Source organism: Balearica regulorum, chromosome 14 (genome assembly GCF_011004875.1).
Source record: "Balearica regulorum gibbericeps isolate bBalReg1 chromosome 14, bBalReg1.pri, whole genome shotgun sequence".
Lineage (NCBI taxonomy): Eukaryota > Metazoa > Chordata > Aves > Gruiformes > Gruidae > Balearica > Balearica regulorum.
The window spans coordinates 20,548,793-20,692,606 of record NC_046197.1 but is presented as its reverse complement, the minus strand read 5'-3'; the positions used below and the strand labels follow the sequence as shown (position 1 = coordinate 20,692,606).

Here is a 143,814-nt window from a genome sequence, read left to right as displayed (position 1 = left end):
TTGTTTCTAACCCCTGCAAAGGGGCGACGAGCTTTGATGTTTTTGCCGACTGTCTTGTCCCCTCTCTAGGAGCATTGCTGTTGTTGAAACTGTAACTGAATTGGGGCAAACACAGGCATTTCTGGGGTGCACTGAGAGTCCCACTGAACAACTCACAGCAAGGAGCCGCTCCACCTTCTCCTTCCCGGGAAGAGCCGGCCGGCGGTGAGGGCAGGGCTCCTCCTGGTTCCCCATCCCACCTGGGAAGAGGCAAAAAATTCAGCAATCCCTGGTAGCGTTTGGGGGGCTGTTAGAGAAGGGAGAAGAGCTGCGTGGACGTTGCGTTGTGAAACCCGTCCAGCTGGAAGGTGGCTGGGTAGAGCTTGTGGCATCCCAAAGAGGATCAGTACTTAATGCCTTAATCTGCCGTTTCCTGGGGTTTTAGCTGGACTGCACGCTTGCTCTGCTTTTCTTTTGGATTCACCAAATCTTGGTTCCTGGCTTTGAAAGGCGACGTGTAGCTTTTCCAAGTAGAGGGCAGGAGGATCCCCAGCACTCAGAGATGTGGCTTTGTAGGCAACTGCAACTGGCTGCTCGCAGTCCAATATTGCTACGTGATTTCTTGACAAAATGATTATACTCCAGAGTAGTGATAGGTGGTTTTTGCATGTCAAATTCCCTTAAATATATTGCTGCTATTAAAGCATCTTTAAAAATAAGGGCTAGAGCACTAGAGATTGCAGCCTGTCTTTTTTAAGCTGTCTACAGAGAAGATTTTTCCTTCTGTTTCCTCCTAGTCTCATCCATGCGGAGGAAGGCAGTACCTGAGGAACAGCCCACCCCAGACCAACACCTCGGGCCAGCACTCCCCATCCCGCGGCGGGGGAGCCGGGGGGGGGGTGCGTGGGGACCAGGCGCTGGGCCAGCTTGTGGCTTTTGGCCACTTGCTCTTTCCTGCGTTTAAACCTTTCGGAAAGCTGTGCTGCTGTGATGCCGTCTCATCATCCTGCGGTCGGGGAGAGGTGGGGTGTGTGTGTATAAATATAAACTGGTATCGGAGACGGTGCCAGTAGATGGCACTCAAGAATACACAGCTTAATATCTGGGGTTTGGAGGACCTGGTGCTCTACAGGGAAAGTGGTTTTCCCTGGCAGCGCCCCGCTTGCACCTGTGAGGAGCTCCGGAGGGATACGGGCTGTGCTGCGCGTTCATCCCACCACACCTGAAAACCCTGTGGAGACGTGAGGTCTGAGGCACCCTGGGCTGTTTCGAAGCAGGAGGTGATGTGCAGTGGTGCTCGGTGGTGCAGCCACTGCGCCAAGAGACGCTGGCCCTGCACCCTCCTCCACCCTGGAACCCCCGAAGTACCCACAGGCAGTGATGCTGAAGTGGCTTTTTCAGCAATGGGGAAAAGAATTATATAATTTATTTGTCAAAGGGTTTGCAGTGATCAAAGGGCAACTTTAAGTGGGAACCTGGGCAAATGCTACTGCATCCGTGCTTGGCAGCCCCTTAGACCTCAGTGTGGGCACAGCTTTCCGCCTCTCTCGGGTGGCGAGCGTGTCACCATGAGTGTGCCTGTGGCACTGCAGTGTTCACTCGCCCATCTCCAGAACAGGTTGTCTTCAGCTCATGAGCGGCGTCTCCACTGCATCTCACCATTGGCAAAGCAGTTACGTTGGCATGCCCAAGGCCAAGGAATCCTTCTCACCCTGGCTAGCGTGTCACCTGCTGCTTTAGATGCTCCTTATCCTTTAGGCCAGTTTCTGCGTGATTCCTTCTGCACCAGCTCCGCAGCAAGTCATCTGCCATAACCAACAGCACAGAGACACGGGCGATGTCCATTAGAAGTAAGGGGAGATTCCCCAAGCTGTCTCCAAATCCCTCGTAATTTGCCCCAAGTGTTTTTCTTTGGGACTGGTAACATAATAATTGTTGCATGATTTGATGAAATCCATGTTCTTTTTTTAAAATGTAATTTATTTGACAAACATTTCTTTTGTTGCTTATCTTGCACTCTGTCACAATAACAAGAAGAAGAGACTTGCAGGATGAGACTGTGCTCTGAGTTCCATTGATTTAGCGATTAGTGTCATGTTCATCTTGATTTTTGTAATTCATACTCATTAACCTGAAAATGTTCTTGCAATTTTCTTCTCCTAGACTAACTTTAAAGTACAAAAGCAGCTTCTATTCATTTCAAGGAATCTGAGAGCAATTGTCTCTTGTAAGGCACTAAACAAGAAGGGGGCAGGCTGAGAATCACTAACTGGTATTTAAATCATTAAATTTATCATTTCATAGAACCATGGAGTGGCCTGGGTGGGCAGGGACCTCCCAGCCCATCCAGTGCCACCCCTGCCATGGGCAGGGACACCCTCCACTAGCCCAGGTTGCCCAAAGCCCCATCCAACCTGGCCTTGAACACTGCCAGGGAGCCAGGGGCAGCCACAGCTTCTCTGGGCACCCTGTGCCAGGGCCTCAGCACCCTCACAGGGAAGGATTTCTGCCTCCCATCCCATCTCCATCTCTCCTCCTGCAGCTTCAGGCCATTCCCCTTGGCCTGTCCCTCCCTGCCCTTGGCACCAGCCCCTCTCCAGCTTTCCTGGAGCCCCTTTGGCCCTTATGGTGGCCCTCAGTACCTACACTGTCCCCTTTCGGGCTCAGATGCTGTGTGTCCCACACACGCGGTGGGGATGGCTAGCGTGCCTCGGCAGCCAGCTGAAGGGGGGCACCTCCCAACCAGGCAGGGAACTGTGCCCAGAGGTTTGGGGCATTGCTCCTCCAGGAAAGATGCCCATCACTAGCTCAGGCAGGAGCAGAGATTTCCTCCTTGTTCTTAGTCATAAACTGTTCTTCTGGAGCAAGGTGGGAAAGCTCAGGTGCAAAAGTGTGCCAGGGTTTTTTTTTCTCCCAGGTAAAGGGCTGTCCTTGCTTAATTCACACACCCTAGGTTTGGAGAAATAATTTCGACTTATTTTGCTCTCCTGTCCCAGACCCCTTTTTTGGGGCCAGGTTATAAGCTCATTTGTCCAAATAGTAACCTAATAAGCTATAGGATGTTCCAGAATCTGAAATTTATTTCTTTCATGTGTTAATTGTAAGCAAAACAGCAATTTGACTCACTGGACTCTCTCATTTCTTAGATGAGCACTGGCATTGGTCGTGCAGTTCCTTTGAGAATCTGAGCATCTGTGAACATTTTTCCTAATGGAATGGTTTCTTACAAATGAAATACTTAATTTGTGTATGCAGATCCCTTTTAATATAATCAAGCTCTCTCCTCAAGAAAGCAGATCTGATGAAACATCCCATTTCAGTGAGGGCAATTTAGGCTAGACATCAGGAAAACCTAGCTAATGATTAAAATAGTGAGGCACTGCTATAGGTTGCCAGGAGAGCTTAAGGAAACTCCATCATGGGAAGTCTTTAAGAATAAGTTTGGCAGCTATTGTCAGAAATGATTTAGCTATAATTGATCTTGACTTGGAGCAAGAGAATGGACTGGATGATTTCTTTTTTCTTGTTTTGCATGATTTCCAAGAAATTCTAAAAAAAATGTTGAGTTTTATATGCTTCAGTATTACCAAATGTTCCTTCCCCTCTTTCTAAGGGAATTTTTTACTAAATTTCAACTGAACGTGCAAATAGTTGAGCACACTTTGTAATTTATGTCACATGTCAAGGTCTGAACCTCTTGAGGATGTAGCTCCACCTCCCTAAATATTTAAATATTTTTCCTTCTCCTCCTGTTGCTTAATAAGTTTGTTGTATTGCAAAGTGCTACCTTGAGTTGCTGTTTCTCCACTGATGCCAAAACCTAGGGTATTGTGCTGAAAAGAGCAGGGCTGGAGCCACCTTGCAGAGCAAGGCTGAGCCAAGCCTTTTATTTCCACAAATAAGAATTAGAACAGAAAGCATTTTAAGCAAATATTATTCAACTGAACTTAAAGGAAGAGCTGAGCATTCAGAAAATGACTCATTGTGCAGGCGAAGAGCATGCACTACCCTGAAATGTTGTCTTGAGGGCTGTTTTATTAAATACATGAGTGAACTGACTAACAGCAAAACTGATGTAGAATGCTGATGGTAACTTTGACCTTTAAAACCTTGATGGAATTTATAATTTGCTCATTTTCTAATTTAAAAAAGCAATAATATTAGTCATTCTTTACATTTGCTTCTCCAAACTCAATGAACATACATAGAGATATCTCTATACACGCAACTTTGTATGTTCAGAATCAGTATTGTAGCCTTGTGTATTAAAATGCATTAAGATGCTTCCAAAAGAAGATGTAAAATGTACAGATTGCTTCCCCTTTCTCTTACTGCAGTGATGGACAGAAGAGAGACAGCAATCTTAAAATAACTGCCTTTCACACATAAAATTCATATGCACAGGCATTCTGACTATTCAGAATAACCAAATAACTCCAAATCAGAACAAATATTGTGTGCCTTCTCTTAAATATATTTATCATTCCTTTCAGGTGTTTGATTTTGGCTCATTCAAGTTTAAATATTGCTGTTCAGAAGCAAAATAGGTTTACCCTGACAGCAGGGACGAACGCTTATAGCCTCCCTCACAAGTTTTGTCACTGGCCCGTCGCTCCCCAAACACCGTCTGTTGCAGAAGCAGGGCACCGAGTTGTCCAACACACCGGGCAGCTCTTCTGGAGAGTTGCCCGTCTGGCACAGAACTGCTCATTAGCAGCGTCTCTTCTGCGATGGTAAAGCTGGTGGTGATGGATGGATTCCAGGTTTGAGGAATAGAAGTCGTAGCTGGTGACAAGCCAAAGTTGGGGTCGGTGCCTGTGTGGAAGTGGGAAACTTTGGGAGTGATTTGTTCAAAGATCGTGTGGCTGTGGAGAAGGGGTTTGTTGTTGGTGAGGGTTTGGCTGGCCAGGCGGTGGCCTTTTGGTGGCACAGGGTAGCCCTTGCAAGCCTGAGATAATAACCAGTGAAATCTGCAATACTAATAACAGATATACACCAGTTAATATTTCCTGATAGAGGTGGGCCAAAGCTTGAGTTACTTTCCAAATCCCCGTGACTTTGCAGGTTGGAATTAAAATAGAATATTTATGCAAACCACAGAACTGATTTTGGCTTTAGGATGTGAAAATCTTGCCTGATGAGCTTTTGCCAAATAAAACCACCCTGGGTTTTATTTCGCAGCAGCTTTTCCAGGCGAGGATACTTTTCAGAAAATGAAATCCATTGACCTCGGCCAGGCAAAGAAATGAGGGAAGAGTGCGTAAAGGTTATAACCATGTAACTTTAAAAGCATTTAAATCCACCCCTGTACGAGTTCACTGAATCCAGTGTAGCTCTTTGACACCCGTGAACTTGTGGCCAAGATCACATGAGAGCAGCAAAGCTCGTTTCCCACCTCAGAGCTATCTCACACTCCTGAAAGTCTGCAAAACACCTGAAAGGTTAGTAACATATTACGTGCAAAACGATTTTCTCAATCTTTTTTTAGTGAGTGCCTCTGTCCAGTAAGTAATTGCCATCCCTAGTTTGCCACAGGGAGAAGGAGGACCCAGTCCCAACTATGCTTGGTGTACTTACCAGGTCAGACTTTCAAAAATGCTCAGTCTCCATGAAGTCCTGTGGTCATCCAGCTATGTTCAGAGCCTGATTTTCTCCATTCACAACATAGGCTAAGCAGGGGGAATCTATTTAGAGAAGAACCTGAGTTGATGATGAGGAAGCACCTCTCTCCATTTCTAATTCAGATCTTTTATACAGTATTTCTGGCCAAATCAACCAGGGCTAGGCACTTCACCCAACCCCCCCAGCTTCAGAGCCTTTGAGGGTCCAGCCTTTGTGAACGCTAAAAAATCAGCATCTCCCATTATTTCTAACTCATTATTTGTGCACAAGTAACTCTCACTTCACCACCTGCTCTGCAAACATCTGCATCCTTGCACAGGCGGCGGAGGTGCATGAGGAGCTGAGGTTTGAAGGCATCAGGCACGTTGCCCAGTCCCTCCTCCCTATCGTTTTCTCGCTATAAACATCTTTTAAAGACACCGGAAAGATACGGCTGTTTCTTCTGAAGGTCTGTTTGCCTTCAAACTGGAAATACAAGTAGAAGAGGTCTGCGGTTGGGTCACTAATGTAGCATTCTTCTGGCTGTGGGAAAGCGTAGTGGGGATTGCTCTCTAAAACTCTGCAGCCATGCATTAAAGGTTTTTCAGAATTTAGCTTCAGCTACTCCTTATCTTTCCAGCTGCAAATAACTTAATCATGTTAAAAAAAGCCCTTTACCTGCCATTACTTTTTCTCAGACTCCAGAAATTTAAGTCTCCCTTTCCCCATTGCTCAAGGTAAAATGCTGTCAAGGAAAAGAGCAAGGAACGTCCTAGAAGCTGACGACGTGTCAGTGCCTTGCCTCTCGTGAGATGGATGTGCTAGGACTTTGGCATCACGGAATAGCTAAAGGCAGTCAGATATGGTGAAAGAAATGATGAAACCAGATGGAAGGTTGATTGAAACCACTTCTACTGATTCATACTTTTAATGTATTTCTCGGTCCTGGTATTTCATTGCTGTATATTTCCCCCCTGGAATTCATTATGCTCTGTGTGTGTGACATCTCAGCTAGCAGCTGTGGAAATGATTGTGTGATCACTAAAAACCATAACTCTAGGTGAGAAATGGGCAACATGAACAAAGAAAATATTAATGTGCAGTTTTCTGTTCTCATATACATCTTATTAGTGCAGAGGGAAGGAATGAAACCCGACAGAATCATAGAATAATTTCGGTTGGGAGGGACCTCCCCAGGTCTCCAGTCCATCCTCCTGCTCCAGTGAGATCACCTTGCTCAGGGTCTTGCCCAAAGTAAGTCCTTACCTGCAGTGTCTGTGAGCCACTGCCAGCTCCTTGAGACAGCCACGGCTGCTCTCTGCACACTGAAGACACACCAGCAAAATGGGAAATTTTCATCATCAACCTGCCTGCGAGTAGTTACTGTCTCCTCCAATTGTGACTATATCTTATGAACAACGAAATTTTCTGTATGCCGGAGCTATCTGCCACTCTCTGCCCACAAGCCCCAGGCTAAGGCTTAGCAAAACGACTGCTCGCCTGTCCTGCTCCGCACAGAGACGTGCCCACTGCTCTGCCGGGTGGGTGCTCGCAGGGGACCGAAGGGAAGCCCCAGAGAAGTGCTGAGCCATTTCTTCCCTTTCTGCTAGGGACTGAACTCCACAGCTAGGCAGCATCCCGCCGAAATTCACTCTTATATGGCTTAGTTTGGCCGAAAGCTTCATAAGCCTGAGCGAGGCTTGGGTTTGTGATCATATCCAAAATTGGATGTGTTTTGCCAGGGTTTTGCTATGAAAATTGCGCACAGCTCCATTGACTGGCTGTGCTGCCTCTGCAGCATCAATTCTATCCCTGGCTGACACCTTTGATTTTGGAAGTTGTCTCCATTTTCCAGAGAAAAGTATGTACATTAGCTATTTTTGGATAGCGTATATTTAATCTCCTGCAAGAAATGGAGCAATTCACTTGTTCCTTATTTCCAGAGCCATTACATTTCTCTTGGTGACAGCTCCAAGGAACAGAAATCCTTAACTTGTTTAATGTCTTCATTTGGGTGATCGAAAGACACCTAACCAAAGATCCACTTCTGTACTACCGTGAGGAAAATAGCATGCAGCACCTTCTAGGTAAAGCAGCTTCTCTTTCATCTTGGGTAAAAGGGAATGTTAAAAAGGAATCAGTTTTTGGATGGTTCTTGTATCTGCTTGGAAGCCAAATTAAAACGCTACTGGCTGTTCATTATTTTGTCTGGTCATGCTTTTATTTTATGCTTAGTTGAGGATAAACTGTGGTCTTTGCACCATGTAAAGTGTATTCAGACTCTTTGCTCAAGTGAAAAATGAGTTGTTATCTGTGCCAGTACTGAAGTGTGCAGGGAGAAATCTGGGACAGTCACAGGGGCTGCCAACGGAAATAACCGATGGAAGATTTGACTGTGCTTAATTGAAAACACATAAAGCAGAGGCATATATTGTGAGTTCCTTGTGATGGAAAAGTGACGGAAAGTAAGCAGTGACTTCAGAGGGGATGAAGAACACAGCCTGGGGGATTCTCAAGCCTGTCCACAGACTTGCTCTGTGCAGGTGTACTCAGGAGAGCTGGGCTGCTTGCAAATTATAGAAGTGATCAATATTGCTAATAGTCGGAGATGTCTCTTTCTCAAATCAGAAAATGCAGACCTTGCTGGAGTGCTCCAAGTTCAGCAACCTGCAGCTCAACAGCAATTGTCCTGAAGTCCTGACATGTTTGCAAATTTGCTTAAAAAATAATAAAAAAAAAGAAAAAAGTACAACAGTGGGTGTCCTTGAAATGCAGGCTGGGCTTTGAGCATGGTGCTGGTTGCTGCAGCGTGTGCAGAGGCCGTTGCTCGCTGCGGGGAACACCCCTTTCCTGCGGCGCTGCAGGAAGGGTATCCTCACCAGAGGTGAGGCAGCGCTCGCTTAAATACCGGGTTGTGCTTGTGGGTTGAGGCTAAGTGCAGGGAACTCCAGATGAGATTAACACTGCTTAGGTGAAAGCAGCAGCAGTCAAGATCTGGATTTGGGTCCAAGGTAAATAACAAGTTGAAACAAGGTAAAGAACATAGGGTCATGCCACCGGAGCAGTGTAAAAATACCGGCTCTGTTATGCGCTGGGTACTGATGAAGTAGCTCTAACGAGGAGACTGATGGCTGAGGCACAGGCTGATGCTGTTTGGTCTGGTGCAAATTAAACCATTTGTTCATATATAGTACAGGTTCACACATGTAGAAAAAAAGGCTGCAGTGTTTAGTCAGCAGTTTTTGGTTGGTTAGTTGAGTTTTTTTGGTTAATGCCAGCTATTTCAAAAACTGATTGAAAAGCCACAAGATGTTTGCAGACGCTCTTGCATTAGTTGTTACGGACGCAGACTCACCCGTGACTCAGTATCTTTGGTCCTGCAAAGCAATGCTCGTGGTTGCAGCACACCTCAAGTCTCTCTAAGCTGGTGGTCCCGTGAGGGTGCAGAGAGTCAGCACAGCAGGGGTGGCCCACTGCTACCCTGCTATCAAAACACCTTTGGCGAGTCTTCCTCTGCTCCAGGTCCCTTGCTAAATACTAAAAACAGCAGCCTTGTCTTTAACTTCTGCTACCTGACAGCCAGTTAAAGGACCCTTTCAGACCATTTCTGTCTCCTGCCTTCCAAAGCACATGCCTCGGATCACGCACGCAGCCCGCTAGCTCCCCGTGGGCTTGTTTGCTTCGGCTTTGCTCCCTCTTCTACTGTCCGTCACACCAGGGCGCGGTGTGTCCTCAAACACGGATGCACAGAAAGGTCACCCAACAACGGGACGGTTATTGTGAGAGTTTTGATGGCAAATATTTTTTTCGTGCTGGCATTATCAGCTATAGGATGGAAAAACACACCAAGGAATGTTTTATTGTCCCTGAGAAAGTGACATTGTCTGTTTGAAACCGTAGTCTGATGAGGAGTCACAGGAGAAAACCTTGCCGTCATTTGGGGAGTGAAATGAGTTGTTGAATAACCTTTGAATTTCTAAGTCTAGCTACAGAGTTGGCAGAGTAGAAAGCATTGATAAAACAGATTTCTCTTTCTGATAGCTTTCTTTCCAAACTAAAAGGCTGGTAGAAAGGTCAGCACTGTTCTAGGTCTTCAAATGCTGGATGTGTTGTGACAAACATGAAATTTGGGGGTGTACAGGAGCAACATCACTGAGCGCGGTTTGTAGCCTGGGTGGCAAATCCACTGGATGGACCTGGAGAAAAATAAATAGAATAACCATGTTTTTAAATTCTCACAGAAGAAGGGGAGTGGGTTTCTTTTTTTTCTCTGACTCCTTTTCTTTCTCTCTCCATGTCTCACACACACACACTCACATGCATGTTTTTCCAGACTTCTAATTTACACTACATCCATCTGATTGAATAGAAGCACCAAAAATAAAGAAACCTGCCATTTCCCTGTCTGGTATTTAACAGCCTTCGGCGTGACAGGCACCTGATGCCTGTGCCGTAACACTAGCACATCTGTTATTAGAAACAGCTACCAGTGGGAAATCGCGAGCTGTGTATTCTCTATGGTTACCCACAACACAGGAGCTGGAAGATGAAACTCTTCAGGCCAGAGGAACAATTCATTACCTCAGAGTCACAGGAAACACACGTCAGGTTCTTTCAAACCAACAAATATTCACACTGAGCTGTTCACCTGCCTTTGCCCTTTCAGTCGTGTCGCTCCCCGCTCCTCTTGCTGCCATCCATGCAGCAGTTTGTCGCTCTCCTGTTTCAGCCTTCCCCCCGTGCCGCTTTCCCGAAGCCTCTTCCCTTCCCGCCGGGGCAGTCGGCTCCCTAAGGCAGCGCCTTCCTCTCCCGCTGACCGCTTTGGATCCCATTTTCCAACTGGCAATGGACTGCCAAATGGTGGGGGCATCTGAAGCTTGCACCCGACGAAATTGCTTTCCCCTTATGGATTTGTGCTTTGTAATGTAAGAACACAGCTTTTGTTTTGCTCACGTTAGCAGAGCAAATTACAGTATTACGGGACATCAATGTGATTGTTCAGTTGGTGATGAAATCACATGAGCATTTAAAAAAACCCCATCATAGCAGGCTGCTACTCTACCACTGCAATAAGCATGTCGCGCTGCTGTGATGGGAGGTGACTAATCTATTTTAAAAGGTGCTGCAGAGAGCGGCTCCAAATAACCCTCCTTAGCAACTCAGTATCTTATCTTGCTAACCTCTGAATTACAGATGGTCCTTGTTACCATTCTTCAATCCTGGATACTACCTGAACCCTAGTAATTAGCATTTTTCAGCATGCTGCGAGGTGAGAAGTTGAATACTTTGATCGTAGCCGTTTCGTAAGCTGTTCTTCTGAAGTTGTTCACCTCTCATGTTCCAAATATTTTTAATGTTGGGTCAGGAGGATTACCAGGCCCTAAGATAGTACCTAAGATTTATATCCGTGTATCAACCCTTGTTTACAGTGGTTGGATACCATTCTCTGGGATTTCTGTCACTGAAAAGTAATGCAAGGCAGAAAAATCCTTTCTTGCCAAGGAATGATTTTGAAATTTCAGAGGAACAAGAGTTTAATGGTCTGAGTTTTGTAATGTCCTCTCCCCCTGAAAAGCTACAACTTATATGCACAATTTACATCAAAACTAGACAAGCGCCATACGTTGCTTTACCAACACCTATAAAAGGCCCAGAACACCTAGAACTGGGGGCCCGACCTTCCCCTGCGGTGGAGAAGGTGGGTGAATTCTGACGAATTTTAGTTGCATGACTTTTACTGTTGTGTCAGTACAGTTGTACCAACCAAAGTGGTGGTGGTGAGGTTGGAACAGATCCCTGTTTGACAAATAAATTAGATCATATACACTTGTAATTGTTGCTTTGTTGAAAAGCCATGGAAGGGTCTAAGTGGTCGGCCTGATCTTTAAGGGAAGAATTTTGGCCTAGCAATAAATGTTGAGTAAGTAGGAGAAAAGGCTGTCTCTTAAATGGGGATAATCTACACAGAAAGCAAGAAACCTGGCTTCTGTTTTGCTCCTGTCTTGGAGACAATTATTTCTAGAAATGCAAATTAATGTACTGGACTAGACCTCACCACAGTACAGAAGTGAAATCACTTCATATAAAAATGCCAAAAGACAGGCTTTTAGCAAGAATTGCCTGGATTATTCTGGTCTGGCCTCTATAGAGGACTTTAGGGTGACAATAATGTGGCTGTTCATCCCCATTCACCGCCGTGCACAAAAGGTGTTTGTCCAAGGAAACAAAACGGAGCAGTTGCTGCAGCCACCCATCACTGCTCTGTCCTTGGGGAACTGCTGGAATTTACACAGAAAGGTCAAATAAATAACATAAACATCTTCCAGTCTCTAATTTTCCTTGATTAAAAAGGATCAGATACTAATTAGTGATATTAATTGGGCATATCAATCTCAAATGAGTCCGATGGAAGCCATTAAAGTCTAAGTTAAGTGCTTTATTACCAGAGTCAGAAACTGTTTATTTTCTTACACAATAAAGTAGCTCCTCAGAATTTGCATCTGCACTTGCTGGGCATGAGAACTGTTTGCAAATCCCCGGTGACGCTGCTGGCCACCTTTAGGTGTTGCTTCCTCGAGAGTTTGATCTGGCACTTTTGGGCAGAGCTCTGAACGTGAGGAGTTCTTGCAGTTATTTCCCACCGCAGCCCAGCTTTGCTTTTGACAGCGAGATTAGAAATGGCAATCTCAAGGTAATTATCCCAAAGTTCTCAGCCTGTTACTGGCAAAGGATGTTTCAGAACATCCATCTTTCCCTGAAGCTACCCCAGTGCCCAAGGGAAGAACACTTGGTCTCCAGTTTCCCCATCTCTCACCAGATCCTGCTTCAATGCTTTCCCATACCTATTTTATGTTTATATTAGCAAATACATTTTTCATATCTCTGCTGAAAACTGTATTAACAAGTTACTACTTTGTCATTTTTGACATTATACAATTATTGTTTTATGGGAAAAGTTGTTCTGCTCATCCAGACTATGTTCAGTGTTCTCAAATATATGTTTTATTCTCAAATAAATGCTTAGCTCTGTTCTTGTGTAGCATAGCATGAGCCGTGCAATTACAGTGCTTCCATGACCAAGTGTCCCTTAAAGTGCTTCCCCGAGGTGATGCTTGTATAACTACTAATCTCTAGTCATTACAAAAGTATTTTTTTATAGTAAAAACCACAAGACAGCTGTCTGCGTGTTGTGTGCTTAAACGTAAATGGGCACTCCTGTGCTGAGGTGTGCTCTGAAGCAGCTGGAAAAAACCCCTCATTTATCCCTTTAGGAGGCAAAGGTTTGATTAAGCCGCTTGTTATCATTTTTTTGCACTTATACAATGCAAGAAACTGCAATAGTAAATGCATTTGGAATGATACGCAGCTGCATGACTTTTTGTTCAAAAAGCGTCATAAAAATTGCCAAGTAAGGCGTGCTCCATGCAAGGGAAAATTGTACTCTGTGAGTACTGTGCTGTCACTTCTCTCCCAGCATTGCGGATCAGGCAGTTTACGGATCACGTTCACCTCCATGTCAGCAGGTCACTGCCTGAGATGTGGGTCTGTAACGCTTCCCAAGCCCAGAGGCCAGCAGCTCCTGGGCGGCAGGAGAGCAGCGATCCCAACAGCCTCGCAGGCTTTGCCTGCTAACTCTACGTGGTGGATCAGGGACGGCGTTGAATTACACAGATGTTCAGAGGAGGAAAATAACTTTCTTCTGAGAACCCTATCAATGAACACCAAATGCTGAAGAGTTTTTGTACAGCTCTTGAGCATGCTCGGTGATGGCCAAATGGTTTGAAATCGTGGTCACCACAGTTCTCCATGGAGAACGTGCGAGCTGCAGGAAGGCTAGCTCTGCAGAATCAACGGTGTCTTATGGACAGACCACCCAGGCAAACATGCAGAAAACATTTGGGCCAGGTCTACATTACTGACTTTTTCCAGCATAGCCGTGCTGGGCATAGGGCTGGTGGCCTGTGATCTCTCACCAGCAGAGCTGTGCTAGCAGAAACGTGCTTTTATGAAAATATGTAAGAAGAAATTTACTTTTATTTTCATTGGAATCCTATAAGTGTCTTTGACAATCATTGCCATAATATTGTTTATATAAGCAGAGGTACCCATATATGAATTATGGAAATATTGCCACATTATAAACACAAGAGCTGGGTTGAGCCTGAGATCCTCTGGAGTATCTATGGGATGTTGCCGTTCTACTGACATATGGTAATGTTTTCTCCCAATAATCTCCTGCAGAAGTAGTTCTGGTCCAACTCCTCATACACTCAAATTCCATAAAATATATAGCAGAGTTTATAAAGTTATTAGAACAAAAATGTTTTTGGAGATCTCATTTCATTGTACAATATGCGACTTCAGCAAAAGAAATCTGTAAACAGATATTTTAGCTGAATACAAAACTCTTTTTAATATTTACTCTGACAATCCTAATGGTGGATTTCAGCCAAAATGTTTGTGCAGCTTCATGCCTTAAGGTTTCTACTTCAGATTTACAGCTGAATGTTTTCCTATGTGATGGATGATTATTTAAAACTGCTGCTCTCTCCAGTCCTCAAAATGCCAAAAGACAGTTTTTGTTGCAAGCTGTAATTTAAACGTAGAGCCAGATTCTGCATGCACTTCATGTCAATGTTTGTACACGAGGATCAAATCTTGGAGGCTGCCCTATGCAGAAGTAACAGAAGAATAGATTCAGGTCCTTCAGGGTTCACTTAAAGAGTAATAAATAATATTAATGTACATCTACTAAACAATGATGTTTGCTAAAATAATCAAACTGAGGCATTACCAGAATCTTTACGGCAATTAAAAATCTTCTACAGTAAAATTGCTTTCTGCAATGGAAAGCACTGGGAGCGAGCCTGGGTAAAAGTCAAATGAAAGAAGCTTCGTACGGCTCTGAGTATGTATTAGCATCTCCAAAATCCAAAAGATGCTTCAGGAGAGAGATACAAACAATTGACTAATAGCTGGCTGGTCAATGCAGAGCTAATCAATGCAATTAGCTGAACTTTGTCAAATGATTAGTCTCAGGTTTGAGCAGACCGCTACCACATACAATATTTGCAAACCTTTGCCATAAGCAAAGCCCATAATACTCTCCCGTGGCATCAGCAATGACAGCTATTGTCCATCCTTTGATGGCAAAGTTAAATTACTTCGTATTCCATCTGCACAAGACAGGTTAATATAAAATGATGTGAGAAGTGTGAAAAGAAATAGGTTTTTAAAGTTAATTTAAATGGAGTACCCTTTGAAAAGGCTAAGGAAATGCTATTGAGCAATGGGGAGCAGTTAGTGTGGTAATGGAACAGAGGCACAGTTATGGAAATTACTATGTTCATTAAACAGTTATTCTGAATATAACCCTTTACTCTCCTCATCTATAGAAAGTGTAAAACACAGTTCAAAGTGGCCGGTGCACCTGAACTGCTCAAATTAGTTTATACTAAGGTTAGAATTTCACAATGATTCTTTTCCATTTGTTTGTTTATATTTAATGTAAGTCTAAATAGAGAAGGCAATCAAATAATGAGATTAACACAAATTTTGGTATACTTTCACTGAGCAACTGATTACCAGTATATGTCGTTATAATTATTATGTGGCTACAGGCTTAGGCATCCATGAAAAATACTACGATTGCTTTAATGGAGTTTCTTTTCAAGATCTTTCAGAATGTTGTTTCCACAACTCATTCTTCTCAATTTCCTCTCAGTTCTTCAGCAAGGCTTTGTTGCTTAGTGAGCCTTTAACTACTCGTGTCTAGGTGCTGAGGAAGGTCACAGGAGTGATAGGAAATACGTTGCAGGAGAAATGATGACCTATGCAGGATGACTCTCACTGAGGATGCACATCCCTCCAGCCTGCGCATGGCTTGTAGTAATCAGAAGGAAATTTGAAAAAAAAAAAAAAAAAATTATATCACGTACACTCAGTTCTGCAACTAAAGTTTCAGAGACTTCAGTTTCACTGTAAACACCGACCTGCTCCGTACTGAGTCTGTGTCTCCATCTCACTGCAGAACAGCTCTCACTTACAGCGTTAGGACCTGAAAGGCCAAATCGATCGCGCACGTGAGTCGAGGCGTGCAGGCACAGGTCGCCCTCGTACTTGGTCTGGCTGAGGTTTGTGGCACAGTGCTGAGGACTTGGGAGAGGCGTTAGGAAAACGTGGCTGCAGGGGTTTCTTCCTTGACATTACTGAACACAATTTTATGTTAAGTAAATATCTGCATGCGTTTTATTCCAACCTCTGTAACCAAACCTAAACTAAGTCAATAAGACTTTGCCCAAGAACATGTCTTTTGGTTTGGTTCCTAATTTTAACATTTAGATAAAACTGAAGAGATTTGGTTTTTATCATCATTCTTCATTACCAGTCGGCATCTAACTTACATGAAGGAAAGCAGACTGGCTGCTGTCCCACAGCTAATTTATCTAGGCCAAGTTGAAACATCTGATTATTATTACGTGACCTTAGTGACATACTGGTTAGAGATTCCCTGAACAGAATTGGAAGAGATGGTTTTAATATCCTCTTCAACAAAATTTTCCAGGAGTGGAGGTGTGTGTTTCAGTACAGAGTAAGCTCCGTACCTAATTTTACATCAAAATCTTGGAGCCGTCCTGCCACAGCGAAGCTGAGCCCTATCTGAGCAGAGGACGTAACCCTGGCGTAGACGTGGGCTCCTCCAGGAGCGGGGGGGCTGGAAGGGGACCCTACAGCTGATGCGGGATGACACGTCAGATGATGCACGTGGCGATGCACAGCACCCAGCCATTAGCCAGGCTGCTAGATCCGGCTTTGCACGTACCTGCCATCGTTACCTCCCTAGCTGGCACAGTAAAACCCGGCAGGCATCGTGACCGGGACTCAACGTGCTCATGTTGCATGCAGAGCATGCCTGTATCTGCAAGTTATGGAAAGAATGGTGGGTCCAGGCCTTATCCTGGGAATGCCACGCTATCCTCTCTGCTTTTTAAGATGTCGGTGTTGGCCCTTGGAGCAGTTAATCTTCAGGTGTAGATTCCCTGGCTTTTCTGTGAGGTTTGATACGGGCATAGCAAGTTCCCTGACCATCACGCCGCGCCTTCTCCCTGCTCGTCTGCCCGTGTCCCACCTCTGCCCTTTGGGACCAGGGCTGAAGGCAGCCAGCAGTCTCTGGGAGACGGGCTGCTGTTGCTCGCCTATATGCAATATGAAACACATTTCATGGTTTCCAGAGATTTGAGCTAGAAATATCTTAACTTATGATATTCTGGTTTTCATAAGTTTGAGGTTTTCTGATGTTTTGGGACTGTTGTAATCTTGATTTATTTCCTGGGTTTGAAAGGTTTGAACTTGTATATCCATCTTTAGGTTTGTGCCTGTCTGCTCAGCACTTTGCTGAGCTGCTTCAATATTTTTTCTTCATAGAAGATAAAAGATTTCTATGCTGGAGTAAATGAAAAGATGGCAAAACCCTCTTGAGGCAGCTTGGTCTGGTTTATTCAGAAAGAGAAATGCAGTAGGAAATTTTTAAAAATGCTGCTGTGGAAAAGAAGGGAACAGTCTCTCTTTTGGAAATCTCTTGCACAAATGATCTAAATGATGTGATCAATAACTTATTCCCATGATGTCCTTCTCCCGTGGGAATCTGCAATAGCACTGCCAATGGTCTGGTATGTGGGAAATCAGACACTCAAACAGAAATGGCTTTTAAGAGAAGTGTGAAGAAATCCATCCACCCCAATAAGGTGATTTCATCTGAAAGACAAGATGAATATTCCTTGAAACAGCAACGCCGCGAGGTATGAATAGGACCATTCATCTCGGTGGTGGTTCTCATCTCCCTCCTCGCCAGCACTGGCAGAGGGTCTGTAGCAGGACATGTCCTTCTCCAAGCCTTATCTCAGCATCATCTCTGCTCCTGATGCTGCTTGTGTCATGCCTGTTTCTGACTCCCTGCCCACAAGGACAGACTTATAGTGGAGAGGGAAAGTCTGGGCAATGAAGAGGCTTATTATTCCTTTTTTCCATCACACACATGCTAAACATGGTGACTCTGGAGGATTATGAAAGAGGTAACCGTTTCTGGTCCCCAACTCCTTCTGCTCCTGAGTGCTAGAAATCAGGAGCATGTCCAGGGAAAATGTTTAGTGCTGCTGTCTGAGCATCCACTATCTGCTGCTGCTCGCAGTAGAGGGAAGATCCTGGAAGAGATGACCGTGTGGGCTGATCCAGCACGGATGGTCTGCTTTTCCCTCACTGCAGTCACTTGCAGGGCAGCTTGCAGTGGCTGAGGGAACGGGGGGTGTTGAGCCTGGAGAAGAGGAGGCTGAGGGGTGACCTGATGGCTCTCTACGTCAACCTGAAAGGAGGTTGTAGCCAGGTGGGGGTCGGTCTCTTCTGCCAAGTAACAAGCGATAGGGCAAGAGGAAATGGCCTCAAATTGTGCCAGGGGAGGTTTAGATTGGATCTTAGAAAAAAAATCTTCACCAAAAGTGTTGTCAAGCCCTGGAACAGGCTGCCCAGGGAAGTGGTGGAGTCACCATCCCTGGGGGTATTTAAAAGATGTGTAGATGTGGTGCTTGGGGACATGGTTTAGTGGTGGGCTTGGCAGTGCTGGGTTAACGGTTGGACTGTGTGATCTTAAAGGTCTTTTCCAACCTAAATGATTCTATGACTCTATGAATGTCTTTTCTTTTTCCTTCCCTTCCCTTCCCTTCCCTTCCCTTCCCTTCCCTTCCCTTCCCTTCCCTTCCCTTCCCTTCCCTTCCCTTCCCTTCCCTTCCCTTCCCTTCCCTTCCCTCTCCCTCTCCCTCTCCCTCTCCCTCTCCCTCTCCCTCTCCCTCTCCCTTTCCTTCTCCCTTTCCCTTCTTTCCCTTTCCCTTTCCCTTCTTTCCCTTTCCCTTTCCTTTTTCCCCCCACTGTTTGATATTGCTGCAGTACCAAGTAATTCTGACAACTCAGTCTGAGAAAGGGAAAATGCAAGATCGCCCCTTTTGGCTTTACAAAAGCATTATTGGGTCAGTTCTTCAGCTTTGCAAAAATGCAGCTCAGGAACATTAACAGATTTCTTCTGCCAGAAGAGCTCTGTGGCAGTAACTTCATATAGCCGGGAAACATTCAGCTGAGATAAATCACCACCACCACTTTGACAGCAAATATCCATCTTCAGCCCAGACCACTTAATGGCCATGAGCTAATCTTCATCATAAATACCATTTCCAATTTTGCTTCAAACAGGTGGAATGTCAAATGGTGAGTGTTGGCCAGCTGAAATTATTTTGATCTTGATCAGAACCACGGTTTGAGTTCTAGGTCTGAGGGCAAAAACAAAGATTAAGTGTCATCTTGCAGAAAAATGATGTATTTGGTTTGGGGGAAGAAAAACCTGAACTCCTTATTTCCAAGACCCTTAGCTGAAATTATTCCAAGTCCAGGACTTCCAGTCTGCTTCGTACCCAGCTGAAACGCACAGATTTTCAGAGCATTTGAAGTAGATATGCGAATTTTAGACAACTGATAAGAGTTATCCTCCAAACAGAGAGGGACTTCCAGCTCCAGGGCAGAAGAGCTGATGCCCCAGCTCCTCATCTTCACCCCGTCAGCGTCGCTGTTAGCTTTGCCAGCACAAGACGCGCAGGGACTGTCTGGTATTACTCGGGGTGCCCAGTCCCCACAAACGCCCATCTCCACTCAGCACACCAACAGAATGATGCTCCCTGCGGGGCGACAGTAATCCCACATGCCTGGCCTCGAGCCAGCCCCTGGGCCGCCTGCCTCAGTTTCCCAGCTGTGCCGGCAGCAGGAGGAGGGTGGGAGGGTTTGAATCTGATTCGAGTGCTGGGAGAAGGAGCAGAGGATTCATGCTGCCCACTATCATCGTGTTCAATAATTGAAGTACCAAAGGTGCTCGCAGTCTGAGGTCTGCAGACAGGCAGTTCTGACATCCAGCTGCGGGGAGCGAGGACGTGGGTACATTTGCTGCTAGTACTCTGTGGAGAAAACTTATCAGTACACAACTCTCCAATTACCTTGCCTGCCTGGCTGAATCACCGAACGTATCATGCAGTTGTTTAGGTGCTGTACTCCTCCAACTTATCATTTTCTTTTATGCCATTACATTTTTTATATCCTTTCCCCTACTTCCCTATGATCTCATCCAAAATTAACCAGCATTGTGTTTCCTAACCTTTTAACAACTATTAGAGTGGCTTTACCAAATGATTGCTAAAAAAGACTTTCAAGCTTCCCAAACATAATCATGTATTAAAAGAATAAAGGAAATAGCATGCTGTGCTAGAGTGACTTCACAGGCTTATTTCTTTCTACCAATTAATGGCTTTGAATGAAGCTGTAATTGAGCAGTGACTAATGCTGCAGGCAGAGATTGTCTTCTCTCTTTTATTTAGATCTTATGCATCACTTTTATAACAATGCTGAATAATACAAATAATAACAATAACACTATATCGTGGTTTCTCCCAGGATTTAAATTTCTTTATTAAAATTACTCTGCCAATCCATAAGGGATCCTAGGAAGCCAGCATGATTTAGGAGACACAGGATTCAAATCAAGATTAAGAAACATAGGGGAGAGCCAGATAAGACGGCCGAGCTGGTGGGACAGCCGCCCTGCCCTTCCCTGCCTGCTGCGCTGGGTGCCCCCCCGTGCCCCCGCTGTGCAGCGGGGAGCAGGGAGGGGGAGCGGAGCGAGCGAAGCCGGGGCGAGGCGGGAGGTTCACCCTCCTCAGCCCACCCTTGGCTGCAGCATCTGCCCCAGCCGCAGGCTCTGTCCTGGGACGGGCTGTGGGTCTTTCCTTCCGGCGAGCCGTAGCGCACACAATGCCCTCATCCACAAGCAAAGCCCTGGCCAAAAGGGTGGTACTGCCCTGGTGCCCAGTTTGGCAGATCCTTGCATTATTGGTCCCATTTTAGGGATGTGGAGATCAAAACCCAGAGATTCAGCAACTGGCGTGAAGCCTTGGCCCCCAGCATCCCTCCTGCTGCACCAGTCACTGCGCTAACCCCGTCCCCTGCCCCCCCGTCCCCTCCCTTCTGCACACCCGGGAGGTGACCCGGGCAGGATGGTCTCTGGCTGGACAGGCACCCCGGGCAGGAGAGGTGATCCTCAGCCAGATCACCTCCCTGGCTCCTCAGGGCTTACACGGGTGGCAGTGCCAGTCCGAACGAGCTGCCGGTGCTGTGCACCCTGTCACAGCTCGCAGGGAGCGTGCAGTCCCCAGGAACGGGCCACTGACCTGCCCGCTGCGCGCATCCTTCATCACACAGACAGGTAGAGAGGCAGAGGGGAGTGGGCACTGCTTCTCAGAGTAAGACCTTCAGAGACCTCCTTTAGCAAGGCAAGGGGGTTCTTGGTTTCTGCAGATGTATGTGTTGTTTATAAATACGTGATGTACTTAGCGCTGTTCAATTTACCAATAATGCTGTATTTATTTTTCCCAATTGTATCTAGTCACTAAGTCATAATTCTGCAGCCGATTGGCTGGCTGCAATGGTTTCTCAGGAAACTGGCAATTAAGGAGCAGGAAAAACGTCTGTGAGTCACAGATACTTATAAACAAGCAGAGGAGATTGATTGGGCTGCAGCAGTAACCACCCGAACACCGTGCGGTCCCAGACCGCGGCACCGTGCTCCGTGCGGGCAGCGCTGGCTGCGTGTCGGCACTTGGGGAGCGGGCAGCGCTGCTGGCATGCACCACGGGCACCACCGCCCCGGCTCGAAGGAACCGCTGCCCCACCAGTGCTGTTTTTGGGTTAAGTGCCTGCATTTTGTTCCATTCCCAGCCCTGATGTGGTGATCCTCATCTATACCATCACACTTTGCTCCCCCCGTGCAGCCGCTGCAAGGCCCGCGTGTTTCTGCCTTTCCAGCTGCAGGCAGGGATTCCGGTGGCACCTGCTCTTCCGCAGACTTGAGGAAGGCAGGCAAAGGACATGCCGGTCCCTTGGCCGTCACGCTGTGTCTCTGCTAGGAGAGAGGGTTCCCTTTGCCCCATCTCTTGCTGTTACTCGCTCAGCCGTGCGGGGAGCGGCGAGGCTGGAAGAAGCTCAGCCCGGCTGTCGCTGCGGGGGCTGCCCCCGCTCTGCAGGACCCGCTGCCTCCCGCGGGGCTTCCCCCATTGCACTGGCAGACCTGGCGCAGGAGCATTTTGGAAGGGAGGTGTCCTGAGGAAACCTCAACTCCCTGCTCTCTCCCAAGCCCCCGGCCCCCCGCACAGCTTAGCAGTCATGGACACGGGCTCTTTATCTTCTGAGGCTCGCTTGAGACCACGCTGCGCTACCTGCAGCCTTCCCATCCCCACCTCTGAAAAGGAAAGCCCCCGGGTGGGAGTCAGACACTCCCCTGCCCACGGGTGCCACCCGTGGGTGCCACCCCCAACACCCCCAGCATCCCCCACCCGTGGGAGATCCATCCCCTGCACCTCTGTGCGGCACACGCTGCTCCAGCCGCGCTGTCCCTCCTTCCCCCCTCGCTCCAGCTCTGCCGAGGGGCAGTGAGGGACTGAGCAAAGCCAGGGGCTGCGCAAAAAAACCCCAAACTAACAAAAAACCCAAAAAGACGCAATAACAAACTAAACACAAGACCTGTGCAGAGCCTGTGAGGAGCGCGCCGGGGGCAGCAGACCATCGTGGGCAAAGTGCACCCATCGGAGATGGCCGTGGCACCAGCACCGGGATGCTCTGCTGCGATGGTGGGGCCCCGTGAGGCATCGGCCGGGGCGAGATGGGAAGCGGTTATTGCATTTTAACAGCTCTTTTGCTATTTAATACGTATCTATTGGAAAAGCAATTCTGTCCTGAAATAATTCATCTGATGTCATATGGGGAGTTGACAGAACCAGAAATAGATTCCCAATACTGGTCATGCCTCGTGGTGCACAGCTTTGTACGGTGTCACGGACACAGGCCTGCTCTCTTTTCTTGTCTTTTATCCCCTAGTTCGACAGAAATTTTCAGAAATTTCAGAAATTTTCTTCTTTTTCTTCTTAATCTGTCTTTCAGCGCTGCATGCAGCTTAATTACTGTTAGCTGTCCCATTATCTGTTTCGTGCATTCTGACATACATTACTCTGAAATATAAAAATCTTAGTTCATATTAAAGCTAATCTAGAACTTTGATTTAATAAATTGGACCATGCTCGAAGAAATCAGAGTGAAATATCAGCTTGTTAAGTTTCATATCACCAGCCCTCTGGTAGGTATAATATGGCAACTTCTGGTGAATAAATTATCAGAAAATTTTATATGCTGTGTCTAATCACAATTTCTATCAGATAGAAATTACCACCTACCTCCCAAAGGATGAATTTTTTCTTATTATTCTTCTATACAACTGTGAAATTAATTATGCTATTTGGGGTGGGAGTTTATGAAAAAGACACCGAGGGTGGTTCTTAGGGAATTATCTTACTAATGGTACTTCAGCCATCCAAATAAACACGAGGGATTCATTTTAGAGGGAGGTATAGTCATCAAATGCTTTGATTCTGCATATCAACTCTTTCCCACTTCAAAGTCTCATCTTCATTATTTAGCACCAGCTCTCATCTTTATCATTTTTTTTAAATGCCCTCTTCTGCTCAGCACTTTTGAGACATTTTCCTAAGTGGGTTGTTTTTTCCACTGGCCCTTGTTGAGCTGCATCATTATTCTGCATCTTAACAGCACTCTAATCTTCTTCCTAATTACATGTAATGAGTATTTTGGAGTTGACAGAAGTACATCAAGACCTAATAATAAAGAAAATGACTAAATCTAGTCTTCCAATTATATTCTATTAGCTCAGATGGTTGGCATCTAGTAGATATAAAAATAGGCATTATTAAAATCCTCCAATCTTCCCTTGGTATTTCATCCCCTACTCCACATTGTGTTTCCACAGTCATATCAACAACAGAATTCTCTGCCCAAGCCAAAGATTTGCAGAGTTGGAACACAGTATTTAGCACGAAGCCCTGTCTGCGTTGGAGATGAGGCCAAAAGACCACTGGCTTCACTGGGACCAGGCTTTATCCCTCAGCTGTGAAGTTCTGGATTAATTAAATATGCTCATAATATATGAAGGTGATGAAAATGGTGATCCTCAGCATGCAGGAGTGAGGGCAGTTAACATTTCTTAGAATAAAGATTTTTTTCCCTATTGCTTATTGAAAAGAAACAGATTTTGTTCATTCTCTGACTGAAGAGTGCAGTTTTTCCTCTTATTTTGTTATCACATTAGCAAATACTGTATTACTTATGGCCTCTTTCCAGAATTATATAGTTATAAGGTTATAGTGCCAGTATAGGAAAGGTCTTTTAGCATGACAGCTTTTTCTCCCATCCACTGCCGTCCTTCAAAGTTTCTTACCTGATGACGCAGCCGTGGGCCGGTACGGAGTGTGTGCTGCAGTATCTACCACTCAGAACTGGCAAAACTCTGGAGGTTATTAATTTCATATAAAAAGGACTTTTGAACTGATCCTGAGCCCAAGCCACAGCATTTGCGCCCAAGCTCTCTGAAGGCCAGGAGTCTGGGGTTGGGCTGGAGCTCATCTGACTTTGGAATCCGAATGCAAAAATGGTTCATTGGGTTAATGTCACCTACAGGGTTACCTTGTCCTCACCTTTTCCCCAGTCTTTTGCTTCTTTTCTTCATATGCAGCCCTCTACAACGCGGTTGAAATGTTGAAAGAGTACCTCCTAGCAGAAAGAGGACAGCTACAGAAGAAGATTTAAATATTTGATCATGTCCATAAGTCACTATCTTTTCTCTTCAGGAAAGGCTCAGGGGCTCATCTCTTCCCAGCCAGGAGAAATGCAACATCATGCTGTGTTACCTTCAGCAGTGCCCTCCGTAGACTGGCCTCAGTACCTGCTTGGAATGGAGTCATTAAACTCAGAATTAACCCTTAAACACCAGCCACCATGTAGCTTTACCAGGTAACAGCAATTTATTGAAAACCATTAAGACCTTCAAAGGTCTGACCCAGACCCATTCAGCTGCCTTTACTGTTCCCAGAAAGAGTTTGCAGATTAGCCGCCGAGTCCACATTGATTTCCAGCTGTTGGCTTTTCCCTTCCCCGTGAAGAGCCGTGCCCGCTGCTTGCCATCACTCAGGAGTACCGTCTCGTAACATGAAGAGTCATCCCAGCAACCTTCAGCTAGTCTGGAAAGTCATTTCCCATACAAAATGTTGAAAGAACATGTCCGATTAGAGGTGCTCCCTCGTGAAGTGCCATTTTGAAGCAGAAGTGTGATCAGACTAAGAGATTGCACATTAGCCGCTTGAGTGGTGGAAATGAAACTTGTTAACAATTCTGCTGTTCCTCACGGAAAAATGGCCCCAGTGCGATTTAACCCAGCTGATCTTTCCTAAAGACAATTATAGGATGCAAATATTTATAAATCACTCATTTACTTTATGCCCGCTGATATGTTAAATACAATCTCTGTGTTTCCAGTAGAGCTGGAACAAATGCTGCCCATTATCTCCCTTTCCCGGCCGTGCTGAGCAGGGACCCAGAGAAAGGCTCTTTGTCCGGGGTGCGAGCCGGCTCACATACGCCTCCTGGGAGCTGCTCCGACGGTGAGGCCGTCCTTACCCATTTCTCACGTCGGGTTGTCTGGGATAAGCGATGCTTTCCCACAGCCCATCTCGCTCAGGCTCTGCGGTTCCTGGCTGTAGACGTAGGCTGGCATCCCCCGCCTTGGAGGAGGAGGAGGAGGATGTCCTCTCCCTAAAACTTCTAGTGATGCACTCAGAAAATTGAACCAAAAAAAAAAAACCCAACCAAAAAAAAATCCCTTTAAAGCTCCAGGTGTTGAAATGCAATGAAAACAAAACCATTTGCCAACCTCCAGTTTCAGTGCTACCATGCTCCCCCTCGCTCTGCCCACCATGCACTAACGCTCCAGCCCCTTTTCTCGATGACTTCTCGTCCTGGGCTGTTGTGTGGCCTTCCTGGACGAGGCAGCTTCTCCTCTCCTTCCTTTGCAAGCCAGAAGTAAGGAAATGTTAACATTTCTGGTACGTTACCATTTGTGCAGTTATTTGAGGACCTGTGTGAACATAAATTGTATTTATATGAAGAAAAATTTAATAAAGATAAATTACACAACTAGCACATCATGTCATTATACTGGCATTTTAAGATCTGCCCTGGGCTACTGAGCGGTCTCCTGCCACTGCTGCAGAGAAGATGGGGAGTTACAGAGACAAGACATTTGATCATGAGTGGGCTGTAAATCCCAAGTGTTATGAATAATAAGGCTTCTCACCTTGATTCAAATCTTATGTATTTCACACAGGGTTTTTTTTTCTTCATTCCTGTCCATTTCTGCATTTTTTAGCTGCCAGCGTCCCACTGGGAACGGGAAGTGGCCGCTGCCTCCGAGCCAGCCTGTGCCATTCACCCACGGGGCCACCCGCATCCAGGGTGAGCTCAGCGCTGCTTCGGCAGCAGAGCAGAGGCACTGAGGCTGCTCCCACCTTTTATCTTTGCTTCAGAGGGTGATGTTGCCTATAGCAAAGGATCGTGAAGTGGCTGGAGAGTCCCCTTTGCCCCAGGCTTTTGAGTGCTGCGTTCTGACACCTACCATGGAAAATACCAGCTATGAGATCAAAGATGGGAGATCAGTGGCCTTAATTAAACAGAGCAAGCACTGAATAAACAAGGCTCCCTGAAGGATGCCCTGGCTGGTGGCCTGGCCCGGGAGGCTGTTGGCACATCCAGAGCATGCAGTGAGACTTCTGGGGCAGGAAAACCTGTTTGGGATTTGGGTACTGAACCTGTATCCACACCGGAGGTCTTTATGAACAGCTGCTTCTGCAGAAAGAGACGGCCCTAGCTGACAGACACAAAAATCATCTTATGGTCTTTTGTAATGACGACCGCCCTCCCTTTTCCTCCCCCAAACCAGAGAATTGCAGCTCCAAACGCCTCGGGGAAAGCAGCCAGGCTGTCAGCGAGGCAAAGGGCTGGGGCATATCCATGTAGCTGAGGATTGCCATAGACTTGGAACTGGACACTTCAGAGACAGTGTGATTTATATATCCTGTCTGAAATAATGGTTTCAGCAGAAGAAAAGCACCTATTGAGATGGCTGCTGTCACTTCTGCTTCCTGTTTATAAGGCTGGATTCGGTTACACAGATGTCAGCAGTGGCATCGCAAACGTAGCATCTGCACTGGCTTCAGGTAGGGGAGAAAATAAGAGAACATGAGCTCTCAAATCACATTTTGGTGCCAATATCTTCCTTAGCAATAAGGGAAAGAAGAAAAACAGTTTCAGAAAAACTGCGGTATATAAACCACAGTTGCTTCTGAAGCAGAACAATTATTGTTGCTATAAAGGAACCTGTGATGCATCATCTGCTCCTTAACAACTCCTGTGAGAGAAGGAGGGTTATCAAGGGACTCAAGGGGAGCGAATCTCTAACCCCAATCTTTAATAAAGTAGCTGGAAAGATATCAGGAAATTATACACTTGTAGGGTTGATCTCAATGGTAAATATGAGTCTACAGAAATTAATAAAGGATGAGGTCACACAACAGCTGGAGGAGTTCGAGTTGGTTTTTAAAAAAAATAGTCCAGATGGCTTTTCTAATTTATTTTTAAAGGAATAAAGCCTTACCTGACAAATCTGTAAGAATGTTCTCAGCAGCAGAGAGCGGAAACAAGGCGAGATGAGCAGTGATAGTACCCGGATCAAAATGTAACTTAATGTTCCTAAAGCCAGCGAGCAGAGGGCTGAAGGGCGTAATCACAGACGGGGTGACTGCTCAGAGCCGCATCGTGATGCTCACTTGAGCACTGCCATGGAAATGTAACCAGCCCAGACACAATTTATGCAGTCCTGTTGATGGTGATCATGAGAAATGAAATTTATGTTGTACTTTTGGGGGAAAAAGACCCTCTCATGCCTCTTCCCACCACTGCCCCGCTCCCTGCAGTGGTCAGCCCGAGCCGAATGCTGTGGTCGTGGGGCGGACGAAGGTCACCCCCATGCCCGGGCACAGCAGCGGGGAGCCCACACCCCATCTGCAGGGCTCGCTGATGTGCTGGGAGGCTCATTCCCCTGCGGACGCTGCGGAGGTTCACGCAAGGCCAGGGAACATGAGAATAATTGCATATACATTTGTGAAGAATGTCTGGCTGGTTTTCAGTGAGCGCTACAGCAAAACTGCCTATTGTACTCGGAGCGTTTTACAGACTGTCCTGCATAGCTGAATCCTTACCCAACACGAGCTCGCGTTTGAGGTTGCAGCCAACTGGTATATACTCACTTACATAAGGGTTAGATTTGGGACTGAGCAGTCATCCCAAATTACAGGCAGTATGGATTGGCTCCAGGACGCATAAAGTGCAGAAAAATGCAGTTTGAGCTGAGCTCTGATCTATGCTATGGTCAGGTTTTAGTAGCAGCTGGTCCCAGGTTGGGGTTGGCTGCTTTGGAGGTTTGTGGTCAGCCCCAAGTTAGTGCTTGGGGCATATCAGAGGTGGCAGAGGGCTGGACTGGTGTTTGGGATCAGTAACGGAGGTCTTGGAGTGATGGGAGGCTGCCTGGGATCTGCTGGATGGCAGGCACTGGTGGGACGGGCAGGAGGGGGTGGGAGTGAGAAAGTACGGGGCTGGGCTGGGAGGGTTGGGCAGGGATGGGATGGGCAGGGATGGGATGGGATGGGATGGGGTGGGATGGGAGGGTTGGGATGGGGTGGGATGGGATGGGGTGGGATGAGATGGGATGGGATGGTTGGGCAGGAATGAGATGGGGATGGGATGGAATGGGATGGCAAGGTTGGGCAGGGATGAGATGAGATGGCTGGGCTGGGCTGGGCTGGGCTGGAATGGGATGGCAAGGTTGGGCAGGGATGAGATGGGATGGGATGGGCAGGCTCACATGCTCCGCTCATGTCAAGCACTGGTGCAGGAGGAGGAGGAGGAGGAGAGGGGCTGGGACAGGAGCAGGGTGGTGGGTGGGAGCCCTAGCTAAGCTGATGCTTGTGAGACCCAGAATAAATTAGGGTCAAAGCTCCTGCATCTCACAGAGTCATCTGTGAGACCCAACACTAAGTACTCCAGCACAGAAACGCTTAAAATCACTGGTTATTTCTGAAAATTGAGAGGATAGAAATTGCATAAGTAGAAGAAGGTGACTTGACAACACAGTTTCATTTCCTATGGTATCCTGTAATACATTCAACAAGGAAAGAGAAATCTCCGTATTTGCAGAAACCAGATCTGCACCACGGTAGAAGGCCACACTGAGAGGAGTACTTTGTGCTGGGAACGTGGGGGAAAACAGGGACAACGCATCCAGCTTGAAAATGCTCTGTCAGCAAGGGGCATCTCTGTTTTCTAACGTGATACTTATCCACATTTAGTCTCAGGATGGCCAACTTGTGAGATTTTATCATGAATTTCATGGTTGTGTTTTCCTTAGCTGTATTTCCAAAATTCATATGATACATAAATTTCTTTTGGTTTTAATACAATATGTTGTTTTAGCATATTACTTCAGCCCTTAAATTGCAGTAAAATACTTGTGACTGGGAAATGCATCAGAAACGAAATTGCAGAAAGTTTTCACAGCTGGGTGGTCTGTCCGTGAGACACCATCTAATCCCGCCGAGTTAGCCGTCCTGCAGCTTGCACATTTTCCATAGAGAACTTTTGGTGAACTTTTAGGACTGAGCTGGTGTGAGCAAGCTCTGCCGATGGGAATGAGGTTTTACGAGCCATGGGTTCTCTTATAGCAGAGTTTCTTGACCTTTCTCTGTTGAAGGATGATCTGACTGCTCAGGGGAAAAAACCTGTGTCACCCTCAGTCTCCTTATTGTTTCACTATTGAAAGCAATGTGATAAGCAAATTAAGTTTTCAGCGTTCAGTCAACAAAATGTTATTGTTTTTAAGAATCATAACAGTACTGTGGTGATTGCAAGGGCTGTAATTAGTCACTGAGAACCGCTGGAAACCGGCACCTGACACTACATGTGTGCAGGCACTGACATGCATCTGCCAACCCACGTATGTGTGCTTTTAAAAAAAAAAAAAAAAAGTGTTGTTGTTCAGCTGGTTACCGATGCCTTATAAACTTTTGCATAACACTGATATTTAGGGAACAGCCTTTATCTTTCTGGTTTTGCTCAGCTGTTTTCTGCTGGGTAGTTCTGACCAGCCTGTCACGTGCTGACTGGTTTTCAGGGTCCCTGTATCCCCAACGATTAGTAAATATTCAAATCGATTAGCTGGAAACTCGTTCGGTTGGGCTTTTTGTCCTCAGCTCGGCGTGCTCTCTCTGCACGCACTCCACTTCTCGAGCCGGGAAGCGACAGCCGGGGAACCCTCCCGGGCCGGCAGCGCTGCGATCCGCTGTGCGGATGTGCGTGTATACGTTCACACAACCGCCTGAGATGATAGCATTTCTCATCAGAAACAGACCGGTTCCAGATACTTCTTTTAACATTACCTTTTGTAATAACACCTGGAATTTTAGCCTTTCTTTTCATTCTTTGCTCCTCATTCCTATTAATTTTCATGCAGGGAGAACAAAAAAAGAGGAAAAAAACCCCAACATTTGGTCAGTGACCTAGAGATTTCAAACCAGTACAACTTTTGAAGCTTATACAAGGAAACTTATTTAAGATTTTTATCATTTTTCTTTCCATTAAAACGCTGACATAGAGATGTGTGTCTAAGTCCACCTGCTGTAATCTTTCATGTCTTGTCCCTCTTTTGGTCTTCCTTTTATTTTTATCCCTGATTTTATTCTTTCTCTTCTTTATTAAATAATGACAATTTACAACATCTTGTTTTTTTTAAACTTGTTGCCAGTTCATTAAATCATAATGCAATTTTTTTAAAGTTAGGCTACAATGTCCACAGCCATAAATAGCTAACAAATAAATTTGTTTATTAGCATCTAAAGATGTCCTCTCCAAACAGATTTTCTTAGAGTCATTTACTAATTTTATTGCTAACTGACTCAAAGTCATTCTTTCTTTCTTTCTTTCTTTTTGAGGAGAAAAACAGTGAAAGAAGAAATATTACAGAGTCATTTCTTTCCAGTGACATCATCTATTTTTGCTAAATCGGTAGCAGGTCACATTGGCTCAAGAACAGCTCTCCTTATACTTCCAGTCAAAATGAATCTTAGCTGTGAAAAGTAGTATCATTAAAGTGTGATTTGGAAATGTTGTTAAAAATAAATAGGGAGGAAGGGAGAGGTTCAGCCTGGAGATGCAGTTCCTGCCTCTTCGTGTGGCTCTAAGTGCATTTTTTTCTCCACCATTCTTGAGAATATTGAACAAGTCAGGAATTATTACAGTAATGTCCCTGTCATTCTGAATAATACATGAACAAAATTAGTTACTCTTCATTCAGATTGAAGCAATTATTTCATGTCTCCTTGCATGAGGCCATGTGTAACCCATTTCTGAGTGCTGCAGACAGGGCCTTAAAGGATGGTGAAATAGCAGCTGGGACTAATTGGAATTATGGTTGACTTGATTCACTACGTTTATTTATTTATTTGTGTGTGTGCAGGGAGGGGAGTAAGTTTAATTTAGTATGCAAAATATTTAAAGGGAAAAGAGCCGTGGCAATTCTGTCGTGCGCAGTGCCTGTAAGCTTTGCTGGTTTAATTAACCTTTCAACACGAAGACCATCCAGCTTTCTATTCTGCAGCTTATCACCTTATTAATACAAGTCACTTGTGTGCAGTATCTGTCCTCTCACACACCTTTAATGCCCAACCGCGCAGCCCCAGCTCTGCAAGGCGCTAACGCCGAGCTGCAGCAAAATCTATCCACGTCCACACTCAGGCAGGAGGAGGATTTTCCCACTTCACCTGCTCTCCCGTGGCACGGCGAGCTCGGCCGAGCAAGAGCTGTATCTTCTAGCCCTTGCCCAGCACGAAGTGTGCTGTTTTCAGAGAAAACCTGTTTCTTAGGAAATTGAAACTGCTGCACTGTTTATTCGTCTGCATCTAATTATTCAAAGGCATTACGGGTCAGCTCAGAAAATATTCGGGTATCTCAGGGTGAAAATTAAAAGGGGTTCAGGGTGCCTTGGTGCACCTCGGCGCTTTGGGAGGGCTGGGTCAGACCCCGCTCCCGCGGAGCTCAGGTGAACAGGCAAATTGCCGACAAGCGTGAGGAAGATGTCTCAAAGCCAGAAAATTTCTCCAGACTGATTTGGGTTTGATCAAGTGGCATTTTCTGACAAAACCCCTCTCTTTTCTCTGAAGACCCCCAGCCTGTGGCACTTGGGATCCCGGCGCTCTGCTCTGAGCTCTGTCAATGGCGAAGGCGGCGTTGACTTGGAGCCCATCACTGTGGTATCTGAGCGCTGATATTTGTGTCTGGGAATCAGTCCCCGTATTTTGAAAGCAGGAAAATGATACTTGGCAACACTGTGGGAGTATGCAGAGAATTAATGTTTACAGGATGTTTCAGAAATGCTGTAGCCTCCTCGTTATAAATAGGTACGAAACCTATTAATGATGAAGTCTGTTCTGAACGGAACACACACTCATTTTGGGACACAGTGGGTTAATGTGATGGTTTTTCTGCCCTACTTTTTTTTTTTTTTAAAGATGTGGCAGGATGCTGCTGAAAATGTATAACTCAGTTCACTGGAAAGAATCCTGTAAGTTGCAGTGAATAAATGCAGAGCAGGGAGTATAAAATATATGTGCTTTTTAATATTTATTCATATATTAAAAAGTCAATACGGTGGCTGAGATGAATGCTAAAAACTTTAATTAAAAACAAAACAACAATGCTCCCTTTCAGTTGCCTTAGCAGCAGAGAAAATGTAGGTAAACATCCTTCTTTCTGAAAAATGATCTTGTTCCTAGCAAATCCTATAACCTCCCTTTCTCAATATAAATGTATCATTCTGCTGAAGTGAACCTTAAAATGACACTGGCGCAAAATCCCCCAAAGTCAATACACGGTTTTTTGCTGATCTTGCTGGACTCCGGATCAGTAGGTGGAAAATTATCTCATTTCATTAATTAGTTCAAAGAAAATTAATCATCTCCTTCTGATGCACGAAATTTTTAATACTAATTTCTCCTCTCCTGGGGAGTATATGCCGGAGTTCTGGAGAGCCGTGGCTGCGTGCTCCCATGCAGGCGATACACTGGAGGAGCTTCCACCGGCTCAGCCTGCCCCTCGTCCCAGCCTTTGCCGTCTGCTCCCGCAGGGACGGAGGCACGAGAACCGTCCTTTGCCTGCAAAGGCAAGAATTTTAAACCTCGCTGTGTTGCAATGAGCCAATGGAATCAGGGTACACTTAATCCTTCTCACAAAAAACACATTTCATCAAATTATAACTCTATTAATATTAATGACATATTTCAACATGAAGAGTACCACTGAGCATCATCTGCTCCTTTGATTTCCATTTCTGGGTGGCCTCTCCCACCCCGACGCTGCCGGTCTCGATGTCCCGCCACCACACAGGGCTCAGGTGCCGGAGCGAGGGGGACGCGGGGCAGCGGCTGCGCTGGGGACGGGGACAGCCGGACGGTGCTCGGCGCACACGCTGACGCCAGGACAGCCAGACCCTCTGGCTGCACATCTCCCACCCGTCCCCCTTCCCATGCTCCGGTACCCGGCGTGGAGCCACCGCAGCGCACGCGCGTTGGATGCCACTGAAACGAAGCTAAAGCTTCATCTGGTGGGCTCCAGGAGGGCGACTGGTGTTGAGGGCGTGCGGAGTCCCGGGGGACATGCCGAGAGGATCCGCTTTCTGCAGGATGGCCGCGGTGTGCTGGGAGCTGGGCGGCAGCGCTACGTACCCACAGCTATCCAAAACACCAAATCCACTAAAGCTTTTACCAATCTGTCCAGCGTCTTCGGGCCTGGGCATGGGTAAAGTGACCCACCCCCGAGGGTGCAGAGCGTAACTCACACCTGAATTTTAAAGATGCTTTATTAGCCGTTGAGAAGACCTGAGCTCCTGGGCCCTTAAGCTGGGCGTCAGAATTAGAAACCGTTACTGAAGAGTTTTATGAAAATCAACTCAACCTTGACTGTTCGTAAATATGGCCTGACATCTCCCTCTCTGCCCTTACATAGTGGGCATGCTTTTAAATAGTCCAACCTTATATAAAGGCTCACTGTTACGAAAAATAATTTACATTGGTTCCTTTCCCAAATACATTAATTACAACCTCAATAAGAGCGTACGGTATTTGCATTTCCACTTAGAACGATGTGTTTCTAAGAGAGAGCGGTAGAATAGCTGGAGTACTTTATTCCATCCATAGACCTTGGCATTTCCCAGCTCCACTGGGCCTTCCTTATGGAAAAATCAGAGAGTTCCAAAATCAGTTTTCCTTTCCAAGACGAGACAATACAAATAAAATAGCTAATATAATACTAATTTCACTCAGGATGTTGGCAACCAGAATAATTAGGCTTTAAGGCTGCATTAAATATTAGCAGGTAAAATACCTATTTGCTTATTTTACCTTCAAATCATGAAGAAATGAGCACTTACTTTACTTTCTTCATTTACTTGTCAGCTCTATTCATTATAGATGCACATTTTCTAAGATAAGTATCCAGATTACATGTCTGTGTTATAATTAAGACTGGAAAAATGTAAAGGGTACATTTGCCATTTACCATCTCTATTCAAATTACTCGTATTTTCAGACAGTTATTCAGAAGGGGCATTTCCAGGAGTATCCAAGCCACTGCATTTTCCTGCCTGCCTTGTAATGACATTTATAAGACAGTTAGCCTCTGCCTTCCACAGGCAAGAGAAACCTAGTTAGCTAAAGCAAAAACCACCTTACAGCTCGGTTTTGTGTCCTGTTCTTCACGAAACAAGAGAAAATGGGGGTGGTGAAGTTGTGCTCACCAGACACAATTCCCAAAGACGGATCTGCAAGGGTGTGTTCTCCTTGTTATGCCATTAGCATTTCTTCTCCGTTCTCTGCACATGGGCCCCGACTCGGGCAGCAGCCGTGGGGCGGTGGAGGTGGCAGCCCCCAGGGACGCGCTCAGGCTCTCCTGGCAGCAGCGAGTGCTGCTTATACACGGGGCTACAATCCAGATTTTGTTTTGGGATGGGAATAAAAAGAATGCAATTGTTATCGCAAACCATGATCTCATCTAGTCAGAGACTAAATATTTTCTTGCTAAATAGAAGGTCTGTTTGGGTGTTTTACTCGCTGAGTAAACCTGACAACTCTTAGGAGAGCCAAAGAAAGGGACCACTGACAGAGGCGTCTCTAAATAACACCTTTACTCCTACTCCTGGGTCAACGTGCATTTACAGGACACAACGGTGGAGTGAGCTGCCGAGCAAAGAAATGCATTTTTAATGTAGATTGGACTGGATGTGGCATGAAAACTAACTTTAAGTACTCAAAGTGCCTATTTTACAAGGGTAGATGATCTAAGTTCACATGGTCACTGTGTACGCACAGCACGAAGCCCATCTGCGTACGACCTGCGGGCACACGTGTCTTTGGCCATTAACCGCAGGGGACCGGAGTCGCAGTCCCCTCTGTTGGGCACCGCAGCTTGTTGGGGTGCACGCGCTCCGTTAAATGTATTTAAAACTTGCATACAGGATACGACAACTCGGCTGGAACCTTCTCTGGGGCATAAACCCTCCCAGTAACTGGCACGAGCCACGGCAGAGCGGCTTGGCCCTTGTTCCTGGGAGGCTGATAAGCACACGGGCAGCTGCCTGCGCTCAAAACCAACGGGGGATAACAAGCAGCTCGTTTCCCTGCTTGGTTCTTTTCTTTAGAAATTATGAGCTGGTGAAATGGCATTAAAATGAGTTTTTGGGCAAAGTAGCTTTGTTAATGTTGCTTAGTGGACTGTCTGAGGAATTGATTGTGCAGGCAAAACTTAATGGTTCTTTTTTAAGAGAAATGAAAACATTCACAATTCAGCTCTTTGCTAAAAGATAATTATAATGAAGCAGTTTGTGGTAGCGAACGACTGCTGTTTACTGTCCCTCACAGCCAAGTCAACGACATTTTTTAGCTTATATTAAGGTCTTTCATGTGGTTCAATTACCACAAATGTGTGATGATAAGAAATAAGGAATATCAAAGGAAAAATAGACAGAATAACAGGCCCCTAAAATTATGAAAATAACTGATAGAGGAGTGTGATAATTTTTTTTTCATTTGAATATATTGAATAGTTATATTTGGGGAATTATAGCATCTCTTGGGGCTTTTCTAACATTGTGGTTTGTATGTGCTACACTCATGCATAACTAGTTGTCTGCATGCCAGGAACATTTTTTTTTCCTTTATAAATGACAAGATTTTGATTTCACACCATAGTTATATCAATATTCCAGTCTCCTGAGATCCTTTTAATGTGATGACAATTGTGATATTAGTTCAGGCTGTTAATCCCCAGGCTCCTATATTTTAGCATCTCCCCAATCTCATCAGAATTATATTCTTTCAAGAATATATTGCTGTATTTATCTTCATATGTATCCCATAAATAATGCTGATGAGCATCCGAGCAATAGCTACAATAAGTTTTCAGGGAGGCGTGAAGAACTGTATATGATACGTGTAGGCATCCTACAGTCAAACCAGGGCAGGCTATTTTGAAGGAAACCGGTGCTCTGTTTCTTCATGTAGACTTCCTTTCTTTTACTTTTTATTGTTTCAACGGACATTAAAAGTAAATTCTGATTATAAATACCTTTTGCCTATAAGAAAAAGATTTCCCCAGTGCAAGTACACATGGATGTTCCACTTCAGGAGCGGATGCTAATTCCCCTCTATGAGCAACGCAAGTTAACTGTCCTGAGGAAGGGAAACACAGCTGTTGAGGCAGCAGTGAAGGTAATCAAGGAGTAATCATAGGCCTGGGAAGGTCAGCAGATATAAATTAAGCATTAGGTGTGTGGGTGGGATGTGGCTCAGAGGATGGTGGTGTTCCTCCTCTGCAGAGGAAGGAAGCTGAAGATAAAGGGCTCTGGGAAGAAGGCAAATATAGGAATGGCTTATGGGCAGGGACTTGAAGAACTGGAGGAAACAATTAGTTGGGAAAACAAGGTAAAATATTTATGTACTTAACAGTAGAAAGCTCTGATCCTAGCATTACCCCTTGTGCTGGCTTGTTTAAATTTTTATAAGATAATTTAAGAAGGGCAGCCCTAGTTCTGAGGGATCCAAACTGATGTTTTACAGGGTGAACAAAGTCACTACATTTGTTCTAGGCTAGTAGGGGAGCTCGCTTTCTAAAGCCTTGTGGCTCTGCAAGCTGAACCAGCGCTTGATTAAATGAGAAGCTGTGGGGGAGCACTGGTGGCCGCGTGGGCAGGACCCCTCTGCCCCTCTCCTCTTGCTGCCACAGCTGTATAAAATGCTGGCTGGATGACTGCTGAAGCAGGGGTGGCAATGTCATGTGAGGCTGTGTGAAGTCTCTCCTCTTGTTGAGTCTTGCTTAAATGTCTTTTTTTTTTTTCTTTGACAAACCTGAGACTGCTTCATCACAACCTCTCTGTTGTACACCTCTGAGAGTGTTGAGAACAAACTTGGGTTTTCATTGTCAAGTGCAGGAAAGCTATTTCCTAGGAGCTAATGCCTTTCTAGTATGTTTTCCAAATGTCTGGGTTGGGGATTTTTTTTTTCAGATTTGCAAGATATGAAGGAAGTAAAGCTATTATGAGTGCCAGCCAAAATGCTGTGCTGATAGTTGCACCTCTCCAGATGGAAAGCCAAAGGCCTGGAATAGCACCAAATAAGCAGGTAAGAGGCACTAAAAAGAAAAAAAGTGTATTTGTGCATGAAATAATTGCTTTCAGACAATTTCTGTGTAAGTGCCATTGCTTAGGGCAAGTCTAACACAAAGCAGAGCTGTTTGTGTTCTTGGGGGCTGGCGGTCCAGGTGCCTTGGAAGGGGCTGCAGGTATCCGACGTCCTGCATGAGCCCCTGGGTCAAGGCAGGCAAACAAAAGATTTCAGAGATGACTTTGCTTTTCCGAAGGGCCTCATGGAGAGGAATTGCATGATGCTATTGCAGTCTCCAAGTAGGTAGCTCAAGTGGAAAATCCTCACTGAGCTGTAGCTCCTCAGGTGGAAATGTTTTTGATGCCTCACTATGAATACTTGAGCAAAACAGAGCAGTTCTAGTGTGTATAAAACACGGGAGTTATTCTGGTGGTGTGTTTGTTGCAAGGTGTTCTTGTGGTGGTTTTGTTGTTTTGTTTTGGGTTGTTGTGATTTTGTGTGTTTCTTTTTCTTAAAGGGGTTTCCATGAATACTTTTATATAAATATTTGAGTCTGCTCAAGGTGAGTTTGTGTTTGGTGAAGCTGAGCCATGAACACGGGTGGAGTCCAAAGCTTTCAAGTTTGAAGAAGCGTTTGTGTGTTTGTTATGCCAATGACTGTGACTTGCGATTAACCAGATAATTCAGAGAACTTAAGGCAACACCACTTTATCTCACTCTTACTGTGCAGTCATCTTCTGTTCTGGTATGTAATTAGCCTAATTTTTTCTTTTCCTTCAGGCAGGGTATAGGGACTTAGATCTGGACATATCTCTAGAGATATTATACGTAACTCCAGCGATAACACTGCTGAATCTGTTAAAAGATGTGCTTTTCCACAATTTCTCTGTACTTCTGGGAATTTCACATCAACATCATGAATTTGGCAATAACTGAGGAAGAGGAGATATGACAGCATGTTGGAAAACTACAACCAACACATACTACATCCAGTTCACGCCATCTTCACTTTCTGGCTTAAAATAACTGGCTACTTATGATTTAGCCCAACCAAGGAATGTCCCTGTAGGATGCTGCCAGTGGTGGGTGCCTGGGAAGAGCAGGGACAGGAGCCGGCACTTCCCTCCTGTGCTGCTGGCTGATGCGCAGCTTTGGGTCCTCCTAAGCCAGGGTGGTGGCTTCAGGATTAGTAACTCTAGACGGACTTTTCTCTTTCCTCTAAAAATGTTTGAGACAGCCTTTGAGCAAATGTGAGGTTGTGGTGTCATCTGTGGGAGCCATCCGCAGCCGGAGTTGTGTGCGGAGGCGTCTGTCCCCCGGTTAGTGTGGGAGCTGCCGCGTGGTGACTTCACTTGGTGCCTCTGGCTTTCAGACTGAGAGACACGGTGATGAACTTGTTCCCTATTAGTCTCCCCTTTCTCACTCATAATTTTACAGGCTTCTGTCATATTTACTGTCCCCCACCCAGCAACCTCTCTTGCAGCCCGAAGTCATGGTCTGTCCAGTCATTTCTCACGCAGAAGCTATTTCGTACCTTTCCTCATCTTTTTTTCTTATAGTGATCAAGTAAAATATTAAGCTACCCTCATGGACTGAAAACGCCATGGAAGGGTTGATAACATCCCGTTCCAGGGCAGGAGTGTTTCCTTCTTAGTGCTGGGTAATAGTCTTGTAGAGTTGAAAACTACTTTATAACGAATATATATATAACTAAAGAGGATAGAATTTTATCCCCCATACTACTGCCTAGGTTCTGGCAGTAATTCAAAATCTAAACACTTGGAAGAGCTTGTTAGTCCCTGAGTATCAGCCATGCCCAGGGCGAGGGAAGCTTCCCAGGGCTCCCGTGCTTGCTGTGCTGGCCCCGGCAGGTCGGGGTGCCCTCTCCTCTGAAGGAACTCTCCTGAATTTACATCTCTGCGCTGTGAAGAGGATCTGGTTGCAAATATTGTTCTGAGACTGAGTGTACGAAGCGACTCCCTCTTTTTGCCTTTGCACTGAAAAGAAATTGCAGCTTCCTGCTCAGCTGAGAACTGGAGTTGTCAACACAGGACTTGATCTCTGTATTTTAGGGAACAGATCTGTTGCTGCCACCAGAATGGTGATGCAGTAAAAACCTTTTGTGTGTAGAAAACCTGAAGAAATACTTGCAAAGCTCTCTAGAAACTTTGCATGTGGCCCAGAGCTTGCTTTGTCAAAGAATTTAAACATGTAATCTTGACATGTAAATATTTCCTGAATAAATAAAATTCCATCCAAAATGACCTCACTCTTTGGCAGACACGAGCACGTATACTGTACATCTTCCAGAAAGATTCATCTGTGCTGTGCTCGGGGCTGTGGAGCCCCTGGAGATCCCGCAGGATCGGGCACGGGGGGGCTGGAGTGTGTCACGAATGCCAAGTTCCCTGTGCTCAGCTGCAAAGTCTCTTTTCCAAGCTTAATCCTGCTCTCCTTCCAGGTCTGTGCCGCCTCTAATCCCAACCATGTATAGTCAAATGTGAGGAAGTGGGAGCTGAGCATTGCTGATTTTTTCTTTTTTTTTTTTTTTTTCTGTGGACTGTAAAGCAATTAGGTTTCACAGCTTTTTATATCTTGCCTTGTATTCCAGATAAGTAAGGCTGGAAGCGGCTCTGGCTCCGGTTTCTGGAGCAGGTTGTTATCAGGGTGCTATTCCCACCAACCTGGCTTTCCAAACCTCACGTGGCATTTCCTCTATGTTCATTTTTTTTTTTTTTTGGAGTTTGCCTTCCGGGCAAGCGCCCGGCTCTGCTGCGTGCGCCAGCTCCCGGAGAGCGCGGCGTACGTTAGCCCCATACGCGTAAGGGGGCAGGGATGGTATTTCCTCTCCAAACTCGAGGCAGATAATCGCTTGCAGGAGACCTCTCCCCAGACAGCAGACAATAAATAAACGCTACCCGGTAACCCCCTCTTACTGCTTAAAGATGTATTTTTTTGCAGTTCTGTGTCTGGGAACTTTTAGCCTGAATCCTCCTCCTGGCCAGCGTGCTTCCTCCCCACTGTTTCACTTTTCCTCCTTGCCAAGGCCGCTCCGGGGTGTTAAGGCTGCGGCTCCCCGGGTCACCTCACTTCCCAGCCATCGCAGCTGCTGAGACCTGTGCTGAGCAACGCATGAGCTACTTCTGTCAATTAAACTTTTTTCCAGTTATCTTTGGTTAAAGTTTTCTTGCCCAGAGGAAGACGGGGGAGCCTTTTGGCACGCACATCTGTTGAGGTGATCACCTCTGCCTTTGCAAAGGACTAGTTTTCTCTCTGCTTGTCTAAAGTCATAAAAGTGATAAGAAATACGAGTAATTTCTTCAAGTCTGAGGAAAACATAAAGAGTTTCTTCAAAGGGTATCTCTCGGAAAAGGATGATTTTAAAATCAGTTTCATTTTTTAGCCAATTCATTACTCATCCAACCATGCTAAGCTCTAACCATGTTATCAAAATACTGTATTTGCTAGAATCAAGTAGGGCTGGCCAGAACACAAGAATGTCATTTTCTGGAAAACTTTTAGACTTTGAAATTTGTTTTCAATGTGCATTGAATACAATAGAGTGCTTTAAAGAAAAGAAAAATATGACTCCGGGCTGTGCGCATACCTCCCAAATATCAGAGCATCACAGGTCTGTGCCGCATCTCTGCAGCCCAGGAATCCCGAGTTCTGCTGGACGTGAGCAGCAATGTCTGTTCCCTGGGGCCGAGTTGATTCCCCTGCCCTCCGTCCTTTGGAAACAAGAAGAAATATCTGTGGAGCTAGACAGGCTGACCTCATCGCTTGGCGTGAAGTCAGGCAGCTGATGCTGAAGAGGGTCCTGTGCCCTGAGCTGCCCGATGTCAGGCAAGGGCTGTAAACTGGGAAATAAGGGGGGGCTGTGTCGGAAACCCCACTCTGCACCCACCGCCCTTTGCAGGACTCGCAGGTGCCCACGCGTGCCTCGACGTCTGTGTAGGGCGAGCTCTGCTTTGGGGTGGGGTTTTACTTTTTTTTTTCCTGAAAGCTCAGTTTATTCCAACAGCAAATCACTGTAAAACCCCCAGGCAGGATGGCACACCTGCGCTTTCTGCAGTACCGAGGGGGCAGCGCTGGCAGGAAACCCCGTTTGCCTGCAAGTCAGCATAGCTCTTTACCTGCAGGAACACTTGCGCATTTGAAATGCTGTACTGTACTCTCTTTTAATTATTTGCCAGAGCAGCTTGAGCTCTGTGAAGCAGAGTAGTTTCCTAATTGCCAGGAGGAATCGGCTCGCTCCCCGGAGCAACGGGTGGAGGATGTTCCCAAGAAACAGGGAAGAGCGCGTTGGGTTCCTGTCCCTCCAGCAGCCCATTGCCCCGTCCTCAGCACCTCTTGTACAAGGGCTATATAGAATACATAAAAATCCTATAAGAGAGAGAGAAGCTGACTCGTTTCACTGTCGGAAGGTAGAAGTAAGAGAACTTTAATGGAGATGAATCTCCTCAGCTGTATAAAGTTCACTCCTGCTACTCAGATAACTGCTTTGATATTTATTTTTTTCTACTCTGATGAGCAGCTACAACAGGCAGAAGAAATGCCGGCAGCAGATTTGGTAACAGGACGGGCTGGGTGCTCTTTACAGAGCTGGTGTCAAGGGAGAGGGCATCATCCAGGAAACTCCCAGGTCCTACGAATCAGCAAAGGAGCCCCGAGAGGACAGCTGGCTAGGCAGGGATTCGCGAACCGCTTGAGTTGGGCTGTATTTTCACAATTTGGTAGAGCACCAAACGAGGGATGCTTCAGCTGTACGGCAGAAAATCCTGGAGCGAGTATCAGGTACCGAGTCGCTGGGCCAGCCCCGGGAGGGCTGAGGAGGCAGGACCCCGACCCCTCCTGCGGGCACCGTGGCCAGGACGGCTCCCGAAACACAAACCTCGTCCCACCGAGTCCTGGCGTCGCTCGCCTCTCCCCCGGATGCAGATTTGTGTTCTCTTCCTGAGCTGCCCCAGGTGGAGGAGGCTCTTGCAGTCGAAGGACCAGCCGAGGTGCCGTCGCCCCAGGCATCTCGCTTCGCTCCGTTTGGAGACGCCGGCACGGTGGCACTGCCTGCGCGGCTCAGCTCAGTCGCTCGCTCGTCTGTTCCAACTGTGAAGTGTTCGCTTCTGCTATGTGATTCAAGGCTCATTTCAGAAAAATAGGGAATGGCATGCCATGTGTGAAAGATTTAGGACAATAAAATGTTTATTCCCCCTTGGCCAGTTATAAGCATAAGAAATGAGGCCAGTCAATAACTTTTTATCAATTTTTTCAATGTTTAAAAGACATTGTGCTTTCTTCTGAGAAAAACCTTTTTGTTATGAGTAGATACTTTCAACTTATTCATCAAAAACTGAATTTCCAGTTTTGTTTTTACAAAACCAGTGACACATTCACTAACTGAGTAGATGAGTTCTCCTGAATTAAGAAAAAACTCTACTTTAGTTAAAACTCTGAACTGAGAATGTGCATTTAGACACTGCAAAGCCTTTTGTGCTCAGAGACCGTGTTCTCGTCCTCCGAAACTCCGTATTAAAAAGCAAGCAGCTCCTTCAGGGAACTGACACTTTTTCACTGTAAGGCAACAGAAACTATCCACCTTAGGAACAAGCAAAATCCATGTTAAAGGATTCCTGGGACCCTTGGCCAGAACATGGCGACACCCAAGGGTGCGAATGGAGACAGCGCTGAGCTCCGCTCGGCTGTTACTGGTGCTCAGGAAAAGAAATGGCAAACGTGCGCCGGTGCCTGGAGGGGACGTGGTAGCACAGAGCAGCCTGTGACGGCCGGGACGCCCGAGCTCCCCGCTGCTCCAAATGCAGAGCTTTGCTACTGGGAATGGCTTGTGTGGTTAGAGCACCCCTACCTGCCTCGTCAACATGAGTTTAGGGAAAGGCCTCAATTACTTAAAAAAACCAAAGCAAAAAAACCCCCAAAGAACCAACCACACACCAAACAACCAACCTCTCCCTCATTCCTAATTGTCATTTTTGCACTGTAGAGTAATTTCACATTTTTTTATATGATGAATGCTTCATTGTGTGATTCATACGGTATACCAATATTTTCTTAAGAAGTACTTGGAGTAGCAAAGATAACAGCTGCTGAGAAGAGCATCTTGGCTTCTCCGACCTTACCCTTGCGTTAATAAGTTCGCTGCGAGCAGCTTGGATGCTGCACCTCTCTCTTACTGAGCAGGATGGGGGAGCGCCTGCTGGGTGCCCATCCCGGCGCTGGGTGCCCGTCCCGGTGCAGGAGCTGGTGCTCTGTGGCAGCATCTCGCAGATCGGGTGCTGCCCTATGAGTCAGGCCCCGTTTCGGTGGCTGCGATGACTTGTTTTTTCCTGCAGCGAGGCTCTGAGAAGGAAAGTGCCTGCCAGCATTTCCCCTGATGACCAATCGTCCCTTGAGCTGCGAAGCAGACGCTAAGGATAGAGGTGAAGTTTCAGGCAGCTACTGATAACGTCTTTTGGTGTTTTCCCTTTTTGTAACTTTATTTGCAGTAGGCTTGATTTTGGATAGAATAAACAGATTGCATTTTTGGGGGGGGGGGGGTTTGGTGCTTATCTGTTTTATCATTGAAACCGATGTCGAGATGGTTTTTAAGATGTGCTCATTACTTGCAGTGAAAAAGGCCTACGGGCTGACAGGCCAGGCTGGTACCGACGTCTGTCGCGCAGAACCAAGGTGCCATTAATTTCCATCGCGGGGAGAAACCCCCCGGGCAGCCGCGGGCTGGGGGAGACGGCGCCTTCGGGCGAGCTCGGACACTGAGCAGCAGCTTGGCCTTGGGAGGGAACGTCTGTAAAGCTGTTTAAGTGCGGTCTATTAATCTTCTGCGACTACAGGGATATACTTAATCATATTTAAGTCTGTTCATATGTGAACGTTTGCTTAAATACTTCTCGATGTTCCTTAAAACACAAACTCATACTCCTGCAGAACACAAGCATTGATTTCTTTAGGCCCTTCCAACAATACGGGCTATGGCATTCGCTTTCCAGCTATTGTTCTGCAGCCTTTCCCCTCTCAGCTAATTATTGCAGTTCTTTTTTAAATGATGCATTTACTATTGAATTATACGTTTTTAAAAGTTCCGATGCTTGTCTTAGCTGGAAATATGTTCTGGCCTGACTTGTAATTCCCCCTGCAGCCTCACTGGAGTCGGGTAATATATACGAAAATATTAAGTCAATAAAATTGTACTGTAAGTCACTGCAGATTTAAAGATTATTTATTCATCATTTAATGAATAACTATCCCAGGCAGCCAGAAATAATTTCAAAAAATTCCAAGCTCTAATTAAGGAAATAATTTTAGAATATCCTGGGATTTAAACGTACGCCAAGGGCTTTGCCTGCGCGGAGCCGAAATAAGCAGGTAGCAGAGTGCACCCCTGCGAGGGGGCCGGGAGCCTGACCCCCCCCCACAGCCCCTGCTTCTTGCTGGGGGAGCAGGAGCGAGGTCGGTGGTAAAGAACTCTGGTCAGTGATAACTGAGTGAAATGGATTTTCCTGCCAGCGTGAAAGCAGGCGGGGAGTACGGATCTGCAGGGATGAGACACGACTGGGGAAACAGCATCCCCCCCCTCGAGCCGTCTGGGGGATGGCACGGGGCTCCCCGCAGGACCCGTGTCACTGTGTGGGTTTTTCAAACTTTGTAGCCAAAATAGAAAAATGGTCAATACGGAAACAAAAAAATCCCCAAGCGAGTCTAAATTAGAGCAATTCCTGGGTCACTTTGCAGTTGCGTTTCCTGTTATGACGAAAGTTTCCCATTTAAACACTTTAATGCACTTGATCTTTTCACAACCTACCAGTAAACTATTGCAACAAATCTGTGACCATTTAGTAACCTCGGAGTTTCATCTCAGCTGTGCAGTAAGGTACAGGGCAGCAGCCAAACCCAACTGTTTTCTGCTGAAAGCAGAGGATGCTGCGGCAGGAGCGACCGCTGGCCGGGCAGAGCTCGCTGACCACGACCGGCAGGACTAGGACTGGTGATGATCAGCAAACACCCGCATCCAGATTTGGTCCTTAGGGCTCGGATCGCTTCCTGCTTGACAGGAGGATGTTGTGACAGAGAAATGCAACCGCTGCAGGAGGAGGTTTCTCCAGCCCAGGGGCGGGAGGGGGGTGGCTGCCAGCCCGGGGTCAAAGCCAGAGCTGAAATCCAAGGGAATTTCTTCCCAGCTTTCCCCAAAACTACACCGCGATCCACAGAGGCTTGAGGGCGAGCAAGCAAGCCGTGTGGGCGCAGGACCCAGGGGCTGCTCCCGGCCGGAGCTGGGTCAGGGTCCCGCGGGGGTGCAGGCTGAGCCCGGGTGCGGATGTCGGGATAACCACCTCCTGCAGCGCGGGCAGGGATCGGCATCCGCGTGTGTGGCAGGATCCCGGCTCGTTCAGTGAAGGGCGGGTTTCGCTCGGGTGGATTCGGTTGGGGTGACCCTAGTTACGTTACATTTATAGAACGTGCCTTCTGTCGGATTTTGTTTTCGTGTATAGTCTGCTCAGATTTCTTCTGCTGGTCCTGTCAACGTGATCCTCTTGGCTGCAGGTACAGAAAGCAAATTCCTTGATCCAACGGGGACCGGCTCCTATGGAAATGTTTTGGGCGTTAGCCTCTCGCAGTGCTAGGGAACTGGAGGCAAACACGCCGATCGCTGAGCTGGAGTCCTCCCCCACGCGCAGCTCATGTCCTTGTGCTGAAGGAGTAAATAAAAGGTATTTCAGACTTCCGACCCTCCTGTGGGTTTCTACCTCTGAGAATTTATGGAAGGTAATTCTAAGGGAGGGTTGTCTGCGCTCAGATCTTCGTGTGGTTATTTATAAAGCCAGAAAACAAATACATCTCTAGGCCAGTGTGTACAGCTTTTATTTTCTTTGGTTTTTTGCTTTTTTTTTTCGGGGGGGGGGGGGGGCCTGCTGCTTGCAGCTCGAGGCAGCACGAGCTGCGCTGCTGCAGGGCTGGCGTAGCGCTGGGCTCCTCGCACTTTCTGTAGCATTACTCTAGAGATGGGCTTAGCTGACAAACAGTGGCGGGACACTTTAGAAAGAATATTTTTGTTTAAATGACCAATTCCACCTAATTCAGAGTCCTGCTGACTTCAAACACGGGTAAAGCCTTCCTAAGGAATGTAAGACATTGCTCAGAACGTCAGTCTCTGGAAGCATCTGTTACATTATGGTTAACCTAAAAGTATTTATTTTTTGACATAATTTGAAATAATGCATTTTGGTTTATGTCTGACTTGAAAAGAGTAATTCTGGTAAATGAATCTGTGGTAAATAGTTTCTCCCAGTGTCAGTCTCATTTCTTCAGTGCTGATAACACTGATAGAGCCAAAGCTTATTCAATCTCATAAACCAAATGAATGATTCACAGGCTCCGTCTCTACACAGCAACTCTATTTATATGATACGAGAATATTATATAAATACCATGTCTTCTTAATCATACATCTGTATTCATTTTGATGGGAAGGCAATTATTTCTCTCTAGCTGAGTTCCATTTAGTGACTTCCTAATGTGCCAGAGATGAATTATTCCAGAAACAAACGTTAAAATACAGTTTCAGTGGTCAACCACGTCCTGCACCGCGTTGTGCCCGTCACCCCCCGCAGAAGCTGGACGTGTCCCTACAGCTCAGCGCCGGGGAGGTGGGCTACCCGTCTGACACCGCGGCGGTGCCGTACAACGGGGATATCGCGGCAAATAATCTTTTTTAGGCCAGGAAGGACTCCTGGGTGGGTTTATATAATAGACCTGGGGGGAGGGACCAACAAGTTCAGCCTCATCCTTTGCAAAGCGGCATCGTACCAAGCGGTACCCGGCGCGGGCGACCCGAGGGTGGCAGGTGCTGCGTCCTGAGCTGGCACGGGGGCCTGGCCCTCGGCCGGTCCTGCCATCACCGTATAAACTGCTCCTCGCCACAACAGATGCAAGGAAAACAGCATCTGGTAAATGCTTAAGCCCGTAACACGTGCCTCATAGTAAACAAGTGCTCCTATAACTGGGCTTTTGGCCATTCGAGCTAAAGCATCTCTGTGTCTTCTGGAGCCATTACACTTGTATAAACAAATATTCGGAGGCAGAGGGAGATGATCCTGACTGATGAGGAGCCCAGGCTTGGCTCGTGGCCTGAACTATGCCTAGGACTAAATGGACAGGCTGAAGAGGTGCTGGTGACACGCACAAACTAGCGTCCGAGTTTTCTCCCACGTTCTTCTTCTATAATTATGCCAACCGCTGAAGTGCCCGGAGCTGATCCCTGGGGAATTTTGCCATCTCGCAGTTTCATGCCGGAGAAGAGAGTCTCACGCCTGTGCTCACGTGCCCCGAACGCTGGACCCTGAACGGGACCAGCAGTAACTGCAGCCCGGGTCGTGGGTGGCTGTACCCGTCCTGGATGCCCCAAGTGCCACGCGCCGACGTCTCAGCAGGGGACGGCGCCGGTGCCGCCGGTTGCTCTGTGCAGAATGCACGGGATGTCTTAGAAGGACCAGGGCAAGAACAAGCCGGCCCGTTTGCAGTTAATTGCCTCTATTCTCAGCGACTTCAGAGGGAGGCAAAAAAAGATCAAACCCGTGTAGTTTGTATTTGTCTGTTCTGGGGCTGATGCACAAAATGTTCTCAAAGTTATTTCTACCCTGAGTAGTGGTGAGGAGAGTTATTTCCCTGACCATCGCATGTCTGAGAGTCACCAGTACATGCCAAGAGCGTCGTTCTTGTGGTGCACCCGCCCCGGTGGAATCAGGAGCTCGTCCCCTTGCAGCGATGCTCCTGGTGTGCGGCTCCTGGCTGGAGGCTGAGCGGGAGCCCGGGGGGTTCCTGCCCCCCTGGAGCCACGGCCCCACGCGCTCCCTGTCTCAGCCCTTCGGTTGCTGCGATGTGCTTGCCTGCTCTTTTTTTTCAACGTAGGATTGGAAAAGGGAAAATGAAATTTCATAATTGTGTGGGCTCAGGGAACAAAGTCAGGATCAGTGAGCACGCTCTATCAGTGATTTTTTTTTTTTTTTTTAACATCAAAGTGGTTCTGAACAGAGGAGTGAGTTTGCAACATGGAGTCAAGCTTCATTTTAAAACATTTTTTTTCAATATTCTAGAATTAATGTTAGTATAAGGCCAGTGACAGATGTTATTTAAAAACACTTGGGTATGTTTTCTGAAGACCAAATTGTAGATACTCTAGATTTAAAAGATTTTTATCCCAGAGTCCATGTAAAAAAATACTAAAGACACATTCTGGGCCAGTTTCCTGCTTCCCATAAGTGCAATTCCATAATTACAAGCTAATCTGTAAGCGCAAAAGAAACAGAAAAACAAAATAGATTCAGCTTTAACAGCTGAAGGAGACCGGGGGATGAAAGGAAACACGCAGTGCTTTAAATATTAAAAAACAGACCAAGGTCTCTAAGAGCTCGCGAGCAGCTCTGCCCCGCCGCGTTGCCCGTCTGCAGCCCCGCAGAAGGCTCCTCTTCCCTTGTGTGTCGCAGGAGACGGGCACGCGTTTTCTCTTTACGTCTCCTGCCATCCTGGCGTGCGGCAGATGCCTGCCTGGCAGACCCGCGGAGACGCCGGGATGGCAGCTCGCCTGCACGGACACGACTGCCCACCTGTCTGAGCGGCGTCGGCGTCAATGGGAACCGAGGGGTGCCAAGGGCCCCTTCCTGGGTGCTCTGGGTCACCCTTGGGTGACACCTCAAAGTCGTCTGGCAGCTGTGAAAAATTGTCTCAGCCTAACCCTTACGGATGCATTTCTGATTTTTTTCCCAATGGTATATACACTTGCCAAAGCAAATGTTTATGGAGTGAGCTTCACAGCCCTCCATCACCAGACCAGCAATCCTTCGCTGTGCGAGCGTCCCCCGAGAGCTGGGGCACATCCCCAGCTCCAACATCCCCAAAGCCCGTGCACCCAAGCCCAGTCTCTTCTGAAGGCAAATGACTCCTGGTGACTGATCTTGCTCGTGGGTAAGGAGTTAATTTTCCTCCGTTTCAGGTTACCTGTAATCCGAAATCTCAAACACAGATTTAACGCCCAGTTTGATGTCCAGACAGGGTTCTTGCTGAAGTTCATCGGACAAGAGTTTGGGCTGGGAAAGCCCTGTACCTCGAGCACCTGAATACTGTGGAACGTCTCGCAGTGAAAAATTGCTGTTTTGATGCTCTCGGGTGCTGACGTTTCCATCCCTGAAACCTCTTCTTAAGCACTGAGACCTGTCATAATTATGTTTACTCTTTTCATTACCCAGTAATATTGTTTTCAGATCTAAAGCATCCCGCAGCGTGCACCTGCCTCACCTCCTCCTGCGAGCGATGCTGGCAGGCACCGTGCGCCCAGCGCTCTGCCGTTCTGCGCAGAGCTGTCTGCCTCTCTTCAGCAGCAGGGTATGATCACACCGACACACGTATTCTTTTTCTAAAGATGAAAAGAGCACTTTCTTTAGAAGTTTCTTATTAAATGCGTAATCTTGTTGAGCAAAACCATCTTTCTTTTAACCTGTTTAGCCTTTCATCGCACATTTGTTCATGCTTGATCTACAAAGTGTTTTAACTTTTGCAAAATTTCATGAGTGTCGGAGGTTGTTTTCTCTTGGTGCTTGGCTCGGGGAAGTCAGAATGTGATTTATCGCAAAGACAAAGCAAACGACACAAAGCCAGGCTTGTTCTTCAGACATTTGTTGCCTCAGCCATCGTTGTGTTTCCTTCTCAGTAAACGGGCCGTGACCAAAAACCAGGGTAAGGCCTGGAAAGCTCCTGTGCTGGGTACGGGGCAGTCAGGAAGGAGGAGCTAGTTTCCACCTTGCATGTTATTGTAAACCGTAAAATCTGGGACCTAGAAAATTCAAGCTGTTAGGATTGCTCCTACGGTCGCTCAGGCTGATAATTAGCTCGTTCATTCATGACATTAACAGTCGTCAGAAAATTTGCATGAGTCAGTAACTGCAGGTTGAACGTCTCCGCGGCTAAAGGCAGGGGCTGGCTGGCGGCTCCGCGTGTCCCGGCCGGAGCTGGGCGCAGACGGGGCGCAGTGAGGGTCGTCCTTTGCTCTCTGCCCCTTCTGCAGCGGCCGGGGTGTCACAATGATGCGCTTACCATTTCGGTGCTTCTGTGTCCCTCTAGTGAAATTAGTTAACAGCCCAAAGGATGCTGCATTTTAGTGTGTGTGGACTTAATTCATGCTCTGCTGGTGGCCAGACCTTCTGAGGAACAGAGCGACAGACGCTCTCAGTGCAAGGAGAGCTCTCGCTGCGTAAGCCGGTGGGGAGCGAGGCGGCATCGAGGAAACACGCTCGTAAATGTCGTTTTGTTTCTGACACGGACCTTTTCCACTTGAAAGCACCGTGCCTATCTAAGCCCTGGTCTGGAGACTGCAACACAACTTATTCCTCCGTTTCAGCCAGCGCCACCATCGGATACCGTCGTTATGGGCTTGTTAGCAGGCAAACTCCCCGGTGTTAATTGCGGTGGAGCTGTACCCACGGTGCCTGGAGCATGCCTCCACCCAGCACTGCCTCTGCACCCCGCAGAAAGGCCGGTTCACCAAAAAAAAAACGCTCTTCTCGGGCAGCAGAGCTCAGCAGTGCCCAGAAATGTGGTGGCTGCCTGAGAGGAGTCATGTTCTTCGTACCGTGGTCACGCAGGAGTCGCGCAGAGCAATGCACTGCCAGCGTGAGCTCAACCCTTGTACCAGCCGGCGCAGCTTTGGCCGGGGCTGTCGGTGGGTTTGTACAGTCCTAAAGCTGCTCTGCACGACCCGGCACCTCCTAACACGTTCAGCCCTTCGTTGGGTCTGTCCGTGACCGCCCTATCTCGAGAGCTCCGCTTCTTCGGGTTAGGTGACAATCCATTTTGTTGTTGTCCCTCCAGCTGTGTTCTAAAACTATCGAATTGTCTAGCAATTACATGTGCCCTGCAGAAGAGCTATTTCAGTCGCAGAGTTAAGTCTCCTCTTGCTTATCGTGTTGGGCTGTTGCCCACTGACAGACTGGTACCGTGATTCATCATAACTTCATTTCTCGGAACAGATCTTTGCAGAAGTAGGAGTTGTGCATCCAGCCAGGTTCAGGTTCCCCAGTCACAGATGATTTGCTGACAACATCCTGATTTGGCAAATATGAATTTCAATTATTGTAGCTCCTTAAAAACCCCAAACCTGACACCTAGATCGAATATCTAGATTCTGTCAAATATTCCCACCATAAATTAAGGTTGTTAAGGAACTAGTTTAAATGACTTGTTCTTTTTTTTCTTTTTTCTTTTTCCCAGCACTAATTAATATCTCTCTAAACCCTTGGAATACATACAATTTCATCAACATTTTAGCCAGGCAAGAGCCTTTACAAATATTCTCCTACTGTCTTGGGGGGGGGGGAGAAGAAAAATATTTTATCAAAGTAAGAATTTCAGTATATTACTTCTGCAGCAAGAGACTATATTACTTCTAAATTACATCAAAAAGTCCCTCTCAGTGAATTGTGTACATTCTGTCCCTGAAAGATTTTAGTGCAGCAGCGACCTTAGAGGGGCTTTGGAAGAGAAGCCCTTTATATTTGAATTGGTATCCTGACACGTAATGAAGAGGTTGCCATGGCAAATATGCATTTTTTATGTAATCAGAGAAAATAAGTGAATAAACCGTGTAAGTCTGATTCACAAGTTACTGCTGCTCAAGGCAGTAGTAATCCCTCTCTACCAACTCATGGTCAAAGCTTTTTTGGTTTAAAAAAAAAAAAAAGAAAAAAGATGTATTAGACTGTTAAAATTACCTAAGGCCATTTGACTCCAGTCTGGGTTCCTTTGCCTTGCAGGTTTAGAAGTGTTTGATTACGGTACAAAGCAACCAAACCCCCAAAAGCTCCCCACGTCGCTTCGGGGAGTACGTACAAGCATTAGCACCAACAGGTCTTTTGTGTTATTCTACCTCTCTTCACAGGGGAAAAAAAAATCCACATCGAATGTACAAATAGCCTGAGAGCACCTTACATTTGGCACGATCATCTGATTATACACACATAAATCTGCTTATATAATTCTACTTGAACAGCGGTGAATTGTTTCGCCAGCAATTTACACTCGTCGCTGAGCCCTTGCAGACCTGCTCTAAAACCTGACTTAACTCTTTGCGCTCCATCGCACCCAGCTGAAAGCATCCTCTTTTTTTTATCTAAATTGTTGGACTTTTATTTCATTCAAAACAGTCCACTCACAGAAAATGCTAAAGTTTTAGTGCAAACTGTAAATGAAACTTAATTTCTGATTCTGTCACTGCGCTTCCCTTTTTCATCGTAACTTTGCTGATGTCTGACTCTCAGTTAGCGCAGCCCCACGGCAGAACCGCTCACGCTGCTATCGAAAGAAGAATGGTTTATGCCTTATCTGAGACCCGCCTCTACAAGGAGAAAAAACATGATCTGGCCTTAAGTTGGTAAATTTTCAGTCTATAACTGGTAAAGTGGAGAAAGTTTTGATAAATAAAATAGGACCAGAAAATAGGTTGGGGGTTTTTGGGGGTTTTTTTGGTGGAAATTTTGAATTTTTTTCAAAACACCAACATTTCACGTGGAAATACAACTCCTCCTGACAGGCGGCTTGCGGGGGTGTTTTCCATCAAACTTGGGGGGCAATAAGAAACGCCAGAAGAGGTGCCGGGATGGCCGGGGTGCGGGCAGAGCTGCCGGCACGGGAGGGCCGCGGGGGGTGTGGGGGGGTCAGGTCCCCTGTGCCCGCTGGGTCAGCCCAGGCCGGTGCGTCGCCTACGGCTGCTGCGAGCTGGAGTCACCCGCCGTACACAAACGCACAGACGTGTGTGCGTGCGTTGCTCGGTCTGCTTTGCCAGTTGTTCCTTCCCTAAGTAGTTTACACATTTTCCAAAAGGTCACTTGGGCAATTAACAGTCCACAATGTCATTCAGCAACTATTTAAACTCCCATAAATGAAATGACTGCAGTCCAACTGTTCCTTCCCCGTGACCTTCGTGTGCTTTCACTTTGTTAACTCTTTTCACCGCTCGGTAAACGCTCCAGGTGCCGGGCAGCGTTGCGCGGGCGGCAGAAGGCATCGCTGCTCAGGCCTTGGCCGCAGACCCCGTGCTGCCTGCGACTCCTGCGCTCGCTTCTGCTCCAGGGGCTCTTCGTGGCTGCGTTGGCCTCTGCTCTCTCACTTTGCACGTGGACCCTGCAGCACGGAGCCCGGCCCGCGGTCACGCAGCGAGACGGGGACCCAGCGGCTCAGGTTTCTCTGGCGGCTGTTCCTGCCCTTGGCGTGTCCTTCTCTGGTCCAACCCTCTCGTAGGACTGAAAGGGGTCCTCGTTTGTCTTTTCCATTAAATGATCAAGCTCCGCGTTGAGAGCGCGTGCTCTGTAAAGTTCTCCCGCCGCCGCCGAAGGGCCAGCAGGGCCCCGTGACGTGATTGCCCGGGAAAGGCGTCCATCGCCAGGTTACGACAAGCCGGTTCCCGGTTGGCCTTGGCGGGTACGGCACCGGGCACCGCGTCCTGCGGAGAAACGCTGCCCTGAAAGCTGCGCTGGGGAGGAGGAGTTTCAGTTCTGCTTCTGTTGTTTGACCTAATCCATGTTGAAAAGGGCCCGATCCTGCAAACCTACGTGCTCAGTCGTACGCGTTTCCTCTAGGCAGAGGAAAAAAGTCTGGAACCTGAAAAATTGAGATTGTGTTCCCATGTTGACCCGAGGGCTCTTCGCGATGCCCTTGCCTGGTCACACCTCCGAGTGCTTTACGCTCAGCCCAGATAAACCCAAGACGAGGTCTCGCTGCTCTCCACCCGTGCCTGCGTCTTCAAAGCTGTGTAATTAGCACAGCCCTTGTTGGACACGGTGCTGGCTAAACCTCAACTTCATCTTAAATTAATGATGTTCTGTCTAGTATGAAGTGGGTTAAATAGTAAAAGGGGAAAGGAAGATAAGAGGAGGTAAAACACTTTATCTTTCTTTAAGGCAGGAGACTTCATGTAGGAAGGCCCCAAAAAATCCCACTTCATAGAGAATTTAGCACCATGTTTGGTACAGAACGTTTTCAAATAATACATAAGCTTGCTTTGAAAATATCAAGCGTTGTTATGGAATTTACATGGACCAAACCAGGCCGTAGGTGGGGAACTGGCTGTCGTGGTTTGCTGGGCTGGCCGGTAAAGAGAACTATTTACAAAACCCTCTGCCCCGAGAAAAACAGTAACAAATCAAGTATTTCAAAACATTCAACAGGTTTTGTGTTTACAGGGGCAGGCTGGTTCGCAAAAAATCTGCGTCGTGCCACAGAGAGAAACATTTTTGTGCTCGGACGGAGCCGCTGCGGTGCTGCGGTGCTGCGGTGCACATCGCTGCCGTGGGCGGTCGACCGCTGGGAAAAGGCTCTGGGAGGAAGGGAGGGCAGCGGCACTGGCAGGGATGGAGGCGGGTGGTGGCAGGGAGCGCAGGCAGGAGCTGCCAGCCCTTTCCCCAGGGAAAGCTGAGCCCGGGAACGCGGGGCCGGGGAGACGTGACCCGCAGGAGGACGGATGGGTGCCCAGCACTGGCGAACGTCAGGCAGGGACGCTGGAAATCAGGGACGGTCCGGAGGGCAGGGAGGCGATGGGGCTGGTCACCTACGCCAGCTGAAGTACCGGCGCCAGCAATCCGATGTAAATTGTTTACTAGATTGCTGCTTTGTACAAACTGCAGTTTTAAACTGTGCCCATTAAGATTATTAATCCCTATGGAATTAGCCACGTGGTCTATGATTTCCTCATAGAAGGAGGTTATGCCTTTGCCCTCGTCTCTGTCCCATTCTGGGAGGCAGACACTTCAAAACCGAATTTCATCTTTTTAAGCCTTTTTTTTCCTTTTCTGAGTGATGCCGTGGGCTTTGCTGAGGATGCCGCCCCGGCGCGAGGGCAGGGCTGCCCGCGGGGGTGCAGGCAGCGCAGGGCGCTGAGCGGGCGTCTGCGCCCAGCGACGACGGAGTCGACGGAGTCTGGGCGAAACTAGGAATGGAAACCGCGCGGCTGGGTTTGCAGCTTTAACCCTCCCCTGCGTGGAAGCGCAGAGCGCTGCTCACAACCAGAACCCAGATTTAAAGGATGCGGGTGATCTGGAGGGGAACTGGCTGAGGTCCGCGAGGTTAAAAGGAGGCGTTTAACCTCATTAAGTAGCTTCATTATAAAGGGAAGGGTGAATGTCTCAGCTGTTACAAACATTACCCAGTTAGAAGGCAAAAGTGACAACCCAGCAGATTTATTAAAAAGACTCTTATCGTGTTAGTGGCAGATTGTTTCTGGAAACGGAGAAATGGCTGTGTAATGGGGACTGCAGGTTTTCCTGGAATTCTGGATGTTGTACAAAAACAGCTCTTTTCAGACCCAGCAGACACAAGCGAAGTAAAATAGGTTTTTCGAGTGGAAAACTGCCAATTATTCCAGATTGTTGTGATAGTTTAGTGATTCACACAAGACTTTAGTAGACTGTTAGTGAGAACTTCTTTTTAAGATGCACTACGAGTTACAAAGCATATTTGTGAATAAAGCATTCACATTTTGAAATAAGTCTTCCACACAGTTTTTTTTTCCTGCTCCCTGAGGACTTTCAGCAGCAGAATGGAGCCTCCTGCCCGGAGGCTGGGTGTGGGCAGGGCGGGCAGAGGGTACCGCTCGGCCGTGAGGATGCTGCCCGAGCTCCACGGGTGTGCAGAGCGGCGCGGGGAACCCTGGGGAGCACAGGACCGAGCGCCCGATGGTGGGTTTGGGGGCAGCACAGGGTACTGCCTTGCAGCCCAGGTACGCTACTGACACCCAAGGCAGGGTGGGAAGTGTTTTACCTACTGCACTGTAGCTGTGAGATCCTTCTTTAAAAAAAACCCACCCAAACCAGAAGCAAGCAAGCAAACAACCATGACACTATTTTATAAAAGCTTGTGATCTATGTGATCTAGGCAGGAAGACAATGAAGTTTCACTTTTTGCAGGCTGCAAGGCCCTGTGTTTTCCAGCTAGGTGCTTTGTTTAAAGCTCTGGCTTTACGCCCTCTAGGCAGAGGAAAAGAAAATGTACCCCAAGTGTTTGTGGTTCAGAAGAACAAAATGGTGCTTAAAAAAGAGGGAATTGGGCTGAGGTTGGTTACCGTGTATCATCATCTGATTTAATATTTAATAAGGGATTCTGCTTGTTGAGCAAGTCTTTTTTGAAGGCGTTTAAGCCAAGGCTCAGGCTGCAGCATCACCAGGTACCAAGCAAGGAAGATGCCTCCTGTCTTTGGTCCCTCTTCTTCCGCTGCTGCTGTTGGAAGAGTTGCAGTGATCGATAAGTGCTATTGCCTATCATCTGAAATGCATAGCGTGGTACTTTAAAAGTGTACAAAATAAAGCATCTAAAGCATATGACTAGGATAGGAACACAGAAGATATGACAGCACTAGTGGATAAAGATGTCCATTGACGAGGAAGTTCAGGCATGATTCATGAATGCAAAACATAAAAGAATATATTTAATTAGTCTGTGATTACATATTAATTACCTTTCTGTGGCATGTACGCCCAGGAGGAATGAAAGGTCTCTAAGCAGAATGAATCTATTTCCTTTAAGGAAACAAAACTCAAATAAAAGACAGATGTGTGCCAGAGGAAGCTGATAAGGTTTGCTCTATCTCATTAGATGTTGTCTTTTGCAAAAAATTACCCAGTGCATAAAACCCCTTTTTTTGTTTAAGTCCTTGAGAGTTAAGATTAAAGGCAGAATGGAAAATTGATCTTGTGACTTAACAGCGAGAGAAAGGATGAGAAATGTATTCACCTTCAGTTTGGAAAGACTAAAGTGGTCTGCTTCTTCAAAACCAGACTCAAAACTGGGGGTTTACATCTTTTATTGACGCTTGTTTCTCTCTAATGTGACCTTGATGTTTACGGCATCTCTCTGGCTCGTACCTGGTTATCCCAATTTCCTAACAAATAGCAAGAACCAAGGCAAACGTTCATGCCTGGTACCTCTCCCCGTTCTACACCCAGTGCCCAGAAGTGAGAGTTAGGCTCGTTCTGAGACAGACCAATACTTTTAATTTTGAAGGAAGCTTTGCCACAGCAGATGCTAAAATGCCTGTGCAGAAGTCTCTGCCACTGAAAAAAAACCACCTTAAAATTAGCCGGGTTTACATATAGATCTGTTGTTATTGTGTAAGTGTAATACGCACCCCTATAGAGAAATGAATTGCACAGCCTTTGGTCTTTTGGTGACTGTTTTGGATGATGACAAGGGGCTCTATACTCAATGCATTGCACACCCCTAATTGTTTGCTGTGTCCTTTATAAATTATCCCTTTAGCACATATGTTATACTGTGAGCTAATTTTAGCGTTCCTATAAACAGCCATTCCTATTGACAGTCAGGCCTTAAACTGAACCGGTCCTTTTATTGAAGCAAGGCTCTCGGGAGTAACAGCTCCAGATTTGATCTTTTATCCCTGTCCTGCCTCTCCAGCCGGCCTGGACACCATCCTGCTCTGGGATTCTCACGCTTGCAGCTTTAACCCCTCTTCGTACATCGTGAAACTCGCGTAATAAGAAGAATACTGTCCTAAAGGAACTTTGAAGATAAAGAAGAATGGGTTTCTCCCTGTCTAAGGTGCAAAATCGTTAAGGTGGAAAATTATCAGGGAAGCAGAGGAACTTCCTCCAATTCTCAGTTTTGTTTAAAAATCTTAACCTCAATTAATACAGATTTAAAGATGGGAAGTACAGAGCTTCACAGGAATGACCTCTCTTTTCTGCGTGCTTCTCCAGCATCTCTTCCAGCTTGCCTCTCTCCACAGTGCACAGCTGTGAAAAGTGTTCAGCGCCGAGGGGAAAAAATTACCTCTTTCTAGAGGCTGTGTATGATGCGCGTAGCTCCGTCCCCCGTTCCAAATGCGCTTGTCAAACAGCGTTGGTTAAGGTAATGGCAGACTGGAACAAGTGCGCGGTGTTTCATTAGGAAAGCAGCGCTGTTTTAATCAGATTCATAACGAAATCTCTTCTCTTCACCATTAAACACATTCCAGGGTCTTCCCTGCCTGGGGAGCGGTGCCCGCGGTGGCTCTGTCAGCTCCAGCACAACCGCCCCAGGGCCCCGCAGCCTGTCCCGGCAAACACGGGACGGGAAGGAGATGCCACGGCTGCGAGTGACACCGACGCCGCAACGCTGCTCCGTGCATGATGGGGCAGAAGGGACAGGGAAAGACCTGCAGAAGAAATCCCCGGGACGCTGAGCCAGGCAGCGTCCGAGGGTCAACGTGCCCCGGGGGGGTGCGGTGCCCCAGCCCCGTCCCACGCTCGGGGCCGGGGAGTTGCTCTTATTGCAGCACCGTTACCGCAGAATAGATTGAGAACGCGTCCGCCAAAGCGGCTGCCAATAGAACAAGTGTGTCGCGGAACGTGCTGCCTAACAGCGTTAGTATTGCGACTTGTGGCCTCCGTGCCTCCAAAATGTGAGTAAAGTGGATGTAAAGGGACCTCCCTGAACAGTCCAAAGGGCCTGCGTAGAGTTGTGCCTGTGGTTGAAATGAAGGTGATGACAGGAAAAAAGCAGTGCTATATTCACTTTATTTTACCTTACTTAATTTCCTCACTAATATAACATCATCAGATGCAAGTGATAGAATGTACATGTGACATCCATTTTGTTATAAATGCCAAAAAATTTCTATGCAGTTTATAGAAACCATGACAGATCCTTAAAACAAATACTTTTTTTTCTCTTTGCTTTTTTTTTTTTTTTTTTTTTACGACTTTTCAGTGTTGGCAGTTTAAAGAATCTGAAAATTGAATCCATCCATCTGGCACTGGGAAAACAAACAACATATTTGTCTCTGTATTCTCTCTTCACTCCAATGTTTAAAGATCCTAAATGCAACTAAGGAAATGTGAAACGGTAGGGGAAGAGAAGGTTAAAATCACTTACCCCTCAGTCTGTCAGCTTGGGTCATGTTCTAAAGAGATAGTTTGAATTATTTACCAAAATTTGTCCTGTAGTCAAAAAATTGTAGAACATCTGAAAACATGCAGTAGGCAAAATAACATGAAGTGGTCTGAAAATGCAGGGTCAGGCTTGTTCTGTCATGTGCAAGGCTTCGTGTCTTGCCATGAAGTCCTCAGGGCCGTAGAGGCCTCCAGGGATTTCATCCATGCACGTATCCAAGTGTCTCACGAGAGGCTTTTTCAAGAGGGGAGAAGTCGCAGTCCTGTTCCAGGTTGGGCATTTAAAGCACAATAATCTGATGATGCTCGCTAAGGACTCCAGAGATGTTCAGAAACGATGCTATCGTTCTCCGCATTTCACCAATCTCCTCCATCATGACTCCTCAGCCATTTCATGGGCTGATGAAGACTTTTTACCATCACTTTTTCATTCTTTTGGACCGGGGAGGAATGCCAGGAAACATGTGACAGTGTCTCACTGGTGAGCCCAACTGGCCCATCGGTGATTTCTGCTTATTAGTAAAATGCAACAATCCACAAATTCTCTTCTTCCACATGCAGAATGAAAAAGTTTCAGAAATTCAGCTATTTCTGGGTCTCCATTCTGACGTGACAGTTCCCAGATCCCCCCAAGGCTTCGTGCACTCTGCTGTATGTGGGTTTATATATGATTTCTTTAATTTTTCTTTTTTGGAATAATAACAGATATTTTCAGCAAGAAAGTCTTGGCTGTGTAGTGCAGGTCCTGATGCCGGGTGTGTGTGCGCTCCCTGAAAACTTCATACGCTCGAGGTGTGCAGCTCCGGGTCAGGGAAGTCCAATATTAACCCTGTCGAAGGATCTGGCCCATATTTTCTCACTTTCTTTTGCCTTTTACTTGGCAGTGAGTTGCTTTACTGGCCATCGAAGCAACACGTAGGTCTTCATGTACTGGTTTGAAAATGTAGCATCCTCTTTTATTGAAGACAACCCTGATGTTGCTCCCCTCTAGAGAAGGTATTTTGTCCTTCAACAGAACGAAGTCACATCATTCGGGTACTGATTAAATTTTGAGGAAAGCAGTAGGAAATTCAGGCTGTCAATTTTTATATGTGTGTTTAGATCAGTTGGGGATTGATCACCCTTCACCTCGCTAAATAAGAGAAAGCTGTAAAGTGTTAATCTTTATCAGAAGAGCTATATGCACACTAGCCACATTATTTTCATTAAACTCCCTTCCCCTGTCTATAACCTTGGTCACATAATCAGGAATGAAAATCATTATCTATTTCATTCACATCTGTTATTAATTTTTTGAAGCCTCCTTTAAATCTGATTAGAACTTCTCATCTAAACCAAACAAATTCTGAACTCAAGGCTAAAATGTATCAGGTTAGCCTAGTAATTCACATAATATTTTTATTTTCTCTTCCTAATTGAATTTGTACATTGATTTGTGTTACTGTTCTCCTGACCGGTTATTATTAACTGTTTATGAAATGCCAAGGGTATCCAATGCACTGTGAAGACACTGACAGCAAATTGCTTTTCCGGTTAATATAACCCATCATTTCTGTCCCTTGCCCAGGCAATTTGCCGTGCGTCTGCTCCAGCTCTTCCTCGCCATCCAGCTCTAACGAGGCTATTTCTTTATGACTTACTGGGAGCGTTAGCTGAAATGTTAACTCTTGAGGACTGTCCTGTATGAGCGTCATGAATTTTGAGGGAACATCCCACTCGGCCAGTGGCAGCACAGGTAAAAGGAGAAGGCAATTTAAACTTCATCCCCTCACGAGCATCCCCGTTAGTTTCCATTGCCTCAGGGTCGCCAGCGCGGTACGACAGCGTCGAGCAAGAGCAGAAAGATGCACAGGAACGCGCTGGGCTCCGCTCCACAGTGCTGTGGTTTCCTGTTTTGTCAGTTATTTAGAAAGGTCTCTCAACAAAAATAGTCACCGGTCCCTCCGGGGAGATGCCTTCTCATGCAGTCCAGCATCCTAGAGAGAGCCCGCTGCCGAGAGCAGCTCCCTGGCCGGGGCCGGGGCCGTGTGTCCCCCCACGCGGGGGGTCATGCTGCTGGGCTTGGGGGGGACAGGAATAACGTCTTGCGTTTCACTTTTGTTCTGGGGGGCGAGAGGGATAGATGCTCGCAGCTACAGTATCGCTTGGTAGAAATATCTTCACGAAGCCGCTGCCAACTTGTGCGTTGGTTGATGCCACGCTGTACGACGGGCTGTCCCGGGGGAGCCAGTGGCACGGCTACGGCGAGGCGCCCGGGGGGCAGAAAGCCCCTGAGTCAGCTCTGAGTCAGGCTGATCGGAGCGACGATGGCATTTGCTGTCATCCGGCCTGTCATTTTCTTGTCGCTTTATCTCTGCTCTTTGAGGGCTACAGGCGTAACAGCGTTTTGGCAAGGAGAATATACTGTAATGCCTTTTTTTTTTTTTCCCCTTTTGCAATTGTTTCAAGTCTTGTGCCTTGTTATGCAGTAAGGGAAGAAGTCAAATACCGACCTTTTGTATAAGCACAAAAGAGTCTTCTGGGGCAAGATATCGACCTCTGAGGATTCCTGTAGTTTCTACAGAAGTTTGTATATAAGTTACAGTTCATAATCTGCCCTTTCCTTCCTCTTTGATGGTGACTAAAAGTTATTCTAAAATTAGTATTTACTGGTTTATTAATAAATATTTCTTTAGTCTCTACCTTCTGTGGATCACAAAGAGCTTCACAATTATAAACTATTACAAATCTTCTATTAGTCTTGTGAAGCAATGCAAGTTTAAAGAGGGGAGAGCTGAGGCATCAAGGCTGTCTGCCTCCAGCCTTAACCACTCAGTGTGTTCCTCCCTTTTTTAAATTCCATGAGACCAACACAGCGATTCCCCGGTTGTAAATCTGACGTGAGAAGAGAGGGGGTAAATTTCCCACCGTGTCCTTTCCTGCATCGTGTTAGCTGTCCGCGCGGTTTCCTGCCAGGGCAGACAAAGCTACGGGCTGCGGGTCACGCCGCCGGTACCTCTGGGCACAGCCCCTGGGGCCTGGGCACGGGCACCCTCTCTGCAGCTGCCGGCTGCTCCCAGCCTGCTTCTCCCCACTTCCAAAAGGGATGCTTCGGGAGAGAAGGGATTTAATATTTCTGAGTCACATGCGTCCCCTTGGTAGCATCCTCTTAAACCGCCCATTTTCTGTTTCCCTTTTCCACTTCCCTGTGGCACTTTATCTTGCACGACGCCAGCGGCTCTCCCCGGCCCTGGTCTCTCAGTGCACAGGGAGCCGTGCCCCACAGCCAAGGCTGTGCTGCCCGGCTCTGCCCGCTGCCCGGCTCTGCCCGCTGCCCGGCTCTGCCCGCTGCCCGGCTCTACCCGCTGCCCGGCTCTGCCTGCTGCCCGGCTCTGCCCGCTGCCCAGCTCTGCCCGCTGCCCGGCTCTGCCTGCTGCCCAGCTCTGCCCGCTGCCCGGCCGGCCCTGCCACCAGCGCACACGGCCGCTGTGAAGCCCGGCAAGGCTCAGCAGCTGCAGGAAAAGCCGAGGCTGCTCCTCCGCGCACACCCGCACGCGCCGTCTGTGGCTAAGAATAGTGTGCGGTGGGGACCAGGGGTGCTCGGGTTTGAGGAAGCGGTGTGATAGTTACGCCCTGCTTTGATCCTCCCGTCCTGCAGTCCTCTGGAAGCTCTCGTTTGGAAACATGGTCGATTGTATCCATTTTGATTTTCTGTTTTGGGGTTTTTTTTCTCTGTTGTTATTCGCTCTCTGGTTTGTTTTACTTTGCGCTCCAGAAATTTGTCACATCCCAAATGGCCTCGATCAGAACCATAAGGCAGTTAACATTTCCCTTGGCTTTCGAGAGGAGGCAAACGCACGCCGAGAGCCCTCTGAACGCCTCGAGGAGACTGTGCCCGGGGATGCAGGTGAGGCTGGACGGCTGCTAACACACCGCAAAACCCACCTGATGTTAACGTCTGGCTGGCATCAGGTCGTCTCCCATAGACAAACCACGTAGCAAGGCTTAATGCTCGGCCGTTCAAAGCACGTAGTGGGCTCCAGCTCCCAGGAGAGGCAGCAGATTTCCGAAATAAAGGAGGTGCCGAGCTGGAGCTGCCGGCCCCGATGTGCCGTCTCCCCTGGGAGCCGGGCGCTGCGCACGCTGTGCTGAGCGCGGGTGGGAGCATCCGCAGCCCCTCCGACCCTGCGCGAGAAACGTTTGCAATAATCCGCAGCGAGAAATAAGCCCCGACTTCTCCTTGTCTGCAGTAAGCCCCGTAAATCATCGCCCTTGCAGGACATCCACCTGTGTCTGGCTGTTACCTGCGAACGAAAGCAGCGTTTCACACCATACCGGAAAAAAACAGATAAAACTTTTTTTGTATGAGAAACTCTTTTTTTAGAAAGTTTTGCCTTGATGCGGGAGAGTCGCAGTCTACAGCGTTGTTAGTGTTTCTAACCCGGCTACCCTCGCTAACGTACTCTTGCGTAGAAGTTTGCAAATTCCGGAGTTTAAATACTGCAAGCAAGTCTGCGCTTGGGCAAAACATCCGATTCTTCCTAATTAGCCAGGAGCTGAGAAATGCTGTCATTTGTCTGCAGGGTAAGGCAGGCTCTTGTTCAGCTCAGCGTGAATCTGGTGAATTCCTCGAAGTTACTCCGGCTTCCCGCTGGTACGCCGTGCCGCAGAACTGGGCTGGCGTCTCTCTGTGCTGCTCTTTTAATAAAAGGTCAGAGTCGTTCCTCTGCTCCCTGCTTCTTGCTACTTCAAGACAGTAGTCGCGTTAAGAGGAATTGAGCTACTGGGGGAAAACAAGAAGATTCTCTAAAGGGTCAAAACTGGTTAAAATATGGAAGGAAAGGTAGGAAGAAATAGATCATTTCACAGCAAAAGGAGATTATTAGTGGAGTACCACAGGGATCTGTACGGGGAGCTGTGCCACTCAAAATGTTCATAACTGACTTGGAAAAGGGGAGGAGGGGGCAGGAGGTGACCGAGTTGGGGGCTGAAAATAAATTATTCCAAGTAATAAAACCAAAATACATAAATAAAAGTAATGAAATTACTAAATTCAAAATAATAAACCCAAAATCTAACTGTGAAGAGGCGTAGAAGTATCTCACCATCCTGAGTGGCCAGGTGATAGAACACCAGGCTGAATTTACTGCCAGTAAATTATAATACACACAAGGAAAAGCAAAACGCACAACAAAAAGTATAGGAATGTGTGCAATGACAAGCTGTAAATCAGGCATTTCCACCGAGGGAAAAAGAGTTACTGGAGATACGTAGTTCTATGGAAACATCAGCTCACTGCTGGCTGTCAGAAAAATCAGCTGGAATGTTAGGAATTATGAGGGAAGGACGAGAGAACAAAACAGAGCGCACCATTGTGTTACCACGTCTTGTGTATTGTATGTGCTCCTGGTCCCCATCTCAGCAAGTATATTCTAGCACTAAAAAAGGTGTAGAAAAGGTCAAGAAATATAACAATGCAAAAGAACGGCTTCTGAGAGTCTGACAAGAAGGGAAGCCTCAGAGGAGAACAGGGGTGGCGGCCGGAGGTCTGTAGAGACAAGACCTCTAAGAGAGGTCTATCAGGACAGGGAACCTGCTCTTCCTAACGAACGAGCAAGAGTTAATAGCATTAAATTAGCATTTGCAGCTTAAATCAAGCAAAAGGAAGCATGTGTTCACCACAAGTGCAATTAAACTTACTGCTGCAAGATGTAGTAGATACCAAACTATAAAAAATTTCAGAAAGGTAAATTGAAGAAAGAAAAATCCATCAGTGATTACTATGCCAAGTGAAGGAGCCCTGACGCCGCGTCTCCAGACGCAGAGGGCTGGAAGATGCACCCCTAGGCAAGACGCTGTACGGCGGACGGCCTTCGGGCTTTGGCGACACGAGCAAACGGCCCGGCTGCCTCCCAGCTCTGTCCGCTCGTTCCCTCTCCCCGTGTGCCAGGGCAGCTGCCGGCGTCACCGCCTGGCTGAAAACCAGCATTTAGCTTGCTGGGACGGGACAGAGCCTGGATGACCCTGCTCCCTGCGCATCAGCGCCAGCCCACGCCGTCACAAGCGTCCACGGACTGACGGCCCTGCCGCTGCCAGGGACAGGCGTGGGGCCCCCGGCGGGCGCTGGGGCTGGTCCCGCTCAGGCTCGGCGCTGCCGCGTGGCTCCGTGTTCGCTGGCGTGGGAAGCCCAGTGAGCTCCCTTCTGCCGGGCACCTGCCTCCCGTGAGCTGTGTGACATGCTGCCTGACATAATACCCGCGGAGGTGAGAGCGTGCCTGCAAGGGTGTCATTGTTCCCACATTCTTTGATGAAACTTAAAAAAACCAGATGCCCATGCTGAACGGAGGCACAGATGTGTAATGCATCGTAAACCACAAGCCGCAAGCCAAGATGTTCTTATTACATCACCCAGCCCCCGCCGCTGTCATACATTTGGAGGAGAAAAAGATGAGCCGAAGGTGGCTGGTTTCAGGCTGTTTCAGAACAAAAAGCAGGAGAGGCACTACCCCTTAAAACATTTTAAGCCAAACTGCTTCTGATAGCGTTGTCTGTTCATTATGCCGAAGGGTTCAGGACCCACCGAGGAGCCCGGGTCTCGGTGCTCCTGGCGTTGTAGAAACTCTCAGGTGGCAAAATAACCACCAGTTTTAAAGGGCTTTGCACTACCATAGTGTTTAGGTTGTCTTTAACCTTATCTTACCGCTAAATATGAGATAATATGATGTTCTTTTTAATTGTCTTTATTTTTGGCACTGCAATTTCAGCACCAATTTCTGTGACGTCAGACTGATGCCAGGTATAATCTTACCAAGCAAACACCTTTTTAAGTCTTTAGATTTTTTATTAGATGTCCCAACTAAGATCACAGAAGAAGCCTGTTTGAAACTGAAGTCCTTTAAAAGTTATATCCACGTAACTGCCGTAACGACAGAACGCAGGGAGTAAGATGGAACACAAAGCCTAGGGACACTTGTCTGCAAACACTTTTCCTGTAGGAACTTAAAACCTGACCTTGCATCAAATTCATTTATACTGTGTTCTTTTCTTGCTTGAAGAAAAAGCATTTTAATTTTCAGGTCCCATCTCCTTACTTAACTCCCTATGAATTCTTCCATTTCAGGTGTTTGATATTTAAGAAAAGATTTAAAAATCCTTTCTTCACACGTAGCACCTACAGCAACTCAAAGAGTTCTTCCCTTTGGCTCCTGGCTCAGACTCTAAATTAGGACCCATCTGCAGTACTAAATGTGGCAGAGTTTGGAATTATGTGTTCAATTTAAAGAGGTGTCACAGCTCTTGCAGTAAAGACAGATGTTTTAAAAGGTATATGACATTTCATAAAACACAGGTTTAGTGGTAGCATTTCTCTTTTGCCTATACTTTTACTTAAATATTTTACTCATGAGTCTGAGCTTAAAACTTGCACAGTGTTAAATCCTGAATTCCTTTTCATTAGTGAACCCAGTTGCACATAATTCTGTTTTATTGCTGACAAGCCCTAAATTTACAGGACGTGATTTGAAATCACTAACATGGGAAAGTATGACTTGCTTTAAAACAAAATAAGCACAAGCCTGCTGTGTTCTGTACTCCTGAAGTGTATCCGTCGTGTCAGAATTACACGGTAATACACGCGTCTACTAACCAGGATGTTGGGACTGCGGCTGCCTTGGATCATGTGTTGGTTCGCCCCTGTACAGCACCACGACCACCAAAGCACGCCAGAGCAAACAAAGGAACACCACATCCTATTTTTTATCATTCCCACTCGAGTAGCTCTTAACGCACGGCAGTTCACGGACCTCTCACAAAAACCGGTAAGCAAGGTCAGGCCTTCATCCCGCGGTAAGATTCGCCCGGCTAGGTAACTTCTACCCGCATGAAAGCACCGCTGAACCAAGAAGACTCTGCAGCAGCACAGGGAGCTCCCTGGGGATTTCTTTGCTGTTCACAGGTACTAACCACGCACCGACGCTGTGGAGCGAGGTACTGACTGCCCCACGGTCCTGGCCCTGCGTTCCCTGCTGCCCCTCAGCATTTTTTGCCATGTGGGATCATGAGCACGCGGGGGGTGCAAACCTCTGTGCGCAGACCCTGGTCCCAGCCGTACAGGGCAGCAGTCGGGCTTCTACAAGATGAGGAGCCTGTACAACCTTCCCGTCCGGAGGAGGAGATGCATTGATAATGCCACCCATCCCCGACTGCATCAGAATCTCTGTGTCACTGGCTACAGATTTTTATTAGGCATTGTGTTGCAGGAAAAAATACTGGTGAAATCAAAGGTGGTTCTTTTCTTGCAGGCATCCTGTAATTAGCTAAAGCTTTCTTTTCTTCATAGAGAGGTCTTGATGCATAAAACAAAAGTTTCCTCTTCCTTGCATGTTGTTGCCAGATGTTTCTGCAAAACTTTAAAACAACAAAGTTATTTGTGTGTACTTACATATGACTTCACCCCAATGCCTGTCTCAAAGTGCTCCTCCTCCTCAATTAACCCAATTAATTCTCCCCCCACTTCTGAACAGTGCATTTCCATTGTCCGTTTGTCACAGCATTGCAGCCATTTGTTACAGATCTGTGTCCTAGCATGCAGAAGAGCTCAATAGGACCGTAACCTCCTCAGATTAATTTCCAGTTGCAGTTGTGATTTCTTTTTACACAAAACAGCTGCAGAGGAAGCAGCCCTCAACGTTTTGTCAATATAGACCCAGAGGCGGGTGGATTCGGCGCTCACGGTTGTTCTTATGGCTTCAATAAACACCCAGGGCCACACTCTCCGCTGATGGAACTAGAAGGACTTGGTATCACAGTATGCCAGAAAGAGATTTAACCACATGTGGGGCTCTATCAGTTGGATATAGGCTTCAATTTTTTCCAGCTTATGACGAAGCTTGGAGGTGTGTTTTATTCAGGCGTTTGCCATGGGTTCTGTTTCATTGTGTTGTTACACACACAGTTTCTCTCCGTACTCTTTTCTCTAAGATTTTGCTCTGTTCTGGCATGAGAAGGGCCAACACACTTCACCTGCCCCAGTTACAGTTCTGCACTTCTCGGCACTGAACGCTTAATACCGCTACACTGCAATTAGCAATGCCCCTGCAGCCTGTCACTGCTCACTCTTCCTCATGAACAGGTTTGCCAGCCTCAACCTGATCACAGCCCATGGAAGCTGGTGCGTGCCTTGAGAAGCTGGCAGAGCTCAGTGCCCCGAGGCATCTCCGTTCAAGGCAGCGAAGGTGGCAGAGGGCTGTGGTCTGGGGAAGGATGGCAGGCTCCGACTCTGGGAGCGGGAAGACAAAGGGCTCCAGAAGGGACGAGTTGTGTTCTCCGAGTGCTACGTGGAGAATGAATACTCCGGGAGAGAAGGGGAAGAAATAAAGGGATCCAAGGTGAAGCAGCTCAATACACGTAAAAAGGAAGGACTCGAATGGAGAATGGTGTGGTGGAAGAACTAAAACAGTGGTTCGAGTAGAAATGAAAGACTTGATGGGACATTGAGAATGAAATGCATCAGGAGAGCAGAACAGAAGGACTGGCGCGGGAAATAAAGACAGGAAAAAACATGAAGAAAGCAGAAAAAATACAAAGGGTTATTAACCTAAAGAGGATGAAGGAGGGCATGGCACAGACCCTCTGTGCCTCAGCCTGTGACCTACTAGAGTTAATAGCAAATGCATACGTAGAGTTTGGACCCAGGAGTCCCCTCCAACAAATAACTCTGCAGTCATGAGGATGCTGCTCATCGCATATTCGTAAGGAAGCGTGCTCCTGTGCCTGTGGAGACAGCAGCCGGGGAACATTGTTTTTCCATTCTGGCTTAGCTGGAAAACTATTGACAGGCTGCAGTTGCTGGCTGAAAGACTTTGATGTATATTCAAGAATTCAACAAAATTACTTACAAGCTGATAGGAAACAAAACTAACCTCCTTACAAGACAACCAGGATCTTAAAAGATTTGTGTTTGTGAAGAGCGTTGGACATTGGGCATGTCTCTGCCGTTCTGTAGAGAGACAACAGATTGCAAAGGGAGGAAGAGCTCTTCCCATAAAATTGTAGCTTGACATGAGCTGTCTTTGATGCGCAGCTACAGAATTAGCATTTCATAGGAAAAGGCAACACAACCCTTATTTTTGGAAGTACTTCCAAGTAGGCTTAAGGACTTTATGATTTGTTATTTGGGGGCTCTACAGAGTATTTATTCCAAAAGTGCAAATTCTTTGTTCTGTAGAATTCTGAACAATCGTCTTCCAATTCCTGATATCTCTGCAAATATTTATTGAGTAAGACTTTCAGTGACGTGACTTTTGGTCGCTGGTGCTACCATGTCCTTGGTTTGACTAAATTCTTTCCATTCCCCATTGTCTCTGATATGTAGCTCTCGGTCTTCAGCATCTGGGGTTTTTTCCTTTAGCTTATCTTTATTAACTGCTTCAGAGATCAAAAACCTCATTGGTGTCCATTTCAGTACTTTGAGTGAAATACAGGTAAATCAGTCCCTTTGCTTGCAACTTCCCTGTCCTACCAAGGTAAAGTAGACCCCACCAATTGAACCTGACCTCCGTTAATTGCTAGCACCATTTCATACACTAATTTCTTGAAGGTTACAGAGAAAGTTGTTGCTGCTCTATTTCATGAGCACATCACTTCATCTGGAAAAACTTCAATCGTGGGTTGTTTTTTTTTTTTCCTAGCCTGCTTCTGGCACTAAAAATGATTTAGTACAGATCCACAGTGGCCTATATAAGTTTGCCAAGAGGGACCCGTGTGTCAGTTCTATTCTTACTGGGCCTGCCAGCAGTTTGTAACCAAAGAAATTTCCCATATTGTAAACTTACTGGTGTATGATCATTTCACAGTTATTTGTTTCCCTGAGTCTAGCAGGGGTTACTTTTTCCCCCGTGTGACTCCAGACCATTTTTATACCTAGATGCTTCCCGTGGATTACGTTATGCGTGCTCACTTCAAAGCTGTATGTGGCAGGATCTGACACCTTCGGGTTCTCCGCCCTGCCCACGCTAACCCCAGACAGCCAGATTTATCTCTGCATCTGGCAGCCACGAGAGCCCCCGCCAGTGCTTCACGTGTTTGTCTGACATTTGGGTTGGAATGCCGTACACAAATCTGAAGTCGGTTCTCGATTTCCATGAATTGCCTGATCTCCTCTATGAGAGTCATAATTATATTTTTAACGAATTAATAACAGTCTCCACTCAGATATATATTTTAATGTCTATATTTAGTGTTTGTTAAGGTTGAGGCTCGTTATCTTTGAAATATTATTACATTGTGGCATGGGAATGTGCAGTCATTTATATATTTTTAAAATCTATTGTATAACACGTATATACCACTTTTCTCTTCCTGCGGCTCACAGAACTACTGGGTGAGCTGGGTACTCACCAGACCCGCAGCCCTACTCGCTGAAATTCTCTTTCAAAATTAGGCATTGATCTGCAGCTGAAATGGGCATTGTCAATACAATGTCAGTCCTTCCCTTGATCCTGATTTTTCAGGACATTTATTAGTTCTTCCTCAAATTCAAATTTCCTAGCTTGTGGAAATAATTCTTCCCTCCATTGTCCAAATATATTTTATTCTTTACACAGAATATTAATATGTATTAATATCGATATGTGTGCCATTTGTAGACATTTTGAGATGGACAAAACCTCCTGCTTTTGAAGTCTTAATTAACTATTCATCCATAAAATAGCCACAGTATTTTTATGATGATTGTTACAGTACATGACTTGTGTATTTAGAAGAAGAGAACTGGTAGAATTTTTGCCAAACTCTTCCCCCCCAAAACCTTCACCTCTAAATTTTAAGAAAGAATATATAAATTTTATCAAACTACCATTCTGCTCAGGTTAGAAGAAAATAATCGAACAGCGCTGACATTGTGTGGAAGACATGGTCTTCTTCAGATTTGTATCAAACAGGAGTCAAAGCCATAAAAACTGTTACCCCCAACAAACCCCATTGCCTGTGTTGACACTTTCAGCAGGATGGAGAAACCCTGTGCTGGGCTGACTCGGGGTAAGAGGAACCACACGTTCTCGGGTTGCAGCAAGAATTTTCTTCATATTTTTCTTCCAGGGACTAGTGAGGTTCCTGTGGTAAGAGAGAGAGCAGCTGGGCTCCCGCCGGCCGCGCTCTGGGGAGCGATGAGGTACGCTCTGATCAGGGTCAAGATATCGTGATATCAGCGTGGGGAGATCGATGAACTGAGGATTTTGATGACGCTGTCATAACAGTGCACTCGCTTCTGAAACCCAACAATGCCTTCATTTTCATCTGATCATAAGAATTTGTGTATTTTAAATGTGAATATAAAATAAAACAAGTTGAATTCAAGAAACAGAAAACTCATACTCAGTAACTAAAATATTTTGAAGGCTGATTGTGTTCCAAGAAGCGTTGTCAGTGCCAGTTGTTTAAGAAATTCGTTCGTTTTTAGGGAAGGGACAAAAATAATCAGCAGCATAACACAAGCCACAGACTTTCAGCCAGTCAACTTCATCATCTGCTAAACATGCAGTTGAACAGGAACAAAAATCACAAGTCTTTAAAGCCTAACTTATTTCATACATGTTTATAAACTAGCAAAGATGGGTTTTATTTAACTCTGGCCATCATCATAGAATGCATTTTAAGTTGTTGTGTACAGGGTAGCATGTTACTATTGTAAAATGTTAGCCAAAACATGCAAGCTTACCAAGTTTTTACATTACATTTATTTTTACAGCGTAGGAGTGCTCTAGGGAACATTTCTGTTTGGAGGAGAACAAAGGGAGATGGTATGTTTGGGTTGTGCGGTCACATAGGATAACTCGCACGAGGCCGGATTTGCCCGCAGCCGTGCAGCAGAGCTATTCCTCCGGCACCGCCGTGCGTGACTCTGCGGGCTTCGCGCTCCTCGTGTCAGTAGCGCCTGCAGCCGAAAGAAGTGCGAATCAGTTACGTTCCTTTCCCAGCCTTAGGTACTAGAAGGAGAAAGTATCTGAGGTTTTTCAGCTGCTCAGTTCAACACAGAACATTTAAAAGGGGACAAATCTAAGAGACAGCATTCATGTGTATTGCAGCAACTTGGAGACAATGAACAAATCTAACTTCGTACTTGAACATGACCGGTGCCATACAGTTTACCAACAAATCGCGAGTTTTACCAACAGTGACCTTGCAATGAATGCTGCTGTGCTTAGCAACAAGTGAAAAACATCTTTCAGGAGCGTAAGAACGTGAATCGTTCTGCTCTGGCCAGATCCCGCGTCTGTACACCTTGCACTCTGGCCCGCCTCACTATTGCCTGCACGAGAAGCTCTAAGATGTCCTCCGCTCGCTGTTTTGCACTGGTGTACGGTGTCCCTGGCTGATGCTGATGAATAAATTCTGCATAGCAATCTAAAACTGGGTCCCTTGGGATAAAAGATGATATTGAGATATGGAATTCTTCATTAGAGAAGGAATGTCCTGCCCATTACCGTGCAAAACCAGCCGTAATTAAGCATCTGAGTGTGTGTTTATAAACAGATGTTCTCATCTAAATGTCTTAGAAATAAACAGCTCTGTTACACCATTTCCCTCAAACTCAGAAAGTCAAGTGGAGCCAACATTCAGCAGTGCCGCAGGCTGAGGCTCTCCCACACGTACCCTACTATTTGAGTTTACCCCACCTCAGCGGCAGGAGGGGTCCCCAACCGCAAGACACTTTCTGTGGTAGGATATTCACAGAGCAATAAAGTGAAGTAAACTTGCCAGGTATAATCCCAGAAGCGCATTAGGATTTCATGCTTTGAGAGACATTCTTGCCTGCCTTTGATACCAAGGACCTCTGCAACATTGCTGTACCTGGCAACAAAGATTTCACAGTATCTGCAAATAGTCTGACTTCTGCTATTCTCTTTCCCTTGCATGGGAAGAAGTGTTTCCTGTTAAGCTGTGGATTCATTGCATCATTCAAAAAATACCAGAAGACAGTTTTGAGTGCTATTTTAAAGGCATCTTTCAAAAATGCATTAGGTTAAGGGAGATTGCAGAGGAATATCTAGAATTTTTAGAACCATTTTTCATAATTTGTGAAACAGAAATTCATATTAAGCTAACATTGCATGCATTTATTTTGCATTTTTAAAGTAAATCAGTATCTTCCAAAAGTCAATGTGGCATGTAAAAAATGTATAACTTAAAAAACCATGAGGGCAGATTAATTGTGCTTTAAATTCCATGCTTTTACTTGGCCTTTCCTTTCCCTTCCTTGTAGAAGAATCCCCAGATCTGCATTTAAACAGCCGGAAAGACAAAACCATCTTTCACTGATGTAACCTATATTACATAAAGTAATTATCCGGTGCCATAATAACCATTTCTAGATAGTAACTGCTCGTCCACCCAGTCCCAGCGCAAGCATTATCAGGTCATTATCTCCAAGTTCACTTCACTGTCCCAAATCAGAACGATGGATATCTTCACAGACGGACAATCACCATTCCTCTTCCCCATCACCTGAATTTCTGGTGGTTCCAGGGAAAGCCAAACCCAAGAGGGTCACTTGTTCTACACTGAAGGGGCAACCTCTTCCCCCTCGGTCTTTCTCCACTTCTCCAAGGCAGCAAATTTTCTGCTTTGATAGCTCATTGATGTTTTTAACTCCTGGTCTGCTTCTGTACTGACTGTGCCTGGTCTTTCCTCGCCCAGCCATGTGTCAGAGGCACGGCTGGTGAAGCACGGCCATCACAGTCCCAGGACAGGCACACTGAGCTGCCGCGCACGTTCCACCGTCGGTGCGCTAAGTCTAGCTTCAGACCAGCGCACGACCCGGTTGCTCTGTTTATTAAAAACCCGCCCAAATCTCTTAACTTCTCAGTGAAACACTACCATCATTTGCAGAGTTTCCTCATACTTCTTGGTGAAAACATCTATCCTGCCAGCGCTTGCCAGGGGACAATGCGTGCACGTCTCTTTCCCTGCCCCCTCGGCGTCTCTTCTTGTTCCCTCAGTTATTTCGAGGGGATTTTTCACAGAACCCCAGCCTGGTGGCAGTTGGCAAGGACCTCTGGAGATCAGCTAGTCTAACCCCCGCTAGAGCAGGTCGCACAGGATGGGGCCCAGGCGGGTTCTGAACCTCTCCAGAGAAGGAGACTCCACAACCTCTCTGGGCAGCCTGTCCCCGTGCTCGGCCACCCTCAGAGGTCGGCCACCCTCAGAGGGAAGAAGCTTTTCCTCACGTTGAGATAGAACTCCCTGCGGTTTTGCTGAGCACCAGTGGAAGAGTCTTTGGGTGTCTCTTCACACTGTGCCCCCAAGCCCTCCATCCCAGCTTCCACTCGCACCTAGATCTGTCCCCCAAGCCCCAAGGCCACTTTCCCGTGGCTGTTCGCCCCTCTCCAGCGCCCCCCGCCCCAACCCTCGCTTCGCGGAGAGGCGCTGCCCACGGGGACGCGGGCTGGCGCCGTTGGGCTCGTCCCTTCCTTCCCCCGTGGCGGGGGCAGCCCGGGCAGCCGCTGCCCAGCCCGCAGGGCGCAGGCCGGAAGGTGTGCGCTGCCCGGGCCCGGGCCGAGACCCGTGGGGCAGCCGCGGGGAAAGCGGCCGGCGGAGGGCGGCCCGGCCGCCTCAGAGCTGCCGCCCGGGGCGCTCCCCCCTCGGTAGGAAGTTGAGGAAGTGAAAGAGGAAAGAAGCGGGGCGGTCACCCCGGGCTGGCGCCCGCCGGCTCCCCGCGCCCCAGCGCCGCGCTGCCCCTCGGCGTCACCGCCGGCAGCGGCTCGGCGGGGTGGGGGGGAGCCGGGGCCGTCGGGGAGGGGGCGAGAGCCGCCTGACAGGCAACGCGGCGGGCGGCCCCTCCGCGCCCGAGCGCAGGCTGCAGTTGCCCGTCTCAGCCAACAGGTTGCACCGTTCCCCCTCGCTTGGGCCCGGCGGCCGCTGCCCCGCGGTGCCGAGCGAGGGGAGGCGAGTGCCGGCGGGCTGCGCTGTGCCGTGCCGTGCCGAGCCCAGCCGAGCCGAGCCGTGCCGAGGCGTGTGGCGGAGCGGCGGGAACGGGCGCGCTGGTGCTGCCGCCCCTCTCCGCGCCCGCTGCTCCACTCCCCCTCCACGTCGGGGAGGCGGGGGGAGGGAGGGGGAGGGGGAGGAGGCCGCCGCCGCCGCCGTCCTCCATTTTGTGGCGGCGGCAGAGCACCGCCGAGCGCGGCGCTGCCCGGCGGAGGGACGGGGCGGGGAGGCGCGGGGGGTGCGAGGGGAAGGCAGGAGGGGGGTGGGGGCCGAAGTCCGCGGAGGCAATTAGCGCTAATTAACGGAGGGGGTGCCGCGGCGGCGGTGGCAGCGGGCGGGGACTAGGTCAGGGTCTCGGGCCGGCGGGAGGAGGAGCAGCGGGGAGAGCGGAGCTGGCCGCCGCCGCGGCCCCCGGAGGGGCGGCTGTTGACTTCCTCCCGCCCGCTCCCTCGCCCCTTCCAGCCGGCTGCCGCCCCCCGCCGCGGGGCGCGATGGCAGTTGGCGGCTGAAGGAGCCCCAGCGCCCCCCCCTGGACGAGGTAAGGGAGCCGGGGGTCCCGCGGGCGGGCGGGGGGCAGAGGCCGGGGCCGCGGCTTCGCCCCGGGAAGTTCCTGGGAGGCGGGCGGGGGCGCCCCCGCAGGAATGCGCAGGGGTGGGGGGGAGCCGAGCCGCCCCCGGAAGGATCCCGGAGCGGGACGGGAGGGGGCACGGCAAATGCCGGCGACGGAGCCCGGACCTGCGCGGCGTCCCCCCGAGGTGGGCGCCCAAGGCGGCGGTGGGGCCGCGGAGGGCCCGGCCCGGCCGCGGGAGGCGGGACAGCAAACCCCCCCCCGGCCCCGGGGCGTCCGCCGGCAGTCTGCCCGCTCCTGCCCTGCGGCCGCCCCTCGGCCGGCCGGGTGTTTGTCCGCCGCTGCGGAGAGCGGCGCGGGGTCTGCTCGTCCGGGGGGGTGAGAAACGGGGAGGGGGAGCCGAGCCCCGAGTACAGCCTTGCAGCCATGGGCTGGTCTTATTTTGCAGAAGTGGGTGTGCCAGGGAGACAGCTCAACAGGTCTCGACACATTTCTCTGAAAACTATACTTTGTGAAGGAGAATTTATTGTAATCCGGCAGTTTTAAGTATTCACAGCTTTTTCCTCTGTTGGGCAGACTCTTGCCTCTGATTTTTGACACGTTTCCGATGCTGGATGGTTTGCTGCTTTTTTGACATTGGGGAAATTGTCGAATGGAATAACTACGTTTTTCCTCCCCTTCATATAAAAAAAAAAAAGGCAAAACTGGAGGTAGATAGATTTTTTTTTTTTTCCAGCGTGGCGTCCACCTTAAATGGCCCAGCAGTATTTCCATGCCGTTTGCCATCCGTGAGATTTTGGGGGGCTGTCCCGCTCCCGCTTTGCGCCATGTGCCGCGGGGGCTGCTGGCAGGCGGCTGGTGGGATCACAGCCCCCCAGGCGTGACCCAGGAGACCCGGCACCTCGCGGGCACGGCTCAGGGCGAGGGACGCTCTGCTTGGGCATGCGTCACGGCTGGACGAAGAGGGATTGAAGGACCAAGAAGGGGGTTTGTGTTGGGCTTTGCCACTCCGGACACTCACCCAGGCCGAAGCTCGCTGGGGCCACCTTAAAATTTTACACGTGGGACTTTCTGTTGATCACAGTCTTAACTTTGGCATACAGAAAGCAGCAGCGTTCATCGGCAGTCTGGAGAAAATGGGCGGCAGAGCCGGCGGGTTTATAATTACGATGACCATAAACTTGTTGTGAGCACTCTTGGGTCGCTGCACTTAATGGACAATTCTGTGGCCAGGCTTTAATTTGGGCATTGCCTCCTCTTAGGGGTTGGGGGGAGTGGGAGCTGATTGCCATTTGCTGTTAGTGTTAGGCCGTAGACAAACAGTATAGAAAGTTTGCCGAACAATTTACAGTTATTCTCCAAATATTTATGCTCTGTGCTGCAAATAAATGTAGTAAATACAAACAGATGAAACTTAGGAGATTTGTTTTCAGTGTTAGATGTGTTTGGAGAATAGCCGTGAGCTGTTAAAGTGTTTGAAGCTAACAGAAAGTCTGTTGTATTTTTAGTTAGCTTTTATTTATAAATTTGAGATTTATTTAAAGAATTGTGCAGAATTTATTTCAATATTCATGAGTGGCATTTTAAGCCGAACCTATGCAACTTTGTGTTGTGTGGTAGAGAGGTTGTATAGTTCCCAGACAGTAACAAACCACGTAGATTTTTTTTTCTGACTGGTAGATGCGATGCTTGAGAGCTGGCTCCAGAGGCTTCCGTGCCAGTAGTGGGTGATGAACCCGAACCTGCCGGGAGAGAGAGAACTGACTCGGGAAAGGTGGTGCATGTCCTTCTGCCCTACCCTGCTAAAGATGTAATTAAATACTGGGGAAAGCTACCTTCCAAAATTTGTGAATTGGATATTTTAGTAATTCTTACGCTTTCTTGCCAGGATGGATAAACAGAGCTGGAGAGTGTGTTCACAAAGGTGTCTTGTGCTGTAGCCTGGTTCCGAGTTGCCTGCAGGCAGACTTACCACTTCATTGAGGTTTAGCAAAGCTTTAAAAAATGTATTTCCTTGTTACCAGTCAGAAATATAAAAAAACCCCAAACAAACAAAAAAACAAAACAAACCAGTGGGTTTGAGAAAGATGTGGCACATGTCAGTTCATAGCTTGATGTGCTGTGCTTTCGTTCTCAGAGTAGCTAAACCAGGTTTGCCAGGCTAATGATTTAGACTTTTTTTTTTTAAGCTGTTATTAAAATATCCTTGCTGTGCTAACTTTGAATGCTTCTGATCTTTTTATAGCTAATGTTAAAGTAATGGATTCCAAAGAATTGCTTAACTCGTCAGATCAAGACGAAACAAGGAAAAATGCGCTCATTAGTACCAAAGGAGGGATCGTGATGGACTTTCATCCACCCTTCAGGGGTGGAGCTACTCTACAAGCCCCTGTGTCTACATCTCCTCTCCCCGCGTCTTCTCAGTCAGATTCCAATCAGCAACCTGCTTTGGCTGACTTTTCGAAAGGATTAGTAAACAATGTGCCTCAGCCGGACCTTTCCAAGGCGGTATCGCTCTCGATGGGACTGTACATGGGTGAAACAGACACAAAAGTGATGGGAAACGACCTTGGATTTTCGCAGCAGGGCCAAATCGGCATCTCTTCTGGAGAAACGGACTTCAGGCTCCTGGAAGAAAGTATTGCGAGCTTGAACAAGTCCTCGAGCCTGGCCGAGGACGCAAAGGGAGCAATATCTTCTGAGGTGCCACTTGAGCCGGATTTCCCAGGCATGGCTGGCCGCAGCGTCCCTTTAGAGTCAGGAACTGCAGTCCAAAGCCAGGTTGGCTCGAATGGTGGCAACTTGAAGTTATTCTCTGAAGACCAAAGCACCCTGGATATCCTCCAGGATTTAGAATTGCCGCCGGTATCGCCTGGCAAGGAGCCCAATGGGAGCCCGTGGAGGCTTGACCCGTTGCTAGATGATGGTGGCTTGCTGTCCCCTATATCTGCAGATGATACATTTCTCTTGGAAGGAAATCTCGGTGAAGACTGCAAGCCTCCTATTTTATCTGACACTAAACCTAAAATTAATGACCGTGGTGACCTTTTACCCAGTTCCAAAATGCCAATGCCTCAAGTGAAAACAGAAAAGGAAGACTTCATTGAACTCTGTACTCCTGGCATAAAGCAAGAAAACATGGGCCCAATTTATTGTCAGGCGAACTTCTCTGGGTCTAATCTGCTGGGTACTAAAGTCTCTGCCATATCTATCCATGGTGTCAGTACCTCTGGAGGACAAATGTATCACTATGATTTAAATACTGCATCGCTCTCTCAGCAGCAGGATCAGAAACCAATTTTTAATATCATTCCATCTCTTCCTGCCGGTTCAGAAAATTGGAATAGGTACCAGGGATCAGGGGATGAGACGTTAGCTACTTTGGGAACGCTCAACCTTTCTGGCAGACCTGCTTTCTCTAATGGCTATTCAAGGTAATTAGTTTTTGTTGCTCTTTGTTAAAATACTACAAGTATGTTTAGCACAACTGCATGCATGCTGGTATGTTGGAGGTTTTTTTCCTTTTGAAGTCAGTCGTCCCTTTTTCATTTGTTCCGTACGGCTGTGATCAGACATCACTGATGTATATTTATCCTGTAGTACGATAGTAGCTTTAACCAAGTACTCGACTATTGGTATTAAAGGGAAGAAAAGAGGAGGGGAGCTGACATGCTTTAAGCAATAAATAAATAAAAATAAAAATTCTAAGATACAGCCTAGAGGTCAAATTGAGTACGTGCTAGAAGGATCCATACAGAAAGCTGTATAGAAGGAAGGCAGTATACAAGGAAGTAGTTAAGTATATGCAAAAGTTACTTCATTCGCGGGGGTTAGAGGATCAATCACTGTGGGTTTTTTTTTCTTCCTAGTGTTACTTAAATGTTGTGCACAAAAATAACTTGGTTGCTGGGTAAATTTCTAGAATTATATTTAAGATGAAGTGGAGTTTTAGCTTTGTTTGGTATTGCATTTACCTTACATGGACAAGAAGATTCCGAGTAGGAAATACTCAGCAGTTTGTCCAATAACTGCTTTTAAAGAGATCAGAATATTTGCAGCAAGATTTAAACATACCTGGAACTTAACTCTTAAATAGAACCGGAGGAGGGCTTGCTTATAGGTGGGTTTTTGAGTGCAGGGTATTTTAGGGGAGCCAGTTAGTACATATTTCAAGTGACTTTTTAGTGGTGTTTTCTCCGAGTAATTCATTGGTGCAGATATTTGAGTAAAATACTTTTCCTCTGCCCTTCAGGAGTAAGCATGGTGGTGGCAGCTTTCTCAATGGGTAGCTGTGTCTGTCTCCTCTTGCAGCCGGGGACGGGTTCTGATTTCAGCAGGGACACCTAGTTGTATGTTTTCCTTGGCTGTTCTTTGCGTAACGTGTACTTGCACGAGCAGTGTTTGGCCTCAATGGAGGAAGAGGTTTTTGCTGTGTTTCTGTGGCGTCTTAGCTAGAAAATGGCTCTTCAAGTCCATATATGTAAAACCAGTAATTGTAGGCTTTTAATGAAGTATCTGGTTTAACTTTCTTTTTTTTATGGCCCCACTGACAGTTGATCCCCAGAGCGTTAGCCGGCTGTCCCGGGGCTCCCCGACGCGTTTCTTGCTTCATTTTCCCACGCTTGGAATGAGGTGTATGAGATTTTCCTCTTTGTTTCAGAAAGACAACTTTTAATTTGCTTTCATTCTAGATTTTTTTTGGGTTTTGTAGTGAAGATATGTTTTGTTTTTTCTGTGTTTAAAGCAATTTGTAATATAAGAAATCCAGAAAGGAAAATCAGAATTTGTGGATAAATTCAATTTTGATACATGAACATTGAATGTGCCTTATCATTTATTTTGACAGAGTAGAAATCCTTTGTACTAACCTTTCACATAATCAGTCCAGCTTCCATGTTGGTGTCGGTTTGTTTCATGGGGAGTGTTTATTGTGTTGGTTTTCATTTTGCTCTCGCTATATCTTTAATGGCAATCATTATGAAATCTTTATCAAAGCAAGAAGAACTATTTCTGGGTTTGGGAGGTGATTTCCAGTGGCTGTATAAGCAAGCAGATTCCTCCTAGGTAATGGAAACATCACTTTTGAGAATACTTTTGTACATCTCGTGCATTGTTTTTATTGTACAGAGCTATTTAGATAGAGCCGACTATGTTCTTAGGTGAATGGTTTACGTGTAGGTGTTTGCCCGGTTTTTGGGGAATTTCATAAACACCGCTTTTATATACTGTGTTTCTGATAATGTTGTGATGAGAAAAAACACTCAAGCTACTAATGTGTGCAGAATACGTCTGATCCTAGAGTAAAAAGGACAGCAGTGCTAGACGTTATCGTTGCTTTTCTGAAGCGGTGTTGAGGGGTGTGAGTAGTGTGTGTTGGAGCCGGGCAGGCAGCTGGCGGGAGCTGGCAGCAGCCCTCGGCACAGCTCCTGCTGTAGGTGAGGGACCATCCTCGGCGTCGGAGGCAGAAGTCTGCCTGCACCACGGGTCGTGTTCACAACGTGGTGCTGCAAGTGTTTCCATTCTTGCTTCCTGCAAGATTGTCTTATATTTTATTGCTTTCTTTTGCCTTAAGATAATGGATTTTTTTGTCTTAATTTAAGGAATGTGTAAAGAATTTTGGGGTGGCTCCTAGTTGAGTTTTGCATTAAAAAATCGTTATTTCTAGCCTTTGCAGAAGCTGTTCTTACTTCCCAAGGATTTCCACGCACAAACTACCAAGTCCAATTCCAGGAACAACATTGTTTGGGTTGGTTTATTTTTTTTCTCCCATAAAATAGAGGCAACTCCATCATCTTTTTCAGATGTTTGAGATACTAATGAACCCTGGGTTGGAAGCAGGAATTCTCGTTCTTCCTGTACCTTGTCAGAAACATTTGGTCTAAACTGGGTTAGTTTAAGGTGATGTATTGTGGATTTGTTTGTTTATCTTACAGAAGACTTAACAAAATTGGCATTTGTTTTGGAAACAAATGAAGGGCTATCTTGCCAGGCTCCTGTGGTCTTTTCTTTTTCTTTTTTTTTCTGTTTTTTTCTGATTGTTTGAGGTGAAGGCTGGGATTTTAAGAATTCAGAATTGCTAAACTTCAATTTCCAATAGGAAATATTTCTTGGTGTTGGTAGAATTATTCATAATAGAGTATTCATAACATATTAGTTATATATTAAACATACAGGAAGAAAAGCTGCAGTTCTGTCCTGGTGTTCAGGTAGTATTTAATCTGACTGCTTTAATGGGAAGCATGTAATGTCTCTTTATAGACACACAGTCTTGAATTGATGTCATGCAATTTTTGAGTGATTTTTGCTTCTAAGGATAGCACAGCGTGCTGTCTTTAATGAGACAAGTGATAATCAGGACTGAGAAAACTAATCAATTTTCCTATGAACAGTAGGAGGTATTCTGAAGTTAACAAGCAGAATACAAACTTAAGAAACTTGTTCGATGTGACTGAATCGGCAGTAGTCAATGAATTGCTGTCTGTGTCTCGGGGTTGTAGGCAGGGTCTGCCGGTGCTTGTGTCGATGCGCAAAACGTGGAGCCGCAGCTCGGTGTTTCAGCAGCTAATACTCGAAACCTTGAGCAGCAGCGAGACTCCAAAGATGGCAGGGCAGCTTTGCTCCGGGGTTGCTTTGGCGAGGTCTCCCGTCTAAGCGAGCGAGCTGCCGATCCATCCCAGTGGAGCGAGCGAAGGAGAAGGTGGACACAATAAGATGGGGGGGGGGAAGTAGGCTAATTGAGAAAAATTGCCTTAGATTTTCTGTAATAGAAGAAGTGGGACAGTATCTGGAAGAGGAATAAACCAGGCTGAAAGCGTTTGGTAAATGCTTCACTGAAGAATTAGAGGGTTTGATGGTGTCTGTCTCCGATGGGATATTATTTGTGATTTATTACACAAACACTGTTGAAAACTGTTATATTTCAAGGAAATTATTTTAGCAATGCACACTCGTAGGACTCTTGCGTGGTATATACATTAAATCCATCGCTCGACATTTTATTCCTCTGACTTCCTGGAGATGTGGCTTGTTGGGGGGGAGTGAAGGATGATGAGGAACGGCGCAGCGATGCGGGGGTTGCTGCATGCATTTTCTCTTAGCCTGCAGCCAGAATTTACAAAACCTGGGCCCCATTGGCAGTGTTATGGCTTATCTTATTACATTTGAAATCATTCCTAGTGCTTAAACTTGGGGGAATGAGGATTATTAAGGAAGTTTAAGAAAGGGCAAGAGCTGAGAGAAGCCATGAAGGAGGAGGAGAATCTGGAAAGGGGAAAAAAGTTTTGCTGGTCAGTCACAGTCCAAAGCCCTGCTTGAGGAGAAACCTTCTGCCGTCACTCTTCAACCGGGATTCTTCTTAGGCTCAGATGTTTTACTAGAAGGAAAGGGAAAAAAGCGATCATTTGCTAGAAATGGTAAAGGTCAGTTGTCCGTTTGTCTTACTGCATTGTTTCAGCTTGGCTTTTGGCCAAGGCCGGTGGCTTGGCACGGTTGGCCGTAGTACTTCAGATGTTGTCTGACTCAGCAGTATATAATATATAGTACATATGGAACTATGTCCTTTTTTTTTTTAATAACTCTCTTTTGATATAAAAAACAGACTTGTTATTTAGGGGGAGTGCTCAGAGTTTCAATAGACTGTTGTGATTTGTCAGCTTAATGTAATACTGTACTTGGGTTTTGAGTCTTGGAAATACACGACAAAAAATCTAATTGTTTTGGCAGAAAGGGAAGAATCAGGAATGTCCTGCAGAATGTGCTGTAAGGCGCTATGAAATGGGAGCTAGATAAATGATAGGTCATGTAAGATGTAATCTACTTTTTCCAATTTTAGCTGATCCATTCAGCTAGCTGATACAGCTGCGTAGGTTTTTATAAGTCCAGCCCAAATTCTCAATTCCTGCTAATTTATTTCCCCCTAACAATGATCTCTATTTTAAATCTAGTTCTGGCTTATAAAACACAAGTTGATTTTTGTTGCCTGTTGCATTTTTTTTAATCCATCTTAAATAATGGTTGAACCCCGTTGTATGCTTCTGGCAATGAAAGCAAAACTACAGTTGAACCAGCTCTACTCAAGAATCTTCTCACAAATGTGAAATATATGTATTGCACAACTCCTACATCATATATTTACTGTGATAAAGCTGAATTTTATGCAGTGAGAGCAAATTGTCTTGGAGATGCAAGTGTCCCTTCTTTGACCATTACTGCTGATTCTGGAAATGAACAGGTGGGAACTGTTCTGTGCGTCTGTGTAACTGTAAACTGGAATTCTTTCCATGTTTTAAAAGTTCACCAAGTCCTCCTTTCTTCCTAGGGCCCCTCTTAAAGCCACCACCTAGCAGATGGACCTTTGGGGCCTTCCTTTATGTCTTTATTTTATTTAATTTTTAAATGTTGCGTAACTTCAAGTAGTGAAAATGGTCGAGGAAGAACCTGGCGCTGTTGCCTTGGATGTAATGCACATACCAAAGGTTGACCGTTTACATTTGTTACACTTGCAAAATTAGATATGCTGTTTCTCTTATTTCCACACCAGATTCAGTATCTCTGTCCGTGAGCTCTGTTCACCAGTGCATATGCTTAACCTGGTTGAGTTTCCAGGACAGATATTGTTCTAGTGATCAAACCGCTGCAGTTAGTCTGAAGCGTGATGGGAAAGGCGGTGCTCCTACCAGCATGTGTTCGGGCTCAAGAGAGGACCCCTTCCCAGCCCTCCTCTACCGCATCTGTAAGATGCAGTTCAGCGGAACGGATGCTGTGCTGACTGCTTTGACTCCTCTAATATGGCAGTTGCAAAAATTTCAGCCATGCTCCTTTGTATTTTATCTTTATTGATGTACAATATTCAATGAAGAAAGAAAACTTTGAACTCATTATCCTCTTATCTCTTAGCTTCTTTTTATGACCAGTTTATAATAGGCAATAGATTTTTTTTTTTAAATTTTGTTTGTTTTGGTAGCCTGTGGCTTCTGGGTCTGTTCAGAGTGCTTGTTTTTGGAGCAAGTGAGGCACGCGGTGTTGGCACTTTAGTATTTGCAGCCTTTTTCTTAGGACATTTTGTTAAATCTCTACCACTGGACTGAGAAACATCCGTTTTTGCACCATTGGATGTTATGATCAGTGACTTCTCCACAAGCCTTACAAGAGGAGAGCAAGTACTCAGCACTTAGAAATTTGCCTGGGAGAAAATGAACATATGTTTCTCAGAAGTAACTTTTCTCCTCACAAAACCCTTGCTTGTTGAGTATTGCAAAACACAATTATATCTCCATTCGTTCTCTGGGGTAGATGAAGACTGCCTAAGCTGATATCCTACCGCTGATGTGCTGGTATAGCATAACATATGCATTCTGCAGATGGTCTCCAATTCTCGAGATTAATAGCGTAGCCATAGAATCCTATTTTCAATCCAAGTTATAAGCAATGGAAAAAGCTTTGTAGAGCTGTAGTTACAATTATCTTGGTTTTGTGTTATTGAAATAACTGAAAGCATGTCGCCTCTGGCATACAGAAATGAACTCTAAAATGCATTCATAAGATGATCATCCTCTAACTGTTCCTAGAAACACAGAAGCAGCTATGTGTGCCACAAGGTAGTTTCTGGGAAGAATATTCAACTGTACAGCACACTGTGCAACAGACCCAGGGAGCTTGTTGTGTTAAGCTCTCTTTGGTTTTATAGTCTTTGTCTCCCAGAGTCTGGCAGTATACACAAATTTTAATCTTATTTACTGAAGTATCAGTGTATTGCATTGTTGCATGTACAGATTATTTGTGTTCTCATCACAGTGGTTTTCTGACTGAATCAGTGTAGTATGATGCCCATTTATAATACAGCCTTTGCTTAAATAACTAAGACGCTCGTAGACCAGGAGTTAATCCTGTTCTCAATGCTGGGTTCTGGAAATACTAGGCAGATACTGTCAGTGGATGGCCTCATCCCCCTGGGACAGATGTGAACCAATACAGCTGGAATAGATGACACACACAAAACAGAAAAAAACTATTTCAGCTCATTGTCTTGGCACTGACTTCACATCAGCTAGCCCTAGGAAAAAAATTAAATGCAAAAATTACAGTTAACTTTGACCATATGTGAGGGTGAGAGAAATTGTGACTATGGCTTTGCAGGTCACCTGCAAAGGAATCTTAAGCGGAGGGTAACCTGCACAGACTGTACTCCATCCGTGTGTTGGAGCACTTAAGTATCACAGACTCTAATTAAAAGGAAACTCAAAGACTGTGGACGTGCAACTCTTGCTGCCTTTCCACAGGAGTACAAGGAGGTGCAAGTTGTCCCCCATGCATAACAAGTTCAGCATCTTGAATTATGGTAGTTACTGGAGGGGTGAGTAATTGTGCTTCCAGAAGTAGTGGGTTGGGTTGGGAAAACAATTTAGAGCAATTACTTTGTCTCTCCTGGAGGTTTTTCTTCTTACCTCATCTTCACTACAAAGAAGGTGCAATGTTGTGCACATGCCTCCTACGTCCTTACCTGACTCAGTTTACGCTAATCTCCACTGTGACGTTTTCTGCCAGAATTATTTTCCTGGCTGAAACAATGTCTTCCTGCATGCGAGCCGTGTGCTGTATGGTTTGAAATACAGCTAGATGTACTGTGGCAAAAGCACATCCCTTCTGCTTTTGTTGCCCGCACGTCTGGATTTATTGGATGGCCGCTTCCTGTGTCCCGGAGTACGTTCTGGCAGTTCCGTGAGGTGTCACGGCAGCTTCACCACCTCTTGCTCAGCACGAGGTCATGCCAGCCAGCACCTGGAGTTCCGGTTTGTAATGCAGATGATGTCAGGTTTTCTTGCTGCTCTTATGTGAGACTTAAGTTGAGATTCCAGTACACAGTGTTACTTACCCAGGATATCATGTAGAGTTCTATAATAATGGTTCCTTAAATCAATAATCGCTACAATTGTGTGGGTTTCTGGAGGAAATGGTGTTCTTTAGAAGCTGTCTTGACACGTTCTCGTAGAGTACGTTTCTGTACCAGCCAACTGCGTTCTTGATATAATCTGTATCAATTGGCTATAATTAAAGCTCCATATTCCATCTGTACCTGTGGAGCTCTCGATCCGTGTTAAGTCTTCCTAGAAAATTACAATTCTGATGCAATTTGAAAATCAATATCCAACAAGCTGCTAATACTCTGTGGTGGAGATGCAATGCTATACACAACTTCCACTTTTTAATCAAAGATCTCAACTATCCTGAGATTGCAAAGGCAAAACTGCTGTTGGGGAAGGATTTCCAGAATAATAATAATGTCTTTCTTGAATTCAGTTCACTGCTGCTGTAATTTAGTTAAGAAACCGAGTTCCATATTAGATTTTACAGTAATACATTCTTCATACTGTTTGTAATAGGTTTGTACAGTTACTGTGTGTCAGAAAACAGCTGGAGATCATGATCGTATTTATGCATCGCGGTCACACAAGATTTAATGTGAAACTTCTGAGCAGCAGGACACAATTTACTCCTCTGTTGCTTTATACAGATATTTCATATTTCTGGTTGCTTTCATTTGCATAACAATAAGTTTTAAGTAAGTAAATATTGCTCAGGATTCTAGTTTTCTTTTTAAAAAAGAAATCAGGTCACAAATGAGTAGTTTGCCTCAAAATACTACCCGTGAAACTCGGGAAACTCGCTGTACTGTCAGGTAAGAGCGAATAATTGAGTGTCGATGAAGTATCGATAAAGAGTATAGTTTATTCAAATAAGCAAATAATGGCAGTGATTTCATAGCTTTGTGGCTTGGTTTTCTTTGTTTGTTTGTTTTGATTTTATTTTGGAAGATCTGAGATCCGATGCTTTGATTATCAGCCTCTAGAAAACTGGGAAAATTCCTGTAATTGTCCTTAGCTGAGAGATCTGTTCTGGTGGACTTCTGGCTACGTCGGACTTCAGTCTTGTCTTGTATTCCAAACTTGGGGGGTGGGGGATTTGGGGGTTTTTAGGTGTGCGTTTCTGCCTCTGGGTACTTAAATACCTGCTTCTCCTGGAAGTGCTCGTTGGGAAGAGGGCTTTGAAGGAGGATGGCCTCTGTGTTCACAAGTAGGCAGTAGCTTGGCCGCATCTCTCTGGTGGGGCAAGAGGGGCGTGAAAACAGGACATCTGTGGTTGGAAATTTTGTGTAATTTTTAGAAAACAAGTTTTTGGTCTTGGGTGAGTATCCTCCAGCTGTCATACGGCTCCTTTCCAGCTGTGTGAATTGCGTATGATGGGAGAAGGCTTTGATCGTTCCCTCCCTTCCCAGCTGGATGGTTAGAAAGGACACTGCTGCCTGGGGTGTGTGGGCGTCTGGCCTGGCTTTGGGCTTCAGCACATCTGAGCTCTAACCCACCTGGGCTGTCTCTAAACTATGCCTTCCCATGCCATCCTAAGATGCTTTTGAGAGCACAAGTGTGAAGTTCTGGGGTTCTTCATGATTTTTGTTGCCGAGCTTCAGAAGGACAGCTCTGCTGGGTGCCCGTCTGTCCTGGGCTGGGAGTCAGGTATCTGTGACAGAAAGGAGCAGCTGATGCAGTTTATTTTTGTTGTCATCTCTTGGAGAACCTGCTCGCCTGGGGTGTGTGTGGTAGTACGTAATAATGTAGTAACGGGGTCTGGTACGGCTTCAGTACAACTTTGTGAGGGAGGGGAGCTCTGCCAGGGTGGTGCTGCCAGAACACCTCCAACGCCGCAAATGGCAGCTGCGTCGTGGTCGAGCATCTCCACGCGGACAGGAGGCACGCTTGGGGTGTTGGCTGCCTAAGCTGAACGTGCTGTGTCTGTGCTGGAGCCTGCTTCTGTACCGCTCCCCGCAGCGGGTTTCAACTACCTTTACTTCATTCGCTGACGCTTGAAGAGACGAGGATGCGTGGCATGGCTTCGAAGGAGGTTGCCTGTCCCATCAGTGTGTCATCAGGAAAGGATTGTGTGATCTCTCGTGTCACTTGGAAGTGAGGTGTGTATGAATGCAGTTATCATAACGTATAGCTTTTCTGTAGCTTCTCATTTGATCAGATGATGTAAATTGGTAACGTATTTTAAATCGACATATCTACTCCATAGGCACGTTACGTATCACTATGTGCCTGTGTATCTTTGTCTCTTGCTTATTTTTGTTTCTTTCTAATTGTTTTCTGTTACCTTTCTGAAGCAGTAACTTAGAGCCAGCAGCTGTAGGTCTTGAATAAATCAGTGCTGAAAATGAGCATGCGCCACATGCACATGTGGGTTTGTTATTCAAGAATGCAGTCCCTGCATTTAAAAAAACAAAACAAAAACAAAAAAACCAAAACTTACTAACTTATTTGTAGACTTTATAGTTTCATGTCCTCATTTGAGTTTGCATATTACCTAGCTGTTCTTTTCTCTCTCATATTTTTTTCTTGGGTTACTTTTGCTGTCAGGTCCTTTGGTGGTTTGTTTTGCCTGTTGAATTTCTGTTAACCTTGTGTTATATATGAATCTCTCCAAAATCCATTGCACTGCCCCAGTATGAGGGTAATGTATTTGTAGATGTAATTAGACTTTCTTTTCAAGACCTCTGCATCTTGGTACTCTTAAAAGATGGAGTAGATTAGAATCTAAACCAATATAAAATATTCAAGAAAAACAGTCTTATCTAAGAACAGGCATTTAAAAAAGCTTTAAAGATTAGAGATCCTGAACTTAGTATCCAGAAAAGCTTTTGGATGCTGGAGATGAGTGAAGGAGTATGGCATTTCACAGTTTAATTTTAGTAAGATAATGTTTATTGAAATAACAACAGAAATGACCAATTATTGAAATGACCAATTTGAATTCTTTCTGAATGCTAGAATTCCTTATAAACAGGTCTTTAATCATTGGGAGAAGCTTTACTAAAAGGAAGACTAAGTCAACAGGCGAGTTGGATGAAATCAGCGCGGGTTGCGGGGGAAGCGGGAGCTGGGAGCAGGCGAGGGAGTCCCTTCCTTTGGGCAGATGCCCGTGTCTCGGGCGAGGATCAGGAGCTGGTGGGAACCAGGGAGTGTGGACGCTGCGCACGTAAGGTAATAACTACGGGGAGGGGGGAATATACTGCCTGTTTGTAAGCGGTTGCAGTAACACAAATGACGGGATGGAAGGACCTTTGGGGAACCTGTCGTCGTACCTTTGCAATAAATGCAACTTGCAAGCCAAGCGGTGCCACAAAACTTGCAGCAAATGGAAAATCTTCTGTCCAGTACAGGTGCCTTGCTTGTCTCTAGGCTCTTCGAATTACCGAGGGCTTCACTATCGTGGCCTTACAGAGAAGCTGTTAGAGGAGGTGTTGGTGAGACTGGTGTGAGTAGGTGTTATGGCCAGCACTCGCCAGCGAGGTGCTGAAATTTAAATACAGCTCAAATCAAACTACAAGTCTGAACCGCTTGTAAATACAGACGTTTCTGGGGTAGGCATACTGTCCTTCTATACTGTTGTGGCGGGTAGGTGAATTATGTAATGTGCAGGGCTGTACCTCACGTATTCAAAGAGAAACTAAAAGTGGGAAGAACAGACGTGTGCTATTAGGACTTTCTTTTTGAAGATTCAGGGTCCGCCGTGCTCATGTAGCCTTGCACCGGTGAGGGAGGCTGGCGGTCATGGCGTGCACCCCTCCTCGAGGGCACGGGAAAGGAGAGGAAGGGGGCCCCGGGTAAGGGAGAGTGCTCGAAAAGCAGAGAGGAGGTTTTGGTGGCAAGAGATGAGTTAGACTGTCCCGAGTTATCTTGGAAAGCTGGGGTAGTCCTTTAAAATAGCCTAAAAAAATTAGGATTTTTTTACCAGAAATCCCATTACATACAGGTTGATCTCTCTGTAATAGTTTTCTCATAAATGCAGGAAACCGTGCTGTTACCAAAGTTTAACTTTTAAAATATTTTTGAGATCTTGATAAGGAAACTGCAAAGACGTATTAATGAATTATTTTTAGTATGCTGTTTTCATGTATTTATTTCAGTGATCATCTCTGGGAGATTCCAGAGGAAAACAGTTATGATGAGGCTGAAGGATTGCACCGCTCTTTCTTAATTCTTTAATTTCAGTTAAAGAAATTACTGTGTTTTCATTTAGCTCGTTAGGATTAGGTCTTATGAATATGTGAAGTTATTGTATTGAAGAGATACTTGCTATTAAAAGGGTGATTTAAAATGGAATGAAATATAAAGAAACAAAAAGTGAAAGGTCATTAAGTTGTACTTACTTGAAAATAAATTAAGCAAGTTTGGTCTCACCACCTTACTCGGATTTCCAAACACACATAGATTAAAATGGAATTTGTGAAGAATGATAGTATGTCTTTTTTTGGCCATTAATTTTATAAATGATGCAATCCCTTTTTGGAGGAAAGGGTAGACTTGAAATGCTTTTTGTGTTCTTTGCTTTGACCAAATGATACTGATAAGCTCAAGGCTTAAAAGAAAAATGAACGCTGTATGCTCTCTATTATTTGAAGTAGCACAAAGTATGGAGGCCCTATATCACAAATACAGTCTCCCTTGGTGCTGTCTATAGACAAAAGAGCTGCTACTGTAATACATATTTCAGAAAAAGCCCTTCCTCTAACCTGCTGTGCTTTGTTACAGCCAAGACCAGGCTGCTTAAAGGTCATTTGGCCACACTGATTTCAGAGGGAAGTAATCTTTTTTAAAATCTGAGTCGTGGTCTGTTGTAAAGTCCCTTGGTTTTGTTTTCATACAGTTTTATGAATTCTGCCCTTCCTGAACATGTGTTTCTGCTAAGCCCCATACATCTGCCATTTTCTAAACTGACAGGGAAGCTGTTCTGACACCTTCATTTTTAACAAAACCAATCTAACAAGTTTTGTAATGAATTTGCTTTCCATAGTTAGAGAAGGCAAGTCTCTTCAAATGGAGTGCCAGGTTATTTGCACGTTACGTGCATGATTTCATAAAAATGAAAGTCAGTGCTAAAACTCCTTGTGTAAAAGGTAAACGTCGTAAGAATCTGCATGCTCAGAGCTCTTTGTTTTGAGTAGCAGAGCATTCTTTTTAAATTTTTTTTTATTGAAGCGAGCAGTTAATATTAGGATGCCTGCAAGATTACATTCTTAGTCACACTAGATATTTGACAGCTACTTTCCAACCAGAGCAACTGGTTTGACAAATGAGCTTGGACCCATTTTATCACTTTAAAGATTCTTTTCTGAAGATTCTTTTAACATATTAAAGGCTGGAACATCTGATATTTTATTAAATAACAATCAGGAGGTTGGATTACTGCTAACAGTCCGCTCGTTTTTGTGACACAGTTTGTTCCAACTTGCAGATCAAACCTATATGGTGAGGTTGCGCAGCATACCACCGGGAGGGAGGAAGTGACTGCTGTTTCTATTCCTGGCCGACCCCAGCCTACAAACCGAGGAAGAGCTTTAAAGGAAATGCAACATTTAGCTCTTCGAATCTTTCCAAGCATTCCTAAGTGCTACCAGCTCTCTCTTCCTCGATGCAACATTTCAAAATGTGGACTTGTTAAAATTGCTGTCCTAATTTAGAAATGAAACAGAACACATATCTGACAAGGGAAGTCCTAAAACCTCATGGCGATAGACAGCAAAACTGTGATTCCAGAGTTTATCAAAAACATGCACCATGTGGAAATAGAATGCTTATTTCCCAAACTGTTACTGCTGGTGTCTTGAGCGACATGCGTATTCTTTGGGCCCATTCTTTATTTAAGAACAAACTTTAGTTTCTGTTTTGGATTAGGGAGTCTCTTTCTGACTTCTGTATTAAAGAAGGGAAATAAGTTCAACAAAGTTTTTTCTTCACTGATGTTTTTCCTACTTGAAGCTATTTGTAATGATTCTGCTTTTGTGAAGATGGCATAACTCCTCATCTGTGCATTGGAAGATGAAATGATAACTTTGAAAACGTGCTCTGAGCGTTACGGTGAACATCCCCACTGATAGAAGCCATTGTCACAGGACAATGTTCTTCTGTGGGATGGGATCAGATTTTTGGATTTGGTTTGGTTGTATATTCAAAAGGTCTGTAGAGTTCTAAAAACCCTCAAAGATGCAAAAGGTGATTGGGTGCCACATAAGGTTATTTGTGGCTTTGGAGTATCCTTTCTAAACACATGTAACGCACTAAATGATGCCTGGCCATTGGGTGCTAATTGTAAGGTAGATTTTTCCAGATTATGTTTAAAATCTAAGAAACCCCATAACTAAGTGCTGAACTGCATCAGGATATTTGGGGGTTAGGAAGTTAGCAACCATCCACAGACTATGGAAGGGTCCGCAGACACGTCGATTGCTTTGTATTTCTGGGAAGTTTCTGTCTGCGGTACGGATACATCTATCTTACCCCAGTACTGTGTCACCAGCTGCATCAAGCTCTCCTCGCTAGAACTAGCATGGCCTCGTTTGGTGCAGCTTGTTTGAGAGGTACCGAAAGTCCATACGTAGCGCAACGAGGAAAGGTGGGCTTCCAGATTCGGTATGGAGCGATGCCGTGAGCTGGCTAAAGCGGGTCCTGGTGGGAGAGCTGCTTTGCAATGGCCATCACTAGAGTGCTCAGTTAGGTGCTGTTGATCATAGAATCTTTAAGGTTGGAAAAGACCTCTAAGATCATCAAGTCCAACCGTCGATGGTGGAGATGAGCAAGCCAAGTCCTGTGTGCAGGCAACTGTAAGAGAGGGAACTACATGTAAATGAGGCAATTGGCTTAAAATAACAAAACCTCCAAAAAGCCAAAACCTAAAGAGAAACCCCTAAAGAGCTCGGGGCCTGGCTAACAAAACTGAATGAGCCCCTGGGCCAGGTGGCCTTTGCCCCGGCATCCCGAGGGACCCGCCAGCCAGCAGAGACGGGCTCTCCGGTAAACCAGCCATCGTCACGGGGCTGCCCATGTGCCTCCTGTTAAAAGCCTGGCTCCTCAGGTCCTGGAGCACGGCGGGCTAGTGAGTGTGGCTTCTGCCCTTGGCACGGTGGCGGATTGCAAAGCTGTAAGGTCACTGAGCACTTGAGTCTCTTGGGACAGAGCTGCCCTTGCTCCGGGAAGGAAAACACCACCTCGTCTGACTGCTGGTTTGCTCTGAGGTTCTCAGTGAGCCTGTGGACAGGGGAAATCCGATTGACCTGAATATATTTGAATTATATTTTTTTCTTTTAAAAAAGAAAAACTTCTTTTTTTCTTCTTCTTCTTTGACATGTTTCCTTGCCAGAGGCCATTTAAAAAAGAAAGAAACCAACAAACCCCCCCCAGGTGTTGTCATGGAAGTGGAAGAGTGGTTCTTTTGTGGGCTTGAGAGCTGGTTAGAGAATAGGAAGCGAAGGGCAGGATTTAGTGGTTGCTTTTCAGGATGAGAAGTCGACTGTCTGGTCCCCTGCGGGTCCGTGCTGAGATGGGGCCTGAGAAGGGAGCGTGCGGGGAGGTTTCTGGGCTAGCTCATGCAAAGCTATTTTGAGTAGTCGAGTGCCGGGTGAGGAAGTTCTCTGAAAGCGTAGTGACGAGCCGATGGGGAGCCTCCATCTAGAAAATGAAAGGTTGTGTGTCTAGGGAACGTTAGCTATATGCTGCTTGTACGGTACGGAGCTGGGACTCAGGAGCGGGGTTCTGGGTCGTCACTGGTGCTTTCGTGAAACCCTCAGCTCGGCGTGCAGCAGCAGCCTGGAAGGTGAACCAAGGGTTGGTGTTACCAAGGAGGATAAAGGGAGCGGCCGCCGGCTTTGTGTTCGTGAGCCCTGCTGCGCTGCACCCCGTGCTGGACCATCCCTTCCAGGCTGCCCGCGCTGAAGGCCTCTGATTTCCACGCAGACCACCTTCATTTCTGTCAGATGTGCTTGTCTCTGGTGCTTAGGAAATAGTGTCCAAAAGTCAGCAGGTTAAACGGACAAAACGTAGGGGGAAAAGTATCCGGAAGGAGAATGCAATGTGCGGTAGTGTCAAGAATTAGTGAAATCTATGGTGGTTGTAATGATGTCTTCCTGCACGACACGGTTTTTTTCCTCATTGTTAATATTGCTGTATTGACGTGCGTGTGTATTCCTCCCCCACCCCATGTCTCAAATCCCATATTTCATTTTGCCTTTAAAATTGGAAGTAAATCAAGGTAATTATAGGAAGCAGGCTATTCAAACTGCTGCCTAGGGAAATTTCTACATGCTTGAAAGCTATCCTGCACTTGTTTCATATGCTAGTCATAATTCCAAAGACGCATAAGAAATTAAAATCTTCTATTATAAAGATAGGTTACTCTGTCATGTATATTATCATCAGTAATTCTCCCCGGCTGTCCCTGTCCGTCCCTCCCCATGCTCCAGCTCCCACGCAACAATCCAGAAGAACATTATTTTGACTCCCGTGCTGCTGCCACAGTCACACCATCAAAAGCCATCAGACCCCCATTTCTGCAAACTCAAAATTGTTTTCAGTTACATCACCGCTTTATCTGTTTATTAAATTTATATTTATTATTTTATTACTGTAGAATACAAATTTTTACAAATCTAAATGTAAGAATTAGAAGTATTTTCTATAAATACAGCGTATGTTGTCATTCACGAAAAATTAGAAATTGACAGTGCTTTAGCCATTCCAATAATTGATTTATATTTATTTTCTAATAGCAAAGGATAGAACTCAGTGCTCTTATATTTATAATCATTCTTTCCTAGGGAACATGACTATGTTTGTTCCTTTGTTAGCAGTGCTTCCTGGTACTTCTAGTTTCGAGGACACATTAAATCTGCGGGTTTTTGCAAGGTGAGAAGATTGGCTATTGGGAAAGAGCTTGTGCTCAGGTATTTCAGTTGTACGTTGTGGGTGGTGGAGAAGGGTTTGGTGTGGGTCCGGGGCCGCAGCCGCTGCGGTCGGGCAGGTCGGCAGCTGCCTGTTGCTGTGGGATCCTGGCTGTCGTCCTTCCCCGGCGCCAGTCCCAGAGGACTGGCCAGGTCCCTCTTCCCCCGTTCTCCTTGCCTGCACTACCTTCTGTGCCTTTCCCAGGGTGACGAATCTGCAGCGGTTTTCCCCGAATTGTCGTTGTAGTGAGTAAAGCTGTTCTGGATGCATAAGCAGGGAATGGCGTTGGGAACCCTTTGTGTATTTCTTCCCAAGGGGATTTTTTCTAATTCTTTCTAAGTGGAAAGAGTCATCGTGCAGATACTGCAAAGTATTAATTGTTTGGACTTACCCTTACACAACATGTGAAAAGTTAAGAGTAATACAAGCAAGCTGATGACTAGACATTATGTTGGCAGATGTTGCTGTTAAAATGAGAATTACAAGCTTCTCCAGCTTGTATTTTGAAGAACTTTTCATGCCGGTAAATGAGACCAGGCTGGATGTTGCTTCACTCCAGTGTGCATTGCTTTGCTGTTGCTCTCACTCCTGGAGCTCAGTCAAGTAGTGTTTTCGGATAACTCGAAAAGAAATATTTTTTTATTTCAGTTAATCTCTGAGGAGTCATGTCCTTACTGTAATATGTCACAGTTTGTTCATAGCAATGTAAAGCCAGAGCTGTACCACCGCACTTCACAGCAGTTTCTCGAGGCAGAGCTGTTTTACCTCTCTCGCTGCCCTGCTCTACCCGAGATCCTTCTCTGCACAGTCGGGTCTCTTGGTCTGGGCGTGTGAATTTGACTTCTCCAGCAGTAGGTGTTCACGTTGGTTTGTCTCCATTCTTTTCCATTTACGTTGCCGAGTGAGATGATTGTCAGCTGGAGAACATGATTACTTTCCTCTTTCTGCAGGTGTCTGTGTTGTCATCTGCTTACACTAATACTTCTGTAGCATCACGCTCACCGAACTGTTGATATTTGGGGGGTTGCTATAGTTATTACTATCCTACATATCAAAAATCTAAATCAAATATTTGATTATAATTTTGTAACACTCGTTGCCACATTTGCCTTTTTTATTTTGTATCTCTGAGTCAAGTCTGTACTTCCTTTTTCTCTTATTGGTGGCACGATGAAGACAAGATCGCTCTCGATGTATACACTCTGTACCTTTTGCAGGTGGGGGGATGCTTTATTTAGTTCAGTGCTTTGTCTTTTAATCCTTCTGGAAGCTATTGACATAAAAATAGTTCATATGAATAAACAAAGGTGCAGAAAAATGTAAAAATTTGTACATGTGCATGCAAAAAATGCTGTTCCTCACAGATGGTGATATCTCAGGCCTCTTTACTGTTGATGAGTTCAGCCACGTTTAAAAGCTAACGAGAGTGGTGTATTTTTCATCCTCGTGGTACTGCTGAGAAATCTCAATTTCCATTTGTCTTACTTAGATCTCCTTTTACTCATGAAAACTAGATAAAAATATTTGTTATAAATCCTTTCTTGCACTTGCCTTCAGAAGGTCTCTGAAAACCAAGCAGTGTGTGTTTGGTATGAGGCGTGTGTGTTTCTTAATCTGAATTGGCCTTTTGGTAGGAAGCACAGAAAATGATAATAAAAACATGGTTAGGAGGTATGAGCCAGTGTTTTAAAATCAGGATAAAATATAATGATTTGGAAGAGGAGAGTAGAAAGGTGAAGTGGAGAAGGAGGGCAAGAAAAAGGGGAGAAGATGATAAGTTGCTAGCTGGGGGGAGATGGACTCGAGGTGTACGTGATTTCTCTTGTGCCGGGCGTGCAGGCAGGCGAATCCTCGGTGGGCTGCAGGGATTCGCAGTGTAGAAGACCAACCTTACATTTTTAAAAATTACAGCAATCGTCAGCTGTGTTAGAGCTATATTGAACATTCAGACAACATAATTTTTGCATATTCTACTTCCTCTGTCTCTTATTTACGCATAAATGCAAATAATAAGTAACCAAAAGCCCTCCACGGTACAAGCTCTTTGGTTCTGTTACCGCCCTGCGTCTCTGCACGGTGCCGATCGATCACCCGGGCACTAACGGGATCACGTCCTGGGCTGCTGCACGGCCCTTCGAGCACGGGGCCACGACATCTGCTTCCTCCTTGTTTACCAACCTTGGACCGAACCCTTTCTGCTCCCCACGCTTCTGGATGTAGTGTCTCTTTTTCTGAGCTGGAGCGTATTGAGGCATCCAGCTCCACCTCTTCCCCTTCTCGTGACACCTCCTTTGTTACCTGCACCTTTTGCTGGGCCAAATTTCAGCTGTCAGCAGGCCAGTCGGTCTGGATTGTGCTACTGCATTTGACAAATAAGCAATTTCTAGGTTTGCAATTGACTGGATAAGCGTTGGAGTGCTGCTGATAAAGTGTTTGGGGCAATGAAAAATACTTCGTTTCCATCCCAGTGAGGTTTGTTTCATTGTATCGCCGGCCGGCAATTACTGAAACTATACACAAGTATATTTTAAAATTTTCAGAATGAAACTGCTATTTAATAAGATTAGAAGGTACATACAGAAGTGTGATAGTTGATACTTAGTATTATTTAAAGAAGTAACACGCCGGTCTTGTCTCAGTTAGACATGCAAATGTAAGACAAACCTTTTGAGTCATGGATTCGAAGCCTGTTGGTCAGTCCCAGCATGTGGGACAAGACTAGTGTGTCTTGTTATGAAAGATGGTTTAGAATAAAGTCTTTTTTTATCAACAAACTCTGATTTTTGTAGCTGCCCATCTAAAGCAAGGGTGGATATCTTGGTGGATATCGCCTGTCGCTGCTTGTCAGCTCCCCACCAAGACGCGGTCTCTGGTGCGACCACGGGAGCGAGATCCGTGCGCTGACCCACAGCAAGTGCAGAAGCAAACGCAGCCCAGCAGCGCCTGCTCTTCTGTGAAGGGGTAACAGAAGGGGGATCAAACCTCTTCTCACTCTCTCTTTACATCTCTGATGCCTTTTGGGCTTATTAACAGAATATCCGTGCGTTAGTACTATTTTTTGGATCTGCGGAGCCGTCCCAAGGCTGCGGCTCTCGCCGGCAGGACGGCACACACCTGGGCGAGGGGGCTGCGACTCCAAAACTTCCTGCTCAGGAAAGGTGCCGGGAGAGCACTGTGCGTGCGGCCAGTTCTACTTGCCTCTCAGCTTTTGGAATGTGTACAAGCACCCATCAGCAGGTTTTTTTCTCTTGAATCACAAGGTTAAACTTAGTCTTAAGTAACTGAGAGCTCTTAGAAGGAATTCAGTGTCTGTGACGTGCGTATCTTCTTCAGTTTTGCACGTGCTTTGTACTTGTACTCGCTCGAGGAGTACAGAGCCCTGAAAGCTAGAGTTTTAAATAGGGGATATGTGCATAGCAGCATTGTTTCTCTTTAATAATACAATTTCTGATTGTATCTAAATAGTCTTGCCTTGTTTGATGCATAAGGGTTTTAATTTTACATTAAATTTTTTTTAATCATCTCTTAAAAAAGCCCCAACCTGATTCAGAACTGACTGTAGTAGCCATCGGTGGTGAATGTTGTTATCGTTGTCTGCTTTGTTCTTCCTTCCTCTCTCAGCAGAAAACTTAGTTCTTTTTCGGATTGGTGGATCCACTCTCTGCAGTTATCAGCGGTTAGACAACAAGTAAACAACTTACTGTAAATGGGCTGCGTGCCAGCTGGCCTCCAGCTATCCTGCAACTTGTGACTTGCATTCAGGCTCAGAAGAATGCCTTTTTAGTTGGTCACTTCCTTTCCTTTCAAATATAAAAAATTAAACTTTTTTTCCTCCAATTAAATAGCTTTCCCAGCCTAAATATTAAAATTAGGGAAAGATAGTAGAGCTACTCAGATGTTGGGTCTTAAGCATTTTGGAAGGAAGCTTTTGACCTTTGCTTAGAAGCCTTCAGGAAACAGTCTTGCAAATGCTGGGCTGAGAAGTGGCTGATCTTGAAATTCACTCTTTTTTAATCGTGGAGCAGCTTTGCACTAATTTGCTTGCCTTAGTTGAGACATTCCTTGTTTGTGAAAGCTGTGCTTGGCCCAGAGGGAGGTGTTGAGGACACCCAGGCTCTTGGCTAGCCCTCCCTATGTAAAGGATGCTGGGGGAGCGCCTTGCCATGCTGGCACTCGGCCACTTATGCACAGCTTTGAAAATCCCCTTTTACAATGTATTTTCTGTATATTTTGAACTACGAGGTAGGGGAAGATGACTCAAAACGTGATATGAAGCACTTGGGTACCAGGACACGTCTGGCCAGAACAACCTGGCATTTCGCACTTGTGCAGCTAGATTTCTTCCAATATTCGAGTGATCTAATTTATGTAATGTTAAGTTAAATATGTCTACACTGTAAGCTGGAGAATAATTAGATTGAATGAATGCCTGTAATTGATCTTTTTGCCTGTGTAATTATGCTAAAGATCTGCCAGCAAACTTGCTTCCTTTCCCGCGTCCCTTTCCTTTCCCCCCCCTCAAAATGTGCTCGCGTGTTCCAAAACAAAATACTTGTGATAGGAAAGCTTCAGCATGTGGATTGAGGCTCATGGTTGTGGCTCCCTTCTTTGAACAGACAAGGATTTTTTCGAAGGCAGCAATACAATGTGTATGTTATTCATTCCAGCTCATTAATTCTTTACTCTGAGATAAATATACGGTCAGGTTATTTTGATGTACCCAGTGGTACATATACCAAGGAATTATAACTGACTGGGTGTTAAAGTAAATCTGCTTTTACAGGGAACTTTACAGTAATTGTTTCTTAAACAGCACTCTTAGATAGAATCTCTCTTCTTGGCATTTAGTTTGAGAGCAAAAAGAAATCAGAGGATGCCTTGGCAATACAATTGGAACAGGAACACAGGTATTCTTGTGGTTAATTTACTTATTCTATAGAACCCTATTTCCAGCTTAATTTTATCTCTGTGATCTGCATAGGTGTATATCTGTTTAAACAAAGACTATCTTCACCCGAGTAATGCTGGTTTGTGATAGCAGTGGCACTTCTGGCAACTACTGGGCTGGTTTTGCCTTTTGGGGGTAGCAGAGCGGCCAAGGAAGAGAGGTAGTCGCGCTCGTTTGGGCAACGATGGCGAGGAACTGAAATGCTGGATATTAACAGTCGGGTGCGTTTTCTGAGGTTCTTGCGAGGCTTTAGAGAGTCTAAGGAAGAGCCAGCGTTCTGTATCTTGGAAAATCAAATAGCAGAGATTTTTAGAAGAGTGAAGATTGATTATAGGAGGCGCTGTCTTTCCCAGTTTCCTCGAATAAACATGAAGTACCATGCTTGGTTTACGTGAGAAGGGTGCGAGGAAGCTCTCCTTTAAACTCGTGTGTGAAAACTTTCTTCTCATATTGTAACTCAGGGCTGAATTTAAAGGCTGCTTTGGAAAGCAATAATACTTAGTAGAAACTGTTTTTCAGTATTTTGAATGGTTTTCTTCATTATTAATTTTCCATTTTAACACTTCAACACTTTAAAGCTTATCCAGTCCATTTCCCATCTCCACCATCAAGTTAAGATTACTTAGTGGTTTCTCTGGTCTTTTCAAGGCCTTGGTTTGTGCAAATGACAGTCCCTGTAATATTTATGAAACTATGGGGTTTTTTGCTTGGTGGCTTTATTAAAAAATGTTGAACAGAAAAAGTCAGTCTGAAAAGAATAAATTCCGTTATTTCTGACTTTACAGTGCTCTCACGGGTAAGAAAGCTACTGGTGCTGCAGTAGGAGAGCAGTAAAGATCAGTTTGTTCCATGTCCATAGGGCTTTTAGGGGAAGAAAGCTGAAGATGAGCACAGGCATTACGGGATGCAGTTAAGGCTGTAATTAGTCCTCTGCCAGGCTCTGCAATATGTAATCTCTCTAGGGCTTCAGGCCTCTGAACGCGTTATATTCCCATAACACACAGAGTGTGGAAAATACCTGCACCTATGTCTGGGGCACATGCGCATGTACACAGCCACACGTACGAGTCTGGTCGTTAAGCTGTCGTGGTCCGTTAACAGCGTGTTCGGTCGCTCTGGAGCTGGAATTTCTCACGCAGTGTTAGCCATGAGCTGTGGAATTTGTTTCCTCCTTCATCAAAGTCCTTAAAATATTTCAAGTTTTTCTTTTAAAGCTTAAAAACACTACCAGCACCATGGTTTGAGGCTCGACTTAATCATGAGATGCTGAAAAGTACTCAAGTGGATGTGCAGCTTTGCCTTTTTAACCCTTCAGTTCACACGTTTTCCAGCTCCGTACAGATTTTCTGAGAAACGAGAGATTCTCACAAGTGTAAGCCCTTAAGCAGAGCTAAAGGAAAAAGTGCCAGATGCTGCAAGACTTGTGATTAAAATTGCAAGAATAAGCAATACAGGGAAACACTTATCATTCTCTCCTTGAAAAGGCTGGCCTGCTTATCTCCGGTTCTTGGCCTCACTCAAGCCTTCTACAACTAAGATGAAAAACTACAGACCTTTGGCTCTGTTTGTTATTTCTTTATGGATTGTTGCAGTGGAAAAATGGTTTAAGTTGTGACGGTTCCAAGCTTTTTGAAACACCACAGCTTCCAAAATACAGAGAAGTAGCATAAATAATAGAAGTTGGTGGGTTTGTTGTGTTAGTGTTATCAGTTAGAGACAATTATTATGTTTCTCTCATGGTGCTTGCTCTGCGTTCCTTCCGGAACTAGGGAGTCCTGAGCATCCGTAGTTTTAGAAGCCCCTGGGAAGTGAGAATAGGGTCAACACCGGGGAGAATCAATTCTTACATCTTGAGCAGCAGAATAGAAGTTAACAGGAAAATCTGTATTACAGGTAGGAAAAACTATATATAATGATTATGCCTTCAGCATCAGAAATAAGAAAATATGAAACTCAAGAAAATAATTCCTTCATATCAATTTGAGTATAGCTTATATTCAGGCCTTGGTTAATTCCATCTAAATTTAGGTGTGCTGAGGTCTCAAATTTAAGAGCATAATTATCCAAAGCTCAGTTTTCCACATTAGGCAGTGGGGCGAAGAAACAGGCTTGAATTACTCTTTGCTGTTTAGTGTTTCTCTGTATTGACTAGGTAAGTGTTCATTGGAGTGATGCTTCTAAAATTAGTACCTGCTTTGGTTCCTGAGGTTAGGTGAAGTTAATTTGGACTGTAAATCTGACCCTAAATTTTTATTTTTTAAACTTTTATTCTTAGGATGTGTTAATTCTTAGTTATTTTTATTTTTCATTTTCTGTGGTGGTGGTTTATTTGTTGATACCATCTCAGTTACATTTTACAAGTCAGCCACTTGAGACACTGAAACATAAAGATTGTGTCTGTTTTGCACGATTCAGATATTACTTTAACTTTTACAGTCTGGTTTGTTTCGCTCAGCTAGATCCCGTTATTACATTGTCACGACTATATTAGCTTGAGGAAACTTCCCTAGGCAAGGTGAAAGCTCACCCCGCTGCGTGTGCGGTGGGACGGCTACAAGCTGAACGAAAGGCTCTGCTCTCCCGGGAAGGGACAGCGTAGCAGAGGTTCCCGCCGACACCTCGCTGCGTGACAGCATGTGCAGTCATGAACGCCGCAAAGCGAATCCCTTTTTAAATGTGGGCTCAAGCGTGGCTTTAAGAAGAGCTTACTGAAACAAAGAGTTAAGTGTGCAATCAATGTTCGGTTTGTTCCTATTAGCAAACTTCTTGTTTGTCAATTTGACCTTTGTTTAATGTTTCTCAGATGAAACGCAAGTGATAGAAATGTTGGGCTTGGTCGTTACTTCAAAGACTATATAGTCTAACAAAGTTTAGCACAAACTGGAAATAATATGAGTCTTTGATCATACAGTTATTTATTTCACCTTAAAAATAGTCCTGCAGTAATTACATGTTATCGGGGCTGTTGAGAATCTGGACTGAGCGCGCAGTGCTCTGCGGGTCCAGGCTCATCCTGGCTGCCCTCTAGTTTTGGAACCCTGGTTTTGTTGACATGTTTGGAAGCTTATGTGCTGCGTCAGTCTCAAGCTCTCAAGCAAAGATTAACCACTTCCCTGTTTCATAAAGATGTTTTTGTTATTGAATTAATTTCTCTGAAGCTCCATGAGTCTGAGAAAAGCTTTACAAGGGTAAAAAAAGCTTTTGAGAGAATCTTGTACAGCATTGAGGTTTGCTGAACCATTTGATCAGTGTCTCTTGAAGATGCAGTAAATGCTTAATTAAAATCAGAATGTTGTGTTTTAGATAAAGGAAAAGCACCATAATGTGCTTTTTATTTGAAAAATTAAGATTTTCTGAATGTCAGCATCTCTATTAAACTCAGTCTGTATGTTCAGGTATCAGTTATGGACTTTACTTACAAGCCGAAGCCAGACCCCAGAGAACTGATGCTGAGGGGCAGCAAGAGGTGCAGCATGTAAGTCAATTAGAGATTTGGACACTAGCATTATGAGGAAAAAAAAAATCATTTTTACACAATCTGTAAATTGTGATTTACAGATACGGACGTAGTTTCAGGTTTTCCCTTTTGGTTTCTGTTCCAGGTCAAGGTTCAGCTATTAATAAGGAAAGGAATTTGATCTTTGTAGGGACTACTCTTGGTCACTGCACGAGGGTCTCGGTGCATCTCCCTTTAGCATGCCTAGGGACCGGGCATCGGTACGGGCTGGGTGAAGAGCTGCTGCCAAGTGTCCATCAGGGCAGGAAACGTGTCTCTACTGGCTTCTTCCTAGAAGGTGTACTCACTCACCAAAAACCGTAACAGCAAACATCTTGGAGTAAAAAGCTTGTTCCTGTCTGTATGACTGTCTGCACTTCTGTGGGGTCCGCACCGCGGAGGCTGAGTGCCGGTGGTTGGGTTTCTGCGGGGCTCGCCACTGCAAAGGCAGATTATGAAGCTAAGACTTAGGGAAATGAAAGTTGTGCCACAGTGGGGTCTTCTCAGTAATTCAGTAATGTCTGATTGACACGGATCTTTCTTTTTTCCCTTTGCTTTATGTAAATATTTTTAAGAGGTAGGATTGAGTGACACTTCATCTGACAGGTAACAGAAATGTTTGAAGGAATTGGCAGATAAACCTCCCTTTTTCTTTTTTCTTCCCTACCCCGTGTCTTTGGCTTTGCCAGATTTTTGTCTCTTGTATGCTCTTTTCAGGTTCGTACAGTGCCTTCTGTGCTTTGAAACCCTTCCTAGCTGCAGCTCAAAAAGCAATATTTTTACGTTGTTTCGTTTCATGGAATGATATGAGAAATGGATTAAATACCTGTGTTCTCTGTAGCCTTTATAATTAACTTTTGTAAGGAAGTAAGGACCTATAAGGGGCTAACACATAATCTTTAAAAGTGGAATTAAACACCTGTTCAGGTGGTGAGCAGAATGATCTAAAATCATCATGCAGTGAATTCTGCCTTATTTCATATTTCGTTGACTACTGTTTCAATAGTAAACAGCTTTTTCTGTAAGGAATACTACAGCTCCCTTACTGAAACAGACTTCGTAAACTCAACAGCAATGTTTTAAAAACTTGTGGCAGATATGAATGCAATATATACTAGATTAAGTAAATCTTGAACAATGTCCATAGTTAATTACAATCAGTTAAAATTTTCTGTTTGAGATACCATGACCTACTAGCGAATCCGGGTGACCAAATTGTTTAGTGAGAGATACTGAAAGGTACTGATAGATGGTGATGGGTTCTAAAAGATTTGTAATGGTCACCAGGACCTTTATAAGAGTGGATCTAGGAGTAATGAGCAGTGAAATTCAGGAAAGCAAAACATAGGTTCTCACCAGGAAAGTTTTTAATACTTTTCTGAAAGAATGTTGGAGTTCCACTGTTTCAAACCTGAAATAACTCCACAATGCGCAGAGCAGCCTGGAAGGCACAAGATGCTTTCGGAGAAAAGAGATGGTGTAGAGAGGGTGTGTACAGACTCAAGGATTATCTGCCTAGTCACCTTCGTGGTAGTTATGTGAGAGAGGTAAACAGCCTGTTAATGAAGTTTACAGATGGAGTTTAAATTGGGAGGGGTTCCCAGTGCCGCTCAGGAAGAGAAAATACACAAAGAGGCAGAGATGAACAATGTGGCCAGGAAACCGTGTGAGGTTCAGCAAGGAAGGAATAGAGCTTCCTTCATCTGACAGGGAGGGGTAGAGGAAGAGGACGGAGGAAAGTGGATAAAATAATATGAGAAACCCAGGAGAGAGAAAGAAGGCAAGATCTAAAACTATCATGGGGAAAAAAACCCAAGACAAGAAGTGCTTGTAAAGTCTGGGAATGTGCAGCAAGGGGGATGTGATGAAACATCTTGATAGTCTTGAGTGTGTGACATGGATGCCAGGTGGACATAAAAGCAGATAACAACCTACTGTGTATGCACGTTATAGCAGAAATTGTATCTGTGATTGCTTAACAGTGTTGACAAAAGTAATTACAGCAGTCTACTAGATAATTCAATAAAGTTGACGTACAAGTGCCATGAAAATGACATACAATAGCTGTACACATCTTACAGGTCTATGGTAGTACTTGTGGCTTGTCCTTCTGAAAATAGTACACAAGTTTAAATTGCTGATTTTCTGTCAATAGACAAACCTATTACATGCTTTTCTTCCTGTTCCTGTGTGGGGAAGAGCAGTTTTGTATATATTCTTTGCATCCAATGCGTCAGAGGCCAGTTGAACTGCAATTGTTTATTAAGCGCATGAAAAGTGTTGGTGAGACTTTGGAGAATATCTTTCAGACCGGTTTTAAGCTCTATCGTGTACGCACACAGGTCTGGGTATGAAGGATAAAATGCACCAAAACCTGAACATAAAACATGAAAGAAACCCCTTTGGTGGTGCTTGGAGTGGGAGGTCTCAGCCTTTCCCATGGGGACCCTAGCAGCGTGCCATCACAGTGCTTTATCCTTCAGCAACTTTCTGATTTTTAAGTCATCAAGAATTCTGAATTTGTTCCTTATCTTGCCTGCAAGAATTACTGTTCTCTCTCTAATGTGGTAAAAAAAGAATCTTTATCCTTTCAAGTGAAGTCACTGCTCATGAATAGATGGGGGACATAATCCACGCGCATCAGGGGTAGCACCTTACACAATTCTTCGTCCTAAGTTGGCGCTGAACTTCAGTTCTGGCCTTCAGCACTGAGAAGAGCATCTTGCAGTCGTCCTCCTCTGTGACTAAGATCTCAACATCATCAGAAGTATATTTGTCTTCCAGCAAAGTACCCAGGATATGATGGTTTTATTGGGTTTTTTGTCTGGTTTTCGTGCTCTTGGAAGTTGTTATGAAAGCTGATTCCCTCCCTGCCTGATTATAGTAACAAAGCCCAGCCTCCCTTCGCCCTGCATTTCTCTTATTAAAGACAGCCCAAGCTCTTCCTCTCCTTGGTTCTACAGCTGCTGATCAGTTTTCTGAAAACACGTGGATAGAACATTGAATTTCCCTCAGAGGGGATCAAGACCTACTGAAAACAGACCTGCTATCTGAAATTGGGGGAAAAGGGAGTGGGGAAGAATGAGTCGAGTAGACATGCTGAAAATAAGAGGAATCAACCTTCACTAAGGATTTCTGTTAAATGCACTGTGTCTGTAGAACAAGTTCATTTCTGATCACATCCACGTGAAACACGCCTATGCTTTGAAAACACAGACCAATAGTATTTATGGCTTCTTACCCTGAATAGAAGTCTACCTTCAGTTCTGAAACAGTAACTTTAGGGTTTTAAATTTTTTTTATTTTCACTTCAATTCTGAAGTGAATTAACAGTATGCACATTGACTATCTAATATTTCCAGCATATTTTACTGTTGTATCTATTAAATTATAGTAGTCATTCACTGATTTATTTACTTTGGAGGGGAAAAGGTTTGCTTCTCCTTCCTTCCTTCCTTCCCAGCTTTATGTTAATGAGGGGAGGAGGAGATCTCAGAACTTCTTCAGTAATTTTGAAGTTAATATTGGGTGTTACGGATCTTTGGTAATAGAACAGAAAATTTTTAAGTTGTGAGGTAGTTTTGGATTTTTAGCTGTCTCTGCTAAAAGTAGATGTCATTTAAGGAGAGGATTTTACTTGCTTGAGAATCTTGTTTAAACTCTGCTTTGGCCCCTTTCTTTTTGGTTCACTGGTGTTTTTTGAGCTTCTGGACTCCTGTTCAAAGTTTAAAGAACAATAACTAGTCAAATGTAAAATAATGTCGATTGAACCAACCTATGACTCAACAGTCAACCAAGTCATCCTGGATCCACATCAAATGGACTGAGGCCAAAGCCTAAACTTGGCACACGTCCCCGTCCCTCTTCTCCATCTATTTCCACTGAAGCAGAGCCCAGAACGCAACACGTTGGTTAATATTCCATAATAAACTGCTCCACATGTAAATGTATTATTTTCATTGAGAAAAAAGTGTGAACGCCTATGCCAAGGGTAAAGATGCATTGTGCAAGGGCTCATACAGACCGCCGAGGAAATGGAGCTTGTGCACCATCCCGACTTCCTTCCAGTGCCAGTTCCGCTTCTGAACAGAGCTTTCTTGGAGGGCTGTAGAGAGAATTGAGGAAGAAACATTCCTTTCTGCTTCTCCTGCCCTGTTTCCATCTTTCCCTCCTCCTCCTCAGATCTAAGGTTTTGTTTCTACTTTCTTAATTGTGTTTATTTTATTTTTTAATTGTGTTTTTCAGCAAAGCAGAAAATAGTTACACAGTGCTGATAAAAGCACAAACTGCGTTGAGTAAGTCTGTGTGTACACAGTCATAAAAAACAGAGTCAGGATTACTGATAGAGGGTTACACTGGCACCAAAAGAGTCTTGATTTTTTTCAAAATAGTAGAAATGAACTTTCTAATTACCAGTCTACATTTATTTATAGCTTTATGACTTAATTTGACTATGCAACTATTACCCCACAGCTTCTAAAATACCTGTTCTATGACTATTGCAGTTTAGTTTAATCTTTTACTGCATTTCTTACAGTACCATTAACATTTTTCCGCGTAGGTTAGTCAGCTCCCCGCATGTCTCTTGCCTTCTCTCCTAGCAGCGTGGCTTTGGCAGCCTGCGGCTGCAGTCCCGGGATTGGCACCAGCATTCACGTTAAGAGGACCAGAGCAATGTACGTAGCTGGTGCTGAGGTCATTAATGGAATGAATCCTGTTTAATATTTTAAGCTCAGTTCTCCTGGTACAAGAGTAACAAGGGTGCTGTAATAAGGACTAAAATACTTTTCTGATATAGGCTGACTACATAGGATAAGCTAAAACGTGACAGATCCAAGCTCACGAGTCTGTTCTAATAGCGGCAGAGTATCTCTGCACAAGAGTTCTGCTGTCTCGCTGAATTCAGTGGGCTAGCAAATGAAATTAGTATGTTAAAGGACCTGTGTTAAGATAACGCCGTTTTGGTGGGTATGTTGGCTCTTGGTTAGTTTGCAAGGTTCAGAAAACTAAAACTGCTTCCAAGAAAGTGTCCCGCAGGTCAAACATACCTTGGTAGCTGCTGAGATCGGAAGCGGTGCTTGCTGCAGTCAGAGATGAATGGACTAGGAACGATTTCATGTGTTGTGTTTAAAATGGGGAAAAAAAAACCCCACAACAAAAATAAACCATAAATCAAATTCTAATTAGATTTATAAGCTTTCTTCTACTGCGTGCATATTAGCCTTGCAGCCTTCCTAATTAGGGTCTCTTTTTGCAGAGACACCTGCTTGCACCTTCGTTTGTAAACGCAGAGTGCATACGTATGCGTATAAAGCTGGACGTATCTGCGAGACTGAGTTCTTGAAAGTCAAGTTTTCAGGTGATCCACAACCTGTCTGTAAATATACGTAGATCAAATGCATGTTTTGTTATCCAGCAAACGTAAAGAGTTAAGATGGCCCAGGATGATTTAATTCCATATTTTTATGTAAAGTTTTTATTTAAGTATAAAGGTACTAGCTTATGTCTTGCCCTTCTTTTTTCTGCCTCTTTATTTAAGGAAGCAAGGGATGCACAATGAAATTTGAAAAAAACCAAACACAGCCTTTGGAAAAACATGCATAAATTGATTCATATAGAAGTTAAGTCCTACCCTTGAAGGTAAGACTTTTTGGCTGCATTGCTGGAGCACTGCAATAAATGTAAAAGTTTAGAACATATAATTTAATTATCATATTCTGGTCATAAATACTTTAGGGCTGTAGTACATTTGAAATCCCAAGAGCTCTAGCTAAGGTTGCAGCTGCAACATCAATTACCATTTATCCATTCCAAGAAAGCTTTGCCTGTGCCCTTGAAACCTTTACGTTCTGGAGACTATCCAAAAGAGAAAAAAAAGTCGCGTCGCTCACTTGTGTTAGTGTTTCTTTCTCACTCCTGTGTGAGCTCTAAAATGGTAGCGGACGCCATTTCGGAGTGGGGAGAAGGGGTGTCTTTGGTGCTGGTGGCTCTGGAGCTGCCGGAGGCTTCCCCGAGCCTGCCCGGCGCTGGTGCGTTACGTACGGAGAGCGCTGGGTCGCCGGCGGCAGGACGCTCGGCCGCGGGTGCCGGGGTAAGCAGCGTCCAGCCTCCGAGAGAGAGCAGAGCCCGATGCCCATCGGGAACCCACGCTGTTTGACACGGTGAGTTTACTTCCCTTGCGCTAGATCGGGAATCTCTGCAAATTGTTATGCTGTTAACATGCTATAGACGTTTGCCTGCACTCTCAGGGTTTATTTTTATTTAATAGCGTATAATTTATGAGAAATGAACCAACAGGGCTTCGCACGGCAGTCCCTGCTGCCCCTCCCTGACGTTAGAAAGACACAAGCTCCCCATGAAGCCCGTTCTGAACAGCACGGATTTGTCATTGCAGCTCTCCTGCACACGTACAACTCTATCTGCTTCGCCGGAGCGGCAGATCGTATCAGCGCGGGGTGGTGGGGGTCGCGGCGTTCACACACCGTGTCCGGCGTGAGCGTGCCCCTTCCCCAGCAGCCGTGGCCGGTGGTGGTGCCGGTGCTGTGGCTGCTGGTGCCCCTGCCAGCTTCCAGCGAGTGCCGGGGGTTGGGGCCCGGGCTCGCCGCACCTCGGGGAAGCAGGACTTGTGTACGTTCAGAGCTTACGTGCACTGGGTTTTCGAATTAAATCCTGTTTCTTCACGGACGTAGGGAGGACAGAGCTTAGGTTTGTGGTTCAGGTGGTTCTTACGGCCTGTGGGCTGCGCGGGGATCAAAACTTGCCAGCGCCGAGGTCTGACTGGTTGGATACAACAGTACTTACAGGAAAGGTATTCGCTCCGATTTCTTTTGTTTGCTAATTGGAAGCATAGTTTCACACAGAACATCTTCCATAATGCATACGTGTGACGCCTCTTGTCAGTGTGAGCTGCAGTGACGTTGTTGCTCTGAGCTCAGCCTGGGTACTTCGGTCGGTTCCTTGTTAGGGTGTACCGAGCTGTTGGAAACATCAGCAAAAACGTTTCCGGTATTTGCGGTGCCTTTATCCAAAACAATGAATCCTACAGTCTGCTTTAGTTGTCTTAAAGGGATGGTAAACCGTATGTTGTTCTGCAGATGGAGAGGTTAATTAGGAGACTTTGCTGCTTTAGGTATGTCTCATATTTTACATTTTTCTGTGAATCAGAATCCCAGTACTCCGTTGTAAGCTAGTGATAAAACTTATCCTGATGTAGAGATGGTGTCAGGAGGAGGCTCGATGCTACCTGCCATTCTGGTTATAAAACAAGATGTTTCGCTGCCGTGGGTTTCTGTGTGCAGCAGTGAAGCAGATCTGGCCATGGCCTTTCCGGGAGGGACATTCCTCATGTTGGTGTTACCTTGGTCGTGTTACAGGCGTGTGCACAGAACTAGACCGTTAGTTCAAAATCTGGTTTCCTGGTTTATCAAGTCATGATACGGCATTTATCAGGGTGCGTGATAAAGGAAATGATGTTAATCATCTTGGCTTTTGGTGGGGCTGTAAAACAGTAATACTGGATGCTTTTATTCGCAGGCTTTGGTACACACCGTAATCCGTAAGAGATTTTTAATTTATTACGGCATCACTGGGGACATGCTTTTACCAATCAAGAACAGCGCTTTTTCCAAAGCAGTTCAGGTGGGAAAGAAAACTTTTATACCAAACCTACCTATTCTTAAGGTATTTGGGGGCTTGCTTGCTTGCTTGTGGTTTTGTGGGGTTTTTTGGTGCGTTCGGGCAGTCAGCAGGAGCGTTTTGAGTCGGCACCCCGGGACACGTGTGACTTGGGGTACGTGGCCGTGGTTAGTGCCGCTGGCAGTGGTCGAGGTGTGCGCACCCGCGGTGGCGGCCGGACAGACCAAAGGCTGCGTGTGTGCCGGCATCGTTTGCAGGCAGCCGGTGAGGAGGATGGTGGTTCTTACCAGCTTGTACCAGTTTCAGTCTCTTTAAACTTAAGCGAGTGGCAGAAGAGACCATCGTAACTGGTGGTTCAGGTTCTCAGCAAAATGTGGTTTTGAAATGATTTTCAATTGGCAAATATACTTGTATTGTAATATTGTAATGGCGAGTATAATGTCAATAGCCTTGGCTTAAATTTTTTTCCTGCTTGAACTGCAAACTACTTTTCTGCCTAAGAGGGGATAAAAGATAATTAGTAGTTTCTCTAGTTAATAAAGAAATAAGTATGCAATTCAAAAAATGTAATCAGTTGGTGAATGCAGCTGAGTGTTTACATTGTTCTCATTGCTAGAAGATAAGAATGAGGCCCAGATGGCAATGACATTGAAAATTGTTTCTTTACTGTTAGTTTGGTGATACTGCTTATACAGATAAGTAACTCGCTTTTAAGACCACGTTAGCTCAGTGCTAAGGTGGCTTGTGCTGGAGGACCAGGACTGATGGCATGCAGCGTATTGTGGTCTGGGGGTGTGGGAAGCTTTGGATTAGAAGTAGGAGCAAAATGCATAGTCTTATCAAAAGATTATTCAAAATAAATACAGGCAAACTCTGAGCTGTTTCTCCCAACCCTAGACATGTTGCATCTATTTCTTTCCTCAGAGTCGGCAGGTGGACATGGGTAGCGTTTTCTGACAGATTTTTAGGAGCCAGTTGCAAGTGTTCTGGTTTTGTAATTTATAATAGCACCAGGGAATTACCTAGTTGTCTCTGTCTGAAAAACCTTGTGTTACGCCTTTCCCTGAACTTTTCTTCAGAGTAGATGGTTTTTAAAAGGTGACAATTGCTGAAGTGACAGCTCTTCCTTGCCCAGCAGCCCCGTAGGTTTCCCAAGACGCTGCTCCTCCTGTTCTGTAGCTTGCAGCCGTTTCCCTTAAACAGTCAGTTTTTAAATTGTTAACCAAGTTCTCTTCTCATTGCACATGTGTGTAACTTGCTATTGGTGCTAATTTATTTTGCATTTTAAAAAAAGAATTTACTCTTCAGCAGAAGAGCAGTCGGGCTGGGTACGGTCTTGGACAAAATCGATTGAGGTTGATCGTGTCAGCTTTCATTCGTTGGTAAGGAGTTGTCGGTCGTATACTGTAAATGAGGAATAATTTTAGTTGCAGCTCCATTACCTCACTAGGGATTTTTTTGTTTAATAATGTAAAGTAACAGGAAGGTAGTATATTTTTAAAATAATGTTATAACATTAGTATACCATCTGGGAGTGTGCATATTCTGTGTTGTGTCACAGAGGTTTTACATTCTTTGCTGTAAAGACAGAAGAAAGTGGAAAGAGGAAAAAGCAAATGTTTTTGTCAGTCACGAACCGCTTTGCTGGAGGAAGGTTTTTTCAGAAGAGCGAGGCACTATCTGCCACATCTTTCTGCTCGACTGTTGGTGGCTGACTGCAGGGCCGTGGGTTTGATGGTCACTGTACCCGATGGCCCGGCTTTGCCTGCCTCGCCGGCGGAGCGTGGAGCGCGGGTGGACGGGCACCCTGAGAAGGGAGAATTCACATCACCATCAGCGTTACCACACCCGGCTTTAGTACAGCTTGAACCTTGAGCCTGGCTTGAAAAATCTCTGGTAAATGATTAACACAGAAATGGCTTTGGTTAAACAACTCGATTGCTACAGAGCTCAATACCCTAGCTGCATCTTCTTTTCTTTACCCCATATGTTTCCGTGACCGGAAAGGATAAATGTATCTATACAAACAAATAAAATTACATTATGTCTAAATAGTTTCTGAAAGTACATAGGAATGGAGCTCAGTACCCTTAAACAAATAACACCTTGCCTCCCAAAACGAAATTTAATTGAAGTTTTTACAAATTTGGAACCTTTAAAATTTGGAACTTTTTTCCTCTCTCATCTGTGCTTCTTGACTTTATCTTTTATTTAGATAAGAATCATAGTTTATTAGGGTTTTGTTGAGTTTAAAAACATTTCTGCAAATAGCTGAAAGGCAGCTTTTTTATTATTATTATTATTATTATTATACTATCTCGGAGTGTAACTTCCCTCCCTTACCTCTTCCTTAGGAAGTGGTTATTTGTCTTTTACTTTGTATAGCTTTATACGTAAAAGATGTATATTAAAGCTGGAGCTGGTTTGTTGTAGCTCTTGCAGGACTCCTTATGCACTATAATCCCTCCTGGTCTCCATGTTTCAGGCAAGCAAAATTGTGTTTTACACAACCAGGCCCCTGTCAGAGTCTGGCAGCTCTCCACACGGTTAGTAAATATTGGCCTTATCTGATACAGCCAGGCTTGAAAAGATATGCCAGAAGCCCAGATTAGATTGCTGGCTACTGCTTTATTAATCAATGTAATAATTTATTTTTAGTTTTGTAAGTCATATCATCTGTTTCTTTCTCATATTACATTTTCTGTGGTATTGGTACAGAAAATGAGCCCTGTTTAAAAATTAAAGGTGATTGAAAAGTTCCAGTGGAATATGTTTGGCCCTGCCGTAGTTTCGATGACAGTTAATGAATGTTTCCTTAAAAACGCTTTTGTCAGAAATTTGTAAGGTATAAAGAGTTTAATTTTTGTATCTAAATTAGCTGTCTTCAAAACTATGCGTAGAGAGATATTTCCATCTCTTTCTGGTTTTAATCATTTCCATGAAATGAAGTTCTCAAGTTATATGTTCCCTATTTAAAATCGTAGGCTCCCAGCTGGTATTTCAATGTTTAAACTGACATTTTTAGTATAAGAAAAGTAGCTACTGGGCCAGTTGCCTGTTTCTGAAAAGTTTGGGTTGTGTTGACCACATGCCGTCACACACAGCTTTGTGGTACGAGGCAGCAGCAGATCTGAATCCTCGGCTCCCTTGGCCGTGAGGTTTCTTTTCCTGCAGGCCCGTAGCTGTTAGCTTCTGTCGGCCCGTTCCCTCGCCAGAGGAGATGGAGCCGTGCAAATGGCAGCTCCCGTCCTCACCATATTCATTCCGAGAGCACCTCTGCTCTGAAGAAGGCAGAGGTGCTGTGCGGAAATTAGGATGAGTAATTAAAGATGTGTGCATGTAAGGACATGAAATAAATGTAACTGGGTTGGATTACATTGTGCCGCTACTTGGATGTTGAGTGCTGGATTGTGCAACATTACTATTTTATTATAGCTTTCTGCTCTTTAAAAGAAGACAAATTAATTAGAAAACACAGAAAAGCCATCGTATAGATCATAAACAGGATGACAGTCTGTTGGTGACTGCCCCTTTAGTTGACAGACTTGCTAATGATGGTTGTCAGCCTCTTTGTAGAGTAACAGTGGAAGAAGGGTTGCAGCATTTCACAAATACTTTCTGGACGCAAAGGAGCGATGTGAGAGATTTGAGTTCATTTTCAAGTTCTGGAAGGAAGCGTTCTTCCCTGGATGGGCTTTTTCTGCCCTTTTTCCTCAAGGTTGCGTCATTGTTCTTCATTGCCACTGCCAGCCCTTCCTGCTGAAGCTTCACACCGCCCTTGTTCTGGTCTTATTCTTCTCTCCCCCTTCCCACGGCTATTCCAGCATGTTCAAGCTGTTGCTGTGTTCTCGTCTGTGCTTTCCTTTTCTGCTCAGCCCTCTCTGCTGTGGCTTAGGTCACCTTCTCCCCTATCTCATGTCAGGCTCTGGTTTTTAGGGGAGGTCTGTATGTACCTTAGGTCTTTGCGTGCCTGTACTGTCTCTTTTTTTTTTTTTTTCCCCCTAACACAAATAATTTTCCCTTTTCTCTGCCCTCTAGTCCCATATTTGTCAAAGTGTGGACTTCTCTGACATGTTTATTCTGGTTTGACTTTTATCCCTCTGGGTTTGAGCGGTAGGATTCCCGCTCCTTGGTCTGCTTTTATTGCCTAACTCCTCCCGGTACGAGCAAACACAACAGCAAAAGTCCTTGGAATCACTTGGACGGGCCATTTCTCAGTTGCTCGCTGGGGATGGGGCATATGGAGGCGACCTCTTCAAAAGTAAAGCCTCCCAGTGTGTGTTCATTTGGGCTGGAATTTTAAGGGGTTTGTGAATGTTTGAGAACTACGTTGGTTTTTTTTAAAATGCATGACCAAATCTGGTCAGACTTTCTTGAGGAGAGGAAAAGGAATTTTCCATGCAAAAACCAGCCCACGTACAAATGCTAAGCCCCCGTTAGAGAGCATGGATGTTCTGGAGAGTTTCTGAATCAGGGCACAAGGTCTTTAAAAAAACAAAAAAGTGTTATTTTCCAGCTTCATCTGGAAAGTGGCTGGAACTCTGCTGTGAAAATCACTTTGTTAAGCATAGAGTGTAGAAATTGCATTTTAAAAGTTTAAAACGTTGTGAAAATAAACTCAAGAGCGTGCCTTACAACGGGAGGTGTCGAGGCAGCCTTCGACAGGTAAATGTGTCGGTTGTGGCTGCTGTTTACACGTTCTGAATGAGATTGGCCTCTGAACTTCAGCACAACCACTGTTGGGCCAGCCCTTGTGATTAGAAGCAGCTTGAAGGTGATTATGATAGGTTGTTTATTGCTCTAACAATGCTTTATTTTTTTTTTTTGTTAAAGAACTAACCCTTCATTTGTAGATGGCCTGTATGTTTACATAGGAAAACCAGATCCTGAAATTAGGAATAGATATTCTTTTCCTAAAATGCTGGGATGAAATGATCATTTATTGCTGTAAATATATATCAATATATGGCTTAATTTGCACAGCTTCTTGCATAATAGTATCCCAGCAGGATACTGTGATGATACTGGAAAGGAAGGTCTTGTAGGACTCCATGCAAACTGCAGGGAATGTCACAGTAATGAAAACAATATGGAATAAGAGCGTGTTTTAAGAGTCAATTTTACAGGCTAGGATAATTGTGCAAGAAACTTGGCTTCAGAGATGTGTCGGGGAAGTAATCTTGACCTGGTCAAATAGGCTGTGAAAAATCTGTACAGCTTTCCTTTCGTCTTACAAAATTCACTGGTTAACTGTTTGGGAGTGCCGTGAACTCTGTGCAGAGCCATAATATTGAGGAAAAGGGGAGCCATTCCTTGCCATTACAAGTATTATGTTTGCCAACATTCCATAGATCTTAATAAAAAGTATTTTTCTGCCTTTTTTTAGCCCTGGAATGAGATCAGATGTAAGCTCTTCTCCATCCACGACCTCAGCGACTACGGGACCACCTCCCAAGCTTTGTCTTGTGTGCTCTGATGAGGCCTCTGGGTGTCATTATGGTGTTCTTACGTGTGGCAGCTGCAAAGTCTTCTTCAAAAGAGCCGTGGAAGGTAAGACGTGTCCTGATGAATTTGCTGTTTAAAATACAAAATCCACATACATATCATCTGCATTCAAAACCAGTCTATTTAATCTTACTGGAATCCATGTCTTTGCTAGAATCCTACTGGAAAATCCCATCCATGATACCACTCATCTTTTCATAGTAAGTAGCATTGATAATGGTGTGACTATCTGAAGCATAGATTCCATTTACATGTATAAAATGCTCCCATTCACTCCCAGCGTAAAAGGATGTATTGTTGTCTTGCTGTTTGTTTCTTTCGTTTTCTTTCACTGTTGTTTTTGTTTATTTCTCCTATTTGTATATAGATATTTGCATCTGTTAGACTTGTAAAGTTTGTGATTTTTACTTTTAATGTTAGCTTGTTTGTTCACAAAGCATATGTGAAACTTGATAAATCTCTTGTATGCAAGATTATGATAGTTTTACGATATTTCCTATAAACAATATTGATTATATTACATACGTGTCCACACGTAGCTAGAGAACAGGAACATGCGTGTGGGTTTGGGTCATTGAGATTTCTCTCTAATCACAGGAAGAAAATCGTTCTAGAAAATAAAGATGATGGAAAACTGAATGTGAACCTGTAGTGTGTATAGCAGAATAAGCAATCTGTGATGTTGGGGCTGCCTTAGTAGCCATTTTGTAATGAACTAGCTTGTACCTTAATGTCTGGCGCTCTGCTCCGGTCTCAGAGATGCAGGAAAGTCGGGGTATATTGTCGGTGTCTCTGAAAGGATAGCAATTCCTCTCCTCTGAAACGATGTCATTCCTAGTTGCAACCTGACGGCACTTCCTGTCTCGTGCCTTCTTCGTGCAGCCGTTCCTGGGTGTTTTGGAGTGAATCAGACTACCATTTTCTGCTAGGATTTTTGCAAGCTGGGTTTCACTCGAGCCGAGGGAGGGCTGTTCAGACAGACGAGCCACCATTCAGTCTTTCAGAAAAAGCACTTTCTCCCAGTTCCCAGCTCGCTGGATGCAGTAGGAGTTCCATGGAAATGCAGAGCCTCTCAGAGGGATCGGAAAAGTCAAGTTCATTCTGCAGTTTTTGCTAGTCCCAGGGGGAAAGGATGTCCGTTCTGTGGGAAGCTGAACCTGTTTCTGAAGTATGACGAGACAATATGAGCTGAAGTGCAAAGCACTGAGCTGCTTGGGCTCTCCGCTTCTCTCTGGAGTTGCAGTCCCATTTAGAGCCAGGCACTTGATTTGAAGCAAATAATCATCTGTATCTTTACAGATGATGTCCTGTAAAATAAGGACACTGGATATCCCTCAGAAGTAGTATTGTATGGCAACTGGATATATGTCACAGTGATGGTTTTGCCTGTCCTCAAGCTTAAACGCATCATGGAAGTATTGATACATGGAGAAATCAACCCAGTAATTCCTTTTAATGAGTGATGCGACTTGCCACATCTTATATCAACTGTATTAATGTTAAAAATGTAAGCTGGCTTGTTGCTGAAAAATTGCAACCAATTCCTGAAGGGTTACCTCCACTTTCATTTTTATTGTTCCATAGGTTATCCCAACCTTGATACTTCCGATTAGATATTGTGGATGTTTTCAGGAGCTCTTCCAGGATCTGTTAGTTCCAGTATTCGTGTCAAGGAACAAATAATTTGCTTTTGTCTCTTACAGGCATTTTTCTTATTAGGAACATACGTAGAAAGAATTTGTTTCTCCAATATCCTTTTTATTAATAGCTGCCAGGCACCTGTTAGTATACAGATCAAGCTGACTCTGCACATTGGTTATCCAGTCTTTAGCCTGAAACCCTTTTTTGACAGAAATAGTCACAGAAACTGAAAGTATCAGTATCTAGAAAATCAATATTAAGTGTATTTCTTTCAGCAAAGACTAGAACTAGAGGACAAGCGGAAGGATGAAGGTGGGACAGCAAGTGTTTATTTATACGCGGTTCTTCATGCAAACAGGCTGTTCTTCAGGAACCCAGGGCGGCCAAAGCCATCTTGTTCTAGTTCTTATTTTCGTGGTGCTTCAGAGCCCTCGTGATTCAGTTTCTCTGGTGCCAGCACCAGCCCCATTCACCTCCCGGCGTGTTTCCCCCGCTGCCAACCCAGATCTTCACCGCCACTCCCCGCCTCCGCTTCCTCGCCTTGCTTCCGATCCTCACACCTCCCCTCCGCCTCTGATTCCCCCAACACCTCTGCCTCCTGCTCTGCTCAGATTGTCCTCCTTCTTCAGCATTTTTGATTCCATCTTCGAAAATCCTTTGTCTGCAGTTTCTAACCTTTTTATGCGCCAGTGTGCTCAAATGAGCAAAGACTCGCTCAGTCTCGTAGCGCTCCAGAGCCCCAGGCACCGGCTTGTGCAATGCTGAAGAGTGTCCCGCCTCTCCGTAAAATGCCCATCTGCTGTAAATCCCCTTGGAAACATTGTGAATCATGATTTTTTAAGTTATCTTAAATGCAAAGATTATACAAGGGTCAGTAAGGCGGCGGCTTCTTCAAATGAAAAAGGTAGGAGGGTTCATTCAGAAAAACATTCAGGGCTTCCTTGGAATATCAACTTACAGAATCATAGAATCGTTTTGGTTGGAGAAAACCTTTAAGATCAAACACTTCACCGGAGAAGTTTGACTAAAGCCATAGTAATGGACTCTGCATACCCATAATTTTCGCAGCTGACTTGAAACAAATTCCTTAACCAAGCTCTTTTTCTGTGAGAAGACTCAGACTCCCTTGTTAATAACTTGGGATTTGGAAAATATACTTGTTCCTCACAATTATCATATTATCAGGATTTTGAAATATAGTGTCAAAGCCTAGGTTGCAACTTTCTGCCTTCTAAAGAAACATGTTTCTTCTTCCCTGAGTGAAGGATATATCTTTCAGTAATACCTTTCTCTAAATAACTTAGATTGAGACATTTGTTCATATAATTCAAAAAATCAAGAATAGATACTACTCTTCTCTTGCCCTGCTCCTAACAGCGAAGAAATACAGTTGTTTTGATTTATGGAGTTCAAGTTGCCATATTTCTAGGGTCAGTTTTGCTCTGAATCTGTGAATCTGTAAAAATGTCAGAGAACTTGGTTTGTCCAGTTCAGACACTAAGTTAAACAAGGAGGTTTCAGGACTTTCGAAATGATGAAAGCTATATGTCTGTCTCTGTATCGGTTGGACTTCATGATCTTAAAGGTCTTTTCTAACCTAAACAATTCCATGAAATGTTTACATGTGTACTTTCAAAATGTGTTTGTGAACATCATTTACATCTCTTGTGAAACTACTTAGGGAAATTGGAAACCTGCTATAGAAGATAGCTTTGAGAAATGTGAGAGAAAAATAACTTTAAAAATAGAATTTACCTCATGTTAACAAATAGAAAAGAGGATTTCTACCTAAATTTATTGGCTGTGATGTCTAAATATGAGGAATCTGTTTGGTGTATAGCTACGTGAAATCATGTGGATACTGATCTTACTTTTGCAAGAAATGACGTACAGTAAGTAGAGGTATTATGTAGTCCCCAGATCCTTAATGTTACTGAAAGAATGAATGGCTTCATCTGCTACTCTGATAGTAGAGCTTATGGCTATTTTGTTTGTCTTTGTGAATGCAGGGCAGCACAACTATCTGTGTGCTGGGAGAAACGATTGCATTATTGACAAAATTCGGAGGAAAAACTGTCCAGCATGCCGCTACCGGAAATGTCTTCAAGCCGGCATGAACCTCGAAGGTAATTTCAAATGTTCAAATCCCTTTTTCATTTTTCAGTCCTAGACAATAAAGGTCATGCTGCTTGTGAAGCTAAAGCAATTATTTGAGCAGTACTTTAACACATTAACATAAGTACTGCTTTTTATGACGTGTATGAGCATTTTAATGAAAAGCAAGATTTTTTTTTTATGCTAAAAATTCTGCTATACGTTCCTATCCATACTCAATTGCTCTGTCTCTCAGTATGTTCAGAAGTGAGTCATACGCACAAAACGGGTTTTTTTATTCCTGTCAGCACACATATCTTGTTACTTTTTCGTTGAATCTGAGGCAGCAAAACTCTAGGAGAGCTCTTGTAGGGAAGTGTGACGCCTGCCTCCTCCTGGCACTGAAACCACAGATGGGAAGGAAAGCCCTGGGACACAGCTCTAAAGTTGGAGCGGGGCTTATATCTTCTAAATGAAGAAATGGAAGTAACTTTTTTCGTGCTGTGGGTTCTTCTTAAGTGTCTCAGAACGTCTCTAGAAAAGATGGGTTACATAAATAAACGTACCAGTACATGTTTGTTCTCTGCCAAGCCCTGGATGGCTTATGAGAAACTGAAGACCACATCAACTGGAGATCTAGCAGCAGTTGTGAAATGACATAAAACATTTTTATTAGCATCAGCTACGTTTTATGCTTGATGTTTTTTCCTTGAGCTGTAGAGATTAATACAGTACTTACCAGCGTAGTTATCGTGCTGATACTTGTATAATCAAAATTGTCAGATGAAATAAAAATGTCACAAATGTATTTGTCAGATACAAATATGAACAGAGTTTCATTTCAGTCAGTGAAAATATCCTTTGGTAAAGTGGTGAATTATGTTAAAAAGATACATGATGATCATGGTAGGGTCTATGTTAGCAGGTCCTTTCTTCCTCCTCTGCTTCCATCCTCTCTCAGGAGGACAGATGGTCAGTTTTTCCCCCGCCAGTGGCTCCACGTGCCCCTTCCTTCAGAGCAAAGGGAAAAACCCAGAGGTCTGACGTGCTTCCCCTCCTATGACAAGTACATCCTCTACTTCATGGTGGAGATTTGCGGGGAAGAGAGGAGGTTGCTAGTGGGTTTGTTGATGTGATCTGTGAGCAGGAGGAGAGGTACGTCTCTTAGCGGCCAAAATCTGTAACAGTGGGCTCTCAGATAAATCCCTGAAGTACAGGAGGTTGTCAGTGAGTGTCTCCAGGAGCTGGATTTGGCTTGTCAGCCACTCCAGTGGGCTGTGCCTTGCACTACAGAGATAAGAGCAGGGTAGTCCACTTGCCTACTCTTGGTGTCCAAGGTGAAAAGATCAATGCCCCGTGGGGCTGGTGTGGCCAGTAGCAAGCAGAGGTAACAGTAAAGCCTAAGGAAAGTTTAGAATAATGAAAAACCCCACAATTTTCCTTTTGAGGGGGAAGAAAATACGTTTTAAGACTTGTTTCTATTTTTTTTCTTTCCATAGTTGTTTTCAAAATACATATATCTTTCATATATTTATCTGTATGAATAACACACTTTATTGTGTGTATTGCTCTAATAGTAAGCCTTTCCATTCCTGCATCAATTTATGTGATTGCTTTTTAGAGTAGACACCAATACAGCTATCTCAGGCTCTAGGACATGTTATTCGAGTTGCCTTTCTCCACCAAAGAAAATGAAAATTGAATGATGTCTGATACTTGCCACTTTTCCGCGTGTAGTTTGGAGCCCTTCCAACAATAGTTTGTTTACCTGAGTTTGGGCACAGAGAATCTTAGAGAACAGTGACTTTCTGGAGGATGGATATTGTTATATAAGCTGTAGGGAACGGCACGGGGGAAGCTTTTATGGCTGAGAGGAAAAAGAGATCTAGAAACTCTGCGACACGAAAATGGAAGAACCCCAAGTAGTGTGAAACAGTGAAAAACAACCATGAAAACACCGCTTTACTGGACAGATCTGAACAGATGGTGAACTGATTGACAGAAGAACTCTTAGAAAAGAAAGCTGGAAGGCAGCACAAAGTGCAGAAGAGACTGAAAGAGAGTTCCTTTTATCTTGGCTATTTTAGGGTCACAGTTCAGGAATTACTGTTGTTTAAAAGATAATTAAATTTGCATGGTTTTTAAACAGTAATTTCTTTTTTGAAAAGTCATCAGGTGTATCCTCAGTGCATAAATAATGGTTATAAGCAAGCCAGTTAATGAATAGCAAGAGATCAAATATCCCAGCGTGTCAGTCTGAAGGCCCCTTTGCTTCGCCTCGCTTGCTGGTAGACCTCTGCCATGAGGGTCCAGGCACGTTTTGAGTATCTCTAGGTTTACAGTGCCTGCAGTGAATTTCACTGTTAGGTAAAGGGTAGAAGACTAACTCATTGTCAATAAATAAATAAATGAAACCCACCATGCAGTATTTTAATTCTTACCTGCTCATGTGCTGAGACAAAAGTGGCTCCATGTACACTGGGAACGTGTTACTTGATAATTTTCTATTACAGTCTGGTTTATCATCCGTTGTACTTTTGGCCCTATGTACCACCCCCTTCTGGAACTTTCTTGTTTCTATTGCATGGAGTTTGGGTGTAGGGGACTGCAAAACCACACAACTATCAAGCTGCAGGTACCAGAGATTTATACAGTAGAATATTGATATTTTGTACTACAGCCTTCATTTCTTTGAATTCTCATTTCCGCTTTCATTGTTAATTGGCCCCAGGCATTCTTTGGCACCCTTTCTCTTTCTGTTGCGTTTGAAAAAAAGATTTATTGTTACATTTTATGCCTGTAAAAAGTCATCTCGTAATTTTTTTGGCCTTTCATACTGCATTTTATAGTTAAACCGTTGGCAATTTATGATTTTTTTCTGTCGTCTTCATTTTGAATTTATTTCAATTTTTTGAAGGATCTCTTCCTCCTCCTAATAATATTCATTGCCCTGCTCTGTAACTGCAGCGGTTTGTGTCATTATAAATCCCACTTTAGAAGTGAGGTGCGTGGTCTCCATGTCTCTCTGGCAGTGTTTGGTCTCGAGCGTGGTGCTGGGAACATTTCATCACCTCCCGGGCCGCGGTTCACGTGCGCAGACCATCTGCCCAGTGGGCAGGAAATGTGTGCAATAGAATAGGAAGCCTGTACAACCTCGCTGGATGCCAGACTGCAGGGGGTTTTGGAGGGTTTTGTTTGTTTTTAACAGAAAATCTTGGATGCTTTGATTTCCATGCCGAGTGTATCTGTATGGATTCTCTTCTGTAATTTGTCCTAAGGACCTGGTTTTAAATTTGCGGTATTTTTATGTTTGAAAATAAATTGTAAAGGGATACATTCTCTCAACCTTCCTTTTTTGTGAGTTACAACTGTCTATCTAAGTCAGGTTTAGAGCATAGCCTAATAAAAATTCTTGCATAATACTTTTGTCTTATCAGATCTGTTTCTTTTGATTATAATTTCACCAGACTTTCTGGGCTGGAAATACGCCATACCAGGTGTCTGTGTGAAGCTGAAGGCATGTGCCTGTAAATTCAAGTCAAAGCAGTTTGTTTGCTTTTGAGAACAGGGATAATGAGGCAAAAAATGCCAGAACATTCAAAGTATTTTGGAACAGCCATTTCAAAATGTAGATGGGACAAAGGAGAAGCTCTTTGCCCCAAGAAATAGCTGGTGCTATTCCCCCATGACGATCTGGGCAAACCTGGCCAGTGTCTAGGCCTTTGGGAATCTGCAGTTTGTACCAGTCACAGAGAATTTGTTCTCTCCAGCGTTAGTTTCTGCAGTCTCTGTCCTAGCCAGGGGGAGAAACGGGGTCAGGAGGGGGATTTTATACGTTGTTAAGCTAGAGAGTTGGTGCGTTCCTGATGATTAGAGATTCTGAATAGGTCAGTAGAAACTTTGAATGTGAAACCATGTTACGTGATGCTTTTATGTGCTACTGATTTATCTCGGAAATTCCAGAACAGAAATCAATTAATGAATTGAGACACAGGAAAAGAGCTGGGTTTCATTTCGGTCTCAGTTAAATAGGGCGTTCAGTGTAGCAGACTGCATCCAGGAGAGCTGAAAGCCAAGTAGGAGACTCCATTATTGACAATATGCTAATAAAATTGTTGGTCCAGCTTTTTGTAGTTTACAGTTAACATCTCTGTGTGATGTTTTATTTATTTGGCGAATGAGTTTTATGATTTAATTATGCAGCAATGATTTATATGCAAGAGAGCTGGCAAGAGAAAAATCTCTTCCTGCCCAGCATTTTCAAGAAAAATGTTTTCCCTGGCTCGAGAGAGTGAGTAACTTCTTACCTATTAAATATAGTTTTTTTCTTTTCTTCTACATGGTTTCTATACTTAATATTTTAAGGAACTTATGAAGTGCGCCGTCCTGCCAATATTTCCATGCAGGTGTCACGCCGTCAATTGAAGTTTCACCGAAATGTCGTGTGTAATAGAAATTGTGGGATCAGGCCTCGTATTTTAGGATCAGCCTTGTAACGTACCTGCAGACGTTATTCAACATTTTGAAACATTAACATAAATGGGACTTTCATTAAAGCCTAAAATAAACTTATTTTCACAGGAAGTGTCATTAGAATTAATGTGAAATTATTTACAGATCAATAAAAAAAATGCTTTGAAAGTTTCAACTGCCTCATCTCCAACTGCCGGAAACCCAGAGCAGCATTTCCTCTGTTAGTTTTTATTGCTGTGTGGTCGCTTTCCATTACCTAACCTGTGACTTACCAAAACTTTCCTAGCTCGAAAAACAAAGAAGAAGATAAAAGGAATCCAGCAGACTAACGTAACGGGAACGCGGGATGTTTCTGAAACGCCTGGAAACAAGAGCATCGTCCCGGCGTCCCTGCCGCAGCTGACCCCGACCCTGGTTTCCCTGCTGGAAGTGATCGAGCCAGAGGTGCTGTACTCGGGCTACGACAGCACGCTGCCCGACTCCAGCTGGCGGATACTGTCCACCCTCAACATGTTGGGAGGACGGCAAGTAGTAGCTGCAGTAAAGTGGGCAAAGGCAATACCAGGTAATACGCAGATACATCAATGACACAGTGTGGTCTTTTTAGAGTGCTTAAAATCTTGTCTTCGCGTTTGGTGTCCTTCAGAGCCTTCACAGATGAAGTTTGAGTAATATCTGGGCTTATTCAAGTCTCAAATACGTCTGGAGTAGAAAAGCAGGAAAAAACACAGATGCAAAAAATTCATACTTAAATGGGGATTTGTTTTTAAAAGTAATACAGAGAACTATTTTTATTAGCTCTAGTTCCATCTCTCAGGTAATTACTTCCTCAGTACCTTTAGCAATGAGGTTCTCTTGACTTTTATAGCCTGGTATTGCTGTACTGGCTTGTCTGGGTCTGCATTCATGGCTGGTTCTTTTTTTGCTACCCCTCACCATATCGGTAGGTTTTTTTGTCTGGGAATAGGCATTTGAGTGTCTGGTTCCAGGGTAGAAGTCAAGATGTTCGTTTTCTCTCTGCACTGTAGCTACATGATTAAACTGACTGTCAGCTGGGGGATGTGGAAGGTTTGTGGCTATTTTGGGTCCCACCTGAAGACACAGTTAGCAGTTGCCTTAGAGAAGAAATCTCCGCCTTGGACATAACACATGACATCCCATAGTATGCCTTTGGGAGAGGACAGGGCCACAAGGTCTGTTTATTCCTGACAGAATGAAGACTATTGGTTTTCTCCCTTTCACTCCTAGTCAGTACTGTTAAGTACCTGTTTTCAAAAAACCTAGCAAAAACACCTCCATAATGCCTATGCTGCCCAAGAATAACATCACATAACGGGCCTGCCAAAAAAAAAGTCTGATAATAAAATGCGTGAGTCATAATGGTGTCTCTTTTGAGGCAGGGGAAATAAATGAACAGTAGGAAAGAAAGACTAAACTCCTAGATATGCCCAGCAGAGATGTGAATAGGGAGGTTGGGATGTCTGTCAGGGCTTTTCCGCAGCGCCGAGCGAGCAAAGGTCTACGTTAGGAAGAGTTTGCACGCGCACACTTCCATCTGGGACAAGTCTTTAGGAGACCATCTGGTATTCGCAAATACAAATTTAGATACCACTTTTATAAAACAGTTCTGTGCTCATAATCTCTTCTGAACGGTTTCCCTAATTAGACAAACCCTTCAGGTCAGAACATACGCTCTTAATGGAAATGCCAATCTTCTCTTTAATGATTGTATTAATAGGAACTTTTTTTTTTTTTTGGTTGCTAAGGTGGTTCTTCATGAGTATTTGATTGTATGCTCTTCTACTGGTTGTGCACTATCAGACCTGCTAACAGTAAGCCAGGATTGGTTGCCAAACCCTTTAGTTGGGATTTCAGAATAACCTTTTCCTGAGGAGGGTTTGAGCAAAGATTTCAAGATTTGAACCAGTAAGTTTGAAACAACTTTGAAACACTTTGCTTGTATTTTAGAAGTAGTGAATAGTAGGTAGTGCTGGCTCCAAAGCCAGAAGCTTTTTCTGAAGTTATTAGACATACCAAGTTTTGTTATATACTGATCTACTGAGTGCTATGCTATTTGCACATCTTCAGGAAGCAGCACTGTTAGGAGCTCTTTAGATGTCGGATGCTTAATAAAATTAAACAAAATCAACTTGAATTCAGACTTTAATAATGATTCAATATGGCACAGTATTTCCTTGCTAATTGCAGGCAGGATCTAATAGGAACTAGTGTTGCAAATGAAAAGCTGCCTACATTTTAAGAGTGTTTGAGGGACCAATTTTCAGATTTTACACATTTCCTCATTATTTAATTGGCTGTGGTCATGCAACATATTCTTATAAGATTAGAGGCGGTTAAAGATGATAACTAATGCAATACGTATTTTGTAAGTCCAGTGTACAATTGTTGAATTGTCCAGAGGACTGCTCTCTCAAAAAGTAGAAAATGCTGTTCATTTTGGAAGATAGCTCAATGAATTATAGTGTATATTAAATATAATTGTTGTCTTTTGTAATCTATCTAACTGACCAGATAAAGCACACGCATATATTCTGATCTTACGTCCGCCTTTTAGTAGGACCTATTGAGAATTATCCATCTGGTACTGTCTGTCCAGAACGTAACTACCATCGTGGTTCAGAGCCCAGAGCTTTTGGTGCACACGCACTGTTGTAGATGGGGTGCTGAGAATTTATTTGAAATGTGTATATGTAAGTGTGAATATAATGTATAATGCAAAATTCAAGAGTTACTCTTGCTGTTGTTCTCTTTTGCCTGTTTTTCTGTGTTATATATGTTTTGTATGGTTGACACTTAGGCATTCAAAGCAGCTCAAAGTTGAATTATACTGGAGCTTTCTATTCAAACCTCTCAAGTCTCATATGTAGTCATACTGTCCGGAAGACGTAATTTGAGTCCTATGGTTATGAATGCTTAATTTCTACCTATGCAAAAATTTGCATAGGCAAAGGATTCCTTAATGGTGTACTAAGTGTTTGAATGGAACTTTAGTAGCTGGAAAATGGCGTTGAAATTTTGCACCCCTTTTAAAGTGCAATTTTTTTTTCATCCAGCAAGAACTTTCACATAAGAAAACTTCTTACTGTTCTAATTTCTTTTTTTCTTCCACTAAAAATCTATTCTAAAATGCTTGACTGAATGAGACGATCATAATATGGCAAGAAATTTTGGGTTTATTTCAGGTACAGTCACCACAGTTACAGAAATTGTTATCAAATACACTTTTCAAAAAGTGGTAATCTTCATGGATAATACAGAAGTTGTACTGATGATAACCATGGTCCCGGTCCAAGTTATGAGAGGTTTTTTGGTTTTGGGTTTTTTTCAACCAATACCTCAATTTTTATTTTTCCAGGTTTCCGAAATTTACATCTGGATGACCAAATGACCCTTCTGCAGTACTCATGGATGTTCCTAATGGCTTTTGCCTTAGGATGGAGATCGTATAAACAATCAAATGGAAATCTCCTGTGCTTTGCACCAGATCTGATCATTAACGAGTAAGTAAGCCATGAGTCATTTTCCAGGATTCTCAGGGTGATACTAGACTCCCCACAGTATTTCTGGGCTTTGCACTTGAGAGGTGAATCACTGGGTAGCAAATTCTTGCAGAGATCTCAAATCAGTCTGTCATTTGCAACTTGTTTTTCTTTTGGCAGATTACTTAGCGTTTTTAAATAAGTCAAATGAAAGAAAGGTATTTTAGATATTAAGTGTATTTATATCAAGAAGCTTTTGTGGGAGGTGTTTGTACTAAAATGTTCCATATTGTGACTGTTCCTGCACCATTCATTATAATCATTCATTTTATCAGAGCCAACACAGTTGAAGCTAAAAATATATCTGGGATGGAGACGAGTTTGACAAATTGCATAATGTTCTGTATGTTTATTGTATGAAAGGGGTGGTATGGTCCTACAGTTTCACCAAGTTCTTGATCAGTTAAACGTTTATATCTGAGCCTGATTAAACTGACTAAAAAGACATGGTTACAAATGGAAAAACTTGCCTGACTTTGTTTTTTTGGTTGAACTTTGTTATCGGTTTTCAAGAAAAGTTGAATTTGCTAGAATATTTGGACATCTCTTTTCTTGCACTGTGCATAATTTTCCTTGTGTTTTTCAAATTTGTGTTGTGCAGTAATTCCGTGTTGTAGAGCAGTGAAAGATGGAATTCAGGATTGCTGAGGTGATGGGCAGAAGGCTCAGTTTTGAGAGTCAGTAGGTATAAACGTTTCGTGCAGATGTCCGCATAGTTACGTTACTTTCCGTATACTATTTCAAAGGAGTAGTAGCAGATCAGGATTGGTTATGCCCTTCTGCCTCCAGTCTGGAGAGCAGACCCTCCTCCTTTGGGATGTATTTGGGAATCGATCCCGATGGTCCGTCGTGCTCTCCTGCCTTTTACTTTGAAGCTGTTTCAGCCATCGTGTCCTTCAGGTCTCTCTTTAAACAGCAGTTCCTTCAAGCAGGTGGAAGAGTGTCGGCATAGTCTGTAACAAACTTCTCAAGTGATCTTTCGGTTGTGCAATGGAGTGATGCTAGCAATATTGATACGGCCTGTCGAGGCATTACGTCTATTTTGAATTAGTTGCTGACAATATCCTGTGGACATAAATCTTTGAGGTTGCTGGCCAGAGCCGCACAAAACCTAGTTTCCCCATCTGCAGATTGCAGTTAATACAATGCCATCACTATGGATTTGCCATTTCTTTTTTCGTGAAATGCGTAGTCCACTTGTGGGGACTAAAGCTAATAAATACAATTGCACAGGGCCTTTGACACATAGAACCTCAAAACTTCTGTAGCATCACACTTTCAGTGACAGTAATTTGAAGCGTGATGCAAGTGACAAGGTATTATTCACGTCTGTTTTCCTGTCTTTAGAAGGGAGGCAATACTAATCCCTTTGGTGTGGTTTGAGACAGTACTCCTAATATTTTTGCTCCTGTTGCACTTCAGTATTGGATCTCCCCAAGCTTTTCTCAGTTTAAAAATGATAATTGTTACATTTTCTATGAGATTAGCCATTTCCATTTCAGAGTACTACTTTTTCATGTTTGTTTATTCCCTTTATTTTTTTCAGCATAAATATTTGCCCAGGCTTTTATAAACTGTCATAATTTCTTTATAACAATAATGTTTTAAAAAACGGTGAGGAGCAGATGATGGGTGAGTGCCCATCTGTGTACTTATGTTTTTAAAGTTCTTAGAATATGTCTCTCGAATAAAATATTCTCCATGTGGTAGAATTTAAATAATTGACATGTCACTAATAAGTGTAATAGCATCTAATTTGCTTTAAGTCAGGGGTCTCCTGCTGTTTTATCAATGGGTCAAAACCAGAGAGCTTCACAGCTAAGTATGTGTTGGTTCTCTTAAAAAAAACTGCAAGGCTAATCCTATTACACTCAATATTAATTTTCAAATTCATTCTAGTTACTCTTTTGGTACATAAATTGTTATCAAAATGACATTTGTTTTCAATAAAATGCCTAGACCAAGAGAATGGCAATTTCTTCACCAGTGTGCTACAGGTTCCCCATAAAACTCTCTGCTCGTAACTTTTTATGTACCATTCATCAATAAAATACAGCCATCCCCGAGTTAAACATGACAAACACTGAATAATCCATAAAACCCCTGCATGAGTTATAAGAGCTCATGAAGTGTGGTACCTCGGGGAAAGTCAGAGCAGCAGTGCCCTGGGGAAGCCTTGCCGATGCCGAAATGTTCGGTAGGGCGAGAGAGACATCGTGGACAGCAAGGAAGAAATGCACTCAGGTTTTAGTGATCAGATGTGTGCGGTCTCTCGGCTTCGTACATCATTGAAAGGATAGCACTGCGGTACGTAATACCTCCCAAAACCGTCCCGGGCTTTATTCAGTGCTACGCTCTGATACACATCTGGGTGATGTTTCACCCCGAGGACCCTTCCCACCCCTCGCTACGCCCAGAGCTTAGTGCTTCAGGGCTGCTGCCGAGGAGTGAGTCACTGGTATCTGATGGAAGGGCTCTATTAAAACCCACTAACTATTGTAAAATAAATAGGTAAAGCAGCATCTTCTAGAAGTCAAAACAATTCCATTATTTGACAGTTCTAAAGCCAATTGTAATATTTAATAACATGATAGTGAATTCTCTGGAATAATAGGAAAAAAGTGAGTTTTCTTCAATTTTAAAGCTTGATTCCACTAAATACAGTTACACATAGGTGTTGTGTGTGTAACAGAATCAGAACCTTCATTCTGATTGTCTGAACTCTTGGATCATGGTCATTTTTACAGTTAACTGAAGCTGTCTGCATCAGGTTTTTGGCTTCCTGTTCAGTAGTTTCAGAGTTCTGCATGCAGATGAAGAGGTGCAAGTTGTTCAAACTTGTAATTTTTGAGATCTGCACGTGACATTTCTACAGATCTGTTCTTTACATGAACATTTTTAGTTTGTAACTAAGAATTTGTTCTGGCTTCCTATCTATTAATTGGAGTTTCAAAGCATTATTTCAGTGGAGGACTAGAACCAAATGGTATGTCTTTACCCACAATGCGTTGGAGTACTGTAATTCCAGGAGGCCTTCCGTCTCTTCAAGCCACAGCCTTTAGATTGATGATGTACTTGTTTTTCTTAAATGGAAGTATACACAAGTGGAGGAGTTGGCAACAACTTCCAAGGCTCGCAGGAGCCCTGCGTGCAGACCTGTGTCATTCCAGCCTTACAGAAGAGCGGCAAATATTCAAGTGGGTGGGTTTTCAATTCTGTTGCGTAATTTGGGTTTGCACATCAAACAAAATTGTCTGTATCGCATTGTGCTATAAGTGATAAACATCTCGCTGTGTCTATGGAATTACACATATTCAAATTTAAATTAGTGTGATTTTTTTTTTAATACATTTAGCCTACTTTTCACCCCCCAAAATTCCTTTAACTTTACTTATAAACCATCGACCCTCAGAAGGGTCATAAGAAAAGCATAGGTGCTATTATGTACAATGTAAATCAAGAAATGGAACAGAAAAGCATCTTATAATCACGTTATTTCTTTATATTCCTTTGTGTCTTCATTACAGCAATAAAGCAGAGCTGGTCTCAGACCACTTCCTCTGGGCCATCATTACCTGTAGCTTGCGGCAGCGTAACGCGGGGGAAGTACTCGGGAGCGTGCATGCAGGCTAAGGTGCTGAGAAGTGGTTGCAGAGAAGCCAGTAATACTTTCTGTCTCCTGCTGAGAGCTGAGGCTGCACAGCTAACGGGGGCAGGGGGAATAATCCAGAACAGCAGCGGATCCAGTGCCTTCCGCTGTGTTAGTTGTACGGTTACAGATAAGTGCAATTAATTCTATTTTAATTTTCTTTGGGTTTTATAGGGATTTCTAGGAACCATTTATTTTATTCAGTTTCTGAGCTTTAAAGACTTGTCCTCATATTTGGTACAATTCAGTGTCTTCAGCTTCAGGAGGAGAAACTATCTTTGAGGGTTCCCCAAGCCTGAGTGATTTAAATGGACATAACTGCAAAGTATTTCTTTAAGATCGAATTCTGTATAGGGATAATAAGACTTTCTTTAGTTGCATGTATCTGCTCAAGCATCAGAGCAGTGTCAGTCTTTCATGCGTTTATCCTTGCACCAACCCTGTCCAGTATTATTCCTGTGTGGTTACCGCTTACTTAGACGTGGAGTAGCGAGAGCCACCAGCTCATGTTGGCACTTTCAGGCAGCTGTGTGTAACTGGGCTGTAGATAAGATCCTGTCCGACCTGTTAAGAGTTTTGTCATGCTACGTTTTCAGCTAACAGATCTGTAGCATTTGCAAATATCTTACCATGAACACACAAAAAGCCTCCCAGAAATCAGTGGATTTGTTTTGCTTAGTGCCCAGGTAGCTTTAGCTGTGGCAGTGCTGAATGCCACTGTTCATTGGTACCATTGTAGATTCCTCCATAATTGAATTTTCCAAGTATCATCGATGCAGTCTGTGGTGGGAAGAGAATTAAAATCTGTTCTTTTCAAGTCTTGAGCTGGCAGCCTCGTCGTTTGACCAGTCTTCTCCTAAAAATTGAATATTTATTGAATATTCCATTTTTATGTCTGTACTTCTATCATTTATTTAGGGGAGAAAAAAAAAAACAAAACCAAAAATAAAATCATCCAATATAATTGAATAGTGATTATCACATGTTGGATATCCTAAGTTAATATGTCTGATAGAGTTGGGTTGGGTGGACTATAAAGTTGCTGTGCTAGGAAATTAAATTATTTCCCATAGCATTTGTTGAGTGCAGAAAGGTTTACCATACATATACATAGCACTGTTTCACGTCATGCGCTTATGCTTGTAATCTTTTTATCAGAGCCAGACAGGTGGGGGAGAGGGGAGTCTTACTCAGCCCTTCATCGAGGGAGGGGCAAAAGTAGATTTTAAGTTATTGTAAGGCTTTGGAAGATGTTTTAGATTTACATTTCCATATTTCATTTCTGGGTAGAAATAATATACTTTAATGAATTGGTTCGTGACTGCTCAGTAAGCTCATCATTTTGTTTCAAAACAAGAAAAATGTTGGGGTTTATGGAGCCATGTCTGTATCAGCTGGCAATTTATATACGTAATAGGTGTATTTTTATATATATATATGCACACACACAAAAAACTCAGGTTGTTGAAAAGTTTGGCAGCTTAATAAATCTCAGGCTTTAAACCATCATTTAGTATTTGGTGATTGTAAAAACCTGTGATTTTGTATTATTGTAAACAGTTTCCACAATTTGTGATTCAAAACAAGCTTTTGTTGGAGTTGGCACTATTACTATATCGGCTTCAGGCCTCTATTTGTGTCACAGTGTACATGAAATTACAGCGAGCAACAGTAACTATTGCACAGTCGTGTTCATCAAGTAGCAAATGCCATTTAATTGCTGCCTAGCTTTAGAAATAAGTTCTTGGAAGTCCCGTGTCTTAGGATTTTGAGCCTGTTTGCGTGCTTCTCATCTTAGCTCTTTGTTCTTCAGTTTGAGGTCAACTCCTTGGTTTCATTTGTCCGTATAATATTATATGCTATACAGAATATCTGTATCGGTGTTATTTGACTAGAAAGAAAATAACATGTGATTACAGCTTTATAAGCAACGTTTTATCAGTTCTTTTATTCCCAGAATTTTTTCCAAACATTCTTTTGTAACTAATTCTGTGGAGTCGGTATCATCTGTTTTTTCAGAATACCAGCATCTTGTTTACTGATTTTACTCTTTTATAGACTCAGCTGAACCGAATGACTCACAGCAGTGTTGAAAGTCATCACATGCTTTTACCATCAACATGCATCCCACACAGAATGCATATGTACATCCTGTGTACGTTACATGGGCTGTCATTGAGCTAAAACGTACAGCTAATGCCCGGCTTGCACGTTTTTCTCCGAGGGAGCTGGTTACAGCAGCAGAGTAATATTAGATACTTATAGAACAAGAAAGTGATTCTAATCGGACTAAACTTACAATCACTAAAGCAGGATCATTTCAAAAGTGATAACATGCTGTTAGTCAGCTGTTTAGGTCTCAATTTATATGAATGGAGTAATTGCAAAGGCATTGAACTGCTGCAACGCGCCCCATGTCGCCGGGGAGCTGCCCGGGGCTCCCCCTGGCCTGGGCACTGGCTCTGCCTCTCCAGCAGCGGCTCCCGAGCTTTTGTGGGGTACAGGCAACTGCCAGACCTTGCAGCTGCCTGGCATCACCGGCCCTGGGCATCGCCAGAGCTTTGCTCAAAGACTCCATAAAGGCAGTATGGTTCTGTAGATCATCGAATCCCAGACTGGTTTGGGTGGGCAGGGACCTCCCAGCCCACCCAGTGCCACCCCTGCCACGGGCAGGGCCACCCTCCACTAGCCCAGGTTGCCCAAAGCCCCATCCAACCTGGCCTTGAACACTGCCAGGGAGCCAGGGGCAGCCACAGCTTCTCTGGGCACCCTGTGCCAGGGCCTCACCACTCCAACAGTAAAGAATTTCTTTCTAACATCTAATCTAAATCGACCCTCTTTTAGCTTAAACCCATTACCCCTTGTCCTATTGATAGATAGTTTCTGCTAAGAAGAAATCATGTGTGGTGTCATCACTAAGTTTAATATCTTTTAATTAGCTAAGTATAGTTACCTAGTTTAAGTATTATATCTGGTTTATATGTGGGTAAATTAATTCATGAAGTGGCTAAATGCCCTCTATAGGGAGGGGTGCCAGTGAAACCGAGCAGGGAGGAAGAAAAGAGCCCCACAGCCCCTGCCCTTTGCTGGGTCTTTGGTCCGCGACGCAGCACGGATCCTCGGCAGCTTTCCTCCGTGCACAGCTCTGCGGCAGCTGAGATCATCTGATGTACTCCGGCCAGGAGATCGGCGAGGGGAATGTCTGGGACCTCTTCCCAGAGCCTTCGCCAGCAGTAAGGACGCTCCAGTGAATCAGCGTCCCCGTTGTTCTGACAGAGCCTGGACCCGCTGCCGTGCAGGGCATAGTGCAGAGCCCCTCGCTGCACTCAGGCGTCCCTGAAGCGGGGGAGCTGTGATTTACGCTCGGGTTTTGAGAACTGCAATTTGCACAGCCTTGGTATTACCAAAAATCTGCATGTCTTCATATAGATTCTCAGGCTTGCAGATGTAATTGCCTTTACAGCAGATAGGAATAAGTGACAGGCTGACCCATTTCATAATGTTTATTTTAACCTTCTGCCCAGAAATGGTAATAGTTTTACATGAGGAAAACTGCTGAGCCTTGTCACAGAATGTGTTTAAATTACTCAATTTGAAATATGTAAGATGCCCTTTGATACAACCCAGGGGGGTTAGGAGAAAATGTGCCAAACAGCCAAATATTGGCTTTGTGTGAAATGTCCTGAGAAACATCCTACACCTGAACGTCTTACACTGAGTCCTATCTCATGCACTGTACCTCATGTGCACTTTGTATTCTCACTGTTACTCCTTGGTGACTGAGGTCAAACATCATGCCAGTATTTCTGGGTTCATGTATGCGCACGTATATGGCCGTAGATACCATCTGTGTGTACGGCAGGAGTTGTCCAACAGCATGCGCTGGAAATGATGGGGTTTAGACTTGTACTGATCTGGTGTTAATACAGTCTCAGTAGCTTGTGTTTCTTTCTGTCTTTCAAAACCCATCTGAATTCCTATTATTCTTAGGTTTTTGCACCTTGAGAAAGGTGCGTGTTCTTGTCTTCACTTAGGGTTTTTTAGGATGCTTGTAAGGTTACGTGTTAGAATTCTCTTGGAGTGCAAGGAAGGGAGAACTGAAAAATGATAGCAGCTTTGGAGGAATTGGTGTGATTTCATAACCAAATCTTACTCTTAGCTTACAGTGGGAATCAGTTTTGTCTGTGTCTTTGTTTAGATTATAGTATTGAATAGCGATGCCTTAGAAAAGGTGACACTTCATTAACAAGAAATAAATGGCTAGCATCACTGGAGAGAGATTGTGTAGTCGTTGCATTTGAAACATGCTATTTTACCTATCTTGTTTTCTGCAAAAGTTTACAGAGAAAAGCATAAATTTCTCTTGCTCTTCAGAATTAACCTGTTGTTCGTTTCCTAACTAAAACTGTAATCCTGCAGTATTCACAGTAACCAGCCATAAAAGCACATGTAAAGAGGATTATTGCATCAGCTGAAATACTAAATTAGAGAAGTTCCTGTCTTGATGCAGGTTTTCATTAAAATAGAAAAAATAAAAGGAAAAGAATATATAAATACGTAAAGTTTGTCATTCTGATTCCAAGAAAGTGCTTTCCAAGATTTTCCTTTGGTTGTCAACATGTCTTTCTACTTATGGTTAGAAACTTTATAATTACAGTACAAAGGTAATGAAATTTAATTGCAATATTAGGCATCACTTTAAGAATGTAAAAGGCACTTTGAAAATTGAGAACTTATGGAAAGTTGATGCTATCACTAGTGAGCAAATGTGTGTTACATTTAGGCAGACTTCTCAAAAGTATTGAAACAATTGGAGAAATCTCATCTCTAGTGTCATATACCATCATGTTTCTTTATACCGATGAAATACTTTGGGACTGCCAGACTTCGAGAGCTTCGTCATACAGTGACTGAACTTGATTTTTATGTCAAGTTTGTGCTGAACTGTTGTGTTGGCTGTTGATAGCAGAGCTTACTGATCAGTCCTTGGTAGAGACAGGCTTCCTTTGTAACGCTGGGATGGAATACGTCATGCTCCCCTCACGCTGCAGCTCTAGGCCAGTGTTTATATGTGCTGACCAAGGCAATTGCCCTGAATGAGTTCACTGAAGAAAAAACAAACGTAATTTTGCTGTGAGGTAGATGACGTACGTACTATCTTATCATCAGCCTCTACAACCCCTGCTGCTCTTGGATGAAGTGTGGAAACACTTAGGTTTAGAACTTCTAGATATCTAGACATTTAACTGATTTTTACACTGTTCTTTTTCAGGCAAAGAATGAATCTACCGTGTATGTATGAGCAATGCAAACATATGCTTATGGTTGCCCGAGAGCTATCACGGCTTCAAGTCTCATATGAAGAGTATCTCTGCATGAAAACGTTGCTTCTCCTCTCTACAAGTAGGTAAATAGTTAAATACCTGTGTGAACAATGTAAGTTTAACTTGCCGGTATTATGAGTGTGCATGTGTAGTTTAAAATTGTGTTAGGCATCTGATAGCAGGTAAATTCCAAGTGTGCTTCTTGGCACCTGACTCTCTAGGGTTAGTGAAGGAAGTTCTGCTTTTGGCAGGTACATGCTGAGATATGGTGGATTGTGTTCAAAACTTTGCAACTCCAAGAGAGACCTAACTCAGAATTGCAGTTTAACATTCTGCAAAAATATATAAATCACAAACTAGCTGGGCAGTTCAGGACCCAAAGAAATGGGCAAAGCTGTAACTTCATGTCCATAAAATACTTAAAACGCACCCAACCAAAAAAGCCCCCAAACCCACCACCACAACCTGTGAGGAAGTTCTGATCCAGCGAAGCAGTTTCCCCCCAAAAAAGTTACCAAACTCCTCCGGAAGTTATTAAAAATTATTAAATATGAATACAGCCTTCTGCATTTGCATCTAAAAAGTATATGGTGAATTTATGATATAAATCTGTCTTATGATACCTGTAATGTACTACATGATAGTTTTTACATCTTTCAGTAGGATATGCTGTAGTTAAAACAAGTCACAGCTTAGTAAAATTCTGTTGTCTGTACAGCATGAAAGGTTCAAAGCACAGTGTCAAAATAGTTCTTTTAGAATATACAGAAATAAACGAACACGAGACATTACGTCAATAACTTTTACAGTGTTATTTGTAGCCTGTGTTCATACCGCACCTTTCTCCTGGTGCGCCGTAGGGCTGTAGCTCCCCGAGGAAGCTCAGCTGTAGCCCTGGCTCGGTCGCAAGCCAGGGACTCGCCATAGTAAAGAGCACGTGTGCGTGCGTGTGTGAGCCGTGAGCAGATGTGAGCCGGGCACCTCACCTTGCACCGCTCAGTCTGTCTGAACGGCTAAAGCGTGCGTCTGTCCTGGAGAAACCCCGTCCCGTGGCTGTACAACGGTACCACGGTCCCGCAGGACTGAGAGCTGCGTCCAAGGCAGGACCGCGGTTTTCCTGGAGCCTTTGCTGCTTCTGCTTGGCAAAAGATTGGTTTTGTTTTAGCGTAGCGGCAGGCATGCCGGTATGCTCTGAAGGTATCGGCAAGAGCAGCAATGCAAGTAAAGATGCTTCAGCATAGTGCTTCTACATGATGAAAAGTAAATATTTTTAAAGGTTTAAACAGTTTGTTACCCCAAGGGTTCAAACATTCCTTATGTTTAATATTTCCAGTGAATAATGCAACAATTCTTAGAAACAAATGAGAAGTTGGTAGCTTTGGGCTTTTCCCCAGTGAAAGCAGGAGGATGCTGCGCTGGAAGCCCTGGGTGATGGGGTGTCAGACGCGGTACGCTGCCGGGACCTGCACAGCCTCACCTACTGAACTGGGGCACGGGCTCCTTTCAGAGGAACCTTTCGGCTCCACGCTGCTATGGGCTTTGTAGGAACTTGAAACTTCCCCAAAACTGCAGATGTAAAGCAATTTTTGAAGTCTCTCCCAAAAATTGCTCAGGTGTTTTGGATGTGGTGTAGGCCAACTTTCTTCGCAGGAATTGGAAATTTCCTTAAAGGACTTTCCATGGCAGAAATGAGGAAGAGACCACGCTCGTAGAATTAAGCCCATTCACGAGTGAAGTAAGGCAAGCGCTGGCGTTAGCCAGCAGAAGGCCTCTTTGTTATATTTACAGCGAAAGACAATACATTTTTCACATTTTTTTTTTGAGTACGTACATTGTGTAAGTGGTACATTGTGGAACTTCTGAAAATTGAATAGCTGAAATTTGTATAGCTTTTTAATCTGTGACTTCACGATTTTAATTTATTGTGTTTCTCTAAGTTTTCCAAGAGGAGGAAGGGGAGGAGTAAAGCAGGAATCCCACGTAGCTCAAACATAGAATCAGCTCACAGACCTTTTCCATTTAAATTACTGAAGCAAGAGTTGACATGTTGTCATCTCCTGTGTAGACAAGGCAGATAAGATACTTCCCTCTGACATCTCACAGATGCTGACAGTGTAGTGAGGGTCGGAGTTTTTAAGGAAAGGAGTGTCCTTTAGTGGCCTCTATCCTCCGCTCTTGCTTTATCGGCTTTGTCTCAGCTCTCTCTCTTTTCTATCTTCAGCTCTTTCCATTCACTTCACCAAGGTAAACAGGCTTCAAGTCCAGTATCTTAAGGACCACTGGAGTCCCTGTGCTTGATGCATCCCAGTTTGTTTGGGGTCCAGAAGGACCATCCCAGTAGGAGAACATAGGCACAGGGGCTGAACACGGGTCTGAGTCCGAGTACAAGTCTGTGGATTTCTAACACATGGCTCCTCGTCCGTCCGGCGCCGTCTCGATGCCCCGTCCCCGGGAGCTCTGCTGAGACCCGTGTCCTGCCCGCCTGGCGCAGTCACTTTGTTGCCCGGTCTCTGTTACTGCCTGGCCTGGCCACGTTATTTGATCCGTGTCAGGAGGGCTGGAACTAGATGATCTTTCAAGGTCCCTTCCAAGCCAAGCCATCCTGTGATCCTGCCCTTGCTCTTCCCTCAGCGTACGGAATTTTTATGGAATCTTTCCAATGTCACGTTTCTCTAGACATGGAGTACACGGGAGCTCCAGCCCTGGTTGTTCCTTGTCAAGGCACTTTCAGGGTTTGTTGTTGGGTTACCTTTAGGGGTTTATTATTGTTGTTGTTGTTGTTATTATTATTATTATTATTATTTTGCCAGCAGTCCTATGCTGTTTGTTCAATGAGTCATCGATCTCGGTTTCCACTCTCTCTCCTTGTCTCTCAGCTGTCGTTAAGTCCAAGTCCATTTTGTTTCGGTCATTTTTGTGTAACTAATGTAAGAGAACTTAAATAATGACACAATTCATAGAAGTGTAATGTCTTAAAGGTTCATATCAATGTTACAGTTCCTAAGGAAGGCCTGAAGAGTCAATCCTTGTTTGAAGAAATTCGTATGACATACATTAAAGAGCTGGGAAAGGCCATAGTGAAAAGAGAAGGGAACTCGAGCCAGAACTGGCAGCGGTTTTATCAACTGACTAAGCTGTTGGACTCTATGCATGATGTAAGTTCTTCACTGAATGCTGTAGGCGTTCCAGATAAATAAGTTTGGGGATATGACAGTAACCTCCTTGATCTTTTTTTTTTTTTTTTTTTTTTTATTATTATTATTTAAAGGGATGACTCTCGGGGGCGGGGGGAGGAGGCGGTCATGCTCCCCTGCTCTCTAACAAACAACTAACTGAAAGAGGTGGATGAACGTGGTGCTTGCAGACTACTGCCGTGGAGTCCGATTAATATTATAATTAATGTAACTTTCTGTCTCTTCAGTTTTTAAAAATGATGTCGCTTTAAAATGGAGGAACTCAGAAATTGTAAATGATTTTGCGGTAGTAGCAAAAATGCGAAGTTTAAAACCAGTATTATCTTGGAGACAAGCTATTCAAGAATCTGTGGAATTGTTTGAAAATGTGTTAAAATAATGCATCAGTGCTATTTTTAGTATTAGTAGTGGTCTAAATTTGCAAGGAATTTAAGAATTCAGGCTGTCTCCATTTGCGGTATGTACTCTAAATTGTGCATATAGTACAAAGTAGTCAAAGTAGTGTTTAAGCTGGATAAGGCAAGGGAAACTTTGAGACCTCAAAAATTATTTTTTTTTTTTCTTGTTAGCGTACCAGGCACCTGGAAAGCTCTTATTAAGCTCATCCATGTGTCTGTTACTTATATGCTAGAATGGGAATTGATGCAAAATCTCTTCGGTATTTGTGAAGACCTTGCACGATTTGTTGGCTGGTTTTATATTGGAATGCCATTTACAAGACTTGCTCATTAAATGAGGGTGACTGTGCACGCCTGCCCTGCGTCGCAAGGGTTACCGGCGCGAGGCGTCCTTAGGGTGGCTGGCAAACCAGACACCGCGCTGGCCTGCACCGCGAGGAGCTGTGAAGAAGGAAGGATGTAGGTTAATCGTTCCGCTGTATGTGTCGTGTGAAAGTAATTCTTTGCTTTATCACTTGTAGGTGGTTGAAAATCTTCTGAGCTTTTGCTTCCAGACATTTTTGGATAAATCCATGAGTATTGAGTTCCCAGAAATGTTGGCAGAAATCATCAGCAATCAGATACCAAAATATTCAAATGGAAATATCAAGAAGCTCTTATTTCATCAAAAGTGACTGCCTTAATACAAAAGGGTTGCCTTAAGAAAACGTCAAATGATAGCTTTTTTTTGTAAAAAAAAAAAAAACCTACCAGACTCGTTAATTTTGTCCTTGCAGCGGTGTTTCTTTTGTAATTATGCACTACATGTGGTTTACAGAGGGCCAAGATTTAGGCTATAGAAGCAGCGGATTTCTCACATTTGGTAAATAACTGGGGAGAAAGGAAAGGAAAATAAATCTTACTTGTCAGAAATTGTATCTCTCCCCTCGTGCAACATCTATGGATGCATCAAAACCACCGGTGACAGGATCTGAGGCTGTGTTATGAACATTCTGCTAATTAATTTCTGCAGTTGGCTGGAGACAATTTTCTAGGCTTCTTTTTTTTTTTTTTTTTTTTTTTTAAGTAAAGTGTTTTGGATTTTTTTTTTTTTTAAAGTTAAGGTAGCATTTTGGTTTATGCATGTAACCTGAAGAAAGTTTACAAGTGTATATCAGAAAAGGGAAGTTGTGCCTTTTATAGCTATTACTGTCTGGTTTTAGCAATTTCCTTTAACTTTATATACCGTGAACTAGGCTTGTTCATTTTTTCTTACATAATTTTTTTGTAATACTTCAAGATGCCTATTGTACAGCTGGTTTTTTAAGGTGGGGCAGCTCGTAGCTTTCCTAAATGACCTCTAGACATTAATCCTTGAGTATATTCATGTGAAAATGGGTTGGCCTTTTCTAACCTAATAGCTTTCAAGTGTCGAAGTGACCATAAAAATTTGGCATTTTTTTTTTAAGGGCCAGGGTGGGTGGGAAAACGCTCTCAAATCTAATTTAAATAGATGCGAATGAAACAAATACTTTTGGTACATGTGCAAAAGTGTTGGATATGCAGATTCATAGAAAATTAACCCAGTCCTAACTGGATGTAAATGAGCAGGTTATTTTATATATTGAAAAAAAACAAGCCTGATTTTTTGCATATAATGCAACAGCCATAACTGTAAGAGTCATGGGCTGCATTGATGCCAAGAAGATCAGTCCTGACTGCCCATCAGGAAATTTTCAGGAAAATATGCATAGCTTAAGAAAAGTTTACTTCTGTGTGGAGAAACTCACATTTTCTATACACTTAAATCTATCATCCTACAAGTATATATGGAAAAATACCATTGACTTAAGAGGCAGACGTGTAATTATGCCCAGTGGTTTGGTTTTGTTCTGTTTTCTTGTATCGATTCTAGCACTCTCTTCTTCGGTGAGATGTTTGCCGTCGTGCAGGCAGGAAAGCGGAGCAGCTGCGCTGGCCGGCCGCAACTCTGGATATACAGACTCCAACCTCATGTGGTTAGAGACCCATTTTCACATCTCACCCGGTTCATCCTCTTTCCTGGAGAGCAGGAAAGCCCCGCTACTGATTTCGTGGTCTTAGAGTCGTATGTCAAAACCTTCTGTCTTTGTAAGGCTGCGTCCCTTCATATCGGATTACTAGCGTGCCATAAAATTACCATAGGTCTTGTGAATTTCTCCTCGTTGCCATTGATAACTATATTTTCAAATGTTTAGAAGCTGTAGTAGCCTTTTTCTACGTGCACCTTAACAATTTTCTGTATCTCGAAATTTAAATATTTACTAAGCCACTCTAAAATTTGATTTTTACTCAAAGTGGCCAGATTATTTGTGTAATAGAAATGAGAAAGAT

The 143,814-nt window shown here is 44.7% G+C and overlaps 1 protein-coding gene across 4 annotated transcripts; it reads left to right on the top strand.

Annotated features, from left to right (window-relative positions):
- Positions 1 to 75,558: 75,558 nt before the first annotated feature.
- On the top strand, positions 75,559 to 142,265 carry NR3C1 (nuclear receptor subfamily 3 group C member 1). Of its 4 annotated transcripts, XM_075767042.1 has the most exons (10): positions 75,606 to 75,749; positions 77,460 to 77,553; positions 78,025 to 79,213; positions 117,011 to 117,174; positions 120,780 to 120,896; positions 125,624 to 125,902; positions 128,714 to 128,858; positions 137,819 to 137,949; positions 140,868 to 141,025; positions 141,984 to 142,265. In XM_075767042.1, exons 3-10 carry the CDS (start codon positions 78,039 to 78,041, stop codon positions 142,134 to 142,136), a joined length of 2,322 nt encoding a protein of 773 aa, XP_075623157.1. In that variant the 5' UTR covers positions 75,606 to 75,749; positions 77,460 to 77,553; positions 78,025 to 78,038; the 3' UTR covers positions 142,137 to 142,265. The 4 variants fall into 4 exon arrangements, with proteins under 4 accessions (XP_075623158.1, XP_075623157.1, XP_075623155.1 ...); XM_075767043.1 differs by lacking the exon at positions 77,460 to 77,553 and having other exon boundaries at positions 75,559 to 75,749; XM_075767040.1 differs by lacking the exons at positions 75,606 to 75,749; positions 77,460 to 77,553 and adding an exon at positions 75,889 to 75,966.
- Positions 142,266 to 143,814: the final 1,549 nt, after the last annotated feature.

What these genes read in the sequence shown, in the direction of transcription:
- NR3C1 (XM_075767043.1), top strand. Translation starts at nt 78,039, where the DNA reads ATGGATTCCAAAGAATTGCTTAACTCGTCAGATCAAGACGAAACAAGG. An exon ending in AGCCGGCATGAACCTCGAAG is followed by an intron (nt 120,897 to 125,623) that starts GTAATTTCAAAT and finishes AAACTTTCCTAG; the next exon opens with CTCGAAAAACAAAGAAGAAG. An exon ending in TGTTGGACTCTATGCATGAT is followed by an intron (nt 141,026 to 141,983) that starts GTAAGTTCTTCA and finishes TATCACTTGTAG; the next exon opens with GTGGTTGAAAATCTTCTGAG.